Source organism: Microtus oregoni, unplaced genomic scaffold, assembly GCF_018167655.1.
Source record: "Microtus oregoni isolate MIOR12 unplaced genomic scaffold, Mior012 000002F_ref0000024, whole genome shotgun sequence".
Taxonomy (NCBI): Eukaryota; Metazoa; Chordata; class Mammalia; order Rodentia; family Cricetidae; genus Microtus; species Microtus oregoni.
The window spans coordinates 32946361-33068276 of record NW_024543061.1 but is presented as its reverse complement, the minus strand read 5'-3'; the positions used below and the strand labels follow the sequence as shown (position 1 = coordinate 33068276).

The window sequence follows — 121916 nt, the reverse complement described above, 5'->3', positions numbered from 1 at the left end:
AGAAGCCTTGCAGGAATGCTGCTTACTGGCTTGCTCAGCCTGCTTTCTAATAGAACTCAGGACGACTAGCCTTGGGTGGCACTCTCCCAATGGGCTAGGCCCTTCCATGTCAAGTACTAATTAAGAAAATGCCCTACATGCTTGCCAGCCCAGTGTTATAGAGGTATTTTCTCAGTTGAGGTTCTTTTCTCTCAGAGGACACTAGCTTGTGTCAAGTTGATGTAAAAACTAGCCAGCACAGGATGGAACCCAGGGCTGAATGCATATTAGGCAAGCACCCTTCCAGTTGAGCTACATCCTCAACCCCAAGCAAAACTGCTTAACCTTTCAAAGTGTAGTTTCAGGAGATTTTTTTTAAATTCTGACATTTTAGTGAATTGCTCTGTCATGGACTGGGACTTGGGAGTGGTGTGTGAGACTGTGCACTCTTGGGTGAAGGTTATCTGAGACTACCCGCACTGTGGGCCCTGGAAAATGTACCCTGTCCCTGTCTCTCAGCCGTGATGCTGTAGCGTGAATATGGAGGCTGTCCAGCAGCAGCTCGGGACACAACAATGGTCTCCATGCTGTCCCATCTTTACCAAGGACCTCAGAGAAATGGTCCAGTGATAGTCCTCAGCTGGGGTTAAGAGCCTGGGTCTTCCGCTCCCTGCACACTCTATGGGTGAGTGGTTGGTTCTCTGACTCAGTGGTCCCCTGAGCAGGTCTTTTTCATGGTACCAATATAATTTGTGGTCAGTGGCTGATCTGAGACCTTTAGAGAAGGAACTGTAACTGGTGTTTCATTGTTGAACCTAACATGAAATGAATACTGACATTCGATGTTATTTTACATCTATATCTAACTGAAAATCCTGACTAAATGAACATCAAATTAAGTTACTGTTAAGGAGCAGATGCTGCTTTTCAGTATACTGCTTTTATGATAGTATAGGCAGCAGTTTCAGGCCACAGTGCAACTCGGTGACTGGGGCCTTGCCTAGCAAGGGTGCTAGGTACTCCACCCCAACACTGCAGTAAGAAAATGTTTTCCCTTTCTTTGTAACATAAAGCTGATAGTGTCTGTATTTCCTTAGAGGGAAGGCTTAATAATCACCTTTCATAAGCATGTAGGAATGTCAGGTTTTCTGTAATGGCTCAGGCTTTATTACTATGTAGCAATCATTTCATCAGGCCTCTCTTCATGTTGCTTGTATAATTATTACATGCTTGCAAAATAAACATGAAGCTCGTGTAGTTGTCATTAGGCTTATTGTTAAGAATGTGGAATTAGAACAGACAGTGTGAATAGCAGACTGCGTGTTCCTGGCATGTTTATACTACTTTGTCTTACAACAGTCTTGTGAAGTGTATGGTATTGGTCTGTTTTTACAGCTGGAGAGGCCAAGGCCCAAGAAGGGAAGATGACTTCCCCAAAGTCACGTGTTGGCAAGTGAAGCACTTACTAATAGATATTTCTGCCCTTGAAGACTAAGAAAACTACCCCCACCTTCATGTTGCTGTCAGAGTTGGCCTCTGTCAAGGCTACTTGGGCAAGTCACAACGTCTGTTCGAATAGCCAGCCTCCTTTCTTAAGGAAACTGAAGTCCCGAAGGTGGATGGTGGTTCCAGAACACAGGGGCATGGGAAGTATAGGCCCTTTGTGAATTGTTTTGACCTGAGCTTCCCAGACCTTGCAGAAGAGGTGGCAGGGGGGAGATATCCAAGTTACATTTGGCTCAGATATCTTAGAGCCAGAGTTAGTCTGTGGAGGAGGCATGAATCTTGAGATTCTAATGGAAAATAGATTTTGTTCTTAGAAAGCTGTACATGGCCCTGATCCCCAGCTCTCAGAGCGAGGGTAGTCGTGGTTGAAGTGGTTTTGCTTTCTTGAATGTTATCTAACTAGGAAATCAGCGAAGGGCTAGGAGGAACAGAACAGCCTTCTGTGAGTACTGCAGCTCCAGCCTGAGGAACAACAGGGAGGCCCTGTGTGAGCAATGCAACTCTAGCCTGAGGCATCCAAGCTCTCAGCCCCAAGGTCCTCAGCCTCTTGATTTTTTAAAAAAGCTTTTTTTGTGTATGTAAGATTTATTTATTATATATACAGTTTTCTGTCTGCATGCATGCCTGTTCACCAGAAGATGGCATCAGGTCTTATAGATGGTTGTGGGCCACCATGTGGTTGCTGGGAATTGAATTCAGGCCTTTGGAAGAATAGCCAGTGCTCTTAACCTCTGAGCCATCTCTCCAGCCCTGCCTCTTGATATTTTTTTCCATAGAAAAAAACTTGCTAAGTGGAAGTGCAGTTGCTTATCTTTGTGTGGGGAACGGAGATCTGCATCTCCTTGCTGACCTTAGATTAATCCTGTCTTTGGTCCTATCCCACCCTTCCAATAGGCCTGTGCCTCAATTCTGAGCCTGTCTATGGGCAGGGTCCTTTGTATGCCCCTCTGCAAGCACACTGGCAATGTTTCTCCCTTGCTAAGCCAGTTGCTGTGGTGTGAAGTGCTCTTCCAAAAAACAAGTTGATATTTTCTGCATTCCCCTCCTGTCACCCTCTGGATTATATATTTATTTGTTTGTTGTCTTTCCTGTTTGGGAAGAGAGCCCAGAAATGCACATTTTGGGGCTCTTGCTATGCAACACCCAAATTATATGGCCTCAAAACCAACAGTCACCTTTCTGGCAAATTACTATCTGCACTTCTAGGATCAGATATGTGATGGCTGGACCTGGAAACATCTGGCTGATGCTGTCAGTATGAACTTCCATATGGCCTCTGTATGTGGCCAGCTCCATCCATCACAGCACAGTGGACTCAAGAGGTGAGTGTCACAGAAAGCAAAGTAAACACTCCACATCACTTCCTCTGTTTGCTCCTTCCTGAGACCATCACCAAGGTCTTTCCAGGTTTGAGGGAGGGAATAGGATCCCACCACACTGGGGGAAGGTGCTATGTTCTCTAGAGGAACAGAATGAGTAGAAAGAATGTGTTTGGGGATTTATTAGAGTGGCTTCCAGGCTGTGGTCCAAGCTGTCCAACAATGACTGTCTCCCAACGAAAAGGCCAAGAACCCAGTAATTGTTCAGACTGGATATCTTAGCAGTCCCAGAGTCAACACTGGGGAACCAGGCAGGTAATACCTCAGTAAAGATGGTAGGACTTGGTCACCTGACCTGGCTCTCAGTTAAGATGGTGGTGAAGTCACCAGACCTCAGTCAAGATGGCGGTAAGGTCACCTGTGTAGCAGAGTTAACACTGGGGAACCAGGCAGGTAATACCTCAGTAAAGATGTTGCAACTTAGTCACCTGACCTGGCTCTCAATCAAGATGGTGGCAGAGATGCGGGGCGGTGGTGGCGCACACCTTTAATCCCAGCACTCGGGAGGCAGAGGCAGGTGGATCTCTGTGAGTCCGAGGCCAGCCTAGTCTACAAGAGCTAGTTCCAGGACAGGAACCAAAAGCTACGGAGAAACCCTGTCTCGAAAATCAAAAAAAAAAAAAAAAAAAGATGGTGCCAGAGTCAACTGACCTCAGCTAAGATGGTGGTAAGGTCACCTGACCTCAGTCAAAATGTCAGCGGTCATATGTTGTATGGAAGAAAGACCTAAGAGGCATGATCGGCCCTGTTGCCAAGCCGCTACACTAAAAGCTGTGGAGGGGAGCAAAGGCTGAAACTGAAAACAGCCACCTCATGGATCCAACCAATCTTGTTGGCAGCAGTGGTGGTGTCAGGGACAGTTTGAGGAAAGCGGAGCCAGCAGGACACCAGTGGAGTGAGGGTTTATACCTGTCAGGAGCCGGTTCCTCCTAAAATTATTACAGGAACCATCGCCCTGGGGAGTCTGCAGAGAACCCCACACCCCCAATTGTATTAAGAACTGTTCTATTGACAGAGCCTACCCCACACCCCATTAGCTGTTAATAGAGAGCTGTTAGCGGAACCCGCCCCACATTCCAAACTATCTAGAGAACTAAGTATGTCAACTCTTGACTTCCTGGCCTACGTGACCTAACCGAACGTAACCTCCTGGCCTACATGACCGTGGACCACGCAGCAAGATTCCATGCCCCCGCCCCCATCCCAAGCCAAACTCCTCATCTTATATAAGCTGTAACCCTGTCTCTAATAAACGGAGGCTCTGACAAACCTAGCATGGCCTTCTTCCTTTCTCTCGCTCATATCTTCCAGATAGTGCCTCTCCGGGACCCTGGAATTACTGAACTGCCAGGCGGGTTACAGACCCTAGACTAAGTAACCCACCCGAGGCGGTTTACATATACCATGGCTGAAAACGTGAAAACATGAACAGGGCATGTAGAAGAGTGTCCTCTCTCTATAGGCAGGGTGTTTAAGCTTATCTGGCTCTGGCCTGGGTGATTCAGAAGCCAGAGAGGCTTGAGGCTGCTCTGAGCGGTCTCTCACGGTGGGAACCACTGATGAGTGGTTCAAAAGAAAAGAAAAAGTAAAGAAAAAAAAGAAAGAAAAATCTGAGGGACCCTGGGCCCCAAGTCGAATGCACTACACAGCATGTGTAGTGCTAGCATGGGAGGACCTGACCCCTGATTATCTGGTCTTGTTTTTAGCTATAGAAGGCAAGCAGAGATGAATGTTAGCAAAGGGCTCAACCGTAGCCATGAAGGCTGTGGTTGGGGGCTGGAAGGGGAAAACTCACCACAAAAGCTGCTGGTGTGTGTAGAGGTCAGTGTTCAGGCAGATGGAACACGTGGTTGTGGAAAAAAAATACCCGGTTCCAGATCCTGACCCTGGGAGAGGTGCAGGAAAGCCTTCCAAGTCACGGCACCAATATTATGGTTTAAGTAAAATGCTGCAGGTCCCTGAGTGGCTGCAGCGGCAGAAATGCTGCAGGTCCCAGAGTGGTGGCAGGCAGTGGGCAGCAGGTCCTGAGACCACATTGGGCCATTAAGGCAGCCAGTCCCAGGAAGGGAGCCCCCAAGTGGCCCATGGGCCACGAGGGTCAGCCAGTCTTAGGCCAGGAGCCTCATGGTGGGTGAGACTGAGAACAGCAAGTCCCAGGCAGGGAGCTGCATAGCCGGTGAGAGATCTTAGCGGGGCAGCCAGTCCCATGAGGAGCTACAGCCCTGCAGGTCAAAGACAGAAGGATAGGCAAGCCATGTGAGAGTGAGGAGGTTATGGAAGAGAAAGGAAAGTGGGAAAGGGGAAAACAGAGGCAGGGAGAGAGAAAGAGAAACAGAGAAACTGACAGAGAAATAGGGAGGGAGGGAGGGAGGGAGGGAGGGAGGGAGGGAGGGAGGGGGGGGGAAGAGAGGAGCCATGGTAGCAGCTACCTCTGAGAGAGAGAAACAGAGACAGACAGAGACAGAGACAGAGAGAGAAGGCTCAGACTGGAAGCAGAAGATCTGCTTGCCTCAGCAGATGGGGGCGGGGAGTGGGCGGGATTTGTCTCTTAAATAGGACAGCCGGGCGTTGGTGGCGCACGCCTTTAATCCCAGCACTCGGGAGGCAGAGGCAGGCGGATCTCTGTGAGTTCGAGACCAGCCTGGTCTACAGAGCTAGTTCCAGGACAGGCTCCAAAGCCACAGAGAAACCCTGTCTCGAAAAACCAAAAAAAAAAAAAAAAAAAAAAAATAGGACAGGACTGACCATTACATATGTACATGTACTGGGGATTGAACCCAGGACCCTGTGCATACTTGACACAACCCCAATGGCTCAGCCACATCTCCACTCCTTTAAACAGAATTTCTTTGAGACAGAGTCTGATTGTGGACCCCAGGCTAATGTTCAACTCATGACCATCCTACCTCAGCTCCCACTGGCTTGGATTACAGATATGCATCACTACAGCAGATGAAAAACTATTTTTTAAAAGATCAATTCTTGTCAGGTAGTGGTGGTGCATTCATTCCAGCACTCATGAGGCAGAGGCAGGAGGATATCTGTGAATTCAAGGCCATCCTGGTCTACAGAGTGAGTTCCAGGACAGCCAGGGCTACACAGAGAAACCCTGTCTTGAAAAACTAAAATACAAACAAAAAGATCAATTCTTCCTGCCCCTCATAAGGACATGCAGAGTCTGTGTCTCTGGGAGGGATAGGCTGCAGGATGGCACAGCAATAGCTCTGTAACTTAAAAAAAAAATGGGACAGCTTTGTGAAACAGGTGACAGGATGATATTTAAAGGAAATTAATAAAATTATTTCAGTGAAAACCAAGCGTCATTTTTTACCATGCCCTGCAAAGTAAAATTCAGGGTCACACCAAGTAATCAGCGATTTTATTTCTAAAAACTGTCTGATTTTATACCCATGAAAACTTGCATAATTATATATGTTGGAAAAAATGAGGTTCCATGCCCTAGGGCATGGCCAATTACCACATAGTAGTGTAGAAAGTCACTTGTTTAGGATAGCTCATTGCACATCTGTGAATCATAGTGTACTTCAGTGTGCATATTAGGCATGAGGGCCCAGATGAAGTCACTGCCAGTCCCCTGCGCCCTTCTTCTAGCTCACGGCTCTCACATTACTCCAGGACAGGTTTAGAGGCACAGCTGTTGATGGACAGACCTAGAAAATTATAGCCAACTCGTTTGTTTGTTTGCTTGTTTGTTTTTCAAGACTGGGTTTCTCTGTGTAGCTTTGAAGCCTGTCCTGGAACTTACTCTTGTAGATCAGGCTGGCCTTGAACTCACAGAGATCCACCTGCCTCTATCTCCTGAGTGCTGGGATTAAAGGCGTGCACCACTACCACCCAGTTTGTAGCCAACTCTTCCTGCACCTTTCCCTCTAAGTTCATTTGGGAAGGAGAGTGTGACTTAACTGTCTCAATGCCTCCCCTGAAGAAAATACACTTTTGTTTGGCTTTGATTTCATTTTGTTAGAGATAGGACCTGGTGATGCTTCTCCCTTGGCTTCCCAAGTGCCAGGACTACACACAAGCACTACCACACCCAGCTCAAAACATTATTTTAAGATTTGCCACTCTCTTGGATAATTTTTATTATGCATAAAGGTTAGAAATTGCCATGAATTACTGCAGAATGGTTCCTGATCTAAAGAACCATTGTGTAGGGGCTGGAGAGATGGCTCAGAGGTTAAGAGCACTGACTGCTCTTCCAGAGGTCCTGAGTTCAATTCCCAGCTCACAGCCATGTATAATGAGATCTGGTGCCCTCTTCTGGCATGCAAGCATACAGGGAAGGAATGTTGTATATATAATAAATAAATAAAATCTTTAAAAAAAAAAAGAACCATTATGTAGCTTTACTATATATTGAAAAATTCCCCCCAAACTGTGTTATATGAAGCCATTCAAAAGACAAGATTGTAAATATTCAGGGGTTGCTGGTATTGAGCATCTACCGATGAGTGACATATCCAGCCCAAAATTGTAATGACCACAGTCCATAAGTATCAATACATTTTATATCAATAATTATAGTATATCATAACTAAGGCTGTTGGTACAGACCTTTAATTCAAGCTACCTAGAAGACTGAGGCAGGAGGATCACAAGTTCAAGGTCAAACTGGACAGCTAAGCAAGATCCTGCCTTAAAAAGCTTTGGGGAGGCTGAGGGACTGGAGAGAGGCACTAATGGAACACTTGCCTAATATGCACAAGACCCCTAACAACACACACACAAGCACACCCACAAACACACGTGCATTATAATACAATTAAAATAAAAATTAATAGATTAGTCCTGAGGGACAGTGGAGGCACAGTCATGTTCTTTTTTCTTCAGAGAAAGAACGAACACATGCACACATATATGTATCTGTGTGTGCATATATATGTGTGTCATGTATGCGTGTCAGGTGAAAAACATGGCACCCGCTGCAACACCCTTGTTGACTTCTTCCTATGGGTTTTACTCCGTAGCAACCTCTCGCCTGCTCCTGTGGAGGGGCCATATCTCCTTTCCCCTCTGGTCATGTTCATCAATTCTAACAGTGCCCGTGAGTGGCGATCAGAACAGGATGAGTCTGCCATATTCTGCTCTGGAGACGAGACACTTTTTCCAGTCTGATGGCACCAAAGTCTGTACAGAGAACTCCCTGTGATCACCAGGATATCATGTCAGTGGCCGGGGGCCACAGGGAGTGTCTCCGGGAGACAGCTGGCTTGGTAACACCTTGGTTCTCCTGTGTCAACTGCAGTTACAGGAGTCTTTTTTGTTTTTGAGACAGGGTCTCATGTAGCCTAGCCTAGTCTCAGACTTGCTCTGTAGCCAAGGATGTCACTGATCCTCCTGCCTCTACCTCTTGAGTGCTGGGATTATAAGCAAGTGCCACTGCATCCAGTTTTGCTCTCCTGGGGATCAAATCCAGGGCTTCGTGCACACTAGGCAAGCAGTCTACTAACTGAGCTACCCACTCCGCTGCATGACGGATTCTGAAAAGTGCCTCGCTGCCTTGCCTGACACAACCGACAGCTCTCCTGCACTGCAGCATCATTTTCCAATGCCCCTGGGGCTCACCTTTCTTCTGTGGCTCTGACTATACACTGCTGGCAAAGGTGCTGCCCCCACCGACAGCACTGCCAAGGACGGCTAAGATTTCACTCAGTGCCCAGGCAGCTTAGATACTGCCCTTCTTCCTCTTCTGTTTTCTTTCCATCCTGCTGATAGGCAGAACCTCCGAGGCTGCATTCTGTATCGACCTACCAGAGAGGGAACCCCAAAGGTTGGCCCTGTGTGTGCCACCAGAGGATACCCAGGCCCTCCTAGGCCAACCAGGCTTATAGGACACAGGCCAGAGACTTCCATATGAATCCCGAGGCAGTTCCCCGGCAGCTTCCTGCTTTGATTGGTCCTCTCAGGCAAACTTGGCCAGCTGTAGATCTGTGGTGTCTCCTCCCAGGCATGCTGCTCTGGCTTTTGAGAGTCCCCAGGCCACTGAGGTGTTCCGTGAACACGTATACTGTTGTGCTTGGAACTGTGTGGTTAGTCACAGCCCTCGCACCATCTTTCACACACAACACAAATTTCTAAGAGTCTGAGAACATCAAAAAGTAGATTTATTAGGTAACTGGTGCTTCTGAATTCATCTGAGAAATTTTACTTTAAATCCATGAGAAAAATGTGCTAAATCCTGAAGTCCCTTTATTTAAAAAAATATATTTTTTATGTGTATGTGTGTAAAACTACATTGGTTCCATTCCATGTGCTTCTTGCTATGTGCTATGGGAACTAGGCTGAAAAGTTAAGAGACACACACACACACAGAGACACAGAGACAGACAGACAGATGGGGCCACAGGGGCATCCTTGAGACAAGAATGCCCACTTTACTGTGCTCAGGGGCAGCTTATATAGGGCTCTGGCCACACCCTCGCTCTCGGGATCTTTCAGCTGCAGACTCACCAGAACCCACTCCCCTGCTGTCAGGGTCTCGTGCTCAGAGCAGCTGAGGCTACTTAGAGCAGAAGAAAACAAGCCGTTTCCAAGAAATGCAGGGTCTGGTGGTCCGCAGTCCCCAACACGTGTGTGTGTGTGTGTGTTAATATGTGCACATGAATGAAGGTGCCCAAACAGTCCAGAAAAGTGCATCAGATCCCTGTGTCTAGAGTTAAAGGCAGTTGTGAGCTGCCTATTGCGGGTACTTGGAACTAAACCCGTCTTTTACCAGAGACACAAATGTTCTTAACCACCGAGTCATCTCTCCAGCTCCCTTTAACACCTCCATTTGAGTGGTCATCCTAGCATGCCAAATACTGAATAACAGCAGGAATGTATGTTAAAAAACAAACAACAAACTTCTTTAAAGCCAGGCATGGCATTGCATGTCTGTAGTCAAAACTAAGGCAGGAAAATCACTTGAGCCTTGGTGTTCAAGACCAGCCTGGGCAACATGGTAGGATTCTGTCTTAAAGAAAAGTAAAGAGAGGGTTCTTGTTTGTTTTTGTTTTACACGACAGGGTTTCTCTGTGTAACAGCTCTGGCTGTCCTGGAACTCACTCTGTAGACCAGGTTGGCCTCAAATTCAGAGATCCACCTGCGTCTGCCTCCCAAGTGATGGGATTAAAAGTGTGTGCCACCACTGCCTTTAATTTTAAAGGGCATTTTTCTTAAATTTTATTTATTTATTATGTATACAGTGTTCTATCTGCATGTATGTCTGCAGGCCAGAAGAGAGCACTAGATTTCATTAGAGATGGTTGTGAGTTACCATGCTGTTGCTGAGAACTGAACTCAGGACCTCTGGAAGAGCAGTCAGTGTTCTTAACCGCTGAGCCATCTCTCTCCAGCCCTAAAGGGCATTTTATTTTATTTTTTTATTTTTTATTTATTTATTTTTTTTTTTTTTTTGGTTTTTCAAGACAGGATTTCTCTGTGGTTTTGGAGCCTGTCCTGGAACTAGCTCTTGTGGACCAGGCTGGCCTCGAACTCACAGAGATCCGCCTGCCTCTGCCTCCCAAGTGCTGGGATTAAAGGCGTGTGCCACCACCGCCCGGCCCTAAAGGGCATTTTAAAAAGCACATTTACTTTAGGTTTAAAATATTCAGATTTCTAGATGCGGTGGAGATAAATATTGGTGCTGATCTTTTGTTTTTGGTTTTGTTTGTTTGCTTATTTTTCAAGGCACAGTCTGTATAGCCCTGGCTGTCCTGGAATTTGCTCTGTAGATCAGGTTGGCCTTGAATTCACAGAGATTTGCTGTAACACGAGGGGCCGGCTTGTCAGGGTTTCTGTCCTGCCCGGTTCCCGCAGTCGTTAAGCCCCAAAGAAATCACAGAGAGTCTGCATTACTTATAAACTGATTGGCCCATTAGCTCAGGCTTCTTGTTAACTCTTGTAACTTATATTAACCCATTGTCTTATCTATGTTAGCCACATGGCTCAGTACCTTTTTTAGTGGGGCAGGTCACATCTGCTTCTTCAGTGATCTGGGCAGGACTGGGAGAAATGCGTTTCCTCCTTCCTAAAATTTTCCTGTTCTCATTGTCCTGCCTCTACTTCCTGTCTGGTTGACCCGCCTATACTTCCTGCCTGGCCAATCAGTGTTTATTTAAAACATGATTGACAGAATACAGACAATTCTCCCACACCAATTTGCCTGCCTCTGCCTCCCAAGTGCTTGGATTAAAGGTGTGCACCACCGCCTGAAGTAAATCTTAAATATGTTAATAGAAAATAGAATTGTATTTATTTTGACAATATATTGGATTATGTTTATAGATTTATGTGATGAAATGTAATTTTTTTTAGATGACTTTGGAAGAAAGAGCCTGTGGACTGACCCTCTGCATCTGGGTTTTTAGAGGTGCTCAGTATGATTAGCACTGTGGGCATCAGAGAGCTCCCCAGCCTCCACTCAGACAAGTTCAGAGAAGCACTTTAGAAGCAACCATGGCAAGACTCTGCTTAGGGCAGATGGCAAGTGTGAGACACACACCCCCACCCCCACCCCGGGGAAAAGACCTATTTCAAACCCCCAGCTTCCTTATCTGCAAAGTTCAAGCAATAATATTTGCTTCATTGAACTTTTGGGGATCACTAAAAAGCATAATGAAGTCAAGATATTGGGTACTTCTGGTTGCTGAATATCACACAGACCTCAGTTGTTGATAATTGACAGTCATTTGACTATCAACTATCAAATCAACCCCTACAAGTCACCCAAGCAAATATCCTACTGAAGATCCAAATCACTGACCTCTAACGATTCCATCACAGGTCATCCCTAAATCCATGGCAAGGCACAGCACTTGCATTGAAAGACCCTCAGAGAGGACCTTTTCCTCCAATGAAGTCCCCAGAACCAGGACACTCCGAGTCTAGACCACAGGATGCAATTAGCAAGAGGTTTATTGAGTAAACACAGGTACCTGCGGGCAGCAAGTCTTTCGGAGGACTTGCGGGCCTGCCAACTGGAGAGCAGGCTTTTTATAGGGAAGAGCAAAAAGCAAGTTTACAGAAGCAAAAGCGTGGTTATTGGAATGAGGTGGGGGGCATGACTGTTCCTATCTAAACCTGCTTTGTTGATGTCCTATCTCATTGACATCCTGCTCTCTCAAGCACGTGGGATGTTCTTATGAGAGCAGGCTGGCTGCTGATCAGGAGAATTTTTTTTTTTTTTTTGAGACAGGGTTTCTCTGTGGCTTTGGAGCCTGTCCTGGAACTAGCTCTGTAGACCAGGCTGGTCTCGAACTCACAGAGATCCACCTGCCTCTGCCTCCCGAGTGCTGGGATTAAAGGTGTGCGCCACCATCACCCGGCAGGAGAATTTTTTTTTAAAGCAAACAGGACGTTCCCCCGGGAGCATGCTAGCTGCGGGTTTTGAGGAGGGGGTCTGTAGGGTCTTTCAGCATGTCTCTAATCCAAACTGGAGTGTCCTTCCAGAAAATCTGAGCCAGAGTGTAAAGAAGTGATGGTAATTCTGCAAGGACCATCTCCCTCCAGTCCCTAGTGACTGGTGGCATTAGTCACTTTTCCATCACTAGAACAAAATACCTGTGATTGTTTACTTATTCATTTGTTTGCTTTTTTTGGTTTTTTGAGACAGGGTTTCCCTGTGTATCTTTGGCTGTCCTGGAACTCACTTTGTAGATCAGGCTGGCTTCAAACTCACAGAGATTCACCTGCCTCTGCCTTTCCGAGTGTTGGGATTAAAGACGTGTGCCACCATGCCCAGCATGGGATTGATGACTTAAACAGAGAAAGGGTTTAACTCACAGTTCTTTTGAGGAGGAGGTTCTTGTCCAAGATCAGGACACTTGTGGCTTTGGGCCTTTGGGGAGAGGACACAGGATGGCAATGCCAGAAACCCATGGAGAGCAAATTGCTCAGGGCCAGGGAGCAGGGGAGTAAGTTACCCTCTAAGGGTCTCCCACTTTACCCTGCCCCTCATCATACCACACTATAGGGCCATGGCTTCATCTTGAGTACAGTTTCTGGCCAGACATTTTGTTACATTTTTCTGGCTAAACATCCTGTTTATTCCTGTGCTTCCTCTGGCCCCCTGGTGGTTAGCTATAGGGCTATTGTTTACTCCATCTTGGGCAGGGAAATTTCCCACCTGCCTAGGGGGAATTCCATTGTGTATCAGCTAGGTATATAAGGTTTTTTTCCTAAGCTTAAATAAAATGGCATTTGGCATTATCTCCTTGAATAAATGGCATTTGGCATTATCTCCTCACGAATGACCCAATGTCTCTTGTGTGTTTTTTAATCTCCAGGCCCTTGCCTGGCTGGCTAACAGTACAGTATTGCGTGAACTGTACTGTAGAGAATAAGGCAGGCATTGCAGTTGGAGACCCATCAGCAAGATCAGGAAGTAGGGGACCCCTGAGAGATCACCCTCGGAGGCTGGCCAGCAAGTAAGAAATTGATGGTGAAGATGAATTAAAAATGGGTGCTAGTAATTCAGTATTGATGGGCCAATTGACAGGCCAATTGATAGTTCTTTTAAAGAAGCAAGGGCCAATTGATTGACGGGTCAATTAATAGTTCTTTTAGAGAAGGAAGGCAAGCAAGGCACCAGTAAAACTAAGACAGCACAAGAGTTCATTAAGACAGTTTTCTTTTGTGTAAGGTAGTTTATTACCTAATTTTTTGAGAGAGTTTAGTCCCTGGTTTCTACAAGCAGGGGGCTTTAATTTCTGATTGGGAACAGGTAAAAATTAAAAAAAAAAAAACAACTAGAAAATTTGGCAAAGCCGGGCGGTGGTGGCGCACGCCTTTAATCCCAGCACTCGGGAGGCAGAGGCAGGAGGATGTCTGGGAGTTCGAGACCAGCCTGGTCTACAAGAGCTAGTTCCAGGACAGGCTCCAAAGCTACAGAGAAACCCTGTCTCGAAAAAAAAAAAAAAAAAAAAAAAAAAGAAAGAAAGAAAAAAAGAAAAAAAAAAGAAAATTTGGCAAAAACCTTTGAGGAGACTCAGGTTGAAGAATCTGTGAAGTCTATTAGGAGTTTAGAGGAGCGAGAAGTTAAGAGTACTAAAAGGGATATAGAAGAGGAAGAAAAAACTTTAGAAAGGGAGATTGTGCTGCTAAAAAAATAAGTTAGAGCTGGGCGGTGGTGGCGCACGCCTTTAATCCCAGCACTCGGGAGGCAGAGGCAGGCGGATCTCTGGGAGTTCGAGGCCAGCCTGGTTTACAAGAGCTAGTTCTAGGACAGGAACCAAAAAAGCTACAGAGAAACCCTGTCTTGAAAAACCAAAAAAAAAAAAAAAAGTTAGAAAAAGAAGAAAGGCAGCTTTGCAGAGCCTGTCTTTCAGGAGGAGATTGTTTGTTGTGGAGAGGTGAAATGCAGGAGGATTGCACGACTTGGCAGGTTTCCCCCAGCGTGACCTTGGCATGTTGACTGGCACGGGAAGGTGCCTGGGCTTAGCAGCACAGATTATATATGACCCTGCTGTTTATGCTCAGATAGCTGCTGTAATACTTTACATAATAAAGGAGCAGGGAAACAACTGTCTAAGGTCCTTCAAGGACCCTCAGAACCTTATCCTGAGTTTGTTGACCAACTGTTACAGCTGGGAGGTCACATTTTTGGGGATGTGGACACAGCTGTGGCTGTCATAAAGCAATTGGCCTATGAAAATGCTAACAAATTCTGTCAGGAGGCTATATGCCCCCATAGAAATAGGAGTTTAAATGACTATATCCAGTTATGCAGGGACATTGATGGAACTCACTTGACGGGACAGGTAATTGTTTCTGTCCTTAGGGGGAGTCAAGGTGGAGTTAGGTCAAGGACTTGTTTTTCAATGAGGGTGTCCAGGAGTTTTAAAAGGAATTCCCTGTGGGTAAAGGGGTGGGTTGTTAGCCCAGGGGAAATTTGCTTTTATGTACTTGGAGACCTCAATAGGGTCTAGCCAAGTTTGAAAATTCCTGCTGGAGCCTTAAAATTCTTCCCCTCTCTGCATAATCTTACTGGATTTTTTTTTCTTTTTTTGCAGCAAGGATCCATTCTATGGCTACATGAACATGTGTCACCTGCAAAAATTGTGATCTCGTATCCATCTGCTGTGCTATGTGTTATTCAGAAAGGGTATAAACTTAGTTTGCAAACCTTTGGAATATTACCTGGTAAGGTTATCACAGCATATACCCAGGCAGAAATAACTTGGCTGCAAAATTTGCTGAAGACTGGGCCTTGTTTTTATGCACTAATCCCTGCAGGTTTGATAATCATTATCCTTCTGATGAGTTGGTCACCTTTTTCAAAAATCATCTGGTATGCTTCCCTAAGGTTATTTCTTTGCAACCTCTGGCAGGGGCACAGAGTAGTTTATTGACAGGTCTTCCACTGGGAGAGCTGTGGTGGCCTTCCCTCCTGATTTTGATATTCAACCTGTTGATGCTAAATCTGCTCAGGTGGCTGAATTGATTGCTGTACAAATGGCCCTAGAAAAATATGCTGATATTCCATTTAACCTTTTTACTGACAGTCACTATGTAAGCAAAATTCTTGTACTTTGGAAACTGCAGCTTATATTGCCTCTGTATCTTGAGTCCAGATGCAGTCATTGGCTATTCAAACAATGCTTTGAGCCCAATCTGTTCCCATTTATGTAGGGCATTTGCAGGCTCATACTGACCTTCCTGGTCCCTTGAGTGAGGGAATGCATTGGCTGATCAGCTTACTTGCCAAATTTGTGCAGTTAGTCAATAATCTTATAAAGCTGCAGAAAAAGCTCATAATCGTTTTCATCTCAATGCTGGGTCTTTAAGATTTCATTTTAAGATATCTCAAGAGCAGGCCATTGATATTGCTAAAAAATGCTCTCTGTGTACAGAACTTTTAGCTGTTCCCCATTTGGGAGTTAATCTTCGTGGGCTTGCTCCTAATCATTTATGGCAAATGGATGTTACCCATGTTCCTTCTTTTGGGTGCATGCAATATGTTCACGTAACCGTGGATACATAGTCTCATCTTATTTTTGCCTCAGCCCATACAGGAGAAAAATTATGAGATGTTAAAAGTTACTGTCTCCAGGCTTTCGCCTACATGGGAGTTCCAAAAACTGTAAAAACTGACAATGGGCCAGCCTACACCAGCATTGGCTTTGCTAAATTTTGCTCTGAGTTCCCTATTTCTCATACAACAGAAATACCTTATAATCCTCAAGGACAGCTATAGTGGAGTGAGTGCATAGTACGCTCAAAGCCTATTTGCATAAAGCAAAAAAGGGGAATATGGTTCCACCACCAGAGACCATTTATCTTTTATTTTATATATTTAAAAATTTTTTCACTGTTGATGCTCAATCTCGTACCGCTACTGACCGCCATTGGCGGCCAGTTTCTCCTGGGATACCTCATGTCAAATGGAAGAATCTAGCAGATGGCACTTGGTGTGGTCCAGATCCCGTACTGGTGTGGGAAAGAGGGGCTGTTTGTAATTTCCCACAGGATGCTGACAGTGCAGTATGGGTACCTGAGCACCTGGTGCATGCTGTGGATTTTCCTGTCCAGGAGCCTGAGAACGGGACAGAGCCAAGAGATCAAATAGACACTGGTTTGTCAACTGAAGAGTTGCTGGGGTCCTGAGGAGCTGGTGGTGGTTTTCCAAGTGCCAAGGATTGTTCCTCTACCTATCAACCCATCTCATGATGATCAACTCATCCTGTATCAAACAAGAAGAGATTTTGGCTTTACAACAGCCATAATGGTGGCCGTTGCTAAGGCTGCCAGAATGGCTATGTCTGCTGGATTTACCATTAGTCAGTCAGTTGCTTCTGCTAACACAATGGATACCTTATGGGGCAGGTTGCAAATGCCTTGCCCACTCAAAATGAGGTAAATTCACAAATGAATATTGCAGCTAAATTTGCAATTGGTGCAATTTGCAGTGGTTCAAGACCACTGTAAGGTTACAACTTACAGATACAATTTAAAAAAAAGTTTAATGCTGTTATTCACAGACTCTGGAGTACACAATTTACAAACTGGCTCATGACATTATTCTAGTTAACTATACTAGGGTTCCTCTCACCAGCGCTGAGACCTTACTTAAAGGGCTCCAATTTGGGCATACTCATTAAGGATTGAGCAGGTACAGCCACCTTAAAAGTGCTTATGTGTGCTGGAGCATCATCTTCATGCTTTCACAGTGCCAGAGGCAAGCTCAGGTCAATGTCTCCACTTGGCAAGTACTCTTAGCTATTGCCCGGGAGAATCTTTCAGCACAAATCTGGCCGAACATGGTGATGGGTGACTAGTGAGCTAATGATGGGAAAGGTTTTTGGGGTCCTGCCCCAACCTAAGACAGGAAATGTGTTTCGGGTAATGGGTGTTGCCTGACGTCCAATGCCACCTAAGACAGGCCTAGTCATGTAATTTATATAAAAGGGGGACCTGTAGGGCCCACTGATCTACCTCACCTCCTGGGGTACCATAGAGAGTAACACAGGTGTTACACCATACCAATAGTAGCACCCTGTTGACTAAACCTTAAACATGTGACCCTTTAGGGGATATTCATCCACGTCATCCCTGGGTCTGTGCTACTCTTAGTGGTCCTTCCTCAATGACCAGTCCAAGAGCCAGTAGACTATGAGAGCACCGGGAGCTTGATGAGGCTGCTGAGAGCATGCTGGCTCCAAGAAGCTTCGCTGGCCTTCCTTGGTGGCTATAGACAAGAATGTCTGTAGTCCCTGGTGCAGTGGCAGGCAGTCTCTGGGGAACCACCTCTGACACTGGATAAGTCAGAAAACCCCAAAGGACTTGCTTCTGGTCCTTTTGGGACTTGCTAGTTTCCCACCTGCTTAAGCCAATATGAGACCTGCGTTGAGAGCAGACACCTCAGTGTGGACACAGCTGTCCCTTCCTGGCAGTGAGAATTCAAAAGCCATAGGATGCAGACTGAATCAGTTAACAGTGTGGCGACAACCAGCCCATTGCTGGCCTTGTTTTTCTTCAGAAAGCAACTTGGGTTGCAAGCTCAGCCATCATCCACCATCCACCATCAGCCTCCGTGGCCTCAGTCTGCACTAGGGTGTCTCTGCTTACTGACATTTACATGACCAGATCAGTAAGAAGCTGGATAAAGAAAGGATACAGAGTAACCAACTATGCTGCTGGTCCCCACACCTTCCTTGTGGCCATGCTCAGAGATGGGCCAGCATCACCCTCCTCCTGGGCCTTCCCTAGACCATGCCAGGCAGAGTTTGTCTCTGGAGGTTTATCACCACCAGAAAAACTCAGTTTATTTCTGACATGCCAGAATTCTTGTTAGGATCAGAATGCATCCCGGCCAGCACTGCCATTTCTGGACAGTGCTTTAGTGACAGGCATAGAATCCTTCTCACTTCTTCAGATCATCAGAGCCTACAGCAACTGCAATATGTAGGAATCCATGAAGCCACTGCCCTCCTTCATCCCACCCCCAAGCAAGGCCACCTGCTTTGAGAAAAGCCTCTGCGAAGCAGGCAAGGTCATGCTTGAAAGGTTCTTTAAGGTTTTGAAGATGGAGGGAGAGGGAGCTGATGACCGGGACACCAGTCTCATTGCCACCTACTATCCTGACCCCGCCCTGAGGTAGAGGAAGGTCTTCCTGTGATTGTCCTCATCATAGCTGAGCAGGACTGTGGATGGGCTGTTAATGTTCAGCGTGTACCCATCCCCAGCTTGCGAGACACTGCAGAGATCTTTCTGTGACGGAAGAGACCAGCAGGCTCCCAGCTTTCCTGGCGGGTGTCCAGGGTCTGGGTCCTTTATTCCTGGGTGAGAGCTGCTGCCGGGATATGCAATGCAGGGCTGCTCTGCTCTTGCAGGAGCTTCAGGGAGATTGTGTGGCACCATAGTTGTTTCTGCAGCATTTGGACCCAGGGGACAGGCATGCCCTCAGACCTGGTGAGGTGGCTTCATCCCTAGCGATTCTGGGAAGACTCAGTGGACAGACAGGCAACCTGGATGTGTGAACTAGGCTGGACAAAGAGAAGGACACAAGGGCCACTGAGAATGGTCAGGAAGATATTAGCCTGAAACCAGAACACAGAGAACTGCGGAAAGATGAGGCAACAAAGATCCAACCAGGCAGGGCCTGGCCCAGTTCCCTAGGAGCTGGGGACTGTCTTGGTGACCCTGTCTGCTATGTTTTATGGATAATCCAGGCATTATGATCAATCAATCAATCAGCCAATCAATCAATAAATAGAATAAAATAAAGATCCTCAAATGACTTTCATATTTAGAATTGGAAAGTGACCCTTGGCAATGGTACAAGGCAGGTCAGGATATTCCCACTGCTTGGACAACAGCAGCCCGAGTGCCCCCGTGAACCCTCAAGAAGGCAGCAGCAGCCGGGCAGTGGTGGCGCACGCCTTTAATACCAGCACTTGAGAGGCAGAGTCAGGCGGATCTCTGTGAGTTTGAGGCCAGCCTGGTCTACAAGTGCTAGTTCCAGGTCAGGCTCCAAAACTACAGAGAAACCCTGTCTCGAAAGACAAAACAAAACAAACAAAAGAAGGCAGCAGCAGCACTGGGTCACACATGCTGTGCTGTTTCTGTGCGCACACGGGTACTCTCGGGATGTATGATGCACCAATTAGACCCTTGGGAAGTTACTATCAAAGTGGAACACTAGTACCACAGCAAAAGTGACCGGAAACTTACACACTTTTATTTCTAGAATTTTCTATTTAATATTTTCAGTCCAGACTTGACCTCTGGCAATTGAAATCACAGAAAATGAAACCATAGCAAAGGGGACTGCTATCCTCGAGTCCTGCTCCACTCCGTCAGCCCAGTCACATGTGAGTGACTCTGGGAAGGATCCTGGGTGATGACACTCAGCAGTTAGCAGGAACACCTGCAGGTCCATCCGACCTGAATTATTAATTATACGCTGACTGCAAAACATTTAAAAAGAACTGCAAACTAGAAAAAGAAATCCCTGAACATATTTAATGTAAATAAGTCCTTGAGATGGTACGTTTTACAAAAATCCTCTTTGTAGGGAGAAGGTAATAAGAGATTTCAGGAAATGATGACAGTTACTTTTTTTTTTTTCCAACTGCGGTGAGAACGAGGAGGAATCCTGTCCCTCCTCAATACATTGTGTACAATCCATCCAGCGGAAAGAGCTGACCAGCAGGAGGTGGCTCCGCCTCAGGTGCCCAGAGGGAGGTGCCCAGAGGGAGGTGCCCAGAGGGAGGTGGTGCACTTTGAGTGTGCAAAGCATCTTCCAGCTGCAAGGTGGTTCAGCCTAGGTGTGCAATGTGTTTTCCAGCCACACAGTGCTTCTGCTGTGGTCAAGCCATCTATCCGCCCAGACCACTTTCTGATGACCGCCCACTTCTCTCTTTCTTCTTTACCTCTCTCAAACAGTAAACTGTCATGGGTGATATAGCTCAAGGATATGTGTTCCCATGAGGACAATTCCCATCAACAGCATGGTCCGTGTGCACAGCGTATACACAGGAAGGCACACACACAGAAGTTAAAGCCGATGTAGATCCATCTTAGAGGGTTCTGTGCTGCTGAAGCGGCAGCCCTGGGGTGGTGCTGAAGATTCTGGGAGGAAGGGAACCACTCTCTGGCTGAGTTTGCAGCAGTAGAGGTGGCAGGACCTTAGGAAGGGAAGATGGTCCCCTCCCTCCTTAAGCCTGGCAAACCACCGAAAGGCTGTAGGAGTCAACTTTCCACAGCAAGCGAGTCCCCAGACCTTCCTGCGGCCAACTCCTGTCCATCTCTCAGAAGACACAGTAGGCTCAGCAGGGTGGTGAAGTGTTTCCATGAGCAGCTGTTCCTTTCTGGCTGGTTCCCACATCACCTGAGGCACCGTATGGACATTGCAGAAAGTCAAAAGTGGTCCTATTCGCCAGGAGTAAAACCAGGAAAAGCCAGTTTCTACTAAAAAGCCCATGTTGCTAAATGTCCTTTTCTCTTCATTTCCATGTCTTCAAGGTACTAAATTTTAACTCACTTTTAGATAAGGGTACAGTTTGTGATGGGGGCTGGGAAACATGGAGGCAGAAAAAAAGAGGTCCATAAATATCCCTTAGGGTTCTACCTGGGAGGGGAAAGGTCAAGCCCCACGCAGAACCCATTCGTGCATCCAGATGAGCTGAGACCAGGAGCAGCCTCTGGAAGGGTTCACACGTTAATGTAAGAGTTTTTTTTTTTTTTGTGAGTCCATGTGCCTGGTGACTGCTATAACACACTGGCATCTTCCATGGCCTCCATCCACCTATAAAACAGAAGACAGCATTGAATATCTTTGTGACTGGACTAGATTCTTGCTAGCCTGAAGCCAAGAAATGTGCTGCGTTTGTATATAGTTCCCAAACATGTTTCCTGTATTTAGAACACAGCTGGGATAGTATGAAAGTTGATTGAATCAATGCCCACATAAAGGAATCATGAGAGTTTCTGGCTGTTCTGGAACTCACTCTGTATATCAGGCTGGCCTTGACCTCACAGAGATCCACCTGCCTCTGCCTCACTGAGTGCTGCGCCGCCACCACCCAGCTACAGTGCATTCTTTTATGTTGCATTTGTTTAACTCTGTGAAGCTGTGTGTTACTTTGCCTGCCTAAAACGCCTGATTGGTCTAATAAAGAGTTGGATGACCAATAGCAAGGCAGGGGAAAGAATAGGCGGGGCTGGCAGGCAGAGCAAATAAACAGAAGAAGAAAAAGAGAGAAAGGAAGAGAGATCAAGGATTGAGAAAAGAGGGGCCAGCCACCCAGCCGGTCACAGAGTAAGAGTGAAACAAAGATTACAGAAGTAAGTAAAGGAAAAAGCCCAGAGGCGAAAGGTAGATGGGATAATTAGTTAAGCAAAGCTGGCTAGAAAAAAAGCCAAGCCAAGGCCAGGCGTTTATAAGAAAGAATAAAACTCCATGTGTGATTTATTTGGTGCCTCCCAAAGAGTCAAATGAGTAAAACAACCAGCAACATCTCACGACCCAGAACACACAGGCCTGCAGTTGTGCTAGGACCCCCAGGGGCCTGAACAGGACAGTGCAGGGTGACGCTGCATTCTCCGTAAGACAGACACAGGGACAGAAGACTAGCTGTTGCTGGTACCTCTGAGCAGAACTGCTGTCCTCTGCTTTGAAGCTATAAAACAGGGTTTTCTTGTGGTATAGGTGAAAGACTGGTCCAGCTTCATTGCTGCCGGCCTCCTTTTCCGGAGCAATAGTGAAACCCAGCAGAGGGATGCTCTCCATGGCCACTTTGTCCTGCAGGGGACAAAGAAGGAACATCTGATGTTAAAACCACACCCATAACCCTGCATCCCCCTAGGCTCAGGGAACATCACAAACGGATGGAGAGAGAAAGAATGAAAGAGCTGAAAGATGGGGAAGACACTGTGGAACTCTCATGGACGTGACTCCGGCCATTGTATCATGAACTCCCTGCAGCTATGGTCCCTGCACAAGGTCAAGCCAACAAGGTCAGACAGCATCCAACAGGCAGCACTAACTGGATTCAATGTGTCATTTACACACACACACACACACACACACACACACTCACAAAAGGGTGAAAGTGGGAGGGGCATATTTAGGGGTTTGGGGGAGTGGATAAGATCAAGGTACATTGTATACAAATGTGAAATTGTCAAATAATAAATAAAAGGCTTTAAAAAGCCACACTGTATCAGCCCCTAACATTGATCCCTGCCTCCAGTGGAAGAGCATCTCTAAATCACCCTTGCTTCCCGCCAGGACCAGTCCCAGAAAGGACAGGGACTTAAGTTCTGACAGCCAACTAGGGCTAGATGTGTGCAGTGCCATTATCTTTTAAATTCTCTACCATAAGCAGAGAATGCCCAATGTCACACAGCTAGCATAGGAGGAAGATCCAGGATTTGAACTCACAGCCTTCTAGTATTCTTCCTATGGACTGGAGTAGTCAAGGATTTTGTATCCCAGAGTTTGTTCTGGCAACACATTCTGTACGCATTTCATGAAGTCTTTGTTTAAGGTGTCTCAGCAACCCCCTCCACTCATTGTCTATACCTGTTAGAATACCCCTAGCCTGACAGATTACAAAATACCCTGCTACTGTCCTGGCTTGCTTCCTCCCTTCCCCCCTTGAGACAAAGCCTTACACGGGACTCATGGTAATTCCCCTGCTTCATCTTCTGAGTACTAGGAGCCATTGGCATGCAACACCATGCTCGGCTCAGTGACATGTCTTCTTAGGATGTGGCTGTTTTGAGCTGTGTTTCAACTTTCAGACTGGAAAGATGAGCCCCTGTTCCTGACGCAGAAAGTCCCACTGTAGACAAATGAACCAAGGTTCCCCTCTTATCTGCCTGCTCTGCTGATCTGGTGTGTGAGGAAGAGACACATAGGGACCACCACAGCTGCAGGTCTGTCAAGAGACATGTCCTCCACCAACGGTCAGGACACATTTAAGTCTTGATTGTAACGTGGATTTGGCTTATGGAAACCCCAAGGTGGTAGGACCTGGAGACGGAAACCACCTTATTGTCCAGCCCATTCAGCCTCTGAAGGACTAGCCAGCAAGATTACACCACCACAGCCCACATCTGTCTACCCTGGATGAGGCTGGGCCTAAGGGCTCTCTTGTTTGTTTGTATTTTATTTTTGAGAGAGAAGCTCATATTGCCCAGGCTGGCTTTGAATTCACTATGCAGCTGAGGATGACCATGAACTTCTGTTCCTCCTGCCTCTGTGCTAGAATTATAGGCTTGCACCACTGCACCTAGGCTATGTAGTGGTTAGTGGTGGGTACCGAATCCCAGGCTTCCTACATGCTGAGTAAGCATTCCAATAACCGAGCTGCAGCCCAGCCCTTGCTTGTATTTTAGACACTAAAACCAATATGTCCTATAAAAGTAACAATGTGCTTTTATTTAGAAGCCTCACTGGAGCCCATGGTTATTTTAGTAAAAGCAACAGATAGGCACAAAGGGAACAGTTTTCTCTGAGCTGCCGTATGTTGTCCCAAGCAACCGAGATAGAGAACAGAGGCAAGTTTTCTCTTATGACCTTGTCCTGGCTGCTGAGCCTGTGACATTTAAGTGCTCTGTGAGTGCTCACAGCCACATTCTAACCCAAAGACTTGAAAACCACCAGCAGAGGTCCCAGGAGTATCCAGAACTCATGCCTGCAGATGCACGGAGACCTTAGCTGGTTGGTTCTCCACCCCCTGTTGCCACACTCATACTTAACACAGGCCTCCCGGAGATAACAGCTGCAGAAAGGATGTACCTCACTGGCCAGGTAGGTGTAGAGCACTTTGCCCTTGATGACTAGCCAGAGCTTCTTCCAGCGTCGCTTGCCACTCTTACAGCGGCTCAAGTAGCCGCTGATGGCCGAACCTTCTCCGGACGCGGCCACCTGGTGGGGAGAAAAAGCAGGTAAACAGACAAAATGGCCAGGAGGGGGCCAGGGCGGACCCTCCGCAGGGGAGTTTGAAAGCTGCTCGCTGCTCCGATTGCTGGTCTCTTGTGGTCAGCAAAGCTACTTTGGGGGCCTAGGAAGCAGGTGTGAAAGCCTAAAGCTGCCTCCAGGTGGGCTGCCCCTACTGGGATGCTACTCCCTCCCAGGACACATTAGAAGGACTTCACACTTAAGAAGGAATATGGGGTGGGGGAGTCCCTTGCCTGGAAGAGTAGATGCAATCCTACGGTGTCATACTGCTGGCCGTATTTAGGTGACATCCCATTGCAAGGCTCTGGCTGTGGCTAACACTGAATGGGGCTCCGGTACACTGTGTATGTATGAGGCTCTGGGTTCCATCACCAGCACCAGAAAGCAAAGAAAACAAAAGAAACCTCCAGTTTGGTTTGGAGGGCTGCAATCCAAAGTTCCATCAGGCTCCAGCACTAACTATGCCTATCACCAGGCAATTTACTGACCTCCTGCGGGCCTCCATTTTCTCACTAGTAAAAAGCAGGAGGCATCATGACAGGTACCATGCCTGATTTACACTGAGTGAGTTGGAAAGCAACACGGCCAAGTTTAGGGATAATTTCCTCTGATTTTCTCATTTTCCAGACAGGGGAACTGAGGCCCAGAGGGATTTCCTAATGTTCAGTCCTCCTCAGCTTAAAGGAGGATGACACTCAGTTCTTTCAGGGCGAAATTAAACCAGGCTTCCTTTTCAGCCCAAGCTGGTTGTAGGTTCTAGGCTCTAACCTGAATGTTGCTACTTTGTAACTTATTTTGCTACTATTATGAATCATAATATAACTATTTGATATGCAGAATATCTTATATGCTAATTTCTGCCTGGGCTCTCACCCCACCTGCCCTGATGAAGCCCCTCCACGGATCCGATGGCATAGATCCGATGAAGCACCTCCAAAGATCCTTTGGAGTATCCCCCCAGATCCGATTCTGTAGCCTCCTGAGAGCTAGATACTTGGGTTTTCAGAGTTTTCCTCTGGGAAGCAATACTGCAGAGGCAGAGTCCCTGTAATGGGAGGGGGTAATGGGAGTGGAGCTGTGGGTGCCCCTCTCCTGGGGCTGGCAGAAGTGAGCACATTTCTATGCTATGAAGGAGCCATAAGGATTTTGGTCATGGCTGGAGAGGTAGAAAAACTCACTTTTTTTTTTTTTGGTTTTTTGAGACAGGGTTTCTCTGTAGCTTTGGAGCCTGTCCTAGAACTAGCTCTTATAGACCAGGCTGGCCTCAAACTCACAGGGATCTGCCTGCCTCTGCCTCCCGAGTGCTGGGGTTAAAGGTGTGCGCCACCACTGCCCGGTGAAAAACTCGCTTCTATATTGTATATTGTTTTGTCTATTTTACAGATTTTTTTCTTACCATGTATATATTAACTTCAAGATTTTTGGGACATGATCAGAACTTTACACACTATCAACAGGCAGGTTCTTTACCACTAAGCTATATCTTAGCCATATTTCCAAGGTCTTTAGTTTGCAAATGGCAAAAGTTAATGGCTAAAACAGCACTCATTCACAGACAGTCACTCCCTAACTCAGTGGTTCTCAACTTGTGGTCGTGACTCCTTTGGGGGAGTCGCATATCAGATATTCTGCATATCAGATATTTATATTACGATTCATAATAGTAGCAAAATTACAGTTATGAAGTAGCAACAGAATAATTTTATGGTTGGGAGTCGCCATAACATGAGGAACTGTATTAAAGGGGTGCAGCCTTAGGAAGGTTGAGAGCACTGGCCTAACACCTCTTCGCACCCACTGTTGGCTTGATGACGACTATTAATGGGGACTTGAATGCAGCTGGCTATGCCTCTTGGGAAGGCTCTACTACTCACGGGCACTGCTTGGGTTCCTACCTGCAAGATAGACCTGCGTTTAGCCAGTTTTGAGGTTTCTTGCAGAATTTCATAGCCTCCGGGAAGCTCGCAGTCTGAGAACACACAGCTCACACATGCTAACTTGGGACAATTAATCATAACTCCATGGGACAATTAATGATGACGGCTACTCACCAGTGACCTGAGCAGACCCTATGAGCACTAATTCTATGCCAGAGGGCCAGAGAGAAAGAAAGACAAAGAGGGACACAAAGATGCCTCTCAAGCACCGTTTCAGCCCCAGAGGTCTTCCGCAGACAGGATTACTCTTAGGGGTGGCACCAGCTAACCTCAATATCGGAGTCTTTCCTGGGACAGCGACTTGCCGCTGTCTCCCATGTATGCCTTACCTCTGCCAAGGCTGAAGGGACTTTTTTCTGCTTCTTGAAAGTTGAAGGACTAATGCTGTGGAAGACGGAGGAGAAGGTGCTGCCCGAGGAGAAGCGGGAGGAGGACAGTGGGAAGCTCATGCTGACCGGACGCTCTGTAGAGGTAAGAAACCAGGGGAAGTGTCTCTGGAATGCTGGCTCAGGTGCCTTCAAGGCTCATGGCGGGAAGGGGTTAGGAGTGGGAGTCAATGGGACCAGAATGGCTAGCATGTGCCTTCCTGCTGATGCTGTAGCTAGGCTTTGGGGGATGGGAGCCACTTTTCTAGGATACTGGACAGCTGTCCTGGGTCCACTAACAGGACTATGCTTCCCCTGACGACTTTAGTGTGGCCACAGGAAGGTTTAAACTGCACCCACTGTCCCTCCTGCCTGATAATTCTGGGCACAGTTTGTTACTTAATTATCAAGTCTCAAGGGTTAATTCAGCTTCTAAGGCTCTCTGTCCTTTCCTGACCCCGGAGACCCTCCCAGCAGCCTCACAATCCTGCCAAAAGATCCCAAAGACAGCACACCCATGGACTGTTCCTGGGAGTCCCCCAGGAGCTGGGGGAGATGGTTCAGCAGTTAAGAGCACACACTGCTCTTGCAGCGGACCTGAGTTTGGTTCTCAGTACCCACTCAGGTGGCTCACAGATGCTTGTAACTCCAGATCCAGGGGATCTGACACCTTCTTCTGGCCTCTTTGGGACCCTGCATTCATGCACACATATTCATACACAGACACACATCATTAAAAATAAGTCTTTTTTAAAAAAAAAGTTCCAGAGAACATAGGCCAATGGAATACCCTGAAAGGGTCATTCATGGTAGACAGTCACAGCAGCCCTGTCTTCTCTGTGGCTTCACAGGGCCACAGCAGCTATCAGGTTCCCATGGAGCCCCGGTCTCGAGCCTTAGTCTCTCCAGTGGCGCCTTAATGCAGAACCTTTTCTCCCTTCTTCAGGAGAAAGCAGGTTCAAGCAGGATACCCTAGAGATTCTGAGAACTTGGGGAGAAGTCATCAGGCCTGGAAGACGTCAAGGGCCTTGTAGAGTTACCTCTCATGGGCCCGGGGACAGGCCCATTCCTCAGCTTCAGCTCCCGGAAGCAGCCGTCACAGACCTTGGCCATCCGGTTCTTGAGGCACTTCAGTGGGTACTTGTTTCGAGAACAGTTCCGGCACACAATCTGAGGCCATGTTAGGATCACACATGCAAGCTGTGGGTCACCCTCTCAGCCATGTGCTGTCAGCTAGTTAACCCACCCCTCACCTCCTCCTGGGAGTCCCAGGTTCCCAGCTGCTCTGCACCATGTGGACCCTTGCTCTTCCAGGCCGGGCTACAGAGTGTCTCTGAGCAAGTGCCCTTACCCACGAAGTAACACCCTCTCCTCCAACAACCATAATGGTGAGCCCTGGGGCTCTTAACATGGCGTGGTGGTAACAGAAGGGGCCTGGGACTGGCCGTGGATCTCAGTGACAAGGACAGGAACAAGCTCTACTCAGGGTGACCTTGAACTCATCTTCTTCAGGCTCCCCAGGCCCCGTGGTCAGGGATATGCCCTCCCCTTCCTGAGCACACCCTCGCCCAGTCTGCCACTTACCTTGCCACAGGCGTGGCAGTGGTGGCGCCTCACGGTGAGCGAGAAGTCACATCCACAGTTCATGCACATCATGGCATGCGTGACAGGTACCAGGGTGGGGAGCCTCTCCCCGAGGCTGATCCCCAGCCTCTCCCGGATCTGTGGCAACCAGCAACCACAGTCAGGAGAGAGTCAGGTGGACAGCTGAGAAGGCGAGGACCCTTTCCCCCTTAATTCTGAGTAAAGTCTCCCACATCCCTTGGTCTGCTCTCCAAACTGCAGGGTATGGTCCTGGGTTGAACTGTGGTGCCATACTCTGTCTGACTGGAGCATGGTAGAGGGGATAGGATGGGGCATTGCCAGGGCCCCTATGACAGGACACACTTGTCCCCCTGCTGTAAGTAGCCTACAGCAGGATCCACCTAAGGGACCCTGGGGAGGCCTTCACTCACCTCCACACTGTGGTGGAAGGCAGCCAGAGCCTGGGTCTTGTAGTCCTCCGGGAGGGCTCTGCTCAGACAGTAGTGCCATTCGTCCCTCTCCGCGCAGGAGCTGTAGGCACAGGCTGGGTGAACCACAGTGCCTGGCAGCCTTTTTGTTACTGTGAGTTCTTGCTTAGCAGCCTCTGGTCTGAGTCTTGCCCAATGTCCCAGTCCCTCTCTACCTAGAGAGCCAAGGGCAGCCCAGGAGGAAGCTGGGTGGAAATTCTAAGTGCCCACTAGGTGTCGCTCTCACCCCACACAGGATCTTTCCATAGTCCAGAAAAGCCCAGGCAGTGAGAGGGGACCACTTTGGTCTGTTGTTCAGAGGGCAAACGGGTATGATAGATAGTCAGGGTCACACTGCTTAAAGGGGACGGATAGCTGTCCTCCAGTGTGTGGGGTCTGGGCTATCAGGAAAGCAGACCTGACAATGGCAGCTGGTGTTCCAGGCTACAAGCTAGACAGACAGCAGTACCTCAGTCAGGAGTGGACACCATTGTGGTCTGTCACCCCCTGTCATGGCTGGGCCCCCAGAAACTATACCCTGAGCCCTGAATCCCTGATTGTATCAAGGAGAGAAGAGAGGTGATGGAGCAACTCCAGGAGACTCTTCCAGGAAGTCTTTCCTCCCTGTTGTGGGACATCCTTTGTCCCTTCTATCCTGCAGGATTACAACAAGAAGGTACCACCCACAAACATGGGGCTCTCACCAGAGCCCAAGTAGACTGGTGTCTTGGCCTTTCATTTCCCAACTCCTGGACTGAGGGAAGCAGATTTTGTTTTCCCAACAGCTAGTTCATGGTGTTTTAATTACAGCCTCCTCCCACTTCCTGAGACCCTCCCCTAAAGACAGAACGGCCAGTGATGGGTGGTCACTCATCACTTCCCTCTTGCCCTATTGAGAGGAAAGTGCCAAAGCTGACAGCACAGCCCACTGAGTACACGGCACATCTAAGTTACCTGAGAATCTCACACTGAGCCCAGTCGTCTATAGCATTTTTTTGCTGAGCTACTTTCATGGGGCATACAGTCCTCTCGGCATAGGAACCAGCATTTATGTTTGGTTTTATGTGGCTGAGGACAACACCAGAACTTTGAGTCTCTCGGGGAGGTGCTTTACCTTCGAGCTAAGTCCCAACCCCCCGGGAATTTTTTCTTTGGTTATTATTTTCTATTTCAGCTCCCCCCCCCGTGTGTGTGTGTGTGTGTGTGTGTGTGTGTGTGTATGAAAGCATAGATGAGTGTACACATGTGTACATGAGTGTGGATGTCAGAGCTCAACTTCATGCATCTCAATCATTTTTTCACCCTTATCTTTATTTTTAAAAAGATTTATTTTTATGGTGTTTTGCCTGCATGTATCCATTCACATGCAGTACCCATGGTGGCCAGAAGAGGGAATTGTAACTAGTGTTACAGGCCTTTGTGAACTGCCATAGGACTTCTGGGAACTGAACCCAGGTCCTCCAGAGGGGTAGCAAGTGCTCTTTAACTTCTGAACCATCTCTATAGCCTCTCTATTTTTTGAGGCAGGGTCTCCCACTAAAGCTGGAGCCTGTTTATTCTAATACGCTGGCTTGCCTGTGAGAGTCTCCTCGCTCTGCCTGCCCAGTGCAAGGGTTCCTAGCATACACCACCACTCCTGGCTTTTCACATGGGTTCTGGTGATCAAACCCAGGCCCTCACTTTTGTATGACAATCACTTTACCTATTGCCTTACCTACTGCCCTATCTCGGCTGGCCCTGGTTTTGGCTTTTTGAGGCAGGATCTTTATCTTCTCTCCTCAGCCTTCTGAATGTGATTTGAGAAAAGGTCTTGCTATATTACTCAGGCAGACTTTGAACTTGTGATACTCCTGCCTCAGTGCTAGGCATTTTCTCTTTCTTTCCTTTTTTTTTTCTTGGCATTTTTCTAGAAGTTATATTCCACAGAGGTCCACAACACATAGCACTCAAGAAACACTGAAAACCAGGAGAGAAAGAGCCCTTTCCAAGAGGACACCAGGCTAGAAATGATACCATCCCCTGCCTCTGCTCCCCTCAGTGCTCCCACCCCGATGCCCCCATTTCCCATACCTTGCAGACAGTGTCAGGCAGGTCTCAGGAGTTTCGATCTTCAGAGCGTAGGGCACTTTATCCATCACGGGACGGCTGACCTGCCAGGAAAACCAACAACATCGACTTCAGGGTGTGTGTGTGGGGGGGGGGCAGGCAGGGGTTAACACAGACAGCTTTGTCCATTACTAGTAGGTAACAGGGTTCTGATTGACATGTGTGCTTCCATTACCTGCTGCTCTGCTGTCTCTCCTCAGCATGCCCTTCTCAGTCACCAGCCTCAGATGGCATCAAAGTTAACTTTCCAAAATGTTCTTTGTCTGTCCCCAGAATTAGCCCAAAGCACCCACACATCCTCATGTTTGAAACCAAGATAAACCATGCTAGTCCATACATTACACATACAACAGCTGAGAGGTGTCCAGTGGTAGATGAATAGAAAACACACACACACACACACACACACACACACACACGAGCCTGAGCACGTGAGGGAGCAAATGTGCGTGCCCAGAAAAGGAAGAAGAACTGGACCAAGCTGCCACATGGAAATCTTGACCACAAAGCTAAGTGAAGCCAGTCACTCCAAGAAGACAAATTCTACCTATATGAGGTCACTCAAATCAGTCAAATTCATAGCAACAGAACAAACGCTGGGTATCAGGGGCTGGGAGCAGGGATGGGACTCAGTGTTCAATGGACTGTTTGGGAAGACAGGAAGGTTCTAGAGCTGGGTGGAGCTGCTGGCTCAGCACTGGTTCATGTCACTGAGCTCTGTCCTTACAATGGCGCAGAGGGTTGTGTGGCATGTATATCTTACCACATTTAATGATATAACCCAAAACTTTTTGCTCCCACCAAGTGGTTCCTGCATTACTGTCCTCCTCGTAGGGCCACCCTTCCCTATGCACCATCCACTCCGAGAGTATATCATTGGTCCATTGTATCTGGGCAACCCTGTGCTTAATGTTGCAGTTCCCACCAAATACTGTATCCTTGGGCCTTGGTCCTCAGTGGAGAGGAGCAAGGTTGGCTCCATCTCACCAGCATCTCCTTGTGATGACTTTCCCACCACCGCAGGCCCTCGTCCCAGGGTACCCAGTGTTAGATATCTACCTTCATGCTGGCCACTGGCAGCGAGCTCTTCAGACGGTACTTCCCATCCTTCTGGGGATGTGTGTAGAGAAGTGTGTCGTTCATCTGCACAGAAGGAACCAAATCACACCGGTCCTAGCCCTGAAGGCTGCAGCAAGCTCTATACATAGCAGGTCCCTGGGCTCTGGGGTGCAGGTACCTAGCAATCCTCAGTGACACCCCACCAAGGAGTAAAACCATCCTGTGAAACCATCACCATAGTTCTACTCCTGTGGGGAACACCCAGAAGAACTTGGCACGTTTGCCAATGCTCTGGTACCCAGTGTTAGAACAGCTTTATGTATAACAGCCCTAAAAGTGGAACAAAACAAATGTCTTAGACAGCTGATGGATAAAGAACTTGTGGTTCAGTCAAGCTGTGGAATATCGTATAGCAACCCAAAGGAGTAGGCTGCCAGACTCTCTAGCCACAAGGCCAAATCACAGGCATGCTGGGGTGGGAGGAGTCAGACATGTGAGCGCATGCCCGATGCCTTCATGTGAAGGTTCAACCCAAAGTGGCAGCAATCAGGCTAGTGTGAGGAGTGTGAGGAGGACTGACTGCCGGTATTAGTGGAGCTTTCTGGAACTGTTGTAAATGTTCTCAACCCTGATCCAAGTATTACTTGTACAATGGCATACACTAGTCAACAAACACCAACATGTAACTTAAGACTGGCACATATAACTCTATACACAAAATTGTTAAGAAAGGAAGTAGGGGCTGGTAAAGTGGCCCATGCCTTTAACACCAGCACTCAGGAGACAGAGGCAGGTGAATCTCTGAATTGGAAGCCAGCCTGGTCTATATGGCAAGTTCCAAACCAGCCAGGGCGACATAGTGAGACCATGCCTTAAAAAAAAAGAAAGTAGGGGCCACTGAGATGGCTCAGTTTAATCCTGGGAACCCACATGGTAGGAGGAGAAAAGGGACCACCTTCCTTGCTTCGGGGTCTAATTCAGGCAGCCCGTTCAGGAAATGTGTACAAGGCCCTTGGCGCAACCCCCAGGCAATCCTTGAGCACAGCTGCTGTGGCTTCCGTTCTTCACTTCAATGCCTGACTGACTCTCTGCCACTGATTCTTAGCTTCCTCTAAGACCCTCGCTACTCCATCCCATGATTCTCGGTCGTCAGTCTGTGCGTTTCCCTCCTCTTACATCCCGAGGGCTGAGAGCAAGGCTGCGAGTGATCTTTGTGCTTGTGTCCTGGCACCGAGGTGTTGCCTGGTGAATCCTGGAACCACAGAGCTCTAAGCTGCCCTCCGTCATGCTACCTACAACTCTAGCAGTGTGGGAGGCAGCTGACGGCACAGGAACTGCAGGGAGTGGCACGGGAGTGAGGAAACAGAGATACCCAGCAGTCAGCAGGCCAATAGTTTGCCTCTTGGGGGTTCCCTAACAGCCTCTGTGTTGAAGGCGTGGTCCACAGGGTGGCACTGGTGGGAGGAATGGAACCTTTAGGGGTGGGGCCTAGTGAGAGGAAGTTAGGTCACTGGGGCATGACCTTGAGAAGACTGTTGGAACCCAGCCCCTTCCCCTTCCTATCTTACTTCCTAGCCATGAGGTAAGCAATGACTCTGCCTTGTTGTGCCTCTTGGGGCCATCCCCTCAAGGGCTGGTACCTCCACAACTGGGAGGTTGGGAGGTAGATGCTGCCTTTCCTCTTTAAAGCCTGACTGTCTCCGACACTTGTTCTAGGGGCAGTCACACAGAAAGTGCAGTGTCATGGGTGGGTGGGGGGGCAAAGAGCTACTTGCAGTATGGGAGCCTGAGGCTGGCATTCCCACCCCACAGGTCTTGGATACTCCCTGATGTTCAAAGTGTGGCCGTGTGTCCTCAGACATGTCAGGTATGCCCACCTGCACAGAGTGGTGGATCAGACTACTCTCTGGGCCACCAACTAGACAAGTTGGCCTCCTCAGCCCTCTGCAGTCTCACACACCCCAGAAAGTGCCGTAAGGAAGCCCTGGATTGAGCTGTTTCGTGGAGGCACGTGAGCTATTCATTTCAGCAGCAGCAGCAGCACCGCCAACCATTCAAATAACATATAAGCAATGGTTTTTGTTTTGTTTTTAGGGCTCAGTTATACATCCTGAAGACTGTCCTAGCTCCTCCGGTGGCCCTAGAAAGCCAACAGCGGGGCGTGGCTTATAGCCTGTGCTTACCAGAAACAGGTGCCGGGGGTGTCGGCTCTTGCCTCTCACTCTCATCAGCGTTCCTTCCTTCAGGAACTCCTGGAGGGGGAGAAGCCAACCTCAGAAGGCGAGAAAGTCTGGGCAGGTTCTGTGTAGGAAGCCGTCACCATAGCTGCCCCAGTACCCACGAACAGCTCACAGAGACTCTGGGCTCAGGAACCCAAGCTGGGCAGCCCGGCCTTCTAGAACATCCTCGTGCAGGACCAAGTCAACGCTGCTCTGGCCACCAAGCATGTGTCCCAGCTATGACTCTCTCTCTAAATGGCACCACAAAGGGTCCATTCGGAACATGGCCTTTGAAGGTTTGCTGAACATCTGGACTGTGAATAGTGACTCCAGCCCCATCCTTCCGAAGGATACAGAGACGTAGGAAGGACTTCGGGGCACAGGGCCTCAGTCAGAACTGCATATGAGATTTCACAGAATCCTAGACTAGGAACATCCTGCCCATGTGGCTCAGTCCCTCTTTCCAACTGGCAATGATCACACTTCAAGCTATTTTCTGAGCGGGGTTGTGTGTTTTCCATCTGGAAGCTAAAAAGTAAATCAATCAATCTCTCTCCCACCCCTCCCCTTCTGGGCAGAGAACCCAGGACCCTGCCTATACTAACCATGCGCTCCACTCCCAAGCGTCACCCATCCCTGTTTTGTTAAGAAGGCTATTTTTACGCTCTTTCTCGGGGCTTGCCTTTGAGAGCTGCTCTGATCTCTGCTTTCCTGGCAATTTGGAACTAGAAACACTGGTACAGTTTTTTCCCTCACTGGAGAGAGCTACCCCAGGGCAGTTATGGTGAGCAGAACTGACTGGCACTGTTTCTTTAACTGCCCCGGGAGAGCATCGTGCAAGGAGGGGTGCAGACAAGCTCCAGGGTGGTGCACCATGTCCCCCACCCCTCCTAAACAGCACCTGCAGCCAGGCCCGTCTGGGGCCAGCCCAGCTGAACAATGGGCTTATCAGAGTCGAGCTGGCCCTCGTCCTTGCCCAGACAGCACTCACCCTTCCTGGCTGGAGGAGGTCCCCTTGGCCCCGCACACTGTACTCGATGTGGACCAGCTTCTGCAGGTTTTCCTGTGGGCAGGAACAGGAGATGGTCACCCTTCCACTCCCGTACCCAGTGCTGTGTACCCTCTGCAAGGGGACATTGCTTCCACTACAGAGGAAGAAAGCAGAGCTCAGAAAAGCCCAGCCCAAACCCAAGCTCTGAGATGGCAGGAGGCATGGGGTTCTTGGCCTGGGATTTCCCAGTGATGAAAGACAAAGGGACTGCTGCACCTTTGGCCACATCAGGGGGAGAGGAGGCTGGCAGAGGGAAGTAACGAGAATGAAGGGCCAGTGGGAGATGGTTTTGTGGGCAAAGGAACTTGCTGCCAGGCCTGACGAACCTGCGTTCTCTCAGAACCCACTTGGTGGAAAAAGAGAGCTGAGACCACAAGTTGTTTGTTCTCTGACCTTCAAATGCATGAACGCGATAAATGTAAAGAGATTATTTTTCAAAGAGGAAGGCATCTGAAATGTTCTTGAGTTTGTGAAGGTCAAGTGTGGGCTGGTAGTTCAATTCAGGGTAATGGAGATGTGGACACTGTGGACAGGAACCGACCTGCAAGCTCTTGCAGCTGTTAGGCACTGAGGGCGCATGGAGGACAAAGTCCTGTGAGATGCCAGTGAGCAGGCCGCAAACAAAGTTTCAGCACTCCAGAGGCCAGAAGCCCACCAGCCCCTTAGGCAAAGACCATGTATTCTGAGTAGAGGGCTCTGGACTGTGCCCTGATACCACACAGAAGCTGACTACCCCAGAAGATGGGCAAAGACCTGCCCAAGCCCAGCCTCAGGCTCAGGGTAGAATGGGGCTGCCACAGAGCACGAGGCCACCAGACATGCCCTTCCCCAGAGAAGGCACACATGGGGAGAAGGCCTTTCTGCCTGCAGATATTTCTGAAAACCAGGAATGGAGCTGAATGTGAGGCAGCTCAGTTCTTAGAGCCCTGTAGATGCACAAGACCTGGAGGGAGATGAGGGCTGACAAGGACGGAGGTCAGATGAGTATCCAGCCCCATCATCATCTATGACTGGCCTGGATCAACTGGTCACGCTCCCCACATCCCACCACACACAGCACAATCAAAACAAGATGTAAATGCTGTTCTCCACAGTCTCCACAGAACTTATGTTCACAGCGTCTGGTATTCAACCAAAAGTCACAAGAACACTTCGGCTGCAGGGCATAAAGAAACCAAGTTGGAGCTGACCTGAGCTCTTCCTTCCAGATGGCTAGCTTCCATAGGGCTGTGCAGGTTGCTGGGCAAGAAAAGCTATCAATAGTATCACTCATTGACAAACTCTGCATGCTACAAACCATCCTGCTAGGCAAGATGTGCCCACTGGTACAATAGTGGCGTGAAGGCTGTGGGAGCAACCAGCCACTTTGGGATTGGATTCCCACAGAAGGGAAGTCACGTCTGTCACTGAAACCTTAGTCAAAAGCCCATGGCTAGGGAGGTGATAGGCCGTAGGAGAAAAACAATACTGTTGCCTTGATAAATGGACATGTTGTCAAAGTACATTCTAAATATCTGTTTATACATATAGATTATTCCTGCCCTCCATCTTGGTCAGAGAAGCTTCTCTCTGCAGTGTTCCAGACTCCTAACTGTCAAAGTGCTGAGTATAAATGGTGATTAAGTGTTCAGCCATAGGTGGGACATCTACATCAATACCCAACTCCTAAGGCTCAGAGAAGGACAGGATGATGGGGAGGAGTACCGTGAAATGCCATCTTCTAGACATGACATGGCCATTGTATTCACAGCAGCTAGGGTAACCTGCCTAAGGCCTGCTGAATATCAAGTCAACAAGGTTAGTCACCATTGCAGCAGGTAGAACTAATTGGATTCGGTGAGTTACAATAATAAGAGAAGAACACTAAGGGAGATATATACTGGGGATGCTTGGGAAGATTAGAAGGGGTCTTGGGGTAGATATAATCAAAATACATTTTTATGTGCATGAAATTATCAAATAGCAAATAAAAAAATATGCTACTTTTTGTTTTAATCATGAGAACAGAAATCCAAAACCAAATTGGGTTGGGGGGATGGGCTGGAAAGGTGTCTCAGAAGAGAACACTGGCTGCTCTTCCAGAGGACCTGGGCTCAATTCCCAGCACCCACATGCCAGCTCACAACCACCTGTAACTCTAGCTCCAGGGGATCCAGTGTCCTCTGCTGGTCTCCAGAGGCTCCAAGTACACATGCTGCACACAGACTTACCCATTTTGGTGGCGAAACACCCATTACATATAATAATAATAACAATAATAATAATAAAATTTAAAAAATACCAAACTGGGGAGACAAATGCAATTTATTTATTTTTTTCAGAGAGAAAGCAGTGTACACATTCTAGGTGACAGGCATCAGAGCTCTGGGCCAAGAACCAAAGCAACTGTTACGCTTTGGGCCTGGTGCGAAGGTAGATGGCACAGATGGGCATATGGAGAACTTAAGTATGGCAGCTGGCTGCACAGAGGAGTTTGGGGAAACTGAAACAAAGCACACAACCCACAGTACCAGACATGAAGACTCTTCCCAGGCTTAGCTGTGAACTGAACAGATCTGAGGAAAGGAAGAGCCAGAGAGCATGAAGATAGATCACTAGAACATAGGGTGAAGAAAGAGGGGTTGGGGAGATAGCTCAGTAGTTAATGGGCTTGCCTTGAATGCAAGGGCGAAGATCTGAGTTCAATCTCCCATACCCATGGAAAAACCTGGATGTGGCATCTATAATCCCATCGCCAGGGAAGTGGATATTGATCAGCCAGTCTAGAGTTCTAGGGTCAGTGAAAAATTGCCTTAAAAAATAAGGTAGGAGCTGGGCGGTGGTGGCGCACGCCTTTAATCCCAGCACTCGGGAGGCAGAGGCAGTCAGATCTCTGTGAGTTCGAGGCCAGCCTGGTCTACAAGAGCTAGTTCCGGGACGGGCACCAAAGCTACAGAGAAACCCTGTCTCGAAAACCAAAAAAGAACAAAATAAGGTAGGTTACCGAGGTGTGGAGGCACATGCCTTCTTTCTTCTTCCTTCCTTCCTTCCTTCCTTCCTTCCTTCCTCTCTCTCTCCCTTCCTTTCTCTCTCTCTCTCTCTCTCTCTTTCTTTCTGTCTTCCTTCCTTCCTTCCTTCCTTCCTTCCTTCCTTCCTTCCTTTTTTTTTGGTTTTTCGAGACAGGGTTTCTCTGAAGCTCCGAAGCCTGTCCTGGAACTAGCTGTTGTAGACCAGGCTGGCCTCAAACTCACAGAAATCCACCTGCCTCTGTCCCCGAGTGCTGGGATTAAAAGCATGCACAACCACCGCCCAGCTAAGGCACATGTCTTTAGGCAGAGGCAGATGGATCTTTCTGAGTTCTAGGCTACCCTTGTCTGCATAGTAAGTTTCAGGACAGCCAGAGCTACATAGATAGAACCTGCCTGGAAAAAAAAAATGGTGGAGGCCCATTCCGCAAAACAAAACCCATACCTGGCCCCATCATTGGAGCCAAAAGTCCATGGCTAAACAGGTCATGGGTCCCAGTCGAGAACCTACCATTGTCATTCTGCTAAATGAGCATCATATTAAATGGATATCTAATGATTTATTGTTATACCCATAGATTAGTGCATCTCTCAGCCGTCACCTGAGAAGCTGCTTTTAGCAATAAACACCCACAACTGATCAGGATGTAGAGAACGAGAGACGGCAGAATGCTCAGCCCTAAGTGGGACACCTGTATCACACTCCTGCCTTGCAAGGCTCAGGGATCAAAGCAGAAGAAGGGGCAAGAAGACTGTAAAAGCCAGAGGCGGTGGACGACTATGAGAAAACTGTGTTTTCCAGACTCAAGAGGGCAGCTGCACAGATGAACTCACAGCAGCTGTGACAGCATGCACTTGCAAAGACCCAAGCCAGCACGGAGAGAGGGAAGGTGGGCATGAAGTCCAACTGAGGAGCTACTGGCAGTTGATAGTTGCTGGTGGAGGGAAAGTCAGTGTTCTTTAAGGATATAATCCCCAGTATGTCCACCATGTTCCAGTGGAAAGCCACATGCTCAAGAGTCTATGTATGGGCAGCATTAACTGGACCTAATGGTGTGTGTGGGGGGGAGTGAGAGGGGAGCGAGAGCACCTGCATGAGAGAGGGAGGGAGGGAGAAAGAGAGAGAACACAAATTAGAGTGCGGGGAGGGGAGGAGGTTGGCTCTGGGGGAAGGGGTTGAATATGATCAAAATACATTGTATGAAATCCTCAAACACTAATTAAAAAAGAAAAGAAGACAGTGGAGAGGAGTTGAGGAAGATACCAATATTGACGTCCACGTGCGTGTACACATTTGTGAACATCTATACTTGCACAAAAACCGAGGAAAAGGAAAGTGTGTGTGTGTGCACGCACGCAAGCTCGCGTGAGAGAGACGGAGAAAGTGAGTGAATGGGGGGTGAGAATAGAGCATCCAAGAGACTTTTTAAACAAAAAAAAGAAAAGAAGAAGAAGAGGAAGAGGAAGAGGAAGAGGAGGAGGAGGAGGAAGAAGAAGAAGAAGAAGAAGAAGAAGAAGAAGAAGAAGAAGAAGAAGAAGGACCAACAAAGGTCAGATTCATCGGGATGAGCTACCATAGCCAGATAGCAGAAAAGAAGTCACAGGCATTCAAAAGGGAAGGACATACAACACAGAGAGCAAATATCAACACCCTAACAACAGTTTTAGTGGACTGTGAGTCAGAAGACAATGGTGTGTCCTCTTCAAATTACTGAGAGGAAAAATTTGACCAAGTCTGCTTTTAATACACAGGAAAAACATTTTTCAGAAGTGGAGATAAACTTCACAATTAACTACGTGGGAGATGGATGGTGGGGAGCAGGTTCTCTCTCTCATGGAGTGAGGGCTTTGATAAGTAAGGCGAGGGCCTAGAACCATCCAGGTGGTAATGATTTGAGTAGACAGGCAGATTAGGTGTGGGAATATCCACCATGTGACCACACAGAGGTCAGTAGAGAAAATCCACCTACATGTCTACATAAAGGTCAGTAGAGAATACCCACCATGTGTCCACACAAAGGTCAGTAGAGAAAATCCACTTACATGTCTACATAAAGGTCAGTAGAGAATCCCACCATGTGTCTACACAAGGTCAGTAGAGAATACCCACCATGTGTCTACACAAGGTCAGTAGAGAATACCTACCATGTGTCTACACATAGGTCAGTAGAGAATACCGACCATGTGTCTACACATAGGTCAGTAGAGAATACCCACCATGTGTCTACACATAGGTCAGTAGAGAATACCCACCATGTGTCTACACATAGGTCAGTAGAGAATACCCACCATGTGTCTACACATAGGTCAGTAGAGAAATCCTCCATATGTCTACAATAGGTCAGTAGAGAGTACCCACCATGTGTCTACACATAGGTCAGTAGAGAATACCCACCATGTGTCTACACATAGGTCGGTAGAGAAATCCTCCATATGTCTACAATAGGTCAGTAGAGAGTACCCACCACATGTCTACACATAGGCCAGTAGAGAGTACCCACCACGTGTCTACACATAGGTCAGTAGAGAGTACCCACCACGTGTCTACACGTAGGTCAGTAGAGAATACCCACCACATGTCTACACGTAGGTCAGTAGAGAGTACCCACCACGTGTCTACACATAGGTCAGTAGAGAATACCCACCACGTGTCTACATGTAGGTCAGTAGAGAGTACCCACCACGTGTCTACACATAGGTCAGTAGAGAATACCCACCACGTGTCTACACGTAGGTCAGTAGACACATGTGTTTTTCTTCACTCTGCCAACCAGGAGCACCTCACAGAAATGAGAGCTGCAGCACAGTAGCTTGTTTCTAGGCAACCGCTCTACCCCTGAGCTCTCTCTTCCAGGGAAACTTGGAGAGATGGTCTATTCTTGGAGAGAATTCTTGGAGGGAGAATGAACGAACCAATAACAAACCACCTAAACACTCAAAGGGGGAAGCACAGATCAGCTGAAAGAGCAATCTGGAACAATTCTTGCCAAAGGAATTCTTTTATTCCTAACATTTTGGGTTTAAAAATTGTTTTAATTTGACTCTTCTCTATTTTGAGAAATAAATAAATCAATGTGGGCTAAAATAAATATCCACAAATTGGTAGTGACATAAATGATTGGTCTGTTTTGTGTATGAGGATGGCCTGCACCCATCATTGAGAGGGAAGAGACACAGCTACAAGTAAGATTCTGGAACATTTAGGAGGCCATCAGCTTAAAGGAAGAGGGAAAGTCTCTCTGTACTACTCCAGGGTGGACTAGGCACAGTGACTTTCCTTAGAGACTGCAGAAAAGTCAGGGAACACATGATCTCAGTCAGGGGACCAGGGTCACGACATACCATTACAAGACAGAAATCTGGTCTCTGTTATAATGAAGAAAACCTCAGATTCCAACAGTGAGTGTCCTGCAGTATACTTGACCATGATCCCTCAAGTCCTCCATAGTCATCCAGGTCAGGGACCATCTGAGAAACTGGCTCCAATGGGAGCCTCCAAAGATGTAATGTTCAAAGTCCAACAAGACAAAATGCCAGCCTACAGAATGGGAAAAGACCTTCGCCAACCTCATACATCAGAAAGAGGGCTGATCTCCAAAATATACAAAGAACTCAAGAAATTGGTCATCAAAAGAACAAATAATACAATAAAAATGGGGTACAGACCTAAACAGAGAACTCTCAACAGATGAGTCTAAAATGGCTGAAAGACAATTAAGGAAATGCTCAGCATTCTTTGCCATCAGAGAAATGCAAATCAAAAACAATTCTGAGATTCTATTTTACATCTGTAAGAATGGCCAATATAAAAAACACTGATGACAACTTATGCTGGAGAGGGTGTGGGGAAAAGGGAACACTCCTGCATTGCTGGTGGGAGTGCAAGCTGGTACAGCACCTTTGGATGTCAGTGTAGCAATTTCTCAGAAAATTAGGAAACAACCTACCTCAAGACCCAGCAATACCACTTTTGGGTATATACCCAAAGGATGCCCAATCATACCACAAGGACATGTGCTCAACTATGTTATAGCAGCATTATTTGTCATAGCCAGAACCCAGAAAGAACATAAATGTCCCTTGACCTAAGAATGGATAAGGAAAATGTGGTACATTTACACAATTACACATTTACACAATTACACAGCAGAAAAAAAATGACATCTTGAAATTTGAGGGCAAATGGATGGATCTAGAAAGTATCATATTGAGTAAGGTAACCCAGACTCAGAAAGACAAATATAACACGTATTCACTCATATGTGGCTTTTAGACATAAAGCAAAGAAAAACTAGCCAACAGTTCACAATCCCAGAGAACGTAGACAACAAAGAGGACCCTAAAAGAGACATACATGGATCTAATCTACATGGAAGTAGAAAGAGATAAAATCTCCTGAGTAGATTGGGATTTTGGGGACCATGGGAGAGGGTAGAAGGGGAGGGAAGAGGAAGGGACGGGAGCAGAGAAAAATATATACCTCAATAAAAACAATAAAAAAGATGTAATGACCAAAGTGATGAATCCTGGAACAGGACATCGGGCCTGTGAGAATTATAGGTAATAATGCCATTTCCAATGGGCTCTTATCACAGCCAGGGCTTCACGTTAATAGAAGACATTAACCACAGGGAAACGATAGAACCCATGGGAACTCTTGGTATTATCTTCTTTAAAAAATTGTACTAAAAGTAAAATATGTTCAGAAAGTAGCATGATGGACTCCTGGGGTTGGGTGAGGGGTGATGTGCAAGGAGACAGAGTTTCAGCTGGAAAGATGATGACATTCTGGAGATAGGCTTTATGACAAACGCAGTTTAAAGATAGGCTAAGGGCTGGAAGAAGTGGTACACGCTTCCAATCCTAGCACATGGGAGGCAGAGGCAGGCAGATCTCTGTCTCAGAACAAAACACAACAGCAGCAGCAATAGCAACAACTGGCTAAGGCTAAGCGTGGACTTCCGCAAAGACAATATATACGTGGCTGATAGGCGTATGTAAAAGGGTCCAATGTCACCCACTCACCACTGGGAAACACAAACCAGACCCGTGAGACACCACTCCCCTCATAAGAAAGAGCAGTAATAAAGAAGAGGGGAAAGACTCGAGTGCTGGTGAGGGTGTGGAGAGCAGAGACCCCTGTGTGCGTGTGGCGGGGGTGCCAGTGAATTCAGCCTTACGGCAATTAGTATGCAGTTTCCTCCAACCACTGAAACTGATGTATGATTCAGCAATCCTACTAGATACATCTTAAGAAACCAGAACCTATATGTCACAAGCAAATAGACCAGCAAGCAAAGGAAGGGGTGAGGTGGTCTCACCTGAAACAGCGTGCCTGTGCCTCCCACCACAGAATCCACCTCATCCTGAGTCAGGTGTAGCTGCCCCATCCCTCTTATGGGTGCCCTGCATGGAACCTCACCTCTCCCTGGGCAGGGGAGGAGACACATTCATGTCAGCTTAGAGGCAGGACTTCCTGAAGCAGGATGTGGAGAATGCCACCAGCTTCTACAGCAGCAGGGTCCTGCCCCCAAAGCACCTCTATCTTTCTGTTGCACTGAGGGCACCTCACAGCATTCACAAGATGCCCAGGTGACAAGGAACAAGGTATGACATCCTCACCGTAGGAGGTAAGAGGACCAGGTGGCTGTGACAGTTGTGATCCTTCTGGAAGCAGCTCCGGAAACTGACCTGTGTTTTTGAGCCTGTTGCCTTCAGCTTTCCCCTCAGCTGCCCAACCTAGCCAGGTCTAGCTTCTGTTCCCAGATCTAGTCCTACCAGCCACACTGAGCAACAAAACACAGCTGATGCACCCTGGATCTCCCAGTCCCAGCCTCGGCCCTGGCTTCCTTGTATTCTCATCAACTTGCACATGCTTGCAGGCCCTCCACAGCATGTCCTCTTATCAGAAGTGATGCTACGTCCTCTAACCCTAGCTCCAGGGCATCTGTCCTCTGAACCCTCAGCTCATCATCTCTCACAACTATTAGCCATGGTTATTTGAATCCATGGTCCCTGCTCTGAGGAACTCAAGGCCTGACTTACAGTCAATGTCCTCAGATTCCATTTTCTAATAGGTGTAGGTTCTCTGTGTATTTGTTGGAGCAGAACTGCCGAGGATGCCTTGGCACGCATACCACTATTATCCCCTTCTATGCCAGTGAAAGACATGACTAATGGATTGCTGAATCTTCCCATCAGCCTCTGGCTCATTTTCAACACACAGCTCTAGTGGTAACAGCCTGGGGAATATGTGGATACAGATGATCATAGAAACTGCTCAGGTAGAGCTGGGGGTATGTGGAAGAGAGCCTGACATCCTCAGCAGAAACCCGTGTCCCACAAACAGGACACATGACATCACAACCAGATGTGCATGCAGAGCTCAGGCACCTGGCAGACCAGTGATTCTGACTTTGAGGACATGAGGGGTTCCTAGGAGTGGAGCATGTCACTTACTGAGGCAGTGGACAGTGGCACTGTTTATCAAGTCTGCACAAGTCTATAACCCTTCACAGCTTAAATGGAACAAGAAGCCCAAAGAGGAGCACACAGGTCATACCGCAAATGTCAGGCCAGAAGCCAAGGCTCTTTGGAGAATCCCGGGAGACAGACAGTAGGGCAGCATGAGGCAGATGAGCAGAATGAAGCAGGACCTGGGGTCTCTACCCCAGAAAAGAAGCCATGGCTGGACTCACCCCTTGCTCCATGCTTTCATTGGCACGGTCTGTCACTTTGGAGATGAGAGTCAGAGCACCTGGGAAGCAAAGGACAGACAGAAGCTCTATGAGTGCTAGTCCAGCTTCCACAGCCCTTGTCTCTCCTTTGGCTGTGCGCCTACACCGTCTCCCCTGTGGTGGGCCGGGAAGGTAGAGCGGCACCGGTTTTCCCCACTTCAGCATCAGGGCACGAGCCTAACCACAGCCCTTCCATGACTTCCTCGGTCTCCCTGGCTGCTGACTATATTACAGTGGGTCCACTCTGGTAGGGGCTGAGGCACCAGCTCAGGAGGGAGCATGGTGTGGTTAAGGGAGCAGCGGACATCTTAGAGCATCCTTCTTAGATCACCCAACTCTGTGACTTTCACTTCCTCTGCAGGATAGATTCCTTAGGCTTTCACAGCTAGGGATGGTAGAGGTCATCTCAAAGGACTTGAGAGTCTGGTAGCTACCCCAGAGGTATCATACGCAGAATGCACCCAGCTGGGTCTGCTCTGGGTCTATATTACAGGGTAGGGGGGTATCACCCCTTGAGATGGCCCTAATCCCATCTCAAGTCCTTTGAGATGGTAGAGGTCACCTCAAGAGACTTGAGGAGTCTTGGCAGAGAACACAGGTGTCATATGCAGAATGCACCTAGCTGGGCCTGCTCCATGTCTACACTGGACACTGGTGTAGACCTGAGGATTAATGGATGGGAGACAAAACAAGGAGGTATGGCTTCCTCCAGGGTCTCTCCAGACTTACTCTGAGTGTTGTCATACTCGGCTGAGTCCGGGCACAGGTTGTTCAAATAATCTGGAGAGAGAGAGAGGGACAACAATCAGTTCTGGCAGTAAAGTGGCCTTCTGTCCTCCACAGTGACCGCCCCCTTCTCTAGAGATGGATGAGCTGCAGAAGAATAGAGTGCCCACCTGCTCACCATGAGACCAGGACCCTCTTAGCATCCTGACCGCCACCAGCAGGCACTCACTCGTTCAACCCTTATCTAGTCATGATCTGGGATGGCTTATACCTCTGGGATACAGGCACAAGAAAGTATTCACTGTCCATTGCAAGGTTACAAGACATGACAAGCTACACAGTACTATGTTACAGTGCATCCACCCTAGTAGGGCCTGAGGCACCAGCCTAGGAGGGAGCAGGGTGTGGCTAAGGGCGCGAAGGACATCTTAAAGCATCCTTCTTAGGTCACCTAACTCCGTGACCTTCTCTTCCTCTGCTGGACAGAGCCCCCAGGCTCCCACAGCTAAAGATGGCAGAGGTCATCTCAAAGGACTTGAGAGTCTGGTAGCTACCCCGGAGGTATCATACGCAGAATGCACCCAGCTGGGCCTGCTCTGGGTCTATATTACAGGGTAGGGGGGTATCACCCCTTGAGATGGTCCTAATCCCGCTACCCGCCTTCTGCTTTGCTCCTGGAAGTCTGGCCATATAGGCAGTCTTGCTACCCCTTGAACACGTTCCTGCCCTAGGGCCCCTCTACGTGTACTCTCTTTTAGAGCTTCCTATGGCTCACGTCTTTTCTCTGCACACACCTTTGTTTGATGTCACCTCCTCGGAGAGGTCTTCTCTGCCATATCTAACACATCAGCCCCCTTCCCTAATCCTGTAACCTACTTGCTTTTTTAGGAGCATTCTCAACACAGATATTATGTATTCATATATTTTAATATATACTTGCATACTTAGATATAAAATCATTGATACTAGGGGTGGACCCAGGGCCTGGCATAGGCTAAGCCCATGGCTTGTCACAGTGTTCTATCTCTCCATTATAACTGTCATTTGCTGCCATTGCCAGCATCTAGCACGGGTCTGGTACTTAGGCAGTGCTCAGTGGCTACTTGCTGAATCGAATGAGTAGATTATTTAGACTGCAACCCTACCCTGTGCCCTACCCTGCAAGGGAGTAAAAAAGGCACTCATGGGAGCCTCAGAAACAGGATAGGGCCTGCGTCTCTGTGGAAGGCTGTGGCCAGTGAGCGTGGAGCTCGGCCCAGAGGCAGGGGTGTCAGCAAGGTAGAGAGGGAAGGAAAGCGGGAGGGCATAGGCCTAGGCCCTGTGAGATAGTTTGAATAAGAATAAGAATGCCCCCCCCCACAGGCTTGTATGTTTGAGTGCTCAGTCACCAGGGAGTAGTACTATCTGAGAAGGATTAGAAAGATTAGGAGGTGTGACCTTACTGGAATAAGTGTAGCCCTGTGGGAGGAAATGTGTTGTTGGACGCGGGCTTTAAGGGTTCAAAAGTGTACACAAGACCAAGTATTGTCTGTCTGTCTGTCGTCTGCCTGCTTCCCTGCCTCCCTGAAGATCAGTATCTCGTTCTCAGCGACTCCATCACCACACCTGCCATGCTTGTCCCATGCTCCCTGCCATAATGACAATGAGCTGACCCTCTGAACTATAAGCCAGCCCCCAATTAAATGCTTTCTCTTATAAGAGGTGCTTGGTCATGGTGTCCCTTTGCAGCAACAGAACAGTGGCGAAGTCGCTCTGGTAAGCCAAAGAGGAGAGGCGGCCGGAGTGGCAGAGGGCAGAAGATGGGAGGAAGGCTGGCCAGCACATCGCAGAGCCGAGAGGGCCAGGCCTCAAGAGGGAGCACACAGCAAAGCCACAGAATGGCAGCGGCCCGCAGTGGGAAATGTCCACTATTCTTAGGAAGGCAGCTTAAACGCACAGTGAGAGTCCCACCAGGTTTCTGGCTTTGGGGGCAGGAGGGGGGCTAGTGGCGGCAGTGCATGTGACTCTGTGTGACTCTGGGGATCTGGAGCTGCGCCGTCATTCCTACACCTGCTAAGCTGCATGGAGGTCTTATTCCCAGGGCACTCCACCTCAGCCCCACCTGGACTCTAATGGCTCACCAGTGAGCAACACTTGGTACTGGAAGAGGCGCTGGACTACACGCAGCATCCGATGCTTCATGCTCTGGCCGCCCCCTTGCGAACTCTGCTGCTTTGAAGAGGGGAGGAGAGATGCCATCAGAGACCCACAGACATACTTCACCCTGCTCTGATCAGCTGCAATCTCCCACATTGTCAGACCCGCAGGAAGCCCTCTTGGATCATCCTGGCAGGTTCACAGTCACACTCGGTAACTCAGTTCTCTGAGGCCCTATTCTGCCCCAACATTAGTAATAGAGATAAGCTCCCCTTTGACCACCCAGGAGCTAGCCTTCCCGTTTGTGACCAGTGCTGGCCATTTCCATGGTTGTCCTGTGGCTGGGCCCCAGCTTGCTTCATAGAAATGGAAGAACTAACTCTAAGATTTTTCCTGTGACCTCACTACCCATTGCCCAACAGGGGTCATTCAGTCCTGGGTTCCCCTCCTTCGAGTCCCCACCCCGTCTCCCGATCTGCTGCCCAGATTGGTCCTTCTATATGTCTCATTCACCTTTCTTAAGTCTTTCCATGTCCCCCTGTCTGGGCCCCACAATATCCTTACAGCGGGGTCTCTAAAGACCTGGGAACCCACCTCAAATTCCCGGACGGTGCTGGCCAGCCGGGGTGAGAGCAGGCAACTCTCAGCGAGCAGCCCCAGGTACCTGTCAAACTGCAGGATGTGTGCAGCATGGTGTTCAAATTCCTGCTCGCGGACCAGGAAGATGTCGGCCACCTGCGGCTGTTGGCCCTCCCCATTGCTAGGGAGAGGACAGACAGTGAAAAGTCAGTCTGTGGACCAACAAAGGGTGGTGTTCTGGGGGCTGCTTTGCTTGGGGGTAACAACTTACCACCTCTCCGGGAGACAGCGTTTTGTATTTGTGGAGATTTTTGTCTGCCCCACCCCAGGTGGCATAAGCGGGATATGGGACCCCAGGCTCCTCACCAATCCCCCAGCCTCTGCTCCAGGTTCTCCAGGATGCCCTGGTGAAGGTCACAGATAGCCGGGAGCTCCCGCAGGCCCTGCCGCAGCTCCTCTTGGGCCAGTGGCTCTCTGCCCTCTTGCTCTATGGTCTCCAAGGCCCTCAGGACGGCTCCATGGAAATCCTGCAACCCCAGAGGCCTGTTATGTACTGCATCAGGCAATGAGGGCCCTTGAGGCTCCAGAGCCCTGACCTGAACAGAGGTGACTGCAAGAACTGAGGCCTGTCACTGCCACTGGCTCCACACTGTCACCTGTGGATCAGGAAGACCATCTCATACCCACTTGCTACAGGGCTGTCTTTGCCCTTGCTTACACAGAGCAGTGTCGCCGTGGTGACCTGGCCAGGACCCTTTGTTTACAAGACAGGGAATCAGCTGGTGATTCCTTCACTAAGGAAAAGCAAAGTCCTAGCTTTCTAGTTCTCCACCATGGAAGAAGCTCAAGTTGTCCTCTGATCTCCATGTGTGTACACTGATATGAGTGTATATAAATACACACATGCTCACACACACACACGCTCACACACACACACACATGCACACACACACACATACATGCACACACACTCACACACACATGCACACACACACACATGCACACACACACATATGAAAGTATCATTTTAAAAATAAAAGACACAGTAGATGAGAAGTTCAAGGTTATTCTGGGCTACACAGAGTTTGAGGCCAGGTAGACTACATGGGACCCCCGCTCCACATACACACACTAAAAGGAAAAGTCACAGCAGGTGTCTGTGACCCCAAAGTTCAAGAAACCAAAGTAGAAACTCACAAAGGCCAAAGAGGAGTTTATGTAAGGCCAGGTGTGCACAGTCCTACATCTTGTCTAGTCCAAGGTAAGAAGGAGCCTGAACCCACCGTTGCCATTTCCTTCCCTTAGCTCATACACAGACATCAGCTCAGCCTCAGAAGAAAGGGGGCAGAGGGAAACATAACTTTTCTCATTATTTTTGCATGAGCTGTTGCTACCGCTTGCTTTGTATGATTTGAGGACCAGGCATTGTCACCTGTTCTAGTTTACTTTCTATTACTGTGACAAAACCATGACCCAAACCAACCTGGGAAGGAAAGGGTTTCTTTCAACTTACATCCCACTGTCTTTCATCCAGGAAAGTCAGGGCAGGAACCAGGAAGCAGGAGCTGATGCAGAGGCCATGGAGGAATGTTGCTTACTAACTTGCTCCTCATGGCTTGCTCAGACTGCTTCCTTATACAGCCCCACCCACCTGCCCAGGGGCGACACATCCCATAGTGGGCTGGCACAGCAGGCTGGGTCCTCTCCCATCAACCATTAATCAAGACAATGCCACAAAGACTGGCCTATAGGCTAATCTGAAGGAGACAATTCCTCAATTGAGGTTGACAACTGATGCCAACTATGACATTATAGGGGCACAAGTACAGGAATAAGCCACATGTATAGGATTGGTGCCCTGTAGGGACTGGCCTATAGGCTAATCTGAAGGAGACAATTCCTCAATTGAGGTTGACAACTGATGCCAACTATGACATTATAGGGGCACAAGTACAGGAATAAGCCACATGTATAGGATTGGTGCCCTGTAGGGTTTCAGGCGTCCACTGGGGACTTGGAAGGTGTCCCTACAGACTGGAAGACCCCACAGTTATGACACTTCAGATGATCTGTGTTTAGGGCATGAGCTCACACATGGTTTGTTGTCTGCTGTCTCTGGAGCCCAGAGGCACCTTCAGTGTGAGAGGAACTTCCTTCCCTTTGGGGAACCACACAACTGCTAGTTAGCAGGAATGGAGCCTGAGTCTGGGGAAGTCAAGATTAGGATCCTGTCACTGTGAGGCTCATACCCAAAAGCACCACATAGCCCAGACAAAGAAAGGGAGCACAAGGAGAGAATGGCTGGAGAGCAAAGAGGGAAGGAGAGAAAGGAAAACAGCAAGGGCAGACAGACAGTGGCATGCATAGCGTCCTCTGGGGAGCTTCAGTGTTAACAGCTCCATAAATCCTTTCCTGCATGGTAATTAATCCTCACCGGCTCAGTCCCAGTAGGCATGGTAGCCACCTGCAGGACAAGATGGCCATCTACAGGACAGAACAGCCATCAGCAAGACAATCACAATCCACTCACATCTGTTCTTAATGGAACCATGGAGTGCTGACTGCACTGGGCATCCCCTGTGGAAAGGATTCTGCTGCCTCTAGCACTGGGCAAAACCACAGGGTCTCAGTATCCACCCCCAGGGAGGAAACCTCATCTTAAGCATTCCAGCAAACATTCCGTTATACATTCTGAGCGCTTGATCTACAGCAAGCCCCAAGGACAGAGGGTAGTGGAGGCATGTAGTTCTGCCCACCAAGAGATTGTGATAAAAAAAAAAAAAGACAAGGAGACATGTGTGACATGGACCAGAATGGGGACCTAGGACAAGTCAGAAGTGAGGGATCTAGCTTGGTGAAGGCTGGCAGGGAGGCCATGTCTCCACGGAGACAAGGGCAGTGCTGACGGGAGAGCAGCATGTGCTGCCCTAGGCAGCAGAGCATCTGAGAGATTGGAGATGGTCTTAGTCGTGAGAGTTATGAGGATGAGCGCGTGCATAGTGAGTCGTCTGTGTGTGCATGTGTGCTCATGAGTATGCACGTCAGCGCTCCCTTGCAAGAAAGTACAGAGTGCTGGAATAGACCAGGGCCACTCCACTCCCTTAGTATATGTATTGTGGAGTTTCCACTCCAGCCTGCAGGACTCCCTAAGTCAAGGCCTAGAGAGGCTCACACTCCTATCTACCCACAGAGGCACTTCTGTATGACCTCAGATGACCCCCTGCTTCTCTGGACTCCAAAGTGGAGACACAAACACCAGCACCTCAAGCACCCAACTAAGGAAGGTTCTTGGAGATAATAACAGGGATATTTGCTGAACATACATTCTAAGAGCTGTGTGCCTCAAACTTCATACCTCCCTTCCGTGTGTGCACACACACACGCACGTGTGCATGGAGAACTGAACCCAGGTCCTCATGCATATAAGGAAAGCCTTCTACCATTCAGTCCCAGGCCCAGTTTCTTCATTAATGTTCATGGCAGCCCCAACTGGTTGTAATTTCCATTTTCTCCATAGCAGTCCAGGCCTTGGGAGATGGAGGAATTTGCTCAAGGTCCTCATTCTTGAGTCCATGTTTGCCTGATTCCAAAGTGCCAGTTCCTTCCATCACTGGGGATGGGCTTTGCGTTTTCAAAAGACAGCACCAGTCCCTGCTGTCTGAGGGTCAGGATGTGAGCTCTCAGCTACTTCTCCAGAACCACGCCTGTCTGCCAGCCACCACATGCCCTGTCATGATGCTATGGACTTGCCTTCTAAAATGATAAACATGACCCCAATGAAATGTTTTCTCTCATAAGTTGTCTTGGTCATGGTGTTTCCTCACAGCAGGAGAACAGTAACTAAGACACTAGTTAATCATGGATGTCCCTGTTGGGTCAACTGGACTCTAGAATCCCACTCAGCTAGCCTCACACTGTCCTCAGCCATTTCCCACTTATGCCAACAGGGTCTAGGCTGGCTGTACGCTGTGCTGGGAACACAGGTTCACTCAGCCTAACCAATTGCCATAGGATACTGGGCATTGTGAGAATAATATTCTGTGGAGCAGACCATGCTTCTACGCTGGCCACTGAAAGGACTAACAGTGCAGAAAACCATGAGGAAATATGCTCTGTAGTGAGAGGTGTGTGAGCATAAGGGGAATGGCTATAACTTACAAAGAGCACACAGCAGCAAAAATAATACAAAACAAAACAACAACAACAGAATGGATAGAGTGTGATAACATCAAAATTAAAACAAAATAAAACTGTTGTGCTCCAAAGAACAGTATCAAGAGAGTAAAGATGAGGACTGGGATGTAGTTTAGTGATAGAACATTTGCCTAGCATACATAAGATACTGAGTTTCACCTAATACAGACGGACGGATGGATGGACAGAACCTGAAAAGGGAGTAAAGAAGACCCAAAGAGTGAGAGAAAATGTTTTTTTTGAGAGAAAATGTTTTTAAATTGTATGTTTGATAATAGACTTATTTACAGGGTTACAAGGAAAAGGACTAACCACCCAGCAGAACACAGAGCAAAGGGCTTGAAAAGACAGGTCTCCAAAGAGTCACATACAGATACCGCAAGAAACCGCAAGAAAAGACACTTGGCACCACATGTCCTTAGGGAAACGTGCAAAGCCAAACACAGAGATGTGTCTCACACCTGCTGGACTAGCTGTCACAGACTCACAGTAACCAGTGTTGCAGGGAGTAGAGAATGCGGAGCCCAGTGGGATGTGGGTATGCGCCTGCACCCCCTGCACTGAGGCACTCCCTCCTACAGGAGGTTCACAGCACTCTTCAAACTCAAGAAACGAGACTCAGGACATGAGCCAAGAGTATGTGAGTCACATGAAGGCTGTCAATGAGAGCAGGGAGAGGAGACTCTTCAGGGTAACGCTGTCTGCAAGTGTACAAGCTTTCGAGAGTCACCCATGCTCGGGCAGGAATTTTTAGTGATGTAGCTGACCTTGAGTCAGCCATGTTCCTGTAAGTAATTCCAACAAACTCATTGGTTCATCAAGCAGGACTCGAGGGCTTGGATGGTGAAATCAGTTCTTTGGTCTGTTGTTGCCCTCTTTATCCAGGGTGAATTGAAAGGGACTCTAGGAAAAATCATGTAACCTCAAATGTTTAGCATCACTGTGAGACCCAGCAGTGGCACTAGGTGTGAGGCCAAGGGAACTGCAGACACACATGCTTCCTGCAATTTAGCATGGCACACAACCAGCAAGAGCCCAATGTCCATCCTCTGGGAAAGGCACAAACAGACTGTGACATCCAAATGGACTCAGTCACAAGGGAATGAGGGATCAGTGCAGGCACAGATGGGCGAACCTTGACAGTAGATGCTAGAGGGAGGAAGCTGACCACAAAGACCATAGCTTAAGATTCCATTTAAATGAAATGCCCAGAGAGGCACATTTGTAGGAACTACAAACTAGATGGGCAGAAACATTAATACACATACCCCGGTGACCTCTGTCATTGGCATGGACAGGAATCTTCTCAGATGATGGAAGTAGTGTCTGCCTTTCTTGCACACAGACATGAGCTCTTTTGCTAAGATTAGTTCACTAACTAACTACAGGCAAGTTACAAGAATATTTTTAAAAGCAAACAATTCTGAGTCCCCTGGGGGATAGGGGTCAAGTTGGAATACCTCACTTTTCTGCCTCTCCTCCAAACCCTCCAAGGATCACCTACTTCCTTAGAGATCATGATCATGGAGGAAGAGCAACATGAACACACAGGAGGCAATAACACCTGCCCAGACCCAGGCCTTCTCCATGGGTCTCCCTGTGACCCCTGCTGCAATCCTTGATAACCAGAGGGGGAGCAATCATGGATTGAGCCAAAATGTGTGCCCCCACAAGCCCTAAAGAAGCTAGAGTTCATTATGGCTTGGGGAGCCAGCAAGACCCAGAATATAGGACTCTCCTTCCTCTCAGTTAAAATGTATTTCCCAGCAGGGTGCAGTGGAGCACACATTGGGATGCAGAGGTAGGAGGATCCTGAGCTCAAGGATGCTTGAGCAACACAGTGAGAACCTGTCTCAAAATAACAACAACAACAAAAATGTCCTGATGGTGTCCACAGTCAGAGAGGCAAGAGAAGTAAGGGAGAGCCATAGTCAGCTGAGGAGGTTGTCTGAGTTAATCTTTGTTTCCCAGAATTTCCCACTGTCACTCAACCTACCAGGGCATCCTTCCCTAACTCCCTTCCCTATGCCTGCCTACCTGAGTCATCAGGGCACTGAGTCCCTTTGAGAGACCTGACACATGACATGAAGAGACTTCCTAGGTGGCCCCTAGGAGTTGCCCCCCTCTGTAAGGCTCTGTAAGGCTTGTCCCTACTTTCTGGTGGGCAAGGCCCATCTTCCCAGACATCATTCCTCCAGATCACAGTGACCCCTCTTTCCCTCGCAGGGCTCAGAAGTCAAAAAACCCTGGCATGACTTCACTCTGGCTGTGTGATCCAGGGAAAGTCACTCACCTTCTCTGAGAAGGTCTGGGCCTGTACTCATTTATCTCTTAAGTATATACAGTGTGCAATGAAATGAGACAATGTGTGGAGAGTTGGCGCACAGCAGTCACTGACCCTGCCATGCCTGTCACCTTGGATACTGACTGCCTGAGGAGGAGCTGGCTGAATGAACGGATGGGGGATGGGTGGGGCAGACAGTCCTTATTCTGATAAGGAAACTCATGAATATGTTGAACCCCAGAGCCCTGCACACCTCGAGCTTGTCTTGAGAGGTCAGTCCTGTCCAGGAGGCTATGGTTGCTTCACTGCAGTTCCCACCCCCCGGGGAGAGGGGACAGTGCTCTAGTTTGGGGCATACTGGGAGGACCCAAAAATCCTGATCACATATCTCCTTGTGGCCTTTGATGAATCCTCCATCCTGCTCAGGGAACCCTAACCCTGCCTCACCCATGTCTTCTATGAGGAGACCATGTCCACTTCTCCAGGCATGGCTTGGTATCCACCTGTGTTTGGGCTCTCTTCTGGAGTCCTTCCCCTCATACAGTGTCTGCTCTGCTCACAGGGCCATGGCAGAGCCTCATCCACCTACTACCTGTTATCGATCTGGCTCCTCACGCCATTGCTGGTCACCAAGGGAACGCAATCCTCAGCCTTTCCCAACATACCACAGCAGCTCTTTCTAGGGCCACCAGCAGCCTTTCACACTCTTGAGATCAAGCCCCAGAAGCCGAGGGGCTCTCTACCTTCCCCCTTCCCTGCTGGCCTCAGCTTTCTCAGTTTTCCTGCTCACAGTGTCCTCCACCTGGCTGAATTTCTCTCAGTTCCCAAACATGCCAAACCTAGCTGGCCTTTGGGCCTGTGCACGCGCCGATCACTCTGCAATCACAAGCCTTCCTTTTCTGCTGCTGAACATGCCTTCGTCAGAGACTCCTTCCCCTACGCCTGGAAATCTGAACTGGATATTTCAGTGTGTAAAACCCCACCTTTTGTTCATGGGGTTCCCTCTAGGCACTGCTTCCTTTCACGCGGTCCATTCTCCATGAGACAGGCATGAGGACTGATGCCCAGCAAGAGAGAGAAACTCATAAATGCACTGACCTCAGAGGGCTCAAGGAACACAGTGCCAGAAAAAGAGATGAGTACGGGGGACACAGCTGAAACAAGAACGAGTGGAGCAGCCGCTGGCCCATGGTGACCTTATGCTTGGCTATAACACAAGATCTTGATGTGTTACAATGACAGGGGAATGCATCTTCCCACTGCAGCAACCAGGAAACCAGCAGCAGCAGGAGTCTGGGGAACCACAAACAGGAGGAAGCCAAACAATACTGTAATGTAAAAAAAGGCTCCAGCTAGAAAGCACCCTGAAGCCTGTGAAATGAAAGCCCACCGTAACAGGGCAACAGATGCACAGGGTGGGGGGGTGTCAGCCAGGAAGGTACCAGGGACAATATGATGAAGTGTGAGACTGTACAGGAGCGGGAGGTCTGGCCACCTGCCCTTGGAAAGTCCCCTGCTCAGTGCTGTGGCTGTGGGGAAGAATGGGAGAAAGGAGTAACTGGAAAGCCTGCAGCTCAGAAGCTCTCTAATAAGCATGGGGATGAGACAGCTAAGGGGAGCCCACCTGTCCTTGGAGTGTTGGGCAGGAAGTGAGCGTTGTCCGAACTACACTAAACCAATTCTTGCAGCAAGTTCGTATTTTAAGCACTACTGATATTTATTTCCCTAAAAACAATGTTGGGAGATGGACTATTTGATCGGCAGTGGCCTCTTTCCTAGTGTCCTGGCCTCCTTGAGCAGAGGACTGTCAGTCAAACTGCCAGCCTACCAAGCACCAAGCACCCCAGACACGGTGAGGAAGCCATGGAGTGGTTTTGTTTATAGACGTTGAGATTCTGAACATTCAGCCACAGCCACAACAGTCTTAATTTGTGTCTTAAAGTTTACTAAGGGCTTTTCCAATTCCAAGCCCCATGAACGCTTTCCCACCATACCGGAGAGTGAGAACCTTCCCTGGGTTTACAGACTGCTGTGACCAGCATGAAAGGAACAGTGCTGTGTGACTGGTGTTAAACACCATATACGACAGTCCGCTGCAATCGGTGCAAACACCCCTCTGGCTATAGAAACAAGATGCTCAGACCACCGGAGAGCCACTCGAAACGCCTTCCTATGATGCCCTACCTGTGAGGCAGAGAGGCAGTATCCAGCCAGCAATAGTCCCTATAGCCACAGAAGAGTGGGCTGTGAGGCTGGGCCCCAGAAATGTATGTTCTGGATGTATCCTTGGCTTTGGGCATCAATGGCAGCAGAAGAGATGGAACACAAGATCGGCAGCAGGACCTGGAGCCGCACACTGCCTGCAAGAGTGCCAGCAGGCCATCATTTGGAAGGGCCAGTGGGAGTGACCAGTCATAGTGGTGGTAGTGGTGGCAGCCGCAGCAGTAGTGGTGACCTTAAGGGTGAAAGGTCTTGGATATACTGGGCCAGGGGCTATCACACCAGCCACTGACCAGAGCTGAGGAATTCCAATACCCTAGCTGCTACCATAAGGCTGAGAATTCCTCACTGTCAGATTATAGATCAGACATGTGATGTTCATTGTGCCCAAAGTCAGGCTACCCCCTCCTCTCCCCGCAGTCACAGAGAGCTACTGTGAACTTACAGTTCTCAGAGCTGTGTTCTCTTCCCAACGCCTGCATGCAAGGTCTACTCTTTCCCACTTTCCAGACTCAAAATGCCCCTGAGTGACAGCTAAACTTATCAGTGCCTGTGACATCTTGCCCATAGGCTGGTTTTGAGGGTTTTACCTCCTACCACACATACCTCAAGCCTACGAGAGTCAGATACTTCCCTGGTCCTATGGAGTTGAAGGTTCTCCCTCCCATCAAGACTCAGTGATGCTGCCCATGGTATCACGGGGCAACTCTCCTACTATCCTGGGAACTGAAGACCCGAAGGATCCGTCTTTCCTCCTTCAGGTCCCTGATTCTACTCTGTAATGGCTGTCTTTCCTATTGTTCTTCCACTTCAGGGCCTCATCACGGCTGCCTGTGACTGCGAGCCTCTAACTCTCCTGAAACAAAATTTCATCTCTGCTACCTTCTCATGATCTTGCTGTTTTCTTTTTTTCTCTTTCTCTCTCCTTTTTTCTTTGAAGATTTCTGTTTGGAGGTTAGCATGATGCTCACTGTAGCCTGCCTTCCTCCTCTTCCATGTCAGATCTGACGTGGTAGATCCTCATGGCATGGGGCAAGCAAGTTTGAGGCAGCAACCCTCAGTCCACACAGCCCAGGGTCCTCATCCCACAAGCAAACAAGCACTTCAGGACGGCAGCAACAGGGAGCCCAGGAGTCTTGAACACTGCCAGATTCCTAGGGCATGTCCAGGAGTGCCCACCCCAGGAGTGTGAGAAGCTGGGTTGGCTGCCTTCCAACAGAAAGTCCCTCCTCTAATATCTGTATATTTAAAGAGATTCGGGTCAAGATTAATAAATCATTGATTTTTAGCAAGCTTTGTCCAAAGATTATTACGTGATGTCATACGATTTGTTTCTCCCGGTTTTCCATATATCTTAGACATCATTGATTTTCTTGAGTCATTTTTTTAAAAATTTGTGTGCATACGTGTGTGCATGATGGGGGACGCACATGCCATGGCACACATGTGGAAGTCGGAGGACGGCTCTATGGGGCTGGTTCTCTCCTTCCGCCTTTCCGCGGGTTCTGAGCATCGAACTCAGGGCACCTGGGTTGTGCAGCGAGCACCAGTTCAGCCACCTCATTGACCTTTGAATCACACTCTTTTGCCTCTTAAGGGAAAATAATATTCCATTTTATGAATGCAATATGTAACTAGCGAGGCCGCATCAAAGGGTTCTATAATACTCTTTAAACTTTGCTTACTGTGATTACGAGCAATACCACAATAATTATATTTATATTTAAGCAAAATGTTTGTAGTTTAGATAATATGTATCTTAAATTAAATGTCACCTACTATGTGTGGTAGTTGGGATAAGAATGGCTCTCATAGTCTCTTTTATCTGAATTCTTGGTTCCCAGTTAGTAGAACTTTTTGGAAAGGTTGAGTAGGTATGTCCTCGTTGGAGGTGTACCTCTGGACCCACGCCAGGCCAGTCTGTCTGTCTGTCTGTCTGTCTGTCTGTCTCTCCTCACTTGTTACCTATAGATCAGGATGTAAAGCTCTCAGCTACTGCTCTAATGCCATGCATGTCTGTTGCACACCAGGATGACCGTGAACTAACCCGCTAAAAGTATGAGCAGTCTCCAACTAAATGCTTTCCTTCGTAAGAAAAGAAAAAAAGAAGATTTCTGTTTATTGTTTGTAGTCTGTGTACCATGTACATGCAGTGCCTAAGGAGGCCAGAAGAGGGCACAGGATCCCCAGGAATTAAAGTTACAGACAGGACCGCCCATGTGGGTGCTGAGATGTGAACCCACAACAGCAACGAGCACTCTTAACCACTCACCCATCACCCCAGCCTGAAACCTGCTATTTTCTTTAACACACCACACCCACTTCCTAGGTCTACACCAGGGTTGGCACCTGTGACCTGATAGCTCTAGGGGGTTCATCCTGTATGCTGCTGATACTGGCTGCTGTCAAATGCTGAGGGGTGAAGAAGCTGCCCAAGCCTTGCCCTGCAGGAGCCCCTTCTTGCCTACCCTCAGTTTCCAGGCATGCAGAGCAGCTGACTGGGGACAGGAAGAGCTTTTCTGGGGTACCTACTACTCCCACCCCACTGAGAGCCAGAATAAACACAAAGAAGCACAGCCGTGGAGTCGCACTTGGCTTTGGCCCCTGACTCCTTCTGTCCTGGCTTCCCCTGAAGCTAGCCATGCCAAGCGAGGGGAAGAAGCTGCCTAGTGGTACCCTAGGTATCTTCAAGGGAACCAACTCTAGCTGGGCAGCTTCTTCCCCTCGCTTTTTTTTTTTCTGCCTGAGAGATGGATATGAAGCTTAGGGCCATAGCAGCTACCCAAGTTCATGAGGAACCCTTGAAATGCATGCAGTTTCTGAGATGTAGAGGAGTCCCCAACATTGCCTTCTGGATTTGCTCCACATAAGGACAACCCTACGTTATTTAAAAAGCCATAGTTGAAGTTTTGTTGCCAGAAGTCAAACACATTCCTAGGAGACACAAAAGTCATTTTTAGAAGGTGTTTATGGTGAGTTATGTTTTCAAAAAAAAAAATGACCACAACAGTATCTCCTACAGGATATTTACGAAATGTGTGCTTGATAATCCTCCTATTGAATGGTAGAGATTATATTCCTCGCCCTTGAACTTGGGTGGACCTCTCGAACTGTCTCCACTCGTGGAGAATGGTGGAAGTGGCGCTACGTGACTTCCAAGCCTGGGTCATAAAAATGGCACGCACTTCCTCCCAGCTTTCTCTTGGGACAATCGCTCTTGGCACCCAGCCACTGGCTGGGAGGAAGCCTAGACTAGCCTATTTGGAGACCACAGGGAGAGGCCATAGGTAAGTTTGCTGGCCACAGGCCCAGATGAGGCCCCAGAGAGTGTTCCATCTCCCACCAGATGTGTGAGAGAAGACACCTACAGGAGTTTGCAGTCCCTGGCCATCAAGGTACTACTGGTCTTTGAATCTTCTGGGTCAGGGCCCAGATGTTGCCAAGCAGAGATGAGTTGCCCACCAACCCTTGAGAAAATCTCTGGAAAGCAAAATGACACAAGGGTTTCACTGAGGGTGGGAGAGATGCCATGGGGCCTTCACGGAGGGTCTGTGAATGAGATGGCATCGGGACATCACTGAGGGTCCATGAGCACAGTGGCAGGCTACCCCACATCACTGAGTCCTGAACATACTTGTCCCCTGGTGACCCCTGGGCTGAGACCCAAATGATAAGAAGACACTGGCAACCAGAAAGTGGAAGCTGTGAGCCAATGGGAAAGCAGACAGCGCTGCACGAGACCCCACACACTTTAAGAGCATCGCATCCAGAGGGCAGAGAGGAAAGCTGTGGTGCAAAGGAACTGTAGAAGGTGTGCCAAGGGGTGAATGGGCCAGACACCAGTTCTTATGGGTCCCAGACTTCTCCCCGGGGACCTGACAGAAGCCACTCCCCATTCACTCCCCACTGGCAGTCTGGAGAACCTCTGTTCCGAGGAGGGACCCCTGGGAGGAGTTATGAGCTTCTAATAGGAGAAATTTGTTTTCTTGTTTTAAATGAGAAAACAAAACCAAAGGTGATAGGAGACCAGTGTTGTTTGAAACATCAACTCACCACATACAAGGAAAAGCACAAACCCTCAGGGGTATTGTGGGGGCTTTTCAGCCTGCTCATCTTGGTTCTGGGTCCTTTCTCTGACCTTTGGTTTGGACTCTGTGAAGTAGCCACATTTAACCACACAGCTGATACACCGTTCAACAACACATCTTCAAGCTCCATGCACCTGCTCATGCCAGCCACCCCTTCTGCACCTGGAGATTCTCTCCTCCCAAGTCCACCTCCATGACACCTCTCCTGGGTTCCTATCATGCCCCTGTGATTCTGCACAAAAATACAGCTGTGCAAATTCTATTTAAGCTGAGTGATATAAGTATGCATTCTCACCATCCCCATCCTCTATTTTCACAAAAATGAGACTTGTCAGTCTGGGGAAATGGCTCATGGGTAATGGGCTCCCAGCATAGCCTGGATCCCACGTTAAAGTCAAACAGCTGACAGGATCACCTGCAATCCCAGCACTTGAGAAGCAGAAGACAAGGGATCCCAGGGAAAATCAGCTAGCAAGTCTATCCAGAATTGGTGAGCATTGGGTTCAGTGAGAAAACCTCTCTCAAGCAATAAAAGATGGAAAATGACTCAACTTTAGACCTATACACATGTATTTACATACACATACATGCATACATGTGCGCCTGAACACATACAAGCATCCATACACGCATGTAGGTCTCTCTCTCTCACACACACAAAAACTACTTAAGAGCAAATTTTGGGCCTTTTTCATCTTTGGGGCTCCAAGGCCAATTTCAGTAACAATGACAACCAAGTAGCCTATGATATTTCAGGGTTAATTGGGGGTTGGGGAGAGAACGAGAATGGGGGAATTAGGAAGAATAAATGAATTATTGAAAGATGTATTCATCAATGGAGGGGAAGGGAAAAGGGTGGTTGAATGCATAGATAAATAGATAAAGCAAGAGGTGAGTGTGTGGAAAGGTGGGTGGATAGGGAAAGGAGGGAAGGGTGTGTGCGGATTTACAGGATGGACTGGCGAGTAGATGGCAACGAGGTAAAGGTCTGGAATAGCAAGCCAGCGGTTAGATGGTTGATCGATAACGGTGGCGGATGGCTATGTGGATACGGTATTTGGTGCTGTGGAGATGAGAGGGAGGTGAGTGACCAAAGCCATCTAACTGGATAGGAGGGGACATGCAGGAGGGTAGAAGCTTTGATGGTGGGCTTCTGGAAGGATAGAAGGGGGCACCTTTGTCAGGGCTCAGCAAATCAATGTTCTAGGCTTTGTGGACCACACTGGTCTTTAAAGGCTCTCTCACGTTCTTCTCTGTCTTCCTTCACCAACATTCAAAAACACAAAAACAATTCCCAGCCAACAGACTTCCAGAACCAGGCCCCCAAGGGGCAGGAATCAACCCGAATAGCTTGATTGACCCATTAGCTCTACTGACCATTTGGCAAGCATGAGGTTGAATCTCGAGTCTGAAAAACAGAAGCCCACTCCCCTCCCCACAGCACGGTGGCCTTGGGGGAGTAGAGAGATCTGAGGGAGAACCTGCCAATCCTAATGAGTGCGATGAACCTCTGGGTTGGCTTGGGTGCTACATCCTGAAGTCTGTGGTCTACTTCAAGACCAGCATCTCCGGCTTGGAGCCATGCGGTGGGGTCTCTGCCACTTCTGTCTACGCAGCTCTGATGTGATAACTGCTCAGCAGCGCAGTTCCAGAAAGCAGCTTCTGAGCTGATTTCCTGGCTCTGCCCTGCCCAGGATGGCACTGTGGCTTGCCAGCAGCTTTAGCCTCTCTCCACCTGGCAGGAAGTGATGCAAACTCACACTGGTGCCTCATAAAACAAGAGCGACAAGCCCATGTGAGGCCATCAGGCAGGAGCTGGCGAGGAAGCAGAATTCAGGGGTCCCAGTCTTCTCTGCCATGCTGGGTCACCCTTTCAGAAACAAAGGTGGGAACAGTCCTGGGAACTTCACGCACACAGAACTGGAACCCCAAACAGCTGCCCATGCTGAACCAGAGGACTCTTCTGCCCTCCACCCAGAGAGCCAGCTGCTTCCTGCTCACATGGGGACACCGCAGCAGCATGATCTCTAACTGGCTCACCCCGAGGCCTGGCTTCCTGTAGGACCCTGGGAGGTAGTCCTCTGGTCTTCTGCTCTGAGGAGTGGATCATGCATAAGGATAGTGGAAGACGATAGGAAATCCATGTCTGCCTTGGCTCCATCACTACGTGACCTTGACCCAGTCATTTCCTCCGAGCCTACACGTCACGACTTGCCAAATGCCCACCAGTGACCACTGATGGCTCTAACATTCTATGAGCTGAATAAAATAGCCAAGGAATTGATTATCATGGCTGAACTGCTGCGGGGCTGGAAATCCTTAGACACTTGGGAGAGCTGCCACAGGCCTAAACATCCAGCCCCCTCATCCTTGCTCCATACAATCCTCCCTGTGACTCAGCCTGAATCAATACCACCTCGTCAGGAAAGCCTGCCCAGATTCTCCAGATTCCCCATAATTGTGGCCATGCCCCTGCACCCTCAATGATTTCTTCCTGCATTTGTTGCTGGAGGTCTCCTAGGGAAGAGGACACCAGGGTGACTGAGAAAGCCCCTTGATTCCCTGAGCAACTGTCATGGTGCAGACACATCGTAGTTCATACAAGGACCCAAATATAAGGCACTGGCACAGAGTTTAGGCATGGCTCAGTGGTGGAACACTCACCTGGCATGCTGCAAACCCTAGGTTCTATCCCTGGCACCACATAAACAAACACAGACTGCTTTGGGGATCCTCACCGATATCCAGACTCCCTCCCAGTGCCCCCTGCCAGAGCTCCCACTCCACCCAGGCACGGAGTCATTCTGCCTAGTACATCCATCAGTAGACTAGGCTTATCTGAAGAGCCTGGCCCAGAGCCTCAGCCACCAAGCCTGTTAATGTAGCCACCCCTGTGTGCACCCTGATTTCTGCCTCTTGGAGTCCAGCTCTGTAAAAGGCAGTTAGTTAGAGATGATCAGAATGATGAACTCACCAGGCTTAAGTGCTGCAGCATCTGCACATATCTGTGGAAGAAGAGAAGGACGGTGTTGTGTTAACTCCATCCTGGACAAGCCGGGAGGGGCAGAGCTTTGTGGGCCAGCCCCGGGCAGCCACTGGAGCACTTACGCTTTCTCTGAAGACAGCAGCTCCTGAGCGATGACAAGGGCTCTGGACTGTCCCTCAACCTGTGGGGGGAAAAACAGTGAAAATCAGGGTAGGTAGTTGAGAGGACGGCTCTGAAAATGACTAGGCTGTAAGAGGTGGGTCTGTGTGTTTGTCACGAACAGTGTGACCTGCAGCAAGTGCAGTTCCTCTCTGAACCTTGGCTTCCTCCTCTATACACATGGGTATGAAGAGTATCTACCCCAGAAGGCTGCCAAACAGATGCCCCGTGTGGTGCCTGACACAGCGCTCAATAAATGTCCCTATTATGGTGACCTTGGCATGCAGCTCAGCGTCTCACTGGCCGGACGACCTGCTGTATGTATACTAAGGGGTCTCTGCTCACACGTTCCCATCTTCTTCCAGAGTCTTTGCCTACATCTTCTCTCCCCATTTTTGACTCTTTCAGGGTGAAGCATCTACAAGCACATGTCCTGTTTACTTTTCTCGTTGCTGTCAAAAAAGGCCTGACTAAAGCAACTTAAGAAGAAACAGTGTATTCTGGCTCATAGTTCAGGGAGTCAGCCCATCACAAGGTGGGGGAAACATGGCCGCTGACCACATTGTTACAGGGCCCAAGGAGCAGAGAAAGAGGAGTGCTGGACTTCAGCTCACTGTCTCCTTTTCATTCAGTCCAGGACTCCAGCCCAGAGGATAAGGGCTCTGGTAGCTAGGGTGGATCTTCCCAACTCAGTTAACCCAACCTAGAAACCCCCTCACAGACTAGCCCAGAAGTTTGTCTCTAGGTGACTCTAGGTCCTGCTAGGTCCACAGAATTAACCATCACAGCTCCTAGCCTAGAGAATGCCAGAAGTCATTCTCTGATCTTTGGCCACAGCCTTGGTTTTTGCCATAGGCGCTTTCCTGTGTGTCTTAGGAAAATCAACAGCGGGCATGGCTTCTGTCTGCAGGAAGACACCAACACCCCAATCCCAAGTGACACTCAAAATATCTTCAGCCACTGCCAGGCAGACGTCCCATGCTGATAAAATCAGATACAGTGTCTGGCATAGATTAACATAGACAACATAAACACAGCCTTTCCCCCACTGCCGGGCCCTGATGACTTCCTGGAAGTTTAAGTCACGGCGGCCATTCTGTCAGGGCAGAGGCTGGCCTAGGTCAGTCTCCTTTCTGTGGCACACTGTAGCCTCCAGCTGGAGTGTGAAGACAGGAGAGAGAGCCAAGAGACCCGGGGAAGCCTCTGCTCCTTGTTCACTGCTTCCCTCCTATGGGAACCAAACAGACTCATATCCCATCTGCATCCACAGGGCCAATGTCAGACTCACAAAGCAGAGGCTCTAACCGAATCCACAGGTGGGAAACCCTCACAAGGCAAGATGCATCTAGCCAGGGCAGGCCTCCACAGCCCGGGGGACACACAGCAAAGCATCCACAGGCAGTGGTATTTTGCAGGCAAGAGACTTAAAGGTGTCTGTCTCTTATAAAATGAGGACAGAGAGTCAAACTTGTTTCAGTCTCCCACATGTCAGTGATTCATCTGTCATACAATGTTGAGAGTCACTGCTCTGGTGTTAGAAGACCTGGGTTCAAATCCTGGGCCCTGCTTTTTCCTGTCTTTGTGCCTGTGGGCATTATTTCTCCTCTCTGAGTCTCAACTGTCAACAGGAACAATAATATCTACCATGGCATACGAACTCCCAGGTAGGGACACTCAGGCACTGCCAAGCACAGCCCTGACCTATGTGCACTCATTAGCTCCCTGAGTACAGCTACTTCAATCAACTCTTTTTGCAGATGTGGAAACTGAGGCACCGATGAATCCTACCCTTTGCATAGCTAAGATTCTATCCTAGGTCCAGCTCCAGTGTCCAAGCCCTGGCAAAGAGCCAGCATGGCTAAGCACACATGTTCTCCTGACATCCAGGTTGTATCTAATAAGCCTGCCTTAAGTCCAGTTAAGTCAGGACATATTTAAGTCAGACGTGGTAGCAGGTACCTATTGTCCTAGTGGGAGGAGGAGGATCACTTGAACCCAGGAGTTTAGGGCTGGCCTGGGAAACATAGTTAGACCCCGTCTCTAAACAAAACTAAACAAAATAAGTGCTTTTGTTATCCAATAAGCCCACTGTAATATCAAAATACTCCAGGCCAGTCCACTGTTCTGTAAGTGGGGGACCATCTGCACTCAGTGAACTCTGCATGTCTGTGCTCAGTCTATGTGCCGAGTGTTCCTGTTTGGCACCTGACTGGGTCTGGCATTGCAGGCTGGTGTCCTTAGACTTGGCTCCTAGCTGCCACAGAGCTGTGAACAGGCTAGTGCCTGGTTCTTTTCTGTGGGCAGCCGTGTGGCCATGGGCCAGTGTTAACATGCCTTGGTTGCCTCACATGGAAAACAAGGTGTCTACCCCCCACTGCAGGGACACGGTGATGGATGGGAGAAGTTGTCGTCATCACTATTGTTAGGATCTCTGCATCGGGGACAGACTTCTGGGAGGGTTCTGGCACGGACGGCTCTGCACGTCCCTCCTGCCAGACAGGCAGATTCGGGGTGGGACACACAGGCCACTCTGCTTCAGCACTCCAAGATGATGGATGCGCCTTCACTGGGGAGGCCTGCCAGGCTTGGTGCCCCAGGTTCTCCTCCGAAGCTGCTTCTGGGTGGGGACCAACTGGGCCATTTAACACACATGTTTATTTAACCAGGAAGTGAACTTAGAGTCTGAAGGCAGTGTCCAGGGACATGCTTCTGGGAACAGGGCTCCTCCCAGGAGCATCGGATTGGGGCATGAAGGCCTGCACACGGTATTGCCCAGAGCCAGATAGGGAGTGTTGACACCAGACAGCTGCCTGCCCCTTCCCAGAGCTGTCCCAGGGCCAATCAGTCCTGCCCCTTCTCCCCACTCTCCAGACAAATCAGTTACTATCAGGCTCAGCTCCTCAGGCCAGTCCTTCCGCTAGGGAGTCTCATTAAACAGCAGGTCCTGGGAAGAGTCCAGACTGCTGGCTCTGTCTCCGTGTCTTGGTTTCCCCAGCTGTCAGAGTAGGAAGCACTAAGAGCCCCTGGGTCCTCCTTTTCCTAACCAGCATCTGTGGGAGTCTGGAAGCTCCTCCCTGAAGCTAGTCAGGACTATGACAGCAGTGAGCAAGAGCAGGGGAGCCAGGTGAACCTAGCCACCTTTCCCTCAGTCAGATATAACTGGGCACTCCTTTCCACACTGGTTTCTGTTCGCTTGACTCAGAATAGACAGAGTGGCCTTTTATGTCAGTAGATCATGAACTTTGCTATTTATACGTGAATTACAAGATGCTTTTTTTTCTTTTGAAATGGTCTGATGTAGCTCAGGCTTGCCTCAAACTCATTATGTAGCTGAGGATGACATTGAACTTCTGATCTCCCTGCCTCCACCTCCCAGGGTTGGGATTACAGGTGTGCGACGGGACGTCTAGGTTAAATGGTACTAGGAATCAGATCTAGGCCCTCAAGCATGCTAGGCAAATGCCCATGCTTTAAAATGTCCTCAGGTTTGCATTCTGATGTAAACAAAGATGAGAAATGGCTTGTGACAAGATTCCTTGGGGCTTCTATTATGAAGAGGAAGGCTGTCCCACAGGAATGGCATAAGACACAAATAGACACGTTCTCCTAGAGAACACAGAGCTTCAGGTGGTGAGCCTGTTTGGAATTACGTTGTGACACAGGCGAGGGAGTCCCAGCTGGGACCTGTCTCTTAGGATGGTCCAGGTATGTCCAGAAACAACACAAGCTTCCCCTCAACCTTCCAAGGACCCCAAGATGTTAAGACCCAGGTGGGGTGGAGTAACAAAGAGGGGACCTGCCCTGAACTTCCTCATGACAACCTGTTCAGGCACACGACCACACCCAGCGCAGGAAGGGCACATGTCTGTGGAAATTTCACAGGTCTTCGGCAAGTAGTGGGCCTGCCGTTGAGCTTCGGAAATGTTCCCATGTCATGCCTGACAAGGGGCAGTGCTCAGGCAGCCAGATGATTCCAGGAGTTCTTGTACCCAAGTTCCCTAGCACTCCTGCTTTGGGACAGCGCGGTGCTCCCTGAGACTTGGATCCAGCAGACACACTAGTTGAATAACTTGCTGATTGTCCCCATGGTCACCTGTTGTTCCTCTGTCACATGGAGAGGGATGGGGATGTCAAAGAGGAACAAGTGCCTGCGGGACGATGAAGGAGAAGGGACAGCAGAGACACACAGCTTCCTGTAACCCAGTGGAGAGGGAGAAAGCGGCCTGAAAATTCTGGGAGGGAGCTCCGGGTCTGGCTGTGGTTTGTGACAGACCTGCAGTGGCAAAATGCTGTCTTGGAACTCTGTCCTATGGTAGTTAAGACCTCTCTTCACTCCTGATGTCACCTCTGAGCTGTTAAGGCCCCTGAAGTGAGTGCTGCTTCGGCTTCAGTTCCTTCTTGGGAGACACAAGACTCTCCCATGTCAGTGACACCTACACCCACAAAGCAGCGGCTGCCCACCTCTCTCCACCCAGCCTTTGGAAAAGCACCTTCTACTTGCCCCTTGTGCAAGTTAGACAAAATGCCATGAATAATGGAATCCTGCAGAATGGCCCTTCTGTGCCTGACTTCTTCACTTAGCCTAGCGGCCTCTGACATCATCCATTCCTAGAAATGGCAGGATCTCCTTAAAGGCTGAATACTACTTCACTGTTAACCTATGTGTGCATGTGTATGTGCTGTGCGCAAGCGTGCACACGTGTGTGTGCGTGAGCGTGTGTGTGTGTGTGTGTGTGTGTGTGTGTGTGTGTGTAGGTCAGGAAACAGCTTGTGGGAGACAATTTTCTCTTACCACCATCTGGGTCCCAGGAATCAAACTCAGGCTGTCAGACTTAGCAGCAAGTGCCCTTACTTGCTGAGCAATCATGCTGGCTCCATATTCCTTTGTGTACATGTGTGTTGGTGTAGGAGGTTTTTCTGTTCATGTGTTGCTTTAATTGGTTATGAAAAAAGAAACTGCTTTGGGCCTGATAGGGCAGAACTTAGGTAGGCGGAGAAGACAGAACTGAATGCTGGGAAGAAGGGCAGAGTGACAGATGCCATGGATCTTCTGCCTGAGTTTGACGCTGGTTAGAATCTTGCCGGTAAGCCACACACGTGGCAATACACAGATTAATATAAATGGGTTAAATTAAGATGTAAGAATTAGCCAATAAGAAACTAGAGCTAATGGGCCAAGCAGTGTTTTAATAAATACAGTTTCTGTGTGGTTATTTCAGTGTAAGCTATCCGGGCGGCTGGGACAAAAAAGGGATTCTCTCCTTGCAACAGTGTGTGTGGACCATATTTTCTGTACTCCTCTATCACAGACAGACACTCAGAGAGTAGGCTTCATGTTAAATGTTCTTAGCATGATTATGAAACAAGAGCTTCTAAATGCCCCTTCCAGTGTGCCACCTTCTCGAATCCTGAGTGGCAGTATCTGTGACTAACTTGCAAGTTCCCATTCTGGCAGCAGGAGGAGCCAGCTCACATCTGTCTTGTCCCTACATCTCACTTTGGCTCTAGAAGGTTAATCATGACCTTAATCAAAGGTTAATCAAAAGCCAGGATGGTGTCTGGATGGCAAGACTTTCTCATGTCATCTCCTGCCTCTTGTGGACATGTGTTCACCTTCCCATGAATGCTGGCTCGTTGTTCTATGTCAACTTGACGCAAGCTAGAGTCATTTGGGAAGAGGGAGCTTCAATTGAGAAAAAAATTCCTACCAGATTGACCTGTGGGTAAGCCTCAGTACATCTGTTTGTTTGTTTAATAAGTAGTGTGGGAGGGCTCAGCCCACTGTGGGTGTTGCCATCCCTGGGTTGCTGGTCCCAGGTTGCATAAAAACAGCAGGCTGGGCAAGCCATGGGGAACAAGCCAGTAAGCATCCTCCTCCATGTCCTCTGCATTAGCCCCGCCTCCAGGTTCCCACCTTGAGTTGTTCCTGCCTTGACTTCCTTGGATGGTGAACAGCAAACTATAAGCTGAACTAAATGCTTTCCTCTCCAAGTCGCTTTTGGTCGGTGTTGTTACATAGCAATAGAAACTGTAACTAAGAACTCCTGTAACCATGACCCATTCTCTTATGAGGACAGCTTCCCCACCCTCGCTCCTATAACACCTGCATATCCCAACCCAAGCCTCAAACACCTCCCCAGTGAAGCTCGGCTCACACACAGCACCGGAGCTGCCCCAGCTGTCCTGCCCCACAGAACCATTGCTGGACTGAGAGACACATCACAAACAAGTTGGTTGGATGGGCATGCCAAGCTTAGTTTAAAGGTTGTCAAGGGAGGAAATGGTGTTCTCCAGCTCCCCCAAGGCTGGGTGTCCCATTAGCATCTTCACCGGCATCCCAGGGCAGAGGGTGCTGCTGAGGCTGACCATCAGAGAGTGCACTGGGACAGCGGGCATCATGGCATTGGGCCATCTGACTGAGGCCTGGGGTGGGATGCGGGACATGGGTCGTCTAAGAGGCACTCAGGCGCTGTGGGTGTTTTATATGCACACCGTGTATTAAGCAGATCACTGCACAACACCAGCAAAGAGGGAGCAAGGGGGACTGTGACCTGAGGCGCAACCAAACACCTGGGACTACTAGGCAGGGGACCCTCAGCAACCTCGTGCCCAGCTCCTTACTCTGTCTACCTCTAAGCTCAACACTGGTGTATGACATCCGGTCACTTCTCGACCCCGTGAATCCTCCTGGATCCTCAGAGCTAAGCTCTGAGTTCTCCCTTGCCCACACTGCCTCAGAGTGTCTGTGTCCCTGTTGTGGTAGCATGTGGTAACCTCCTCCTTGAGGTCCTGGGAGCCAAGAGGTCCCAGCCTCAGCAACTGTATAAAGCAAGCTGTTCGGCATATTCTCTCTGTTGTCGTGAGCAGAGATGTGTCTTCACCAAGCGCAGGGATGGAGGGTAATACATTCAGTCACTCCTCTGTTTATCTATAGATAGCAACTGCTTTCTTACGCACTGGGCCACGTGGAACCTGCCCTCCTGGGGCTACTCTACCAGGGAAAGGCCAAGCTCACACAAGTGAACGCAGATACAAGGACACAATTCCGGGATCAGGAAATGGGCAGGAATGCCTCTGCGAGAACAGCAGGAGGTGACGTTGTGAAGAGAGGGCAGAAAGTGGAGGAAATGGCAAGTGTTGGTTCTGGGGTGGCTGCGGGGCAGGCGGCACTCGGTTCTGTACTCTCACCACACCTGGTCAAAGGCCAGGCGCTGCTTCACTTTATTTGGTATGTGGCTAGGATAAAGTGATAACAACGTGATACACCAGGAATCAACCGTTACCACAGAAACGAGAGAAAGAGGGTTGGCATGGTGTGAACTCAGTTTGTGATGGGTTGTGTCTCCGAATCTGCTCATCTAGAAGGCTGCAGCTATGATGCTAAGGATGCAGGATGATAGGAGGCACTGGAATGGGACAAGGATTTGGGAAATGACCCATATAGAGAGGGACAAAGGGAGACAGCTGGAGAAATGAAAGGGGACTCTATAGTGACAGTGCCTGTGAAGGCCATGGAAGAGGACCTCCGAGGCTGGGGTCACCAGGCTGGGGCTGGCACTAGGCATGGGGGCTTCTGTGGACAAGGAGACAAGGCCTGGATCAGTGAGGGTGGGGGTGTGAAGTGTGCATGTGGAGGCCAAGGAGATGGCACACGTGAGGACTTTGGGAAAACCCTGAAGATCTCCTCCCTCCCCAGCTCCATGTGTCTCTGGCCACACCTCTCTACAGCCCTTACTGCATGGAGCTCAGTAACACCAGGTCAGTGAGAGACAGCCTCAGTATTCACGGCTGGGTCACAGCTGGGTCAGAAGATAGTCTAGCTAGACAGTAGACATCCGAGGGGCTACCACAAGGTTTGGGCCCTGTGATAAAAGCCAGGCTAGTAGTCGCTAGAGGTCACACCATCCTCTCCTCACATTCACGGATCCTGGAGGGTAAATTCACACGGACAGAAGGCAGTTGAGTGGGAGCCAGAGACTGCAGAGGGGGACATCTAATGGGAAGGAGCACCTGTTTGGGAAGTGCAGACGTTCTGCAAATGCATGGGGGAGGAGGCTACACAAACTGGGTGCGCTTAACGGACTGCAGCCTGGGGAACACAGCTCAGGGGTTGAGACTCGAGCAGCCTGTGCAAGACCCTGGTTCTGTCTCTAGCGCCACACACATATTAATGGGATTGGTGTCATGCATTTTATCATAACATTTTCCCAAAACTGAAAGAAAGAAAACAATATCAGGCTTCTCCCTCCTCTCTAAGATCCCCAAATCTTTACCCAGGAGCTCCTGTTCCGGTACCACCAGTTGCCTGGCTCACGTCTTACAGAACTAAGTAGCACACAGCACAGCCTGGAGAACTTCTCCAGGCTACCAGCAGTCGGCCCTTCCAGCAAGGTGCTGGCATGCAGCAAGTGCAGTGTTCATGAAGCATGCTGTGGTGGAGCCGGCATGCAGCAAGTGCAGTGTTCATGAAGCATGCTGTGGTGGAGGAAGAGATGAGCGAGGACACTGAGGGGGGCAGATGGGCCAATATGCAGGTGCACGCCTGAACTCCGGGTCTGTGTGAGGATTTACGGGAACCACCAGGGCTCAACTGGGCATGAACCTGGGGAAGGGGTGAAGGAGAAATTACAAGTGGGGGGGGGGCTGGGGCCAAGGTCAGCTGTGGTGTGGGCAGGAGGGAGCCTGTGGACCCAGCCTAAGGAGACCTTTCTGCCAGCAGGGTAGGGCTGGGAAGGGCCCAAGCCTCAGGGAAGTGTGGCTAGATGTAAGGCTGTGGGGAGGAGGTGTGGGGAGGAGGAAGGGGAGGTGCCGGGTCCTGGCTGGGCACTGGTCTCCTGGGAGCTGGTATTTTGCCTGAAAAGTCCCCATTAGCCTGTAAAACGTACTCATTGTTGCGCCAGCCTGTGGCCTCTGAATGTCTTTTACAGCAGAGCTATTTTTAAGTCCTTCTTGCTTTTCCTTTTTTCCTTTCTCCTCCTTTCCTTCAACCTACACCCTTTGTGTGTCTGAGTAAGAGAGGGCGAGGCCAGACACGGGGGTGGACCAGTTGGACTCGACTTCCTGTCCTGCTCCTGCCTCCAAACATCTGGGAAGCAAGGAGCTCACTACTGTACCCCAAAACCCTTCCCACGTCCTCCCCAGAAGCTCCTACTAACTGCCTACTTCTCTCCAGAGGGATTCGGGGCTGGGAGGCCTGCTTCTGTTTTGCCTCCTGCATAAGGCTACACACTCATAGAGACGGTGTGTGTGTGTGTGTGTGTGTCTGTCTGTCTGTCTGTGGAGCCAGAGCTAAGTGAACACAGAGGACAGGGAATGAGGGAGCCCTCCCTGGAGTCCCCATGCCACCAGCACTGTGACGGAGTGGGAAGATGCCCCACTTGGAGACTTCACTGCCTGTCACAGGCCACAAGGCTTTGGGCCTTTGGGAACCTAGAGCACGGCCAGAGTGAGCTGCCCAGCCTCTGGGGGAAGGAAAGGTTTTTGTTTGTGGTGCTGGGATGGGCCCTAGGACCTCAGGCCCAGGAGACAAGCACCCCTCCCCCACCCAGGAAAATTCTGCACTTGGATATGAGGAGGTAAGAGAGCAAGTCACCACGATGCTATCAGGTGAAGAGCAAACAAATCGGACACCGTAAACGTCCTCTGCAGTGGGGTGGCAAGAGAGGGGCCAGCACATCTGAATAGTGGAATACTCTGCAGTATGGAAAATCCGTGATTCTATGTACTAACGTGGGAAGACCTCTGAGGTACGATGGGAAAAAAAAACGAATGAGCCATTTCAAGGTCCTGACAATCTCATCCAATTTCTGTAAAAGTAACTCTGCAACCAGTCCACGCCATTCCCATTCACGGTGATCTACATGGGAGAGGTGAGGACCAGGTCTAGAAGGATAAGTCCTATGGGAGTGGTGAGGGTTTGGGTTCAGGACCTCAGGGCACTGACTCCGTCCGCAGTGATGCTAGCAATGTGCTGTGCAAGGGAAATAAAATTGGCTTGTTTAATTGTTTGTTTGCCCTTCCTGGGTACACATGTGCTCACATGGGTGCATGCATGTTGTACGTGAGTGGAGGTCAGAGGTCAACTCTGTGTATATTCCTTGGTCACTCTCCACCTTGCGTTTTGGGACAGAATCTCTCACTGAATCCGGAGGTCACTATTAGGCCAGGCTGTCAGGCTAGGGGGCTTTAAGGATTTGCCTGTCTCTGCCTCCCTGGTGCTAGTACTAGGGTTACAGACACATGCCACTGCATTTACATGGGAACTAAGAATCAAACAGGCTGATGAGGAAATTTCTCCAATTCAGGAAAACCTGGCTGTAAAGGTGATTTCTATTCTGGTATAACTTGTAAGCCTCACACAGGACAGCAGCCGAAGGCTGGGGATGCTCGGCAGAGGAGGGGGTTCTGCAGAGGGAAGAGGTCTCCTGGAAGGGCCCAGCCCTGCGGCTCTCAGAATAACAGGATGCTCCTGGCTGACTCGGCTTGGCCTCGGCTGCCCATTGGCTCTATCTGGTATAACCCCAGCCAGATCAGCCAGGGGTCACTTGACCTTGGCAACTGTCACTGTCTTAACTGTCCTGATCCAGTGTCACACTCCTGAGCTCTGACCTCCGTGTGTTCTAACCAGCCCCACCTTGCAGTCATGCAGCAGCTGCCACAGTGGCTAGTCCAAGTTCACGGACAGGAAACCAAGCGACACAGTAGTTAAGAAGTTGTCTGTCGTTTAGGGGGCAAGTGGCAGAGCTGGGTTTGAACCAACTCTTGGTCTCATGTTACCCTGCTTCCTGCCTCCGAGTGCCCATGAATATCCAGGGCCTTGGGACTTCACTGCTTCACAGTGGTCCCAAGCAGGCAAGTCCCTCTGTCTCCTGTCCTCCATGCTGTCTCCTTCCTCCAGTACCTCTCTTCCCTCTTCTTCCCTTTTTTGTCTGTCCCTCTTTCCTGTTCCTTGGATTCAGATGACAACTGCACCCCTGTCCCCACCCTGGCCTGTGGCCATACTCTGTTTGTTGGACCCTCCTATAGACCCGGCAACACTCCCATTTTAGAGATGGGGAAGCTATGGGCCAAGGTGACACAGCTGGAGGAGGGGTAGCAGGTAGTCTGAGTGGCAGGCACCAGTTCCAAATTCCCTGCCATTGGTGTCCTGCTTCCAGACCCCACAATAACAGAGATGCCTAGGAAAGCCAAAAGACTCTCTGACAGGTACTAGCAATGGCGGGATCTCTTTTCTTCAGCAATGACTTGGGAATTCTTTTACGGGGAAGAAGGTGTGGAGGGAGAAAGACAGATACTAACCAGTCAGACCTCTGTTTTGGTCCCCAAGCCCGTCAACTACCAGCAGTGTGACCCTGGGCCAGTGGCTTGATCACTCTGAGCCTGTGTCTTCAACTGTAAAGCAGGGAGGGAGTTGGCCGTGTCAGTTATGAGTCTCCAGGGCTACCCTGCAGCTCAGCAGCAGAAGGGACAGACAGAGGCAGGGCAGGGGCAATGGCAGCGGGAGAACTAGGAAGGACAGGAGGGGCTGGGAGTGTCTATTGAGGGCCAGGGTGATGGAGGAGAAAGCAGAAAGGCCTGAGTAAAAGCAGCAGGGCAGGGGTAGGTAGGGCAGGGGCAGGCAGGGCAGGGGTGGGCAGAGCAATGGCAAGCAGGGTAGGAGGAGGCATGGCAGGGGAAGGCAGGGTAGGGGTGGGCAGAGCAGGAGCAGGCAGGGCAAGGGCAGACAGGGCAGGGGCAAGTAGGGGCAGGCAGGGCAAGGGCAAGCAGGGCAGGGGTGGTCAGGGCAAGGGCAGGAAGGGTAGGAGGAGGCATGGCAGGGGCAGGCAGGGTATGGGTGAGCAATGACAGAGGAGGCAGGGACAGGCAGAGCAGTGAGACAGCATGGACAGACTCCTTCTTGGGGTACCTACACAGTTGGTAACTTCGGGGAAACAGTGTTCAGAGACACAAGTGTATTTTTTTTTTTTAAAAAAAAAGCCAAAGTCTGGCTACAAAATGACAGTTTGCTTCCCAGAAGCTTGGTGAGAGCCAGGCCCCAGCCCAGCTTCCATAGTGACCACTTCTCTGGCCACTGTGAGACCCAGAACTGCCATGGGAGGGATGGTGAGAAGATGGGGTGGGGGTGGGGGACAGATGTGGGAAAGGCTTCTGGGGTAGGTGATTAGACAATCACCGCGGCTCCTGCAGATGTCCAAGGTGGAAACCATCTGGCTCCCAGGGGTCCTGGGAAGACTGAAGTGTGGAAGGCAGTGAGGGGGAGGTGCAGCCAATGTGAGCACCTGTGGAAAGTGGCCTGCTTCCATCTACATGATGTGTCAAGCCATGAGCAGCTCTGGTCTCCCCCAGGACAGGGTCACTCTATGCCCCTTCCGAACAGTCTCTCCAATACCTACCCCTGCGGCAGGCTTGCTGCTTAGGGAAGCAAAACCAGTGAGCGCTGCAGAATGTTTTCAGTCAAAGGCATTCTCCCCATTCTCCTGATTCCCACCTCACAGATAAGGAAACCGAGGCCCGAACACACTAGAATCTGAGTCTGTCTTGTCAGAGCTCCACTCTGCATCACACACAAAGACTTTTGGAAGCCCCACACTTCTTCAGACACAGGAAGTGTCTCCAACCACTGCCCAGCGACTGAGGAATGGCTACAGCGAGGGGTGGGGGTGTGGTCTTTCCCATTCTCTCCACTTCTAGATCTCTGACCCCCTCCAAACCTTTCCCAAGCCCCTCACCTGAGGGTGCCCTACCTTGTGTGTGAGGCTGGGGTCTCTTGAAGCACTGTCCTCCTCCTCTGAGCTCCCCTGTTCTTCGTCTGATGTGAGGTCCTCTCTGGGAGCCGCTGTGATGGGACAGACCTTGTAGGGCTCAGTGTAGGCGCTAGGCAGAGCAAGAGAGAGGGTTAGAGTTGCTTGTCTGGCCCATTTCACAAGCTCCCGACCAGCGCACACTCCCTTCCCCACCCTGGCCACAGGGACTGCCTTTCAGTCCATGAGACAAGCTAGGGTCTCTCTGGCCCCTGCGCCTTTACACATGCAGGCAAAGACAACCCCAGGTCCTTGTCAGGTCCAGGCAGGCTAAGACACAAGGGAAGACCCAAAGCAAATTAGCCTAAGTCAAACCGCGTCTTCCTCCCAACACGTCAGACATTTCTGTTCTTCATTTCAAAATATTAGATGTGGGCCTCTTCTTTTAAACTATGAGAGCAGACAGTGTCTCTTTCCACAAGCCCTGAGCTTCTTTCTATGGCACAGGAAAAAAACCCCAGACCAGGTGTATTGCAGGCTGGAGCCTCTCCGCACCTCCGTCTTGGCCACTGCGGCACTGTGGGTGGCAGTGGCATGCACAGCAAGGTGGCTGAGCCCAGGTCTTGCCTTCTAGAGCCACTGGGGAAATGTGTAACCATTTGTATCTGTCCCACAGGTAGGTGGCAGGGAGTCTGAGGCACTTCCTTTTAGAGAAGTGACTACGGTTGTCCAGCCGGAGCCTGCTATGCCTGTTCAGGACCGCTGGTCATCAAGAGTGAGGGCGGGAGTGGTTAGCTGAACTTCTGGACCTTCATCAAGGAGAAAAGGGCAAGGCAGGCTTTTCGTAGAACACACTGGGGAAGGGGGAAGGCTTCCAGCCAACTTCACAGGCATCAAGCCCCTCCCACATTCACCTCCTCATAGGTTCCCTGAGACCACTGCTGTCTCCATCACATCACCTATGGGCCAGACGCCTCCTGCCTCAAGGTCTGTGACATCTGATTCCATCCTCCCTGTCCACCTATCTGTTTTTCATCCACCACTGAGAGGGACCTTGAGATCCTCTCTGGTCACGTGGCCCTTTTGTGAAAACTCTTTGTAAGCATCCTGACATTGTCTAGATTGGCTTCCACAGCTCAGCTTGGCCAAGCGGACACATTTCATGTCTAGTGAAAGAATCTGTTTCAGAAAGGAACTAAAGTAGAGAGCAACAGAAGAAGACCCAGGGGCCAAGGTGGTGACGTGTACCTTAATCCCAGCCCTCAGGAGGCAGAGGCAGGGGGACCTTTGAGTTGAAGACCATCCTGGTCCATGTAGCAAGTTCCAGGCCAGCTAGGGCTACACAGTGAGACCCTGTGTGGAAAAATTGACAAGAAGACACCTTGTTGAGTTCTGACCGCCACACACATGCACATATACACACACGAGCACACACCCACAGGAACACAGCAACACACGAATGCACACCTGCCAGCTTGTCTGGAATCCTGGCTCCATCATTTCCAGCAAGTTCCTCCCTTCTGTGTCTTGTCTCTCTTTCTATTTTGGGAAGTGATGCAGGGGTTCAGGGTGTTCTGAGGACCGAGGAAGAGACTGCACTAAGGTCCTCAGCAGAGTGGTGAGGATGCTCACTAGATGTTGGGATGCTCTTCCCACAGCCTGGCAGCTGCGGATGAATGCCTTGATCAGCCGCAGGCCCATCCCATTGGCTGGCACCTCATCTGCTCTCCAGTGCCCCACTCTCGGTGGCCCCATCTCTATAGTAACTTAGTGCTGAGTAGAACAGTATGAGGGTCAGGTGGTCAGGTTCAGTGACTGAGAGACCTGAAACCCACACGTCAAGAAGAAGGGGGGCCTCCCTGAGACCTTGGGTGAGTCACTCAAGGCGAGATCAGCCTCATTGTCTCCTGGGTTGGGTTTGGAAGGGCCTACGAGATGTGTAACACACACTGTTGGTTGTGTCTGAAGCCTTCCAGAGACGATCGGCAAAGGACTAGAGCTGCCGTGGATGTGGACAGCACCATCACAGAGCCTGGAAGCCTGGGGGACAAAGGGGGAGGTCACTGCCAGTCTAGGGGGACAGAGGGAGAGGTCACTGCCAGTCTAGGGGAACAGAGGGGGAGGTTGCTGTCAGCCTGGGGGGAGAGTTGGGGAGGTCACTGCCAGTCTAGGGGGACAGAGGGAGAGGTCACTGCCAGTCTAGGGGGACAGAGGGAGAGGTCACTGCCAATCTAGGGGGACAGAGGGAGAGGTCACTGCCAGTCTAGGGGGACAGAGGGAGAGGTCGCTGCCAGCCTGGCAGGACAGTGGGGGAAGTTGCTGTCAGCCTTGGGACAGAGGGGAAGTTGCTGCCTGCCTTGGGAATTCTTCTCTGCTTCTGGGCCATCATGAGTCGCTCCATGACACCCTCCCCTCCATGACAGACAGAAACCATCTGAAACCATGAGCCACGGTCACCCTTTCCTCCCTTGAGGTATGTGTCTGGAGTTTCGTTACAGAGAGGGAAAGTTGACCAATTCACACTACTTGTTTGTGGCGTCAAGCTGGGGTCCATAGGCATCGTTGGGTCACATAGAGCACCAGGGAGAAAAGATGGATGGTTTCTAGCGCAAGGGGAGTCCGTCTCAGCCTGTGGAGAGCCAGTTTTTAACTTCCAAGTTGTATCCTCCCCCTATGTCGTTTTAGGCTTAAAGCGAGCATGACAAGCTGCCCAGGGCTGTTACCTTAATTGACCCGCCAAATGAGCCCGGGGCCATTCCAGCAGCCTGGAGTCGTAAAAAGACATACATGTCTCCTCTGTGACTGGGCCCCACACTGTCCAACTCTGACCATTAACTTCCATCTCCAACAACACAGTCCAAAGGGCCTCATAACTTATCCAAAAGCATTCCCTCTTGGGAGCCGTTAGCGTGAGCTCGAGCCCACAGTCCACCCCAGCTGGAGCTGTGACTGAGGCCAGCCTGTCAGGGAAAGGAGGGGGCTGAGGCAGAGCACCCTGCAGGCTGGAAAGATTGAGATGGAGACAGCTAGCAAACGTGATGATGGCAATTAGCAGAACAATCTGAAGAGCCAAGGAGAGCGCAGACCAGAGGGAGGGGTACAAAACTTGGATTTCCAAACATTTGGCTTCCACTTCTGACCACTGGCCACTCCATCCATCTGCCCGTGACCCGCCCCCACCAGAGGACAGCATTTCTCAGCGTGCAGACAACCCCTCTAAGGCCTGCCCAGGTGGCATCTTCTATTGAGAACTAATGTCTCTTGTGTTCCATCCCCTGAAACAAGCCACTGAGAGCTGTCACCTCCTGCTGTTCTGAATGAGACACAGTGGGAGGAGATCTGATGAGGTGGAAAGAGCCTTGAAGACCGGCTCACCATCAAGCCAGGGCACACTCAACTTGGTGGCTGCCATGTTGGGCCTCAGTTTCCAAATCTGTATAATGGAGGCGGAGGGTGGACAGCACATGCAGGGCTGATCATGCCTGCGCTAGCCCGCCTGCTGCAGTCTCTCATCTGCAGAGAACTCGCTCTGTTCCTCCTGGGGAGAACGCCCCCTGCTTCCGGGGTCAGCCAAGGGGTAGATAGCCTTGTAACATTTCCCAGAAAGGGCTCCAAGGAGCGGCTTTTTAGAGAACTCGGTTTCCATTTCTCACTAAGTAAAAACAAGCCATCTTGCTCCCTGACCTGTGACGTCTCCTCCAAAACAGCGCTGGGGGCTGGAGGGATTGTTTTCCACGTAGGAAAGCTCTTCTGGGCAGTGACTCACAGACCGTGAATTTTTACCCTTGCACCAAGCACGACTCGATGCTTTTTAGTGTGCTCAGAGGGCCACTCACCTGCCACCAGGGCTAATGAGATGAAATTTTCATCACCCCCATGTCCTTCAACAGTGTACATGAGGTCCCTGGGTCCTGGCAGCCTCTAGCCTGCTTTCTCTATTGTAAACCTCATGTCAATGAGATCCATATTACTTTTGTGTCTGGCTTTTCTTACCCCATATGGTATGTTGGGGCTTCACTCACGCTACAGCAGGCACCAACCCTTCATTCTTTTGCATGGTTAAATAATATTCCATCCACTAGACAGACCGTAATCTGGACTGTCTGGGCTGTGCTGTTGTCACTACGGCTTCTGGGAATGCTGGTGTACCATGTCTTAAGCAGCCGTGCTTAAGGTGCACACAAACTTGTGGAACTGCCGGGCATATGTGATCACTCCATGTTATGAATTTTTAGGGACCACAGGACTAACTTCCCATGGTTTTACTTAATTGCCCAGGTTCTTCCCCGCCACAGCAAACACTTGTCATGGTTGATTTTTCATTTTAAAGGAATTTTACAAGAATTTTCTAACTGTTGGGCCCAGTTCAGCCTTCTTTACTCCTCTTAAATCCTACAGCCTCTTCTGGCCAAAGTTGGGAGAAAATAAAAGGATCAAGGCTCTGGCCATTAAGGCTTATTTTTAGACCATTGATGAGGCTCGAAGTCAAGTGACACAAAATGTTTTAAAGATGTGCAGAACTCATAAAATGACAGACTGGTTGCCGGGCAGTGGTGGCACACGCCTTTAATCCCAGCACTCGGGAGGCAGAGGCAGGCGGATCTCTGTGAGTTTGAGGCCAGCCTGGTCTACGAGAGCTAGTTCCAGGACAGGAACCAAAAAGCTACGGAGAAACCCTGTCTCGAAAATTCAAAAAAAAAAAAAAAATGACAGACTGGTCTAAAGAGGTAACATTCTAGAAGAATCCACAAGCCAGAGCTGTGAGCTTGCTGATACAGCAATGCCATGGGTTCCAGCCTGAGCAAAGAGCAGCCTCTGCTCCCATCAGGTAAGTATCCCCAGAGGCCCTAGGGCTCCTAGGAGGTGTCACTAGAAGGTGCTAGAACTTTTAAGTGAAGAGGCCAGGTGAAATGGAGTTACACTAATGGGGATGTGCCCTTGAAGGGGACAATGGGACCCTGGCACCCTCTTTCTCCCTCCCCGACCTCTACTCCCCCTCCATCCCCGGCTGTGAAGGGAGCAGTTTGGCTCTGCTATATGCTCCCGTCAAGATGTGCTACCACAGGCCCAGTTCAATACACACAACTGATGATGGATTGAAAGCTCCAAGGTTGTGAGCTAAAACAACCTTTTTCTATGTGTAAGGAGAGTCACTCAGGTATTCTGTTCCAGTGATGAAAACCGATGAACACATTTAAGACAGGGTTCTGGTGTGGCTTCCATTTTGGATTCTTAGAAGCAGCTACACTGTTGGTGTCTGGGCGTGCCTCTAGGCTGGCTCAGTGGGAAACAGAACTTATCCACAGAGATGCGGCCAGCCACAGTGCGCTCAGCAGCAGCAGCAACACCTGCTAAGGCCCGTCCTGCAGGCTGAGAACCTCTTGGAGCAGACTGATCTATGTCCCCGGTGGAACTAGACACCCAGGGTTGATGTGGGGGCAAATGCTATAGACTCTGCCTTCCTCAAGCAGACCTGATTCTGCCACTTAGCAGTTCCAGGACCCCAGGAATGACAGTTAGTCTGCCTCTCTGCCTCAGTTTCCTAGTCTGTAAGGTGAGGTGGTAATGATACTCCCAACTCATGGTTTATTTGAGTATTGGCAGCAGGGATATGCAGACAGGGACAGCTCAGACAAATGTCTGGTTTTATTCTGCTTCAGGATGGCCAGAAGGCCAGGATGAACTGTGAGGCAGACAGAGGTCTTAACAGTGACAGACGGGCTTCTAGTACCTCCCTCTGCCGCCAGCTCACTAGGTGACATTGTGCAGGTTCCTGACATGGAGTTCTATGAAAATGTTTCAGGTGAAAAAGAGTCATGAGAGGATGAACTGGGTCTCAAAGAAGGGCATGGCTTCAGAGACTTCTTTAGAGCCCTTCGCTCTCAGGGCCCTCTCCTGTAGATCCCCCTCCTCAGAGGCTTCCCCTTTCAAAGACCGCTGTCCTCAAAGCCCTCCTCTTGTAGAGTCCTTCCATCTGGCATCTAGTTGCCACTCTAAGCTGGGGAAAATAAGGCTTTATTCAGGGCACTCATTTGCCCTGGTTGCTCCATGTCAGCGCCCTGCTGCACGCCCTGCTGCACTGTGCTAGCGCCCTGCTGCACACCCTGCTGTATGCCCTGCTGCACACCCGGCCACATGCCCTGCTGCACACCCTGCTGCACTGTGCTACTGCCCTGCTGCACACCCTGCTGCACTGTGCTACTGCCCTGCTGCACACCCTGCTGTATGCCCTGCTGCACACCCGGCCACATGCCCTGCTGCACACCCGGCCACATGCCCTGCTGCACGCCCTGCTGCACTGTGCTAGTGCCCTGCTGCACACCTGGCCACATGCCCTGCTGCACTGTGCTACTGCCCTGCTGCACACCCTGCTGCACTGTGCTAGTGCCCTGCTGCACACCCTGCTGTATGCCCTGCTGCACACCCGGCCACATGCCCTGCTGCACACCCTGCTGCACTGTGCTAGTGCCCTGCTGCACACCCAGCCTCATGCCCTGTTGCATGTCCTGCTTCACGCCCTGCTGCACACCCTGCTGCACTGTGCTAGTGCCCTGCTGCATGCCCTGCTGCATGCCCTGCTGCATGCCTAGTTGAACACCCTGCTGCACTGTGCCAGTGCCCTGCTGTCCACCTCTCAGACATAAAGTGGAGCAGATGACTTGCAGTCAGACCCACATTCCTTCATGTGGCCCATCATTGCCTCTTCTGTCTTGGACAAGAGCAGATGCCTTAGGCACTGACCAGCTCATGGGATCAAGCATTGCAGGTTAGCCTATGTTCTTAGTTTTCTATCCCTTTCTTTACAATAACCCACCACATGCAACCGCCCCTCCCCGATCTACTCCTCTTAGTAGGCCTGAGTTCCACAGACATGGAGCATTCTTAGGCTCTTTCAGCCTTCCTTCTCACAGGGCTCTGAAATCTGTCTTGTTGGTGCCGAGTGTTCAAATCCCACAGTCACCTGCACACCCCAGATGCTCCACAGATACCTGCTAGCTTTAACCAACTCATGGCAACATACAGCTGTCTGCATCCACTGCTGGGAACGCATAGGCAGATAAGCTGCACCCAGCACTCATGCCTACTGGAGAGCAGACAGCCCAGAGAAGCACCCCCATACATACCATCCCCCAATACCAGGGCGTGGGAATGACTAGGGGATGCTATGCCCAGTAGAAATACAGCTTAACCTGGGGGAAGGCAACTAAAGGCACAGAAGAAGAGCACCCAGTCTAGATTTTAGCTGGGATGAGATGCTGGTGAGTGTGGGGGAGGGAGTGGGAGACTCTGAGGGCAACTCAGGCCCCTGCCTCTGTAGCCAAGGGAGGATCTGGTCCGGACACTGATCCTGTTATATTCTGGACCCTGTGACAGGAGAATAGGAGCAACAACAACAACAACAACAAAACCAAAACCCTGCCAGGCAGTAGTGGTAGACACCTTTAACCCCACTCGGGAGACAGAGGCAACTGGATCTCTGTGAGCTCGAGTTCCAGCCTGGTCTATAATGAGAGTTCCAGAACAGCCAGCATTATTTCAGAGAGAAACTCTGTCTCGAAAAAAACAACAAAACAAAACAAAAACCCAAACAAACAAACAAGCCAAAGCAGGAGTCCAAATCAAGATTAAAATGTGGACGAGGACTTTGTGGAGGAAGACTGGGTGCCCGTCCTTACGCTGGCATCATCTAAGGAACAGAGCATGTGCAAAACCAAGTCCACAGAATATACACTGGCAGGGAAGTGGGGAAGTGTGAGGGGAGTATTAAAGGACCATACATCCTGTGGGGCTTTGGGGTGGGGGCTCTCTCCTCAGCCTACTTTCACTCATGGGAGTGATTTTTTTCTTTTCTTAATATGTCCTTTACTGCTGCTCCATGTCTACCTTAAATGACACGGCTTCTCCATCTCTCTTTGGCAACTGCCAGGATCTTCATATCGCCTGTTCTGTTTCTCTCCTAAACTCTAGTAAAATTCCTTAATTCTTTTATTAACAAGACGACCAACACTACAAGGCAGCCTCGGTTTCCATGGTAACACTACCATGCTCTAGCACTCTGAGACTGGAAACCTGGAGAGTGGCCACAAAGGGGACAGGCTGTAGGCTGGCTGAGGTCCAGGTGTGGAACAAGGGGTTGTGGGTTCAGAAAAGAAGGGAGGCATGAACAGAGTGTGGGAAACTTAGTGACCACAGCTCAGTTCAAGTCTGGCCTCAAACATCAAGCTTGTTTTTCTCTCTTTTCACATTATTTTTAATTTTAGAGATTATAGCACATTGCCCAGGCTGGCCTTGAACTCGCTATGTAGCTGAGGATGGCCTTGAATTTCTGATTCCTTTGCTTCCACCTCCCCAGTGCTAGGATTACAGGGATCTGTCACTCTGCCCAATTTATACATTGTGAAGGATCTAACCCAGGGTTTTACGCATGCTTAGGAAAGCACACTATTCTGACCTCCATGCCCAGTGTCACTTCTCTTGTGATATGGCACTGGGTACATCCAAGCAGCTAAGGCAATGTGGTGTTTACACGGGGGCTTTGGAAAAGCCCATGTGTAATGGCCACTAGGCCTATTTTAGGTTTTCAGAATTTTTTTTTTAAAGGAAGTTTTCATATTCACACCCATCTTAGGGAACTTCTGGAGCATGAAGCCAACCTCACCCCTCAGGTGATGGGGTTGTTATATAGAGCTGGCTCACCCTGCTGCCTTCTAAACAGGTGAGGAAAGGCAAGGCACAACACCAGGGGTACAGATGGAAGATCAGAGCTCCCAGGAGGGTCTACTATGGGGGTGAGAGATGGGTGCTCTCTCAGGAACTACGGTGTTGTCCTCTTGGAAGAGGGGCTGGGCTGTTTGTGAAGTGGACTTTTTCCTCCCAGAACAACAAAAAGTCTCGTCCTTGGAGTGGAAGAGGGGCACCCCGCCCTGGGCCCCAGCAGGGCCCAAATGTACCTCCAGAGCTCAGGGTGGCTGGCTACCTAACCCTCCTCCACCTCCCAGGCCTTGTCCTGCATTTCCTGTAAACACTGACATTTCCTCCCTTGGGACTGTCCTGGCAGCCCTGGGGCCACACCCAGCCGCCTGACAGAGCCCAGCACACAATGGCTGGCTGGGGCTCCAGATGGCCACTCCTCATCCCAAGCCTACCCAGGGACCCAGACCAATACCACCCAACTCTGCTCCGGTGTTGTGTGTATGCTGCCTGCAGCTGCGAGCTCTAGCTGGGGACATCGACAGGTCAGACCACAGTGGGAACAGCCCAAACTGGGTGTCCAAAGCCTGTGCTCTATCATGTTCTGGGCATGCGATCTTAGTCAGTCTTCCCCGTCTCAATGGTTTCAGTACTTGCCTGCCTTGCTTACTGGGTCACTGTGAGGAGTTAGTGGAGGGTGCACTAGAATTCCTGAGTTTAAGTGTTAAGTGCAAGCTCCATCCATCATAGACTCAAGTCTCCAGGGCATCTTCCTCCAGGGATTCACCCATCTGGGGATGGACTTCTAACCTCAGAGAAACGCATGGTCTGTGTTGGGCTGGGAGGCGTTTTGCAATACTCACCCAGTGACCTTGGCCAACTACATTTCCCTGCTCTGTTCCTCTGCTTCCACCTCTAGCAGAGCCTGGAGCCCCTGCCCTGCCTGCTATACCAGGAGCTAATGGGAGATGCTCATGGAAGCTCAGGTCTATGTGCTGGCGTGTAGGCGTGGCCAGAATTCCCAAATCAACCACTAGCCTGGCCTTCCCGGCAGAGCCTGAGTCCTCTTGAGTATCCTGTTAATACAGGGCCCTGGCGGGCTTCTAGGCTCTAGTCCTGGCCACCACTCTCCTGGTTGGTGTCATTGCTCCTTGTGACTCTGTGGGTTGGACATGAGCTGATTCCTGTGTCACCAATGACATGGTATGGGTTTGAGGTCGTTCTCGAAGTGTGGTCTCCTTTGACTTCTCTTTGACACTAACTACAGGCTGAACAGGATTTCCTTACAGTCCAAGAGTTGCATGGTTCTTTGTGACTTTTGGAGACCTTCATACATCACATTTCTAGTGATTCTCCTGGCTGGAATACACTACAGGCACCATCATCCCCAACAAGGAGAGAGATGAGCCAAAGGGGTCTGCATAAACTAGACCAGGACCCAGACCAGCCAGAAGCCGCTCCCTGTGAGGGATAATTCCCATTCCCTGCCTGAGCCCCGGAGGACCCTGGACAGCACCCAGACTAACCTCCACGGAGGACATGTTGGGCCACTCTCCCTATACTCAAAGGAGTCCTGGGAGCGTTCCTGGAGCTCCCAAGCCTGGGTATCTGGAAGTAGTTATGAGTTGTGTGGCTAAGTCTGCTTTTTTGGTCAGTAATTACTTTGAAATATGGGTTCTGAGAATTCAGCAATAGTGCCAGCTGGCAGGGTCCTTGCCTCACACACCCAGGACAGACCATGACAATGCAAGGCTGGGGAAACCACCCATCCCATGGAGACCACTCTGGCTTGTGATGAAAGAAAGTGCTAGAAGAAAGGCAATGAGCTGAAAAACAGAACCCAAGGCCTCCACCCCGCCCCCCGCCCAGCCTTGCTGCCTAGTCCCATCTTTCCACCTGACTCGGAGGACCCCAAATGCCACGTAAAACTTTCTCTTTGCTCTGAAGATCGTGCCATGCACCCACGGTCCACCTAAGGAAACCAGTTCAGTCCTAGCTAATGACTCAAGAGACAAAGCATGAGTCAGGACAGCTTCCCTGACAGAAAGGTGCCTGAACATAACACCAGGATGGGGGCCCTGGGTTTCCACTTCAAGCCCTGTCCCATCTTGCACCTCTCTTTTGTCCTCTGGACACCACTTCCCAAGATCTGCTTCAAACCATATTCCCCCTCAGCCCCATGGGCTGCCTCTTCCCATGATCTGCCTTATCCTGCATCCATCTTCTGCCTGCGGAACCCTCAGCCCCAGGGTGCAACTGGCTGCGCTCTCTCCGGGCTCTGAGCCTCACTTAGAAATCTGGGATCTGAACAGATGTTTTAAGGCCATTTTCCAGCTGTCAGTCGGATCGCAGCACAGCTCTGCACTCTGCCCTGAGTGACATTATAGGACCCAAAACTGAGGACGCTTTTGGTAAAAGCCTGCCTTTAGGCACCCCCAGCTCTAGCCTCTGTCCTGATAAACCCAGCTGCAGTTAGTAGGATCTCTTGCCTTTCCATCAACCTGCTCACCTCTTCCTAAACCTCCCAGGATGAAGAACCTTTTGGGGTAGAAGAGGAAGTACTGGGTAAAACAATGATGATAGACACAACTGCCCTGTGTGTGGAGAGCAGGAGTCAATTCCTGCAATTGCTTGCAGGTGAAACATGCAGCCAAGCCCAGGACCCAGCACCACAGGCTGCACTCAGCCTCCAGGCGAATCACTTCCTCCACTCCATTCAAACTCCTGGAGCAGAGAATGGAAGGGAAGGCATAGCCAATGGAGTGCAACTGGATCAAACTTTGCTTGCAATCCAGCTCCTCAATAACTACACGGTCCTTCTGCCTTTACAGTCTTCCAATGGAAGTGGCAAGGGATGGGGTGGGGAAGCAGAGCGATTCTGAACAGGGCCTCTGAGGGACAGGAAAGCAAAAACCAGACCTGGAAGCTCCAGGCCTTTCTGGAAGAAGTAAGGACTTTTCTGGTATCTACCATGCCCCAGGAAACCTGTATTGAGGACATTTGTGCTGCTACCGGTCCACAACAGAGGAGGACATCCTTGCTTCAGCTAGGAAGGTTATGAGATGTGGGTCACAGGCTATGGCAACTGGCCAGACCACAGTCCTTAGTCAAGAACTCCCCAGAGACAGAAACCAGCACACACACCGCCTCCTGGGGACAATCTGGGTCTCTGTGTCACTCAAGCACTGACTGTACGAGCTCCTCATACAAACTGCCAACCCAGCTCCCCAGAGTCTTCCTCTCACAAATGAGAAAACTCACTCACAGAGACGGGAAGCTATCAGCCTCAAATCACACAGCCTGTAAACTATAAACATGAATCCAGCTTACCCAACAACAGCCTGCACTTGCTTATAGGGCCCAGCTGTCTCCAAGGGGAGCTTATGTAGATACAGCGATGTCACCCAAGCACCCAGATTGCTTCCCTCCTATTCCCAATTGGAGTGAGCGATCAGGGTGCTTTGAGTGACATGTCCTTGAATCTAGTTGAGGAAGCTACCTGTAACAGGGCATCTCTCTAGGCAGGGGTGGGCAGGGAATATTGAGGAGGTCTATTATAAATACAGACTTCTGAGTCACATGCCGGATCCAGGGAGTCAGTGTTCACGGCGGGGTCTGGAAATGAGCATCTTTGGTAGAATTTTTTTCAAAGGCATATTAAGAATTAAGGAGTACTATGCATGAACAGACTAGGGGACTAGGTTCAAATTTTGCTCCCTGAACTGGGAAACCTCCATCTCTTTTCTGGGCCTTGGTGTCTCTGCCTGTCAGGCAGGAATTGCTATGAAGATAGGGAGAAGGTTAGAAGGTCCTTTGCACATATGTAGACAGGGATAGACCCACTTCTGGGTTTCTGTCTCCTATGTTCATCAGACTGCTGCTTTGGGGGGCGACAGAAAGACCAGAGCCTGTCTCCCAAGCAAAAAGGGCTGATGGCTGGTGGGTGGTGTTTTGCAGGCCAGGCAGAGGACAGTAGGAAGGGGAGTAACTCAGCATCTAGAGAAGGGATACTAGGTTTCAATGCTCACTAACAAAGCACAGTGCGGTGGACGCCTGGGCTCAGTGTGGCAGGTCTGCCAGGGAAACCCCCGTGAATGCACATAGAGGATGCTTTCCAAGAAGCTGTGGGAACCCGGGCACCATGCTGCTGTGCACAGTACAGTTCCGCTCACTGTCTGTGGGGGTCCTGCTGTGGCCGAGATCTGGGCTAGGTTTGGCATGAAGACCCCTCCACCCACCCAGAGCCACAGACTAAGACAATAGAGAAAATCAATCAAGTGAGCTGCGAAACCCAAGAAGGAAAGTCACCAATTTAGACCCTCATTCTTGAAGACGTACCAAGTATTCAACCCTTGGGATTTTCAAATTAAGAAGGAGCACGAAGCTTTGCTTGATAAATATAACAAATAGCTCAAATATATTCGTAGTGCCCCTGTTTTCTGTATTCACCGTGAGGAGGAAGCAGACTTAGGGCATTGCTGGGCAGTCAGCCCTTGTCCCTGTGGATGGAGGGATCTAGCTCTGACACCCACTGTCCACCCAGCCCTTGCCTCATCTTGGCTCTGACAGAGTTCAACAGGCAAGGCACCTGAGAGTCTCAAGAAAGAGGGCAGATCTCCGCCTGAGAAGCTTTGGTCTAGCAGGGAACGGTAGCATGAGGATACACCACTGCCACAGACCAGGGAGGATAGTAGAGTTTGCAAAGTTAGATAAAAAGGAAAAACATGTTGCTTGTATTTGAGAAGAGCTTTCTGTGCATCTTGGGGAGTGTGGGACACATAGAAGGGAATCCCAGTTCTCGATTCAAAGTATAGTCTTAGGGAGACATTGACATACATGCTCAGGATGGGCAAAGGCATGAGATGATCTGACCAGTTCTGAGAGACTGAGGGATGTGGAGAGGTTGAAGAAGGGACAAGCAAGCAAAGCCTTCATGGTGGCTCTAGCCCCGCCCCCTGCCTGGGAAGAGAAGGTTAGGAATGGAGTGTATGTCCTCACAGGCTTGAGAGATGGGACAGAAGCTTAGGTTAAAGCCTCTGTTTTAAGCTTGTACCCATTTCTGTGGTGGGACAGGCCACACTCACACATTCCTGTTCCCCAGGAAAGCCATTCTAGTCCAGGGATGCTGGCCCTGCTAAGGGGTCAGGTAGTGAAGGCTGGGGATGCCATCCTGCCTTCTGGGGCCTCCCCACAGAGGTGGAAGGCCGAGCTGGGATACTGGGAGTTGCTCTGAGGACCCTCGAGTGTGTAGCTACAGTTTCTCAGGTCCCACAGAGCTGCAGCTGGAGCAGACACAAGTAAACAAAAGCAATCCCACACTTGCTCCCAGCTGAGTGCCCTGCTGAGCAGGGGCCTGAGCCAGACATCTGGCTTTCAGCGACACCTCTGCTCTTCCAAGGAGGATGGCAGAAAGCATGTTCTGGGGCCTGGCACCCTGGAGGACCAGGCAGGGAACCTCTAACCCCCACAGCAGTCATGGGCGTGCGGGAAGAGGAGTCCCTCGACCATTTTGGTCCAGGACAGCGACTGCTCTCAGAACTCCTTCCCCCACAAGTGCCCTTTCTAGATAAGGGGGAAGGACCATTCTAGCCATGTCCTTTGGTGTGACTTTTCTTCTATCTTTCTGAAATCTTATCTTTAAGAAAGCTCACTCCTTAACTAAGCCAGCTTATCTCCTTCCTCCATCCTGCATCTCTAAATTATGAATTATTCACACAGTCCATCTCTGCTCATCAGCCTCCCATGATTCCACACAAGCTAAGGCAGGGCAGGGCTTAATCCAACAGCCTTGGCATCCTTAACCACACGCCAACCCTGCAGCAGCAAAGGCAGCCCAGAAATGGAGAATGGCCATCTGTCACACACATGGTGCCTCCCAGTGACAATTGCCCTGTCGCCATCATCTTTCTCTTCTTTCTCTTTCATTTTTTTTTTCTTTTTTGGTGGGGGTGAGGACACATGTTCTTAATATGTAGCCCTGTCTAATCTAGAACTTGCTATGTAGACGAGGCTGGCCTTGAACAAGCAGAGACCCACCTGCCTCTGCCTCCCCAGTGCTGGCATTAAAGGCATGAGCCACCACAGCCCACCCCGTCTTTCTGCTTAGGAATGATGGCGGTGTAACAAAGTTCCCCTCACAGGAAACCTCAGCTGAGCTTCAGGTGTTCTCTGGTAATCAGTCCTCCTAAGAAGCACCATGCCAGCCCGGGTCACCTTCAACCCTGCCATCTCTCTTGTGGAGACAGCCCAAACATAGGACAGGCAGAGGTTCACTTGAGCCTCTATCTGAAGACCCAGGGAAGAGGCTGTGAGAGAACCTGGCACTAAGCTGAACTGGGCAAAGGGTCACTAAAACGCAAGCATGAGTTCTAGGTAACACGTTGCTCAGCGTGCACCTGAAGCTGGCTGTGTGGCACTGTGCCGCAGCCAACGCGTAGAAGAATTCATACTCTAGCAGTAAAATGGTATAGTTCAGAAAGCATACAGACCAGGAGATAGCCACAGATAACACTAAGCATTGTGCTCTGGACAGCAGTATGCCCTCGCTGTTCACATCTGCAGTGAACTTTTCAGCTTCATTAGAATCTTGGGGGGGGGGTACCAGTACTAGTGGGGTCCTTCACTGGAAGAAATGTATGTGCCACTGTCTTGCACAGTTGCCTGCTGCTGGTCCACCGCAGAACTCACTAGGGCCAGTCTGGCAGGATGTCTGCTAGTTCAGGAAGCGTCCTACTTTGTCTCTCTGCTGCTGGGATAAACGCTCAGACCGAAGCCAACTTCAGGAGGAAAGAAAGGGATGATTTTATTTCATCACTGAGGGGAGCCAACGAGGGAATCCAAGATAGGGGCCTGGAGGCAGACAATGAAGAAGGACCATGGAGGAAAGCTCCTTACTGGTTTGCATCCTGAGTCTGCTCTGTGTACTTTCTTACACAGTCCAGTGGGCTGGGCCCTTGTCCTTCAATTAGCAATCAACAAAATGTCCCACAGACACACCCAAAGGTTAATCTATTGAGGGGGTGATTTTTGGGGGGTGGGTGGGTGATTTTTCAACTAAGGTTCCCTCTTCCCAGATGTGTCAAGTTGATGAGCAAAAACAGCAGTCGTTGTGAGTTCACTAACACTAGTGGACAAAACTGAAACAAGCAAGCGAAGACCCTGCCTATGTGGCACATCTATATCCACGTTAAATGTCCCATGTGTGTTCACACTCTACAAGAACACATGATGGATGTGGTTGCTTTTCATGCTCGGCTCCCGATACACTTTGCACATTGGGTATTGGGGATGGAACCCAGTGCTTCCAAAATGCTAGGTAAGACACCTGTCACTCAGACATTACATCCTCAGCCCCTTTAGGGATTTCTCTTTGTTGGTTAGTTCTTTGAAGTTCTGAGACAATGTCCATCTCTGTAGCTCAGGCTGGCCTTGAACTCCTTCTGTAGCCCTGGCAGGACTAGTGATCTGTGTCTCAGCTTCCCCTAGTAACCACCAGTCCCAATGCAAACATACTTTCAAATGTGCACAAAGACACTGGAAAGCCTTAACCAAGGTGTTTTTGGGGCAGCGTAAGCCTAGAAACAAGTAGATGCTAGACTTCATGCAGTTTCTGAAAAGAACAGGGCAGGGCTATGTGGCCTAATGAGGAATGAGCTCTCTACAGTGACAGAGTCAGCTCCAGAAAGAGTATCCAGAATGCTCCGTTAGTGTCTAGAAAAAAGGGAAAAGATGCACATCTCTAAGAAGTAGGGGTGTGATCCTGTACAGTGTGAACTCCATGGCACACTGACGGACATACAGAGGTCAGAGGACAACTCGACACTCTCCACCTATCTTGTGGGATCTGGGATTAAACTTTGGGCATCACACCAACACACAAGTGCCTCTTCCAACTGAGACATCTTTTCAGCTCACACACAACTGATTATAAAGCATTTAAAATGTTTTCTGCACCAAATGGGCTAGCTTGATGCCCTCGCCCCTACTGGCCCTAGGCTATGCCCACTCCTCCATGTCTTGGCCTGTTAATCAGACTGTTACAGGATGCTCCAGAGGAGGACCTGTCCTCACGGCAACCAGCCTCCCAGAACCCATAGATGACATCACAGGGCTCAGACCATAGCCACTAACATTAAGCAATATTGGGTTCACAAGTGCCCTTCTCTCCATGATTGTCCCATCTGATTCTCATGGTGAGCTCCCAAGTTCCACAGTCACATGAAGAAACCGAGATTCAGTATAATGAATTCTTCTGGCTGCCTGATAGGAAGTAACATAGAAAGAATATCCCTGAGGTCTGTGCTTCCCACTCCAGTATTGAGCAGGAGTGGAGGTGCTGGAAAGCCAGGCTTCCTTGTGCAACAAAACCTCTTCAAATCAAGCATCCAGCTCCCTCCTGCCTGCATCCTTTCTGCTGTGTATCAGTGAAGTTAGTTTATCTGACATGGAGCACCCTGCCATACTGTCCCAAGACAGAATAGCTTGCAAGCGGTGTGCTTACAGCTAACACTGGTTGCAGGGGTGAAGCGGAGCTGGATGCATGGGAAGCTGCTCCCCATCACTCAGGGTGGGATGCAGGGTTGGGAATCTTAGGTAGGACCATCTGACCATACTGTGTCGTCTACCTTCTCTTTGTTTGGGCTGGAACATTGGTGACGGTCCATCACTCCTTTGGGGAGACAGGAACTATGCTAAGCGTGACTTAGGCCCAGCACCTCACCTGGGCCTGGTCTCAGTGACATAAGTAATAGGATTCAGATGAGTCTTGATGCAGGGAGACCTTTCGAACTGTTATATTTCCCACTAAGGCAGGGTATGAATCTTTGGCCTCGGCAGTATGGCTATTTAGGCGCCTCTGGGGCCCATACAGTTGGATATGTTAGATCAACCACACAGTTCCTTAAAATTGAGAACTTGTCTGACATGGTGGGTCACATCTCATGCTCAGATGAAGGCACCTGCTCACTGACACCTTGACACTAGCCCAATGAGACCCTATGCAGTGAGCCCGGCTAAGCCACAGGATTTTTTGGCTATAGAACAGAGGGAAATGAACGTGGTTTTAAGCCATTAAAGGTATGGTCAGCTCCGGCAGCTGGAAGAAAGTATGCCACCTGAGACTCAGCATGGCCCTTAGGGTCACTTGGACAAACACTCTATTGTGTAAATAGGAAAGCAGAACTCAGGAAGTGTGGCCCAGCAGAAAGGGTCACTGGGCAAGCAGCAGAGAGCTGCGTGCCTTGATATAAAATAGGGCCAATTCTGCCTCTCAGAGGGAGAGCCAAGGGTCTCAGCCTAAAACCAAACAGTGGACCAGAAATGACACGTTATGAATGATGATAATTGGTCACTTCAGATGTCTTAAAAAATCATTGCCTCCATTTCAGGGGCAGGGTCTGGACTTACAAGAAAAGCAGCAGGTCTTCAGAGCAAAAAGAGGGACAGACAGGGGCAGGCGGGACGAAGGTTAAGACCCAGCGAGGCTACAAAGCAGAGGAAAGCTGGCCCTGAGGCTGGGGGCTCTTCAGTACCACCCTGCCCCTAGTCATTAGCTCTAATTGGCCCATTCAAAGAAGGTTAATACATGCCTGTCACCATGGCATTGTGGGTTAAATGCAGCTTGATGAGGCAGCCTTGGGGTGAGCAGTCCCCTCTCCTGGGATAACTGGGAGGCTGGCCAGGCCCCAGGCTCAGAGGACATTGTCTTGCTCGCCACTCCACTTTCTGTAACTGTCAGGGGGTGAAAGGCTCATAGTTAATCACATGTGGTTTCCGTGGCGGCTGGAAAAGGCCAGGACAATTCAGTCACTGCATGCAGCAAGGGCAGGGGGTAGTGAAGGCTGGCGTGGGTCTGGCAGATGACATGCTAGTCACCCCCAGCCTCTCCTCCTCCAGGCAGACTGTGAGCTGTGGCTCTCTGTCTCCCTCAATCTGCCACTGCATTTGTCCTTAGTCCCGAAGCTCTTGGGCAGGCTGCTGTTCCCCACATTTGCAAAACTGGCTCACTCCTAGTCTCGCCAGATCCTCAAGCGCCCCAAGAGCAGCTCAAAGCCCAGTAGGAAGCCTGGGAATTCATCTAGGAAGACACTCCTTCATGCCTGACCACTTTCCCTGCCCAGGGTGCAGGGCAAGGGGAAAGGGTCAGATCTGTTCTGGCAGGAGGCATAAAGAGTCCTCTGTGCCTCAACTTCCTGCCCATTCAGGGCAGAGCCTGCTGGGAAATGTACTGGACTGGACTCCAGCAGATTAGTTGCAACCCCAGCCTCTGCTCTCAACACCAGGAGCACCAGACATCCTGTGCTAAGCCTGTTCCTCACATGCGTCTCGCTTCTAGGGACCTGGCTCTCAGGCTGCTCACCAGCCCAGGTCCTCATCCTGTCACCCCGCCTCTGCCAGCTTTCTCTGCTTCAGCAGAGGGGCCCAGGAGCAGTTCTCAGGACATGCGACATGGCTGATTTGGGCTGAGCGAATGCCATCAGCCATTCACAACTGTTCCTTCCTGCAGACTGAACCCATTAGGGGAGGGCTGATGCCAGGCAGGAGACTTCCGGGTGAAAGTTTGACAGATATAGGGTGTGTCCCTCCGAGATCACATAGGCCTGTCATGGTACAGCCTTCAGAAGACACCAATTGATTTGAAGGCCTTTACCTAGCACAAGCTGGGCCCTAAACCCTCCTCATAGAGTGCCAAGGGCACATGAGCTGTCAGTGGTGGGGAGGAAAGAGACTCCGTGGACACACAGGTGGGCAGGATGAGAACCCAGGTGAGGAGAAAAGTGTCCCCTGTGGAGTGACCAAATCCCTTTTACAGATGGCAGATTCCATGCATCGCCCTGCTTTCCCCCTCCCCTCTGCATTTACAGAGCGGCTCAGCTCTCTCCCCTGTCTGGGCCTCAGACTTCTGTGTGCAAGGGTGCAGATAGGTCACAAAGTAGTTCTATGGTCTCCTCGTCACATCCTTTAGCAAAGGTGGGGGCCTTCAGAGGGACAAGGCTCTTCATCCCAGAAAGCGAGCAGCTGCCTGAACTCTGGATCCCAAGAATCTACTGCCTCACTCTGCAGCTCTGAGCTGGCCTTGACCTTTGGCCTCTGGCCAGCAAGGAAGTTTGCCTTTGTAACAGGGACCTCCTCAGAAACCAGATGGTGCATCATCTACGAGGGGCTTCCCAAAGGGGACATGGTCAGAGACTCCCAGCACTGACATCATCCCTTTCTCCCATGACCACCCAGAATAGCTCCAGGTGTGGCTGAGGCCGGCCACACTCTATCCTGGTCAGAGCCAGGGCCTGTTCTTGCTCAGATGCCAGTCTCAAGACACATGACAGACACAGTGGCTTTGCAGCCCTGAGTCTCAGTCCAGTGTCGCCCACCACCTGTAGGCAGTGTGACGCTGCTTCATAGTCTGTGAGCCCCGGGTCCTTCCTGCTGTCCCCTGTGGAATCTTAAGTCACCCTCATTTCTTCAGAACCTCTTCATAGGCACAATCATACCAACAGCCGTTAATTCACTGAGAACAAGCCACATGCCAGGCCCTGCCCCAAGCCCTTGGCACATGCCCCAGTTTCTCCCCAGAGCCCAGTTGCTTTTATAACCCCATGTCCAGTGAGGAATCGGGTATTCCAGGAGAGCTGCTCACCTGAAGAAAACAGAAACACAGAAACATCTCTAACATCCTCCCTCTGTTCCTGCTATCACCTCACTGGAATACTGAGCAAGTACTCATAGAACCAGCAGAGTGAAAAGCATGGAAATGCTTTGCAAACTGTAAAGGGCACGAGGATGTGCTGCTACCCTAAGGTGCCAACTTTCTGAGCATTCTAGGTTTTCCAGGCCAGATCTGAGAGCCATGAAAGGAAGTCCCCGGGCTGCCCTCTGATCCCCATGGCAAAGACAACCCAGGGCAAAGAAGGGGGGATGGCTCAGTGTTGTGGGTGTTTAGTCTGCCCATCCATCTCCTCCGCCACGGGTTAGCTCAGAGCCTTGCTTTGCTCACCTGTGAAATGGGCTCAGGACACTAGGACTTCCAAGAAGCTCAGTGATTCAAGATAGCTAAAACAGCAGCAGGGGGCACCGCCACAGCACGGCCGTCCCCCTCACATGGATTACTTTATCTCCGTTCATCGTTTAGTTTACTTATTTATCATGGGGTGTGACACATATCACAGTGCGCATTTGGAGGTCAGAGAACAAGCACAGGCAGTCGCTTCTCTCCTTCCACCATGTGGGCTCTGGGAATCTAACTCACAGCAGGTGAGGAGGGGAGCATTATACCCCTGGCACTGACTCACACAGCTGCCACACCTATGAATTCTCACACGCAGAATGCGAGGCAGAGACACAAGGCAGGAGGCCAGGCCCTGCAGACCCCTGGATGAAGTCCTGGAGAGTACAGCATAAATGTGTGCTCCCAGCTTGTCGCTCTTCTTAAAGGAGGCCAGCCCTGCTCTTCTGAGATGAGGTTTTCCAGCGGCCCTACTCTAACTTGACGGAGGAGTCACAACAGTCTGCCAAGAGTGTCACCCACACCCTGGAGCAGCAACAACAGCAGCTAAAACACAGAGCACACCTTCCGCACTCTCAAAACACCCCGCAAGTGTTCAAACCTCAAAATGGCTCCTAAGATAATGTCAATTTCCATTTTTCACAGATGAAGAGACTGAGGCACAGAGATGTTAAGCTACTGACCTAAGGACACACAGAACAAAGGGGATTTGAACTTGGCTGGTTGCATGACCCTAGGGAACACACGGGTGGTCCCACAGTATGTGAGGTCGCATGACCTGGCCTTTGTCAGCAGCTGCTTCAGCACTGCAGCTCTTGTTGCCACTCCGCAGGGCGCCGGGCTGCTCAGTGTGAACTTGTAGACTGGAGGTGCAAGCCTGTAATCCAGGATACTCAACTTGGGGGCTGAGGCAGGGGGATTAAAGGTGCAAGGCCTTCCTGGGCTACAGTGTGAGTCCAAGGCTCTTCTGTGCAACTTAGATCTTATTTCAAAAACAGAAAGAAAAAGAGAGACAAGGGACAGCGCCTGGGGGTGTTCATCGAGTAAAAGCACTTGCTCTACAATTCTGACCACCTGAGTTCAATCCCTGGAACCATGGTAGCAGGAGAGAACTGAGAAACTGTGACCTCTACATGCACATGCTCTCTCTCTCTCTCTCTCTCTCTCTCTCTCTCTCTCTCTCTCACACACACACACACACACACACACACACACATAATAAATGATAAAACTTAAATGAAAAAAAAAGAGGGCTGGGAATTTATGTCCGCAGTAGAGTGTTTGCCTAGCATGTATGAGCCCCTGGGTTCAACCCCTAATATAGGAAGGAAGGAAGGAAGGAAGGAAGGAAGGAAGGAAGGGAGGGAGGGAGGGAGGTTGGTTGAACTTATGAAATAAACTGCCCTGGCCTCTGTGCTCGAGAAACATTCCAAGTAAATATTTCATTTGGGAAAGGAGCCTGTTGGGACAGAGAGCCTGAGCCCCAAAATGTGGAATCACCCCCTCCCATGCTGCAGTTTGCAGGGGACTCCAGAGGGACAGTCATAGCCCACTAGTCCCTTCTGAGCATGCTTCCCATGCTGGCATTTCAATGAGTTTGTATATCGGCATTGTGAATGAGAGGGACTTCGTGTGGCCCTTACTGCTTCTGCCACTCCATCCCCACTGCCAGTGGATTTTGTAACTTGTTTTCTTAATTGACCATGGAAGCAAATCTGAAACATCAAATTCTTGGGTCATGCCTTAACCTGGAGAAATTCCCCCTGAGCTCTAGCCAGGGCTCTGGACCAACCCTGTGTATGTGGAGAGCTGGTCTGTTTACGTGGAGACCAGCCACATCATCACAGAACTCAGTCTCTGCCCAAGATGCTCATCCCCAGGAGCAGGGCCAGAGGCCCAGGCTGTGCCTCCAAGTCCAGGAAGACTGGTCACTTTCTGCGGCAGCTGACATGGCTCTTGGGGTGTTCTCAGGGAGCCAGATGTTCTTTCCCCAAGCAGAAAGATCTGGGAGACGTGGGTACCAGGCTTTCCAAAGGCTTTTCCTAAGCGTGGCCAGGCACTCTGAGGTAGTGTCACTTGTACATAGCGGGTGCCTTTAACCCTGTAACGGTGGGTGTTAATCTCTGTTAGGATTTTTGAGTGGATGGTGATGCTGGGACTTGAACCCAGGTCCTTGCACACGCTGAGCCTCAGCTTCTGCCTCAGGTAGGAACTAGTGAGTATAGTGATCACAAGTTGCCTTATTCTGAACACCAATGATATTCTGAAGACTTGAACTCCACTGCAGCTTCCTACCTTTACCCAAGCGAGTGGGGGTCAGTTTCAGCTGGCAAGCTTACAAAGGGGGTAAACCAGAAAGAGGGGGGAACCAAGATCTATAGACATGCCCCTTCTGGTCCTGGTTCCAGTACTCACTGCCTTACAAATCCTGCCACCATCCAGAACCTCAGTTTCTTCCTCTGAGATCCCCAACAGGACATTCAGTAAGTTGAATGAGGAGAGACCCATGGAGTGAGTAGGGTCCTTGCCATGTAACTGGAAGTGCGGTGCTGGACACTGCAAGGGGACATTCTGGCCCTGCTGTGGATGAGCTGAGAGACCTTGGTGGCTTTACCCTTCTATTTCGTGCCTTAATTTCTCATTATTAATGCAGACTCAAAACAGTCTGTATCTCAGGGTGGTAGTTAATACACGGCCATCTACAATGCTAGGGTAAGTACATTGTGAGCTCCACAGGCCCACGAGGACAGCAGGCAGCCGTGTAAAACACAGGGGACAGAGCTGCCATTGAAAGCCAGAGACAGTGCTTGTTATGTGTCATCTACGGCTCCTCCAGTAGCCCAGAGATGACGGAAAACAAGGGGGACAAGTAGGGCTCAGGTTCCATGAAAGGTAGGGAGAGCCAAAGTGAGCTCAGTCCCTCCTTGTGTCGTGCTGCCTGTCACGATTGGGCCATGGGTGGGACTCAAATTCTGTCAGTCACCCTGAGTTCCCCTACACTGGGGGGTTCAGACCCAGCAGAGCTTGGGGTCACTCTTCTCTAAGCCATGACTGCAGCTGTGGCGGAGCACGATCCCGCCACACAGGGTGAAAGAACTGGCCCTACTGCTGTGCCTCAATCCCCAATCATTTAGACACTTCCCTTCGGAGGCTTCTCTTTCTCCACGGACACTACCTACGCTGGTTCGCGCTTGTTCTAAAACCTTCACAACTCTGCACTGCTCACAGAGCACATGGTTTCCTACAGCAGAGTCCCAGTTCAGCAACATTCCTTTTCAGACTCCCCCGGGGGGTTTTCACCACCTTCCCCCTCCTCTGACAGAGTGGCTGAGTCAACACCATCTAAAAAGTCGCTCAGAGCAACTCAGAACTACTCATTTCAGAGTCCAGAGGAAGGAGAGAGACCCGAGGCCAACAGCACAGCCAAAGGCAGACAATCCTCCTTACACAGAGTGGAGATTCGCTCTGGGTGGCCGGCGCTGTGCTGTGGCTTCAAATGATTGGCCAGCTAGACCGAACTTAACTGTAGTAAAATAGTTCTGAGTGTCGGTATGATGGGGCAGCTTTAGATTCTGCGAGCCAGCCTGCGAGAGATGTGTGAGAGCACCAGCTTATGAAGACAGGATTTCTCTGGCTCAGCTTTCGGAGGTGTCTTAGTTAAGGTTTCTATTGCTGCGAAGAGACACCATGACCATGGCAACTCTTATAAAGGAAAAGCATTTAATTGAGGTGGCTTACAGTTTCAGAGGTTTAGCTCACTATGCGACATGATGGGGTGTAGGCAGACATAGTGCTGCAGACAGAGATGAGAGTCCTACATCTTGACTTGCGGGCAACAGGAAGTAGTCTGGGGCACTGGGGGTGGCTTGAACATATATGAGACCTCAAAACCTGCCTCCACAGTGACACGTTTCCCCCAACAAGTCCACATCTCCCAGTAGTGCCACTCCCTTTGGGGGCCATTTTCTTTCAAACCAATACAGGAGGTCTAGCCCATGCTGCATTGGCCCCTTTCCTGTGGTGAGGAATCACAGCCCTTGTGCAAGGTGGAGCAAAGCTAAGAGGAGAGAGGAAGGGCCTGTGTGCTAGAAGACCTCCCAGTGGCCCCACTGCCTAAATTCCCACCAGTGGTGCTGGGTAGACTTCAGGGGGTATAGTGCTCACCATGCGAGCCTGACAACCCAAGTTTGGATCCTTAGAACCCTGGCGAAGCTGGATACAGTAGTGCTGGCATCTGTAATCCCAGCGCTCTGAAGGGAAGAAGGTAGCAGGGGCAGGGGAGTCCCTGGAGACTCACGGCCAGACTGACGAGCAAGGAAGGACCCTGTCCCGATCCAGGTGGAAGGTGAGGACGGACACCCAAGGCGTCGTTTGACTTCCATGTGTGCTGTGGCACATGAGTACCACACACACATGCACACAAACCCACACACATGTGCACACACAATCCACACCACTCCCAGTAGTGCCAAGCTGAGGACTGAGCCCTGAATCTAAAGGCCAGCAGAGCCTCGCACCCCTGCAAATGAATCTCTCTTCAGTAATATTCAAGGCTCCGTCTGTCCCAACCTTGCTCTCCCTGCTCCTTCTCACAAGTCCAGCGAGCCACCTGCCTTCTCAGCCTCGGGATGGATGTCCCCCACCCCTGCTGTTCCCTCCACCTGGGGTGCACCCTCCTTGAGGACAGCTGACCATGGCTCTGCACCCCTCGGGCATCACCCCCTCAGAGAAGCCTTCCCTGACTGCCTTGCTGGGAAGGTCCCTGGCGGCTGTTCTCTAATTAGCACACAGCTAACTCCTTTCTCTTTCTCTGAAGCTATGATGGTCCGGCTGACCGACGGGCATGCATATTTCTGGCTTGCCTCTCCTTGGGGGACAGCAGAAACTCTGCCAGGTGAGACCCCAGTCTTTCTCCCCACTGCTGCCTGGAACCTCAGGCAGTGGTGGCAACAGCAAGGTACCACCCACCCACCGGAGCTACCACTGACTCTTCTCTCTGCTTTGGTCTGGCGCAGGACAGGCTCATCCCATGGAACATGTAAGGACAAGTGAGGGCCGCACAAATACAGGCTGGAACAAAGCCCCCCTCCTCCTCGGGGGCTCAGCTGGTCACGGCAACCATTCTGCACATTCTAGCAGTGGACTCCTACCACGAAATCGTCTGCTATTAGCTAGAATGACTCCTGCTTCTTCCCACAGGGAAGCCCTGACTTTATGAAGCGAAAATCACGTCGTGATTAACAATCACAGTTTCATCTACATTATAGTAAAAAAAAAAAACGGTCGGGGGAGGGGATTAATATCACACTAGCAATGTTCCAATAAGAGTGTTCCTGACAAAATTTTCTTATTAGGGTCGTTCCCTGTAAATTTTATTGCATTTAATTAAAAATTATTGCTAAAAGAAACAGCTGCAGATGGTCTTATTTTAAGTCAGAAAATTAAAAACTGAATATTCTCATCCGTCAATTTCAACAAGCCGCATGGCCGCACGCTCGCACGTGCTGGTCTCGAGATTCTGATGATCTTTATGGCAGTTTCAGGTCCCTCCGACGGAATTTAATGAAAGCTCTGCATGAATTCATTTGTCAAAAACATAATGATAGTGGAAGGCTGCTGAGGTAGAACATGCTAGGAGATGCAAAGACCTGCCACATGGCTCTCAGCACCATGGGGCCATCAGCAGGAGGCCGAGCCGCCACTCTCGCTCAGGCTACAAATCACCTTTGTTTACAGGGACACAGGGAGCAGCCCTGGCTGTGGATAGAAGAGATGGGAGTACTTGGAAATACTGGCTGCAGTCACTACATTGCACGGATGCTGGATTCTGTGGCTGGTTGGGGCTGGAGGGGCCTTGCTGGCTGCTGGGCTGGACTTCTTGGTCCACCTGCCTGCAGACTCACCTCCCCCAACCTCAGGGTCATTATCCAGGTCGCTCTTTTAACATCCATATTAAAGACTTGACCTCTTATGATTCCTCCCTCTGTCTTTTATGGGAAACAAACCCACGCCTTATTTATCTGGACTGTTCCAAAGAAGAGGAAGACACAGGCAGGGTCATCTATGGGGCACCAGAGCTGACCACTGATGAAGAATGAGGGGCTGTATATGTCCTGGAGACAGAGTCCACTCCTCCCTACCACACACACCACAGTGAGCTTTGTCTTCATCATCTTGTGAGGGGACCACAGTACCGGTCCCCAACGAATACACCTGCACTGTCTCTTTCCACCAGGCCTCGTCTGCCAGCAAACTGTCAATGTCCTGCATGAAGCCCATAGTGGCCTTCCCGAGCCCTGAGGTGCTCACAGTCACACAACCTGTCTTAGAGGCATCCTCAGCTGTCCCACACACCTAACGTCCCACCTCAATGTCACTTAGTTAGCCCTCCAGACTCATGGCCAGGCTCTGCTGTTCCCAGACCTCCCATGTCCACTGCCATCCTGCTGATGGCTCCCCAGGTACAGGCTGTTCTTCCAGGACTGAATGCACTGAGATCCTTCTGGGTCCCCTAGTCTCCAAGTGTCCTTCTGTCAGCTAGACCACAGGCACCGAGAGCAGCTTTACCCCACAAGCTGGACAGAGCTGAAGGGACTAAGGTCCCATGGGTGTTTGTAGTAGGGTAACCCACTGAGCTCTATAGGAACTGGACATTAGAGAAAGCACACATCTGAGTTCGAGCCTTTCAAACAGCTTCCTCTGTGCATTCTCCATGTCTACCATCGAGGTGAGAGTCTTCTAGAATCGAGGCCTTAAAGCTGCTTCTCAGTGGAAACTAGCTGTTTCCAGTGAGTCTGATCTTCCTCCCTCCCTCCCTCCCTCCCTTCCTCCCTCTTTCTTCCTTCCTTCCTTCCTTCCTTCCTTCCCTCCTTCCTTCCTTCTTTCTCTCTCTTTTTTTCGAGACAGGTTTTCTCTGTGTAGCCATGGCTGTTCTGAAACTCACTTTGTAGACCAGGCTGGCCTTGAACTCACAGAGATCCTCCTGCCTCTGCCCCCGCGAGCTGGGATTAAAGGTGTGTCCCCCCCCCACCACCACCTGGTTAGTCTCATGTTTCCCGATTGTCCTTGCCTCTCTCCTCTGTCCACAGGTGGAAATCTCACTGTTCTGCACTGTCCTTCAAGGTCCTCCTTCCCTGGTCCAAGCGTTTCCTGCACATTGCTTAGCATCAGATCCAATACAGAATTTTTCACTTGGGCAACACCAGCTAGTAGTCAAAGCAGCCTCTCCCTGGTTGTCCCAAGCCTCCCCATCCACACGGAGCACAGCAAGGTTCTGCCTGCCACCAGAGTGTGAATGAAGCTCTCTGTGACGGGGGAGTCAGAGTGAATTAGCCTTGCCCCTCAGAACGCCCAAGACTCTCTTTGCAGGTACAAGCACACAGACCCTGCTCCTAAAATTCCCTTGGTAATCAGGAAGATCCTCTGCAGGTGGCAGGCCCTAAACCCAGGGCTCCTGGTTGTCCCTCAGGCAGAGGTGGCCTCCAGAGACCAGGAGTCTCCACCATGGTCTGGAGCAAGGAAGGCTGTCTGGGCACACTGCAATCCCACAGGCCATCATACAGAGAAGTGCATCCCTATTCTGCGTCCCCTGGAGTCCTTCAGGCCACCAAGCAAGGAGCACTGGGAATGGGGCAGGAGGAGCACCCTCTTTCCTGAAGGGAGCTCCTCAGCAAGAATCAGGGTCTCAGCAACACCAGAGTGAGGCCTTTTCACCACGAAAAATAAATGGCAGTGGAAACTTCCCATAATGGAGACTCAGGCGACTACTTACCCTCTGTGTGACAGAGGATATTCAGCATTAGTTTAGCAAGTCTCAGCCTTCCCATAAGAAATTGGGAACTGGGGATTGCATGCTATAGATACAGCCGGCTCTAGCCATCACCATGGTAACAGGCACTGGCTCCAGTGCAGTTAAGGAATCATGACCTCTGGTCTTGGCATTGGTGTCAGAGGCAGTGCTGCCCAGGGCTCTAGATTAGTACCATCAGCCTGTTATCTGCAGCTCTGGGTCTTCCTGGGAGCACTAAAGCAGATAACATTATAATTCATGGCCAGAGTTCCCCAATCTAAGACCTTGCAATGGAGACCTGAGGACCAAGGCACACAAAGGCGGAAAAGGAGAGAGAGAGAGAGAGAGAGAGAGAGAGAGAGAGAGAGAGGCACACCCATGGTGAAGGACCCTGATCCTCCCTCCCAGAAGCAGCATCTCTGGAACCAAGTTCAAATCCTGTATCCATAAGATTTGACCTTGGTCCCCTACCACTTAACAGCAAATGCTTACGAATCACTTGGCCGTGATTCAGACTCATTGTCACGAGGCTGGCAAGCATCAGGAGGGCCGCAGACACAGGATGGCATGGCTGAGACGTCTACATGCCCAGCAGCACCTCCCGGGTATCCGGGGACAGGTCAATGTCCCCAGAGCAGAACATTGTGTGACAGATGGGCAGAGGGAGAAGAGATGGTTAGCCCTGCAGCAAGGGTGGAGCAGGACCTAGGGAGTGGGAGCAAGGACAAGTCGCCGTCAAACCTGGAGCTTTTTAGTGACTTGAGTATTTCCACAGTAAACCTTGAGGACAAATGACACCAAGGGACAACCTGTTCTGAGGCACAAGGCTGACGGAAGCCAGCTCATCAACATACAAGAAGCAGGAAGACCAGGCAGGTTGAAATGGGGTGTTTAGCACAGGGTCCCGTGCTGCATGCTGGGTCACATCGGCCTCTAATAGCATGGGAAGCACCCGGGACTGTAATCTCAGACTGGTCACTTAACAAAGGAGAGTTCTTTTCCAGGCTCAAAAGTACCATGTCACCAGTGAAACCCAGCTCAGTTCCCAGCCTGAGAACTGGATCAGTGAACCATAGATCCTGTGGGAAGCATGCAAGACCCCAACAGAGACTCCTGACTGCTGAGACCACATAGCATCCTGCTGGAAAGAGAATCTGTTCAGGAAAAAAAAAAGTGTATCCATCGGGGATACATTTCAAATTAAGAGCTGGCAAACTCCGTTACAAACTCCCACTTGCACTTGGTGAAATAACAGGGGGCTTATTACTTCCCCGCTCAAACGCTGTCTCTGTGCTGGGGAACCAGAAGGAAGCAACTGCAAAGAGGAGCTCTCCCCACCTCCCCCGGCCCAGGCTGTGCCAGCTTTAGGTCTGAAGCCATGACCTATAAGCACCCAGGTGAGCCCCGTTTCTTGGACGGACACGCTTTCAGTGGAAAGTAGTCTTGTTCTGGGGGACAGGTCTCTGTGCCTTTTAAGTACTCTGACTCCTCTGAGTAAGTTGACTCTGAGCAGCCAGAGCCAGCCTCTACCTGATTCAGACACCAGGCCTGAGGTTCACAGCCTGACAAGTAACAATCTCAAGCCAGATTGCTCCTAAGTTAATATACTTTCTAAAATCTAATTTTTACTAGTATTTTCTGTTCATAATAACGGGTCCACTTACTTCACCCCCACCTGCCACAACCCCCAGTCACACCAAGTTTCCTTTATCCCTTTTTGAGGTGAAGATGAGCTGACTTGGATAGACACCGGGCCCGCAGCCATTTCCTAAGCTCTATCCAGGACCTTGGTCAGGCTGTTTCTCCAGAGGCTCTGTCCTGTCTCCTTTCAGAGCTCTCGGTTTTCAGACCCCCCACTCTAGACAAGGCAGGAGGCAGTGCCTCTCCTCCACCGGCTTCATCCGCTCTCCAACCCCAGGCACCCCATTGCCCCATGTGTTCCGTATGCCCTCTGCCTCACTCACAACGCCCATGCAGGGGAAGCCCCACACCATCCTGGGCCTCTCACTTGCCCAGGCATGCTATGCCCGGAGTAGGGATTTTCTTCTCTGTTTTCATCTGTCTCCCAACAGGAAGTGAAGAGAACTGAACTTTCTGAATGACAGGCATTTGGAGTCACACAGACAGGCCCTTGGAGGAACAGCAGCATCAGAGGGGCTGGGATGCCGCTGCACTTCATAATAGATAGGTCAGGATCCTTCCAGCCAGGCCCTGGCTGCAGCCTCAGGTGTAAGCCAACAAGTAATGCAGCCAGCACACCGCCTGGCACACAGAGGAGAGTCCAGACCCAGCACCATTAGCATTTTCTCAGGCATTTTATTCCCTACTGTGAACCTTTTATATCTGGGGGAGAAGAAAACACAGAAGAAGGCAATGGCCTTTGCAAACCGCCCAGCACCTGTGTACCACTCAACCCTGTGGGGCATCATCTGTACACACTAAAGGGGAAGGCGCTACCTGTGGAGTTCTGCCTCCCTTAGCTTAATTCATTGCAAATTCTTATGTCAAGAGTCAAGAAGTCTCGGCACAAATTCCCCCCCCCCCCCCAAACTTGTCGAGAGATCTCAGGCAAGTCCCTTTTCCTCTCGGACCTCCGGTTTTCCACAGCAAACCTGCCTTCAACAATAAAACTGTGACTCCACAGAAGTGGATCTTAATCTTTGATAAAACCAGCCAGCTTATCTGCCTCGAGTGAAGCCAAGAGGTGGTGTGAACAGGGTGAGGATGGGAAATGGGGGGCAAACAGGCGGTGATAGCGCACGCCTTCAATCCCAGCACCCAGGAGGCAGAGGCAGGCAGATCTCTGAGTTCGAGGCCAGCCTGGTCTACAGAGTGAGTTCCTGGACAGCCAGGGCTACACAAAGAGACAAAGCAAAACAGAACTTCCTACTATTCACAGTCCAAGGGAATGCTGGGAAGTAGTGAGTTCCCAGCGGCTAGGAAAAGTCAAGAACCAGCTAGCTGGGCAAACGCATGTTACGCCTGAGGATTCTGTGTTTCAAACTGTCTTGTTTTCACCAGTGCTAAGAGGTGGAAAGAGGCTGGACCTAGCTGGGGCCGTGGGACATTAATAATGAAATAAACCAGCCAGGTCCAGTCTCTCCCCCTCTCCCCCTCCACGTTAAATGCTATCCCTCTCCAGGGCTGGTGTCTGCTGCCACTCTTGTAAACAAACCTCCATGTCACAGGAAGAACTGGGAGGCCATGGGACCCATGTGGGAACCACATGGAGACTCCTGAGAAGGAAGCTGGGAAACCTTTGCAGTCTACTGCAGGCCAGCAGCAGCCATGCCTCTCTTTAGCTCCCCTGAAGCTCCCTCCACAGATGTTCCTGGCTGCAGTCACCAGGCAGGCAGGTTGGTTTGGTCCCCACACAAGAAAGAACCCTGGGGCTCCTGTACTGGGGACTGTCAACGAGCGGTACAAGCACACAGGGCAAAGTGTCCTGTCGAAGCTGCAGCCAGTCCAGGTAAGCTGTGGGGGATGGGGGGGCTTTTAGCTGGAGGGAAGGGAGGCAGAAAACCCCACTATTGTTTGATTTCCACAGTGTTCCGCTCCCACTTTCAAAGCAATCCAGTTTTTTTTTTTTCCTCAGCTTAAATGTACCTCTTCAAGATTTCTATTCAGAAACTGAGTTCAAGGCACTGTGAGCTCTTTGGACAGTTTAAATAAATAGTCTTTTCTAGTTCCATGTGTACACAATAAGAAGGTATCAATCAATTAGGGTATTTTCCTGATGATGAAAGATATTTAGTTTGGCAAGCTTCCAGAACCTTCTTTCTTGGTTGCTCTCTCTCTCTCTCTCTCTCTCTCTCTCTCTCTCCCTCTGTGTGTGTGTGTGTATGTGTGTGTGTGAAAGCAGTCTCCCTTAGACATGAGAACTGTCCTCTTAATAATCAGCACTTTTATATTGTAGTCTAATATTCTAGTGTGAGAAACATGAACTCCCTTTCACAGGTGAAGTGACTGACAGTGGTTCGGAGAGGTAGAGTCACACACCCAAGTCACACAGCTAGGAAGAAGCAGAGGCTACAAAACAAGTCCATCCCACCCCGCACCTTAGCTGCCTCAGACAGTCAGGCCCACAGTCTGAGAGAGGACCTGCCCCTCACGTACCTTTCAGCCTCCTGCTCTGAACTCTGTTGCTTGCTCTCAAAGGCGTTGAAGCTGCTCATGTCCACGTAGCCATCATTTTCATTTGCCGTAGACAGGGCTCTACTCTGTTCCTCGAACAGCTTTGTGAACGTGCCGGCCCTTGCCGGCCTGCGAGGCGGGATCTGGATGTTCTCATAGTCCGAGTTCATGGCAGGAATATTCTCATAGTCTGAAGTGTCGGCATTGGGGAACGAAATGGACCGTGGCTTGGTGAGCGGCAGGGGCAGGAAGGGTGGTCGGGAGCGGTCTTCGAAGGACTCCACCCTGGACACTGTCCTACTGAAGGGGACCCCTTTCCTCTTGCTGTCCCTGTAGAAGATGAGGGAGGCGGGGGAGTCAGAGGCGCGGAGCTTCCCAGTGCGACACTTGAGCTGAGGGGAGTTACTGAGGCTCCTGCGGTCAAGTTCCAGGACCCTGGCGGGGCCGTGGTAGCTGGACTCAGAGGAGGACCTGGAAGACGACAGGTTCATGTCCATATGCACCTTATTCTCTGACTTCTTCCTGAACGTCAGCTCCAGAAGGCGCTTGAAGGAGGATTTCTTCTTCTTGGAGGCCTTGTCCAGGGTGTCGCCATCTATCAGGAGTGAAGGGGAGCTCTTAGTGATGGGTTTCTTCGTGATGCAGGCCAGGTCGAAAGGGGGCGGGATGTCAACCACAGAGGATGGCGTGGAGGTGCCACTGGATGGCAGGTGGCTGCGCTGTGAGAAGCTGCCAGAGGAGCCAATGGCGCCTGGCAGAGAGAGGCTGTCTTCTTTCTTCCTCACACGGTGGCCGTCCAGCCCAGCCCCCTCTGGCTCCCGGAACAAAGACAGGGGACTCTCCCTGCCTTCCACAGAGAAGGACCTTGGGTACAGAGTGAATGCCCTGGGCTTGGCAGGCAAGGCCCGGCCAGACTCAGGGGGCTTTCCCTCTGGCAACACACCTATCTTTCTCACCGCCTCACTGGCGTCTCCGGTACCCACAGCGGATGAACAGGCTTCTGGTCCTATTTCTTCTAGAACGGTTTCTGGAACGTGACCAGCCACCTTCCCAGAGTGGGGCCGGGCCCTTGTGGCAATATTCTTCCTGTCCACTGGGACCAGGCCACCCTCAGAGTCCCCTTCCTCCCAGGTGCTATACCCACTTCGAGCGCCTGATGTAGCCTGAGTGTCTGACTGTGTTCCTTCTCCGAAGCTCAGCAAGCCAGCGCCCATCACGTAGGGACTGCTGAGTGCATCGTCCGCGGCATCCTCATCCTCTGGTACAACCACCACATTGGGGACAGGGGGTACATCTCCAGCTCCATCCTGCAGGGACTCGTGCTTGTTAAGTGAAGGATCAGTACCAGGAGCCCCCTCTCCGCACACTGGCTCCTGCCCCTTGGCTGACTCCAAAAGGGAACAGATATCATTGCAAAAAGAGGTGCTCTCAGTTGGAAAGAGTTCGTAGGGACTTTCTGTGAGTGTGGATGCGAAATCCTCCTCCATGCTGGCGCTCTCAAAGGGGATAATCTGGCAGTTCTCCTCAGCAGGGTCCTCCTGCCCAGGCTCTCCACCCTCTCCGGAGTCCTCCCCCACCTGCGTGGTGGTTGCTGAATTTTCTCTATTGTAGGCTTCCTCATCGCAAGCGGGTGATTCCTCCTGCTCTGCCTGGCCCCCGCCTCCTGCAGCATCTTCACAGCCCTCCTCAAACACCTCAGGGCTGTCAGTTACCACCTCTTGCTCCTGGATATCTGGGGGCACCTCCCCATTTTCAGGGGATAGCACACTGGCATCCTCTGTGTCCTGTTCAGTGTCCTGGTGGGGCTCCCCAGGTTCTGTGTTGTTACATCCATTGTTACTATCCTCTTCTACTTCCCCAGGAGTCTCGGGGGGCCCTGGCTCCCAACAGGGAACTTCAGAGGACTCAGAGCAGACAAGTGTGAGAAGGATCTCTTCATCCCGGGGGGCCCTATCATCAAGGCTGTACATGTGCTCTTCTGCTGCCTCCTCCTCCTCACTCCTGGGCTGCTCCTCCATTCCTGGTCCCTGGTCACCGTCTTCCCCATCTCCCTCATGATCTCTGCTTAGCACCCCTTCATCTGGGGCTGTGGGAGCTGTTGGGGTCTCTGGATCAGGATCACAGTCTTCTTCACCTTCCGGAGTGTGGCCCATGTCTTCCTCGTTGTTTCTGCTTGGTGCCTCCTCGTCTGGGACTGCCAGGTCCCCCTCAGTCCCCATCTGCTCTGTACCATGCTCTTGGGCTTCCTCCTCAGTCCCCTGCTCCCCAGAAGCCCCATCCATGGGAGCATCCTCTCTCTGTGGGGCCCTGGGGACCATGATGTATTCCTCATCAGTCTCCAACTCAGAGCAGTTCAGGCTGGAGTGGTGCCCATCACACAGGTCCCGGTCCTCGCAGGGCAGCCTCCCATTGCTGCATTTGCTGAGGCTGTTGTTCAGGTACACACCAGTGCCACACTCACTGGGGCCAGCCAGCCTGGGCTTAGGAGCGATGGGAGGTTTGGGGCCCCTGGACATGAAGTTAGGACTGGGGAAACTGTCAGGCCTGGGTGACGATGGAAACTTGGCTGCTGGCGTAGAAGGACTGGTGGTAACCTTGGGTTTGGGAGCAACTGGTGGTTTGGGTGAATCTAAAGGGCAGAAACAGAGAAAAGGAGAAAAAGAAACCCAGACAATTAAACTCAGACTCTTTTGACATAGCCTGGTGAAGGGAGAATGGAGGAGTGTTCCCAGCTCTGTGGCTTGTCTCAAAAATTGTTTTGTTTTGTTTTTGTTTTTTGTTTGTGAGACAGGGTTTCTCTGTAGCTTTGGAGCCTGTTCTGGAACTAGCTCTTGTAGACCAGGCTGACCTCGAACTCATAAAGATCCACCTGCCTCTGCCTTCAGAGTACTGGGATTAAAGGCCTGTGCCACCACCGCCCAGCCTGTCTCAGACTTTCATTTCCTCTACCACATCCTCGAAATCCTTTAACAGGGCTAGAGATGTAGCCGCCTTAGTAAAGTGCTTGCCTAGCGTACAGGAAGCCCCAAGTTTGCTCCCCGCCCAGCATGATGTGAGCCTGTAATTCCAGCACTGGAGAGGTAGAGACAGGGAGATCAAAAGTTCAAAGTCATCTTCAGCAACATAGTGAGCTCAAGGCCAGCCTGGGCTACCTGAGACCCTATCTGAAAACCAGAAAATCCTTGACCTAATATTAACAGTTCCTTCTGTGAATGGGTGTACAGAGCTTCCTCCACAGTCCAGCTAACAAGAACAGGCAGAACGGAATCCTGTGTGCCTTGAATGATGTGCCAAGCTCTTTCCATCCATTCACCCAACACTACTTAGTGAATGATCTCTGTGTGTCCTGCCACCATGAGAAAAAGACGAACTGGACAGCCAGGCACTGAGGGTCCTCACAGAGCTGGTATTCATCAGCACCCTAAGCAAGAGGCCAGCACTACCGATGAGAGGTTTTCACCAGCTCCAGCAGAGTCCATTGGGGAGTTGGAACAACAGAGAGAGCTGTAGCCCCTTGGGATGTTACAGCTGAACAGCCGTCATTCATCCCTCCAAAAACGACACACCAAGAACATATGACTGTAGAGAGCTTTGACTGAGAGTGTTTGCATGTTTCTGGAGTGTCCAGTGAGGAGCCCAAATATCATGGAAAAAAGGAAATAGATGTAACAGCATAGGTAGCGGCAAATGCCTATGTCCATCAAGGATGCTGAGGCCTGCAGGCTGGTGGATAAAAGATGTGTGCAGAATACACGCACATCAGGAGTGAGCCAGGGATAACTGCCAAGATTGGGAGCCTCCAGGAGAAGGTGAACCCCTGGGAAGTTTTGAAGAATGACGTAGGACATGTTAAGACAAGAAACAGACCAATGGCACAGTTCCTGAGGTCCGAGTCCTGTGTCTCTCCTCAGCAACTAGCAGGGCCTGCTTTCCAGGCCTCCCTGCCTGGACCTCATGCCTCAATCTACACTTCAGCAAAATGAACTTCTCAGGCATGGAATTTCATGTTCATACTTCACTTCGGAATATTCAAATGGGCTTGAAGCCCCGCTCCCCCCGGACAGGCTTCATCTTCTGTCTGTCCTTGCTGAGGTCTAGGCATGACGGCAGCTCCACATGGCAGTCCGGCTCCTGACCCAGGAGGAGATGTAGCAGAGGGCTGGGGTTCTCTCAGCAAACAAAGCCCCTCCCTCAGCATCTGAGCCACTTATGTGTTTTAACAGCTACTACCATCAGTTCTAATCAAGGGCCACATCTATCACTCCGTGTGATAGATATATGTGATATATGTATGTGATACATGTAAAAGTCCTACTAAGTAGCCTAGGCTGGCTTCAAATTCTGATCCTACCTCAGTTTCCTGAGTCTGAGATTACAGGGGTGCGACATCATGCCCAGATCCATATTTTTAATCTTCTCACAGTCATGTTACAAATAAATGTCAAGTGTTGTGATCCATCCCAAGAAGAACCCTATCTACTTAAAAACTTGAGGCAGGGCCAGGCGGTGATGGCGCACACCTTTAATCCCAGCACTCTGGAGGCAGAGGCAGGCGGATCTCCGGGAGTTTGAGGCCTGCCTGGTCTACAAGAGCTAGTTCCAGGACAGGCACCAAAGCTACAGAGAAACCTTGACTCAAAAAAACAAAAACAAAAACAAAACCTTGAGGCAGGAAGATCATTTGAGTCCAAAAGTACAGCATCCATCCACAGAGAAACATCATATTGAAAAAATATAGTGAAATAGAAGTAGGTAAAAGTGATTTTCACAGTCTGATTTACCCAGGCAGGTAAGGCGGTAATGCTCAAAGCAGACATATCCCTTCTGTCAAGGCCAGCCTGGTCTGTAAAGAGAGTTCCAGGACCACAAGGTTACACAGTGAGACCCTGTCTCAAAAACAAACTAACGGCAGCAACAACAAAGGCCACACTACATTTTACTCAACTCCAAATATCCAAACATCACAGGGCACAGCAGGCACGCCTGTCATCTCAGAACCCGAGAGGCAGAAGGACGGGGAGTCCAAGGTCAGTTATAGAAGAGCTGTCTCCAAAAGAGGGGACATGGGGAGACAGCCCGGCTAACATAGTGCTTCCCATGCAAGCATGAAGACTCAAGTTCGATACCCAGAATCCGCATAAAAAAGCCAGATGTCGCCTGTGTGAGCTTGGAATTGAAGCTCCGAGGAAGTAAGTAGAGGCGGGTGGAGCTGCAGGATTCATGGTCAGTCAGCATCGTCTACTTGTCAAGCTCCAAGCCAGGGAGAGATTCTGACTTAAAAGACAAGTAGATGGCACCTGTGAAATGGCACCTGAGGCTGTCTTCTGATTTGCACACACGCACATGCGCGCGCACACACACACTTCCAAATATTATTATTTGAGTAAAGTTCAACCTAACAACTGCACTTTATGATGGTTTGAAAAACAAACTCTGCGTCTCACTTCCAATGCAGTATCCAGTGAGCCGCGCTACAGGCAAAGGCAGGGTCCTGAGCACAGTTGAGCTAGCGTGGCCGGGAGGGTAAGTGTGTGGCATGCACGTCTGATCAGGTGTTTATGACTTAGGATGACTTTATGGAACTGTAACTCTGCTGTAAATGAACGAGGATCTATGGTCATTTGAGCGGGCTTTTTGACATTCTTTTTCACAAGAAGACCTTGAGATAAAACAGAGTATCTGTTCACCAGCCACAGGCCTGGGACTCAGTACTGGCAGCTAACTTCTGATTCGAACTCTGTGACCCTGTCCCATGGACACCTCAGTGCCAGTATGTCTGAAGCCAAAGTCAGTATCGTGATCCACAAATATCGGGGCCCTATCATTCGGAGGACAGGGTGGTACATTCAAGACTGCACAGACCTTGTGATGCCCAAATGTGTCTATCAGGTAATCTGCTCACTAGTATAGGATACTGTGGTGGGATGCAGGAGGAGGTCGAAGGCAAGAGAGAAAGAAGACACCACTATCAAAAACCTCACCAAATTTCACTAACTCCAAGGACCCCAAGGTCATCCACAGCAACCTACAGGCCTGGCCAGGTGTCAGAACTACCAGAGTTATCAAGTCCAGATGATCCCTACTTTAGAAAAATATTTATCAAATTAGTAATATATATATATATAATAATTATATATATATATAAAATTATTAATTTATAAATATTGGAGTTTAACAAAATGATACTGGTCACTGTTAGGTAACAGCTGAGTTGGGTTCAAACCCTGGCTTGGCTGCTTAGGAGCTGTAGACCTGAGTTTCAGTTTTACCACCTGTAAAATGGGGACAGTAAATAGATTTTCCCCTTTATCTCCCCTTGGGGGTTCTGTGAAGACAGAAGACCTTGTCGACATTTGCATGAGAGGAACTGTTCAGACCGGAGTACCTGTTGCTGTGGGATGGGACATCCTTCCTGCCCCCTTTATCTTTCCAGCATAAGTCCAGCCCTATCTGTTATACCGCTTGAGACAGCTGCCAGCTCGCAACATCAGGAGTCAGATATCGGCATGACTTATTCTTCAGGGGTGGGGACTCCCATTTCTCATCCTAACAGGTGGCATTTCACACGGGCTCCATGAGACATGACCGAGGAACAGACAAGCTGTGAAAAATGGCTGTCACCCTTGCTGCATTGCCCCCACTCCCAACCCATCCTTCATCCAATCAAGCTATTGATCTGTGGGCGCCTGTTCCTTGAAAAAGGTTATGGTAGGGTCTGAGGCGTGATCCTGCAAGAAAATACCTTCTGCACGGGAGCCCAAGGAATGACAGGCACTCAGCATCTTTCACTCCTGCACCGTGTGGGAGCCACGATGCTTCTGCTTGTCTCCTCAGAGATCAGGAGATGCTGCCACCAAAGACACTTTGTCTTGCCCCTCACTGGTGTTGGCTGGCATGAGGTCACTCAGTGGATGCAGAGCAGCCCTGGAGAGAATCTGGATCTTCTACTTCCAAGTCCAGCCTCTGCCTCTCCTTTCCCTATAGAATATCTCCCCTTCAGTGGTGCTCCAGGAGCCCCAGTATCAGAGAGAAGGGGAAAATCCATGGAAACCAAGGCAGAGAAACTAGGAGCAGCTTGTCAGGTGAGGTGTGGTTTGTGTCTCGCTGCAGCCTACTGGTTAGAGTGTGACTATCTATCTGTTAGAGTGTGACTATCTGTTAGAGTGTGACTATCATCTGTTAGAGTGTGACTATCATCTGTTAGAGTGTGACTATCTGTTAGAGTGTGACTATCTGTTAGAGTGTGACTATCATCTGTTAGAGTGTGACTATCATCTGTTAGAGTGTGACTATCATCTGTTAGAGTGTGACTATCTATCTGTTAGAGTGTGACTATCTGTTAGAGTGTGACTATCTGTTAGAGAGTGTGACTATCTGTTAGAGTGTGACTATCTGTTAGAGTGTGACTATCATCTGTTAGAGTGTGACTATCATCTGTTAGAGTGTGACTATCTGTTAGAGTGTGACTATCTGTTAGAGTGTGACTATCATCTGTTAGAGTGTGACTATCATCTGTTAGAGTGTGACTATCATCTGTTAGAGTGTGACTATCTATCTGTTAGAGTGTGACTATCTATCTGTTAGAGTGTGACTATCTATCTGTTAGAGTGTGACTATCATCTGTTAGAGTGTGACTATCTGTTAGAGTGTGACTATCATCTGTTAGAGTGTGACTATCATCTGTTAGAGTGTGACTATCTGTTAGAGTGTGACTATCTGTTAGAGTGTGACTATCTATCTGTTAGAGTGTGACTATCATCTGTTAGAGTGTGACTATCATCTGTTAGAGTGTGACTATCTATCTGTTAGAGTGTGACTATCTGTTAGAGTGTGACTATCTGTTAGAGTGTGACTATCTATCTGTTAGAGTGTGACTATCATCTGTTAGAGTGTGACTATCATCTGTTAGAGTGTGACTATCTATCTGTTAGAGTGTGACTATCTATCTGTTAGAGTGTGACTATCATCTGTTAGAGTGTGACTATCTGTTAGAGTGTGACTATCTGTTAGAGTGTGACTATCTGGCTCCAATCCGTTCCCACTCAATTTTTTCTACTCCAGTTCCATGCAATATAATATTTACCGTCCTCCTATCCTGATGGGTCCTAGTTGAGAGTCTCTGGACATACAAAACAAACCCCCCAATCTCACTGAGGGGACAGTAAAGATATAGAAAAGAAGCTGGGACCCATCAGTGTGTCCAGGGGACGAGAAGGAAGCCAGCACTTTTGGAAGGGAACAACAAGAGGAGCAGGGGACAAGAGATGTGGCTTAGAGTTTCCACGGCTGTTTTTCAAGGGCCTGAGGAGCAGGCTGGACAGCAGGGCTTAACCATGAGGACCCACACACGCAGGCTAAGCATGGTGAAATGGATGGGAGCGGGGATGGACAGGAGGGTCTAGTAAGGAGGCTCTCACGCTACTCCAGGCAGTAGTGATGGAGCCTGGGTCAGGTCAGCATGACAAGGAATCAGATTCCAATGATGAAACAGAACAGAGAGGGAGGATGTGTGTGAGGAACAGACGATGTGGAAGAGAGAAAAGTTCCCAGATCATGCTGAAATTTAACCCCGAGCACCTAGAAGAGCCAAGTTGCAACAGCCAAGGAGGCCAGGGCTAGGAAGGGAGACCCAGAATTTCAGTGTGCACAAGTCCAAGTGAATTACTTACCACACACCTAGTAGCAATATCCAATGGGCTCCGGGTCCCGGAGGCAGGCCAGTTACAGGCGGACATGGTGGAATGTAACGGAAGCCATGGATGGGGAGAAGTCGGGCCCAGGAGGGAGTCCCAGGGCCCCTGAGCAGCAAAGGAGACTGAGGAGGATGAAAACTGCAAGCCTGTATACGAGAACGCATGCTCGCTCCTCTGCCACCCTAACTGATGGAACACAGCCTGGCTGGCTCTGGCCCACCGCCCTAGCTGATGTTACTCTGACTGAAGAAGCATCTGCCTCCAAGATGGAGTTTGCCATCTTGAGCAGCCCTGGAGGACATGCTAAGGGACTGGGACCACAAGAGACAAAAGCACTGAGACAGAGAAGTCAGCAGAGGTGACAGTGTGTGCGGAGACCGGAGGCATGAGCAGATCCAGTTGCTGAGCTTTAGGGCTTGAGAGGTATGGGGGAAGCCAGCGTTGGGATTGCTCCTGAGCTGAGCAATGGGCTCAGCTTGACTTCCTGATGTGGAACCAAGCATGGGCCTGGCTGTGGCGCCCTTTGGCTCCCGGGGGCCTTCTCTCTCCCTACAGGTAGTGTGCCCTAGCCAAGTCTCACCCCTGGGGATGGCGTGAATGCAGAGTACCCCTTTAGGCAGACTGCTCACTAAGGGACGGGCACAGGAAGAAAGAACATTTCAATAGCGCCTGATGATACAAATCACCCGCTGTTGGTACTCACTGCTACTTTCTCTCTCTATTTTAATTAAATATCTGTCACTCACGCATTCATGCCTGCTGCTCCCTCCCAGCCATGCGCGAGTCAGGCATGATGAAGTCTGGGAAGGAGCCCTGGACAGGGAGCTCCCTTCCTGGCTAAGCCACTAACTGGAGGTGTCACCTTGGCCAAACCCCCCCCCCCTCCCATGCCTCAGTTTCTCCACCTGTAGAGGGAGGGGATTGGACCAAAGAGTTAATTTCCCTAGTTCTTCCAACTCAGGGAGCTTCTTGCAGCATCTTTTGACACTCTGACTCCTGTCCTCAAGTCTGTTTCACCTGCCGTTCCCTCCACTGCCCCCGGAACACTCAGGACCATATGTTGCAAGAGCAATTATCTTCCGATTTCACCTCGCAATGCATCTTAATTTAACATCCATTCCTAGGTGCCTGCTGGAAAGTCCAAGATAAGCCTGCTGGTTTCTAATTAGGATGCTGTTAAGCTTGTCCAGTGATCCACAACAGGGCACTTCCCAGGGAGATCGTGGGAGACGGAGTAGGGAGAGGCCTGGGGTCTGGTCCAAGCCCTTCCACATACAGCTGTGTGATCTCGTTCACATCTCTTTGCTTCTGGAAGCTTCCTTTTGGGGGAAAGGAAGAACAATCCAGCTTTTCATGGAACCATTGAAATTTCAAGGAAGCTAACAGACAAAAATCACTCAACAAAGTCAAGAGGCAAATATCCCCAACAAGTTAGGCCTGGATTTAAAAAAAAAAAAAAAAAAAAAAAAAAAAAAAAGAACGCGTGCTGGGGGGGGGGGGGGTTGTCTGAAACTGAATGGCCCGTCTTGGCCTGTCTTGGTCCCTGAACAGGTCAGTACTCCTCGACTGTCCATCATCAGGTTGCTGTGGATACTAACTAAACTGATGGGGAAAAGCATATCCTAGTGGTAACTAATTCATTATAAGTTCCTGAGAAACATGAGTTAGTATTCATTGGTTGCGTAGGATGGCCCCTGTTCTGGTCTAGTGACAAATCAGAGATAGATTCTGACTTGTCAGAGAGATAAACTGAGGAACCTGCTCAGGGTCACATAAGCAGGTGGTGGCTTTGAGATCCAGCCCCAGGGAGCCCTGGAGAAGGGGGCGGGCATGGCATCCACTAGCCAGTCAGTGTGAGGTTGCCACACTGAAAAAAGAATCTGGTCTACAGAAACAAATTACAGGACAGCTAAAGGTGCCCACTGCAAAGGCTTCCTGGGAGCAAACCTACCTCTCAATTTGTTCGGACTGCCCCCATCTTCCAGACTCCCAGAGAAGGAGGGCCTGCTCCGGCCTCCTGCAGGAAAATGTGGGGAAGCTGGGCTGGCTCTCTCCATTGTTACAAAGCAGTTTTGTTAGGAGGGCAGGGAAAGCCAGGCTATCTCTGTCCAGACTGTGCCAGCACCACAGAGGGCAACATTCCCCAGACAACAGTGAGCGACCAGACCCTGGGGACCCTGTTCCAGTGCTCTTCACACCCAACACCCATAAAGTGACACTCCTGCTCATGGCCCCCAATTCTGTGACCCACATTAATTACCCCCAGCAACACTGAATCCTGGACACAGGGAGGTGGCAGCTCCACTCCTCTGTCTGTTGTAAGACCAATCCAGTGTCTCTAGCCGCACCTTACTCCCAAGACAATGACTGTTTCTAGTAAGACAATCTTAAAAAGAAAAAAGCCTCAACCACCACCACCACAAGCAACAGCAGCAGCAGCAGCAGCAACAGCAGGATATGATTCCAAGACAGCCAAAATGGTGGCTTCCTGTTTCTTTGGGAATGTGTGTTGGGAGTGTGGCATTGGGCAGGGTGCTGGGTGGGGAAGGGGCTTCCCTTGTGTGCAATGGTAGCAGTAAAAGAAGCAGGGCAGACAGCCCGGAGCAGGTGGGTCTTATTAGCTAGGATTAGACGCTAGCAGACTCCAGCTTTGGGAACTTTCTAGCTTCCCCAGGCACGGGCCGGGCCGCAGCTGGGAATCCAGCTTCCAGGCACCGCCCATCTGGCTGAGGCTCACTTTCCCAATCTGCTAAATGGTACTCTGCGGCAGAGATCGCTAAATTTCTTTGAGAACACTTTTGGGTTTCGCTGAGTCACAGAATGGAACGCGAGAGGAGTAGGGTGCGAGGGCCGCCGATGAGCCTGGAGGGGCTAACCCGTCGATCCCCGCCTCGGTCCGGCAGTGGAGCTCCGGCAGGGAGTTTTAAGATGGGTGAGCCTAGGCAAACAGTTCAGACTTCCTAGCTCAACCACAGAGCTCCCGGCGTCTGATGGCCGAGTTGGGTGTGTCGAACCCTAGAGTACTAGAACAGATTCTGGCGTCGGGGAAGCTTAGCGGATGCGCCCTGGGGCCAGGCGCGGCCACCAAAGGGCGAGCGAGGACCTGCTGGGACCCAGAGGACAGAGAGGAAGGACTGGGGGGTTACGACTAGGTCTTTTTGGAAGGAGGGGTGTCCTCTGTTTCCGAGGGGATCTTCCTGGGGGAAACGGCGGGGTGCCTGGGACAGGACATCCCAACTCTTGGGCTCCTAGAGAAGGGAACCCCGGTTCCGCAGGCTCCACTTGCGGAGCCTGCCGCCCGTGCGGAAGGTGGCGCGGGTTCTTACCTGCTCTGTGCATCTTCCACCGTGGAGCCCGAGGCTGGTCGCTGCGTGCCGCGCGGGTCCGTCTGTCGAAGTCCCACTGCCGCCCGGTCCACCGCACTCGAGCCCGCCCCGGCCCGGCCCGCCCCGGGCACAGCACTCCGCTGCAAGGCGAGGGGCGCTGGGCGCGGGGCTTGGGCGGGGCGGGGCGTCCGCTCGAGCTCGGGGCTCCAGGCTCTGGCCGCGCCTCCTCCCCCTCCTAGATGTTTCCTCCCGCTCCCGAGAGGAAGGCTTTTTTTTTTTTCCTTTTTTTTTTTTTTCTTCAGTGCTGTCAGAGACCGAGGGTCCCGGCGTCTCCACGCACACTTAAAGGAGCCGGGGCTATGATCAA

The 121916-nt window shown here is 50.1% G+C and overlaps 1 protein-coding gene across 1 annotated transcript; it reads right to left on the bottom strand.

Annotated features, from left to right (window-relative positions):
* Nucleotides 1-19529: 19529 nt before the first annotated feature.
* Nucleotides 19530-121692, bottom strand: Fgd5 (FYVE, RhoGEF and PH domain containing 5). The gene is made up of 21 exons (XM_041644964.1): nt 121550-121692; nt 109513-112159; nt 76919-77048; nt 64139-64197; nt 64005-64035; nt 48611-48771; nt 48260-48425; nt 47650-47737; nt 45533-45583; nt 44765-44823; nt 35002-35073; nt 33975-34043; nt 31792-31875; nt 30697-30776; nt 28591-28690; nt 28160-28297; nt 27616-27745; nt 26540-26673; nt 24112-24240; nt 21953-22107; nt 19530-21111 (listed from the first exon to the last, which is right to left on the bottom strand). Exons 1-21 carry the CDS (start codon nt 121560-121562, stop codon nt 21075-21077), a joined length of 4533 nt encoding a protein of 1510 aa, XP_041500898.1. The 5' UTR covers nt 121563-121692; the 3' UTR covers nt 19530-21074.
* Between the last annotated feature and the right edge of the window lie 224 nt (nt 121693-121916).

Excerpts from the sequence above, each read along its gene's own strand:
- Fgd5 (XM_041644964.1), bottom strand. Across the intron at positions 31,876-33,974 it reads ACCCCCGGCACCTGTTTCTG|ATGAACGACACACTTCTCTA; the intron begins GTAAGCACAGGC and ends CCTTCTGTGCAG. Across the intron at positions 24,241-26,539 it reads TCCCTTCAGCCTTGGCAGAG|GTGGCCGCGTCCGGAGAAGG; the intron begins GTAAGGCATACA and ends TCTCCCCACCAG.